This window comes from Mobula hypostoma (assembly GCF_963921235.1).
Source record: "Mobula hypostoma chromosome 8 unlocalized genomic scaffold, sMobHyp1.1 SUPER_8_unloc_2, whole genome shotgun sequence".
In the NCBI taxonomy this organism is placed as follows: domain Eukaryota; kingdom Metazoa; phylum Chordata; class Chondrichthyes; order Myliobatiformes; family Myliobatidae; genus Mobula; species Mobula hypostoma.
Window position 1 is genome coordinate 355,659 of NW_026948125.1, and position 144,179 is coordinate 499,837.

Below are 144,179 nucleotides of genomic sequence, written 5' to 3' on the forward strand. Positions count from 1 at the left end.
GAGCAGGTTTGTGTGTGTTAGCAGGTTTGTGTGTGAGAGCAGGTTTGTGTGTGTGTGAGAGCAGGTTTGTGTGTGTGTGTGAGCAGGTTTGTGTGTGTTAGCAGGTTTGTGTGTGAGAGCAGATTTGTGTGTGTGTGTGATCAGGTTTGTGTGTGAGAGCAGATTTGTGTGTGTGTGTGATCAGGTTTGTGTGTGAGAGCAGATTTGTGTGTGTGAGGTTTGTGTGTGTGAGCAGGTTTGCGTGTGTGTGAGCAGGTTTGTGTGTGTGAGCAGGTTTCTGTGTGTGAGAGCAGGTTTGTTTGTGTGAGCAGGTTTGTGTGTGAGAGCAGGTTTGTGTGTGAGAGCAGGTTTGTGTGTGTGTGTGTGATCAGGTTTGTGTGTGAGAGCAGGTTTGTGTGTGTGTGTGATCAGGTTTGTGTGTGAGAGCAGGTTTGTGTGTGTGTGAGCAGGTTTGTGTGTGTGAGCAGGTTTGTGTGTGAGAGCCTGTTTGTGTGTGTGAGCAGGTTTGTGTCTGAGAGCAGGTTTGTGTGTGTTAGCAGGTTTGTGTGTGAGAGCAGGTTTGTGTGTGTGTGAGCAGGTTTGTGTGTGAGAGCAGGTTTGTGTGTGTTAGCAGGTTTGTGTGTGAGAGCAGGTTTGTGTGTGAGAGCAGGTTTGTGTGTGTGAGAGCAGGTTTGTGTGTGTGAGCAGGTTTGTGTGTGTGAGCAGGTTTGTGTGTGTGAGCAGGTTTGTGTGTGTTAGCAGGTTTGTGTGTGAGAGCAGGTTTGTGTGTGTGAGCAGGTTTGTGTGTGTGAGCAGGTTTGTGTGTGAGAGCAGGTTTGTGTGTGTTAGCAGGTTTGTGTGTGAGAGCAGTTTGTGTGTGTGTGTGTGTGATCAGGTTTGTGTGTGAGAGCAGGTTTGTGTATGTGAGCAGGTTTCTGTGTGTGAGAGCAGGTTTGTGTGTGAGAGCAGGTTTGTGTGTGTGAGCAGGTTTGCGTGTGTGTGAGCAGGTTTGTGTGTGTGAGCAGGTTTGCGTGTGTGTGAGCAGGTTTGTGTGTGTGAGCAGGTTTGCGTGTGTGTGAGCAGGTTTGTGTGTGTGAGCAGGTTTGTGTGTGTTAGCAGGTTTGTGTGTGAGAGCAGATTTGTGTGTGTGTGTGTGTGATCAGGTTTGTCTGTGTGAGCAGGTTTGTGTGTGTGTGTGTGATCAGGTTTGTGTGTGAGAGCAGGTTTGTGTGTGTGTGTGAGCAGGTTTGTGTGTGTGAGCAGGTTCGTGTGTGAGAGCAGGTTCGTGTGTGAGAGCAGGTTCGTGTGTGAGAGCAGGTTTGTGTGTGAGATCAGGTTTGTGTGTGTGAGCAGGTTTGTGTGTGTGAGCAGGTTTGTGTGTGTGAGCAGGTTTGTGTCTGAGAGTAGGTTTGCGTGTGTGTGAGCAGGTTTGCGTGTGTGAGAAGATTTGCGTGCCTTATCAGGTTTGCGTGTGAGAGCAGGTTTGCGTGTGTGAGTAGGTTTGCATGTGAGAGCAGGTTTGTGTGTGTTAGCAGGTTTGTGTGTGAGAGCAGGTTTGTGTGTGTGTGTGAGCAGGTTTGTGTGTGTTAGCAGATTTGTGTGTGAGAGCAGGTTTGTGTGTGTTAGCAGGTTTGTGTGTGAGAGCAGATTTGTGTGTGTGTGATCAGGTTTGTGTGTGAGAGCAGGTTTGTGTGTGTGAGCAGGTTTGCGTGTGTGTGAGCAGGTTTGTTTGTGTGAGCAGGTTTGTGTGTGTGATCAGGTTTGTGTGTGAGAGCAGGTTTGTGTGTGTGAGCAGGTTTGCGTGTGTGTGAGCAGGTTTGCGTGTGTGTTAGCAGGTTTGTGTGTGTGAGCAGGTTTGTGTGTGTTAGCAGGTTTGTGTGTGTGAGCAGGTTTGTGTGTGAGAGCAGGTTTGTGTGTGTGAGGTTTGTGTGTGAGAGCAGGTTTTGTGTGTGTTAGCAGGTTTGTGTGTGAGAGCAGGTTTGTGTGTGTGTGAGAGCAGGTTTGTGTGTGTGTGTGAGCAGGTTTGTGTGTGTTAGCAGGTTTGTGTGTGAGAGCAGATTTGTGTGTGTGTGTGATCAGGTTTGTGTGTGAGAGCAGATTTGTGTGTGTGAGGTTTGTGTGTGTGAGCAGGTTTGCGTGTGTGTGAGCAGGTTTGTGTGTGTGAGCAGGTTTCTGTGTGTGAGAGCAGGTTTGTTTGTGTGAGCAGGTTTGTGTGTGAGAGCAGGTTTGTGTGTGAGAGCAGGTTTGTTTGTGTGTGAGAGCAGGTTTGTGTGTGTTAGCAGGTTTGTGTGTGAGAGCAGGTTTTGTGTGTGTGTGAGAGCAGGTTTGTGTGTGTGTGTGAGCAGGTTTGTGTGTGTGTGAGCAGGTTTCTGTGTGTGAGAGCAGGTTTGTTTGTGTGAGCAGGTTTGTGTGTGAGAGCAGGTTTGTGTGTGAGAGCAGGTTTGTTTGTGTGTGAGAGCAGGTTTGTGTGTGTTAGCAGGTTTGTGTGTGAGAGCAGGTTTGTGTGTGTGTGAGAGCAGGTTTGTGTGTGTGTGTGAGCAGGTTTGTGTGTGTTAGCAGGTTTGTGTGTGAGAGCAGATTTGTGTGTGTGTGTGATCAGGTTTGTGTGTGAGAGCAGATTTGTGTGTGTGAGGTTTGTGTGTGTGAGCAGGTTTGCGTGTGTGTGAGCAGGTTTGTGTGTGTGAGCAGGTTTCTGTGTGTGAGAGCAGGTTTGTTTGTGTGAGCAGGTTTGTGTGTGAGAGCAGGTTTGTGTGTGAGAGCAGGTTTGTTTGTGTGTGAGAGCAGGTTTGTGTGTGTTAGCAGGTTTGTGTGTGAGAGCAGGTTTGTGTGTGTGAGCAGGTTTGTGTGTGAGAGCAGGTTTGTGTGTGTGAGCAGCTTTGTGTGGGACAGCAGGTTTGTGTGTGTGAGCAGGTTCGTGTGTGAGAGCAGGTTCGTGTGTGTTAGCAGGTTCGTGTGTGAGAGCAGGTTTGTGTGTGAGAGCAGGTTTGTGTGTGAGAGCCCGTTTGTGTGTGTGAGCAGGTTTGTGTGTGTGAGCAGGTTTGTGTGTGTGAGCAGGTTTGTGTGTGAGAGCAGGTTAGTGTGTGTGAGCAGGTTTGCGTGTGTGTGAGCAGGTTTGCGTGTGTGTGAGCAGGTTTGCGTGTGTGTGAGCAGGTTTGTGTGTGTGTGAGAGCAGGTTGGTGTGTGAGAGCAGGTTGTTGTGTGTGAGCAGGTTTGTGTGTGAGAGCAGGTTGGTGTGTGTGATCAGGTTTGCGTGTGTGTGAGCAGGTTTGCGTGTGTGTGAGCAGGTTTGCGTGTGTGAGAGCAGGTTTGCGTGTGTGAGCAGGTTTGCGTGTGTGTGAGCAGGTTTGCGTGTGACAGCAAGTTTGCGTGTGTGTGAGCAGATTTCTGTGTGTGAGAGCAGGTTTGTGTGTGAGAGCAGGTTCGTTTGGGTGAACAGGTTCGTGTGTGAGAGCAGGTTCGTGTGTGTGAGCAGGTTCGTGTGTGTGAGCAGGTTCGTGTGTGAGAGCAGGTTCGTGTGTGAGAGCAGGTTTGTGTGTGTGAGCAGGTTTGTGTGTGAGAGCAGGTTTGTGTGTGTGAGCAGGTTTGTGTGTGTTAGCAGGTTTGTGTGTGTGAGCAGGTTTGCGTGTGTGTGAGCAGGTTTGCGTGTGTGTGAGCAGGTTTGTGTGTGTGTGAGAGCAGGTTGGTGTGTGAGAGCAGGTTGTTGTGTGTGAGCAGGTTTGTGTGTGAGAGCAGGTTGGTGTGTGTGATCAGGTTCGTGTGTGTGTGAGCAGGTTTGCGTGTGTGTGAGCAGGTTTGCGTGTGTGAGAGCAGGTTTGCGTGTGTGTGAGCAGGTTTGCGTGTGAGAGCAAGTTTGCGTGTGTGTGAGCAGATTTCTGTGTGTGAGAGCAGGTTTGTGTGTGAGAGCAGGTTCGTTTGGGTGAACAGGTTCGTGTGTGAGAGCAGGTTCGTGTGTGTGAGCAGGTTCGTGTGTGTGAGCAGGTTCGTGTGTGAGAGCAGGTATGTGTGTGTGAAGTTTGTGTGTGAGAGCAGGTTTGTGTGAGTGAGCAGGTTTGTGTGTGTTAGCAGGTTTGTGTGTGTGATCAGGTTTGTGTGTGAGAGCAGGTTTGTGTGTGTTAGCAGGTTTCCATGTGTGTGAGCAAGTTTGTGTATGAGAGCAGGTTTGTGTGTGTGAGCAGGTTTGTGTGTGAGAGCAGGTTTGTGTGTGAGAGCAGGTTTGTGTGTGAGATCAGGTTTGTGTGTGTGAGCAGGTTTGTGTGTGTGAGCTGGTTTGTATGTGTGAGCAGGTTTGTGCCTGAGAGTAGGTTTGTGTGTGTGTGAGCAGGTTTGCGTGTGTGAGCAGATTTGCGTGCCTTAGCAGGTTTGCGTGTGAGAGCAGGTTTGCGTGTGTGAGTAGGTTTCCATGTGAGAGCAGGTTTGTGTGTGTTAGCAGGTTTGTGTGTGAGAGCAGGTTTGTGTGTGTGTGAGCAGGTTTGTGTGTGTTAGCAGGTTTGTGTGTGAGAGCAGGTTTGTGTGTGTGAAGTTTGTGTGTGAGAGCAGGTTTGTGTGAGTGAGCAGGTTTGTGTGTGTTAGCAGGTTTGTGTGTGTGATCAGGTTTGTGTGTGAGAGCAGGTTTGTGTGTGTGAGCAGGTTTCCATGTGTGTGAGCAGGTTTATGTGTGAGAGCAGGTTTGTGTGTGTTAGCAGGTTTCCATGTGTGTGAGCAAGTTTGTGTATGAGAGCAGGTTTGTGTGTGTGAGCAGGTTTGTGTGTGAGAGCAGGTTTGTGTGTGAGAGCAGGTTTGTGTGTGAGAGCAGGTTGGTGTGTGTGAGCAGGTTGGTGTGTGTGAGCAGGTAGGTGTGTGTGAGCAGGTTTCCGTGTGTGTGAGCAGGTTTGTGTGTGAGAGCAGGTTTGTGTGTGTGAGCAGGTTTGTGTGTGAGAGCAGGTTTGTGTGTGTTAGCAGGTTTGTGTGTGAGAGCAGGTTTGTGTGTGTGTGAGAGCAGGTTTGTGTGTGTGTGTGAGCAGGTTTGTGTGTGTTAGCAGGTTTGTGTGTGAGAGCAGATTTGTGTGTGTGTGTGATCAGGTTTGTGTGTGAGAGCAGATTTGTGTGTGTGTGTGATCAGGTTTGTGTGTGAGAGCAGATTTGTGTGTGTGAGGTTTGTGTGTGTGAGCAGGTTTGCGTGTGTGTGAGCAGGTTTGTGTGTGTGAGCAGGTTTGTGTGTGTGTGAGAGCAGGTTTGTGTGTGTGTGTGAGCAGGTTTGTGTGTGTTAGCAGGTTTGTGTGTGAGAGCAGATTTGTGTGTGTGTGTGAGCAGGTTTGTGTGTGAGAGCAGGTTTGTGTGTGTGTGTGAGCAGGTTTGTGTGTGAGAGCAGGTTTGTGTGTGTGAGCAGGTTTGCGTGTGTGTGAGCAGGTTTGTGTGTGTGAGCAGGTTTCTGTGTGTGAGAGCAGGTTTGTTTGTGTGAGCAGGTTTGTGTGTGAGAGCAGGTTTGTGTGTGAGAGCAGGTTTGTTTGTGTGAGCAGGTTTGTGTGTGAGAGCAGGTTTGTGTGTGTTAGCAGGTTTGTGTGTGAGAGCAGGTTTGTGTGTGTGTGAGCAGGTTTGTGTGTGAGAGCAGGTTTGCGTGTGTGAGCAGGTTTGTGTGTGAGAGCAGGTTTGTGTGTGTTAGCAGGTTTGTGTGTGTGAGCAGGTTTGTGTGTGTTAGCAGGTTTGTGTGTGAGAGCAGGTTTCTGTGTGTGAGGTTTGTGTGTGAGAGCAGATTTGTGTGTGTTAGCAGGTTGGTGTGTGAGAGCAGATTTGTGTGTGTGTGTGTGTGTGATCAGGTTTGTGTGTGAGAGCAGGTTTGTGTGTGTGTGAGCAGGTTTGTGCGTGTTAGCAGGTTTGTGTGTGAGAGCAGGTTGTGTGTGTGTGTGTGTGTGTGATCAGGTTTGTGTGTGTGAGCAGGTTTGCTTGTGTGTGAGCAGGTTTGTGTGTGAGAGCAGGTTTGTGTGTGAGAGCAGGTTTGTTTGTGTAAGCAGGTTTGTGTGTGAGAGCGAGTTTGAGTGTGTTAGCAGGTTTTTGTGTGTGAGCAGGTTTACGTGTGTGAGAGCAGGTTTGTGTGTGTGAGCAGGTTTGTGTGTGTGTGAGCAGGTTTGTGCGTGTTAGCAGGTTTGTGTGTGAGAGCAGGTTTGTGTGTGTGAGCAGGTTTGTGTGTGAGAGCAGGTTTGTGTGTGTGTGAGCAGGTTTGTGTGCGTGTGTGAGCAGGTTTGTGTGTGTTAGCAGATTTGTGTGTGAGAGCAGGTTTGTGTGTGTTAGCAGGTTTGTGTGTGAGAGCAGGTTTGTGTGTGTGTGAGCAGGTTTGTGTGTGAGAGCAGGTTTGTGTGTGTGAGCAGGTTTGCGTGTGTGTGAGCAGGTTTGTGTGTGTGAGCAGGTTTGTGTGTGTGAGCAGGTTTGTGTGTGAGAGCAGGTTTGTGTGTGTGAGCAGGTTTGCGTGTGTGTGAGCAGGTTTGCGTGTGTGTGAGCAGGTTTGTGTGTGTGAGCAGGTTTGTGTGTGTGAGCAGGTTTCCGTGTGTGTGAGCAGGTTTGTGTGTGAGAGCAGGTTTGTGTGTGTTAGCAGGTTTGTGTGTGAGAGCAGGTTTGTGTGTGAGAGCAGGTTTGTTTGTGTGTGAGAGCACGTTTGTGTGTGTTAGCAGGTTTGTGTGCGAGACCAGGTTTGTGTGCGTGAGCAGGTTTGTGTGTGAGAGCAGGTTTGTGTGTGTCAGCAGGTTTGCGTGTGAGGGCAGGTTTGTGTGTGTTAGCAGGTTTGTGTGTCAGAGCAGATTTGTGTGTGTGTGTGTGATCAGGTTTGTGTGTGAGAGCAGGTTTGTGTGTGAGAGCAGGTTTGTGTGTGTGAGCAGGTTTGTGTGTGTGAGCAGGTTTGTGTGTGAGAGCAGGTTTGCGTGTGTGTGAGCAGGTTTGCGTGTGTGAGCAGGTTTGTGTGTGAGAGCAGGTTTGTGTGTGAGAGCAGGTTTGTTTGTGTGTGAGAGCAGGTTTGTGTGTGTTAGCAGGTTTGTGTGTGAGAGCAGGTTTGCGTGTGAGAGCAGGTTTGCGTGTGAGAGCAGGTTGTGTGTGTGTGTGAGCAGGTTTGTGTGTGTGTGAGCAGGTTTGTGTGTGAGAGCAGGTTTGTGTGTGTGAGCAGGTTTGTGTGTGAGAGCAGGTTTGTGTGTGAGAGCAGGTTTGTTTGTGTGTGAGAGCAGGTTTGTGTGTGTTAGCAGGTTTGTGTGTGAGAGCAGGTTTGTGTGTGTGAGCAGGTTTGTGTGTGAGAGCAGGTTTGTGTGTGTGAGCAGGTTTGCGTGTGAGGGCAGGTTTGTGTGTGTTAGCAGGTTTGTGTGTCAGAGCAGATTTTGAGTGTGTGTGTGATCAGGTTTGTGTGTGAGAGCAGGTTTGTGTGTGTGAGCAGGTTTGTGTGTGTGAGCAGGTTTGCGTGTGTGTGAGCAGGTTTGTGTGTGTGAGCAGGTTGTGTGTGAGAGCAGGTTGTGTGTGTGTGTAGCAGGTTTGTGTGTGAGAGCAGGTTGTGTGTGTGAGCAGGTTTGTGTGTGTGAGCAGGTTTGTGTGTGAGAGCAGGTTTGTGTGTGAGCAGGTTTGTGTGTGAGAGCAGGTTTGTGTGTGTGAGCAGGTTTGTGTGTGAGAGCAGGTTTGTGTGTGTGAGCAGGTTTGTGTGTGTGAGCAGGTTTGTGTGTGTGAGCAGGTTTGTGTGTGAGAGCAGGTTTGTGTGTGTTAGCAGGTTTGTGTGTGAGAGCAGGTTTGTGTGTGAGAGCAGGTTTGTGTGTGAGAGCAGGTTTGTGTGTGTGAGCAGGTTTGTGTGTGTGAGCAGGTTTGTGTGTGTGAGCAGGTTTGTGTGTGAGAGCAGGTTTGTGTGTGTGAGCAGGTTTGCGTGTGTGTGAGCAGGTTTGCGTGTGTGTGAGCAGGTTTGCGTGTGTGTGAGCAGGTTTGTGTGTGTGTGAGAGCAGGTTGGTGTGTGAGAGCAGGTTGTTGTGTTTGAGCAGGTTTGTGTGTGAGAGCAGGTTTGTGTGTGTGAGCAGGTTTGTGTGTGAGAGCAGGTTTGTGTGTGAGAGCAGGTTTGTGTGTGAGAGCAGGTTTGTGTGTGTGAGCAGGTTTGTGTGTGTGAGCAGGTTTGTGTGTGTGAGCAGGTTTGTGTGTGAGAGCAGGTTTGTGTGTGTGAGCAGGTTTGCGTGTGTGTGAGCAGGTTTGCGTGTGTGTGAGCAGGTTTGCGTGTGTGTGAGCAGGTTTGTGTGTGTGTGAGAGCAGGTTGGTGTGTGAGAGCAGGTTGTTGTGTGTGAGCAGGTTTGTGTGTGAGAGCAGGTTGGTGTGTGTGAGCAGGTTTGCGTGTGTGTGAGCAGGTTTGTGTGTGTGAGCAGGTTTGTGTGTGTGAGCAGGTTTGTGTGTGAGAGCAGGTTTGTGTGTGAGAGCAGGTTTGTGTGTGTGAGCAGGTTTGTGTGTGAGAGCAGGTTTGTGTGTGTGTGAGCAGGTTTGTGTGTGAGAGCAGGTTTGTGTGTGTGAGCAGGTTTGTGTGTGTGTGAGCAGGTTTGTGTGTGAGAGCAGGTTTGTGTGTGAGAGCAGGTTGGTGTGAGTGAGCAGGTTTGTGTGTGTTAGCAGGTTTGTGTGTGTGATCAGGTTTGTGTGTGTGATCAGGTTTGTGTGTGAGAGCAGGTTTGTGTGTGTGAGCAGGTTTGCGTGTGTGTTAGCAGGTTTGTGTGTGTGAGCAGGTTTGTGTGTGTTAGCAGGTTTCCATGTGTGTGACCAAGTTTGTGTATGAGAGCAGGTTTGTGTGTGTGAGCAGGTTTGTGTGTGAGAGCAGGTTTGTGTGTGAGAGCAGGTTTGTGTGTGTGTGAGCAGGTTTGTGTGTGAGAGCAGGTTTGTGTGTGTGAGCAGGTTTGTGTGTGTGAGCAGGTTTGTGTGTGAGAGCAGGTTTGTGTGTGTGAGCAGGTTTGCGTGTGAGAGCAGGTTTGTGTGTGTTAGCAGGTTTGTGTGTGAGAGCAGGTTTGTGTGTGTTTGCAGGTTTGTGTGTGAGAGCAGGTTTGTGTGTGTGAGCAGGTTTGTGTGTGTGTGAGCAGGTTTGTGTGTGTTAGCAGGTTTGTGTGTGAGAGCAGATTTGTGTGTGTGTGTGATCAGGTTTGTGTGTGAGAGCAGGTTTGTGTGTGTGAGCAGGTTTGTGTGTGGTGAGAGCAGGTTTGTGTGTGAGAGCAGTTTGTGTGTGTGTGAGCAGGTTTGCGTGTGTGAGAGCAGGTTGTGTGTGTGAGAGCAGGTTTGTGTGTGTGAGCAGGTTTGTGTGTGAGAGCAGGTTTGTGTTTGAGAGCAGGTTTGCGTGTGTGAGAGCAGGTTTGCGTATGTGTGAGCAGGTTTGCGTGTGTGAGCAGGTTTGCGTGTGAGAGCAGGTTTGCGTGTGTGAGCAGGTTTGCGTGTGAGAGCAGGTTTGCGTGTGAGAGCAGGTTTGCGTGTGAGAGCAGGTTTGCGTGTGTGAGCAGGTTTGCGTGTGAGAGCAGGTTTGTGTGTGTTAGCAGGTTTGTGTGTGAGAGCAGGTTTGTGTGTGTTTGCAGGTTTGTGTGTGAGAGCAGGTTTGTGTGTGTGAGATTTGTGTGTGAGAGCAGATTTGTGTGTGTTAGCAAGTTGGTGTGTGAGAGCAGATTTGTGTGTGTGTGTGTGTGATCAGGTTTGTGTGTGTTAGCAGGTTGGTATGTGAGAGCAGGTTTGTGTGTGTGAGCAGGTTTGTCTGTGTGAGCAGGTTTGCGTGTGTGTGAGCAGGTTTGTGTGTGTGAGCAGGTTTCTGTGTGTGAGAGCAGGTTTGTGTGTGAGAGCAGGTTTGTGTGTGAGAGCAAGTTTGTGTGTGTGTGTGTGTGTGTGTGCGTGTGTGTGTGTGTGATCAGGTTTGTGTGTGTGAGCAGGTTTGCGTGTGTGTGAGCAGGTTTGTGTGTGTGAGCAGGTTTCTGTGTGTGTGATCAGGTTTGTGTGTGAGAGCAGGTTTGTGTGTGAGAGCAGGTTTGTGTGTGTGAGCAGGTTTGTGTGTGAGAGCAGGTTGGTGTGTGAGAGCAGGTTGGTGTGTGTGAGCAGGTTTGCGGGTGTGTGAGCAGGTTTGCGTGTGTGTGAGCAGGTTTGTGTGTGAGAGCAGGTTTGTGTGTGTGAGCAGGGTTGTGTGTGAGAGCAGGTTTGCATGTGTGTGTGAGCAGGTTTGCGTGTGTGTGAGAGCAGGTTTGCGTGTGCGTGAGCAGGTCTGCGTGTGTGTGAGCAGGTCTGCGTGTGTGAGCAGGTTTGTGTATGTGAGCAGGTTTCTGTGTGTGAGAGCAGGTTTGTGTGTGAGAGCAGGTTTGTGTGTGTGAGCAGGTTTGCGTGTGTGTGAGCAGGTTTGTGTGTGTGAGCAGGTTTGTGTGTGTGAGCAGGTTTGCGTGTGTGTGAGCAGGTTTGTGTGTGTGAGCAGGTTTGTGTGTGTGAGCAGGTTTGTGTGTGAGAGAGCAGGTTTGTGTGTGAGAGCAGGTTTGTGTGTGTGAGCAGGTTTGTGTGTGAGAGCAGGTTTGTGTGTGTGAGCAGGTTTGTGTGTGAGAGCAGGTTTGTGTGTGAGAGCAGGTTTGTGTGTGTGTGAGCAGGTTTGTGTGTGTGTGAGCAGGTTTGTGTGTGTGAGCAGGTTTGTGTGTGAGAGCAGGTTTGTGTGTGTGAGCAGGTTTGTGTGTGTGAGCAGGTTTGTGTGTGTGAGCAGGTTTGTGTGTGTGTGAGCAGGTTTGTGTGTGAGAGCAGGTTTGTGTGTGTGAGCAGGTTTGTGTGTGTGAGCAGGTTTGTGTGTGAGAGCAGGTTTGTGTGTGTGAGCAGGTTTGTGTGTGTGAGCAGGTTTGTGTGTGTGAGAGCAGGTTTGTGTGTGTGAGAGCAGGTTTGTGTGTGTGAGAGCAGGTTTGTGTGTGTTAGCAGGTTTGTGTGTGAGAGCAGGTATGTGTGTGAGAGAAGGTTTGTGTGTGAGAGCAGGTATGTGTGTGAGAGCAGGTTTGCGTGTCTGAGAGCAGGTTTGCGTGTGTGTGAGCAGGTTTGTGTGTGAGAGCAGGTTTGTGTGTGATAGCAGGTTTGTGTGTGATAGCAGGTTTGTGTGTGATAGCAGGTTTGTGTGTGAGAGCAGGTTTGTGTGTGTGAGAGCAGGTTTGTGTGTGTGAGAGCAGGTTTGTGTGTGTTAGCAGGTTTGTGTGTGAGAGCAGGTTTGTGTGTGAGAGCAGGTTTGTGTGTGAGAGCAGGTTGGTGTGTGTGAGCAGGTTTGCGTGTGTGTGAGCAGGTTTGCGTGTGTGTGAGCAGGTTTGTGTGTGAGAGCAGGTTTGTGTGTGTGAGCAGGGTTGTGTGTGAGAGCAGGTTTGCGTGTGTGTGTGAGCAGGTTTGCGTGTGTGTGAGAGCAGGTTTGCGTGTGTGTGAGAGCAGGTTTGCGTGTGCGTGAGCAGGTCTGTGTGTGTCTGAGCAGGTCTGCGTGTGTGAGCAGGTTTGTGTGTGTTAGCAGGTTTGTGTGTGAGCAGGTTTGTGTGTGAGAGCAGGTTTGTGTGTGAGAGCAGGTTTGTGTGTGTGAGAGCAGGTTTGTGTGTGTGAGAGCAGGTATGTGTGTGAGAGCAGGTTTGTGTGTGAGAGCAGGTATGTGTGTGAGAGCAGGTTTGCGTGTCTGAGAGCAGGTTTGTGTGTGTGTGTGAGCAGGTTTGTGTGTGAGAGCAGGTTTGCGCGTGTCAGTGCTTCTCTATTAGACACTATCTGCATCTCTTGCTCACTCTTTGTGTGTGTCTCTGTTTCTCTCTGAGCCTGTCTCTCTCACTCTGTCCTTCTCTGTGACTCTCTATCTTACACACTGGTTTTCTCTCTGTCCTTGTTTATCTTTCTCTGCAGCTCACACCCACTCAATCTCTCTCTCTGCCCCTTTGTGTTTTCTGTATCCTCTCTTCCATCTCTATCACTTTGTGTTTTCTGTATCCTCTCCCTCCATCTTCACTTTGTTTTCTGTATCCTCTATCTACATCTCTGTCCCTTTGTGTTTTCTGTATCCTCTCTTCCATCTCTGTCCCTTTGTGTTTTCTGTATCCTCTCCCTCCATCTTCACTTTGTTTTCTGCATCCTCTCTGTCCCTTTGTGTTGCTCTTTGGTTCTCTCCCTATGGCTGTCACTCTCTGTACTTTTGTGTTTACCTCCCTGTGTTTCTCCCTCTGTTACATTCTCTTTTTCTGTCTTTCACTCCCTCCTCCTCTCCTATTCCCTCTTTGTCTCTACTCTTTAGTGTTTACCTCCCTCTGTGTCTCTCTCTCCTGCTCTGTTTCCATGTAGTTACTGGGGGAACCGGCGGGGAGGGGAATAAGCCAGGAATGGAGGGTGACAAGAGGTAGGACAGTGAGGACAACAACCCCGGTGATCAGCATGGGAGGTGTCTGTGGGCCCATCAGCCCCTCTCTGTCAGGAGCAAAAGCAGGGTCTCCATTACAGGGGTCCAAGGCAGCTTCCCTGTCCCACACCCAGAGGCTCTGTGTCCCATGGGCTCTCCTTGAAGTGACAGAAGGGTGGGGAGGCAAGAGGAAGAGCTGTCCGACTGGAAAGCTGATCTCACATTCGATGGGAAGTAACTCCCTCCAATCGATTCCAGAATGGTGTTGGTGACACCTCTGACCTCAAAAAAACAGGATCAGGGTGCAGCCTTCCAAATCCAGGCTCGCTCTCCAGGGATGCAGTTGTGCCAAGATGCAAGCTTGTTCACCCTGGGATGCAACCCACCGAGATCAGGAACCAGGATCCAGTTCTCCCAAGATCAGAGCTCATTCTCCCTGGGATATGGCCTTCAAACGAATCAAATTCACTCTCCCTGGGATCCAGCTGTCCCGAGATCTCAGCTCATTCTCCCTGGGATCCAGCTGTCCCAAGATCTCAGGTCACTCTCCCAGAGATTCCAGCTGTCCCAAGATCTCAGCTCACTCTCCCAGAGATTCCAGCTGTCCCGAGATCTCAGCTCACTCTCCCTGGGATCCAGCTGTCCCGAGATCTCAGCTCACTCTCCCTGGGATCCAGCTGTCCCGAGATCTCAGCTCACTCTCCCAGAGATTCCAGCTGTCCCGAGATCTCAGCTCACTCTCCCAGAGATTCCAGCTGTCCCGAGATCTCAGCTCACTCTCCCTGGGATCCAGCTGTCCCGAGATCTCAGCTCACTCTCCCTGGGATCCGGCTGTCCCGAGATCTCAGCTCACTCTCCCAGAGATTCCAGCTGTCCCGAGATCTCAGCTCACTCTCCCTGGGATCCAGCTGTCCTGAGATCTCAGCTCACTCTCCCTGGGATTCCAGCTGTCCCGAGATCTCAGCTCACTCTCCCTGGGATTCAGCTGTTCCGAGATCTCAGCTCACTCTCCCTAGGATCCGGCTGTCCCGAGATCTGAGCTCACTCTCCCTGGGATCCGGCTGTCCAGCAAGCTGAGTTCACTACTCCCTGAAATCCAGACTTGGAATAACCTGAGCTTGCTTTCCGAGGATCTGATGTTGGGTCCAATGGGCCCGGAAGGAGGGAACCTCTGGAATTCTGGTGAGTTGTACACAAAGAGAAGTGGGAGCAGGTTGGGAGAAGATATGAGTATGAAGAGCAGTGAGGCAAGATGGAGTGAAGTGGGACAGAACTGATCAGGAATGCAAGGAAAAGGGGGGAGTGAGAGCGATGGGCCAAGGAGTGGGTGGAGTGAGGTAGGTGGTAGGGAAGGGGAGGGGGCGTGGGATGGGAGTGGGTGAGGATAGGAAGACATGATGGGGTCTCAATCACCGATGCAAGCCAGTTTGGGCGGGTTTAGCTTCTCCATGATGATGAGGGTGAGGGGAGAAGGGGAGGGTGTGAGGGGAGGGGTCGGAGCAATGGAAGCGGGTGAGGGGAGGGAAGCAATGGGGCAAGGAGAGTGTGCGGAAGGGAGGAGGAGAGGAGGAATGGTGAGGAGGAGGGCAGAAGGGAGATGGGTGAGGAGGGGGTGGGGTTGGGCAGTGGGGGCAGGGTGAAGGGTGGTGAGGGGAGAGATGGGGTGAGGGAGAGCAAGAAGGGGACGAGGTGAGTGGAGTGGATGGCATCGAGGAAAGGAGAGGGGCAGGTGGGAGGGAGTGTGGGGAAGGGAGGTGTTGACGGCAACGACAGCGCGTGAGTGCGAGGAGAGGTGTTGAGGAAGAAAAGAGGGTGTGAGGGCAAGGAAGGGCATTGCGAAGGGGAGGGGGAGGGTTTACCACGGGGAGGCCGGGCTGAGCGAGAGGGAGTGAGTACGAGGATGGGTTGAGGAGAGAGTCTCACTCACCGATTTGGGCTGGTTTGGGCAGGTTCAGGTTCTCCATGATGGTTACGAACTCGCCCTGGGACTTGGTGAGCCGGGGATTCAACCTCCGCTCCTCATCCACAGTGGTCACTGTCTGTCCTGTGGGGGAAAGCAGAAGAGGGGATAGTTCAATCTGCGCTCCCTCACACCTGACCTGTCCCTGAGTGCCAGAGCCAAGTCCCATCACCTCCTGAACTCCATCATGGCACACCCAGCCTGCCAATGACCAGCTCTCTCCGATCCACCAGGGAGAGGCCATGGCTCAGCGAGGCAGCAGTACACGGGCACGGCACAGATCCAGTGACTCCTTCACTCACTCGCCTCCCTCCCCTTCTCCACTTTCCCCTTACCTCCCCCTCCAATTCCCTCCCCACACCCAACTTCACCCCATTAAGATTCAAGATCAGTTAATGTCATTTCTCTACATAAGAGTAACAAGAATGAATGAATAATTGTTACGCTGGCTCTGATACAGCACAGATAAAACACACTAATAACAATAAAAGCAGAATAACTATAGACACATAACTTAGCTGATGTACATAGATTGATTGCAGTGTTATAAAGCGAGGCTAGGCACAGCATTAGTTGTGAAGGAGTGGAGTTCGTTCATAGAGATGATGATGGCTGATATGAAGCAGATCAGGACTGAAGCCTGGATGAGCAAAGTACTGAAGATATCTGTGAAGATGTTTTCAAATTTTATTTAGAGTTAAGGCACAGAATAGGCAACCAGCCCTTCGAATAGCGTAGCCAGCAACCCAGCAATTTAACCTGAGCCTAATCATAGACAATTTACAATAACCAATTAACCCACCAACGGTACCATCTTTGGACTGTGGGAGACCCGTTCACACACACAAGAAGGAACGTACAAACATGCTTACAGACACTGCTGGAATTCCATTCCGATGTCAGATGCCCCAAGTTGTGATAGCACACATTAATCCATGCTACGGTGACACCCACATTCCCATCCTCCACCTAAACCCTTTCCTCCTGATCTCAACCCCTGCTCTACCAACATAAACCCATCCGCTTCCCCTGCCAGGGTCACGCCACCCCACCAACCAGGAACCCAGAGAGAAAGCTCAGGTGGGGACTCCAGTTCAGGACAGAAGGGAAATTTCTGCAGACGGAGGAGAAGGGAGAGTGTTGAGACAGGTTGTGCTTTGGCTTGCGAGGGGCTGAATACCATCTCCCCCACTGGTCCTGCTTACCGGTGTAATCATGTGCGGGATAAAGCAGGCACTGTGGGGGAAGAGTGAAGATCTTCTCGTGCACTGATTGATAGAGAGTCTTGGCACAGCCTAAAAAAAAATTCCCCAAGGGAAACGTCAGAAAGTGACAGGAAACATCTGAGGAATCACTCCACACCGTCCCATCACACACTCCAGAGTCAGATACAGAGTGAACCTCCCTCCACACTGTCCCATCACACACTCCTGAGGTGGGAAACGGAGTGAAGATCCCTCCACACCATCCCATCACACACTCCCAGGGTCAGACACAGAGTGAAGCTCTCTCCACATTGTCCCATAACTCACTCCAGGAGTCAGACCCAGAGAGAATCTCCCTCCACACCATCCAATCATCCGCTCCCAGGGTCAGACACAGAGTGAAGCTCCTACCATCCTGTCCCATCACACACTCCCAGGGTCAGACACAGAGTGAAGCTCCCTCCACACTGTCCCATCACACAATCCCAGGGTCAGACACAGAGTGAAGCTCTCTGCACATTGTCCCATCACACACTCCAGGAGTCAGACCCAGAGAGGATCTCCCTCCACACCATCCAATCATACGCTCCCAGGGTCAGACACAGAGTGAAGCTCCTTCCATCCTGTCCCATCAGACACTCCCAGGATCAGACACAGAGTGAAGCTCCCTGCACACCTTCCCATCACACAATCCTGAGGTCAGACACAGAGTGAAGCTCCCTCCACACCGTCCCATCACACACACCCAGGGTCAGACACAGAGTGAGGTACCTCCACACCGTCCCATCACACACACCCAGGGTCAGACACAGAGTGAGGTACCCTCCACACCGTCCCATCACACACTCCAGGGGTCAGACACAGAGTGAAGCTCCTTCCATCCTGTCCCATTACACACTCCCAGGGTCAGACACAGAGTGAGGCTCCCTCCACATTGTCCCATCACACACTCCCAGGGGTCACACACAGTGTGAGGCTCCCTCCACACCGTCCCATCACACACTCCCAGGGTCAGACACAGTGTGAAGCTCCCTTCACATCGTCCCATCACATACTTCCAGTGTCAGACAAAGAGTGAAGCTCTCTCCACATTTTCCCATCACACACTCCAGGAGTCAGACCCAGAGCGTGGCTCCCTCCACACCGTCCAATCATACATTCCCAGAGTTAGACACAGAGTGAAGCTCCCGCCACACCATAGCATCACACACTCCCAGGGTCAGACACAGATTGAAGCTCCCTCCACACTGTCCCATCACACAATCTCAGGGTCAGACACAGAGTGAAGCTCCATCCACACTGTCCCATGACACAATCCCAGGGTCAGACACAGAGTGAAGCTGTCTCCACATTGTCCCATCACACACTCCAGGAGTCAGACCCAGAGAGAATCTCCCTCCACACCATCCAATCACACACTCCCAGGGTCAGACACAGAGTGAAGCTCCCTCCATACTGTCCCATTGCACAGTCCTGGGGTCATCACAGAGTGAAACTCCCTCCACACACTCCCTGGTTTAGACAGAAAGTTTTCTCCACACTGTCCTATCAAACTTTCCTGCAGTCAGATACCATAAGAGCAGAAGACTTCGGAGCAGAATTAGGTCATTTGACCCATGAAGTCTACTCCGCCATTCAACCATGGCTGATCCTATTTGTCCCCTCCATAGCCCCACGCCCGGCCTTCTCCCCGTAACCTTTGCTGCCATGTCTAATCAAGAACCTATCAAGCTCTGTCTTAAATACACCCAACGACCTGGCCTCCACAGCTGCCATGGTAACAAATTCCACAAATTCACCACGGACTGGCGAAAGAAATGTCTCCGCATCTCTGTTTTGAATGATGCCCCTCTATCCTGAGGCTGCGCCCTCTTGTCCTCGACTCTCCCACCATGGGAAACATCCTTTCCACATCCACTCTGTCCAGGCTTTTCAACATTTGAAATTTTTCAATGAGATCCCCCCTCATCCTTCTGAATTCCAGTGAGTACAGATCCAGAGCTATCAAACATTCCTCAATGATAACCCTTTCATTCCTGGAATCAGCCTTGTGAACCTCCTCTGGACCCTCTCCAATGCCAGCACATCTTTTCTACGATAAGGAGCCCAAAACTGTTCAAGGTGAGGCCTCACCAGTGCCTAATAAAGCCTCTGCATCACATCCGTGCTCTTGTATTCTAGACCTCTTGAAATTAATGCTAACATTGTATTTGTCTTCCTCACCACTGACTCAACCTGCAAGTTACCTTCAGGGTGTTCTGCACAAGGACTCCCAAGTCCCTTTGCATCTCAGATTTTTGGATTTTCTGCCTGTTGAGAAAATCATCCACACATTTATTTCTTCTTCCAAAGTGCATGACCATGCATTTTCCAACATTATATTTCATTTGCCACTTCCTTGCCCATTCTCCTAATCTTTCTAAATCCTTCTGCAGCCTACCTGTTTCCTCAACACTACCTGCCCCTCCATTAAGCTTCATATTATCAGCAAACTTGGCAACAAACCCACCTATTCTATATCTAAATCATTTGTATACAGCATAAAAAGAAACAATCCCAACACCGACCCCTGTGGAACACCACTAGTCACTGGCAACCAACCAGAAAAGGATCCTTTTATTCCCACTCACTGCCTCCTACCAATCAGCCAATGCTCTCACCATTAACTTTCCTGTAATACCATGGGCTCTTAACTTGGTAAGCAGCCTCATATGTGGCACCTTGTCAAAGGCCTTCTGAAAGTCCAAATATACAACATCCACTGCATCCCCTTTATCTATCCTACGTGTAATCTCCTCAAAGAATTCTAATAGGTAAATCAGGTAAGATTTTCCCTGAAGGAAACCATACTGGCTTTGTTCTATCTTGTCCTGTGTCATCAAGTACTCCATTACCTCATCCTTAACAATTGACTCCAACATCTTTCCAACCATTGTGGTCAGGTTAACTGGTCTAAAATTTCCTTTCTGCTGCCCTCCTCCTTTCTTAAAGAGAAGCAGAGACATGGAGTGAAGCTCTTTCCATCCCATCCCATCACACTGTCCTGGACTCAGGTAGTGTCCGATCACACAATCCTGGGATTAGTACAGAGTGAATCTCCCTCCACACCATCTCATCACACACTCCCAGGGTCAGACACAGAGTCAGGCTCCCTCCACATTGTCCCATCACATACTCCCAGGGTTAGACAGAGTGAATCTCCCTCTGCACTGTCCCATCACACACTCCCAGGATCAGACACAGAGTGAAGCTCCCTCCACACTGTCAAATCACACACTCCCAGGATCAGACACAGTGAGGCTCCCTCCAAACCGTCCCACCACAAACTCTCAGGGCCAGACACAGTGAAGCTCCCTCCACACCATCTCATCAAAAACTCCCAGGGCCAGACACAGAGTGAAACTCCCTCCACACTGTCCCATCACACACTCCCAGGGTCAGACACAGAGTGAAACTCCCTCCACACTGTCCCATCACACACTCCCGGGGTCAGATACAGAGTGAATCTCCCTCCACACCGTCCCATCACACACTCCTAGGGTCAGACACAGAGTGAAGCTCCCTCCACACTGTCCCATCACACACTCCCAGGGTCAGACACAGAGTGAAGCTCCCTCCACACTGTCCCATCATACACTCCCAGGGTCAGACACAGAGTGAAGCTCCCTCCATACCGTCCCATCACACACTCCTGAGATCAGACACAGAGTGAAGCTCCCTCCACACTGTCCCATCACACACACCCAGAGTCAGACACAGTGAAACTCCCTCCACACTGTCCCATCACACACTCCTAGGGTCAGACACAGAGTGAAGCTCCCTCCACACTGTCCCATCACACACACCCAGGGTCAGACACAGTGAAACTCCCTCCACACTGTCCCATCACACACTCCTAGGGTCAGACACAGAGTGAAGCTCCCTCCACACTGTCCCATCACAAACTCCCAGGGCCAGACACAGTGAGGCTCCCTCCAAACCGTCCCATCACACACTCCCAGGGTCAGACACAGAGTGAAGATACAGTATATATATGATATACCGTCCCACCGCATACTCCTGTGGCCAAACAGAGACCTTGTTGGAAATCTGTCCGCCCACACCCTCGGATGAGCAGGGCGTCGCCAGTGAAGGCCATGGACTCATCACTCAGGACGTAGGTGAGACACCCATCGGTGTGTCCGGGGGTAGAGCGAGTCTTCAGGTGCTGAGTGTGAAGAGCATTCATGGGCAGAAAAAATAACAGAATTGAAATTGACCCTCCCTCCTTAAAACTCCCGAGCACAGTGCTCCACCCTCACCCACCCACCCACAGAGCTCCCTCCTCGCCTGCCCACACTGCCCTCTCCTCGCCCCCTCCTCATCTGCCCACAGAGCTCCCTCCTCGCCTGCCCACACTGCCCTCTCCTCGCCCCCTCCTCATCCGCCCACAGAGCCCCCTCCTCGCCTGCCCACACTGCCCTCTCCTCGCCCCCTCCTCATCCGCCCACAGAGCCCCCTCCTCCCGTCCGCCCACACTGCCCCCTCCTCGCCTGCCCACACTGCCCCCTCCTCGCCCCCTCCCACAGAGGCCCCTCCTCGCCCCCTCCTCATCCATCCACAGAGCCCCCTCCTCGCCCCCTCCCACACAGCCCCCTCTTCGCCCGCCCACTCTGCCCCCTCCTTGCCTGCCCACAGAGCTCCCTCATTTTCATTTCTAAATCTTTTTATTAATATATAATCTTCTACAGCTATAATATACAGAAATTCAACAAATTAGTATATATATAACTAATAAAGCTGAAGAAAAAAACATATATGCTAATGAAAAAAAAAATTTTATAAAAAGGAAAAAACAGAACCCCAGCTAAATGAGAAAAAACCCCACTAACTATAAAACAAAAAAAGAGAAAAAAAAACATTAGGAGCAAACTCCCGGAGCAATACATCTTACAATCATTTACGTATATATAAAAGAAGAAAAAGAATCATTTATATAACGTAAAATTGGAAGGAAACCATGTAAATTGATTCGAATTAAATGATAACATTTAGCAAAAGAGCCCCACCTTCTCTCAAAATCAAATCGGCGGTCAAATGTTCTACTTCTAATTTTTTCCAAACTAAGACATAACATTACTTGGGAAAACCATTGAATTAGTGTAGGAGCAGAGGTATCTTTCCACTTCAATAAAATAGCCCTTCTTACCAACAATGTAATGAATGCAATTACATGTTGGTTTGAAAATGAAATACCCTGAATTTGATGCGGAACTATTCCAATAGAACAGTCAATGTATTAGGTTGTAAATTAATTTTCAAAGCTTTAGAAATTGTAGAAAAAAAAATTTCCAAAAAGATTTCAATGAGGGACATGACCAGAACATATGTGACAGAGTAGCTGTCCTGACGAAGGGCCTCGGCCCGAAACGTCAACTGTACCTCTTCCTAGAGATGCTGCCTGGCCTGCTGTGTTCACCAGCAACTTTGATGTGTGTTGACAGAGTAGCTACTTCATCTTTGCACCTATCACAATAATTATCTATATTAGGAAATATTTTGGATAGTCTCTCCTTTGTTAAATAATAATGGTGAACAATTTTAAACTAACAATTAACCATTTTCAGAACTTTGCGACCAATCTTCATTAACAAAAGTCATACTAAGTTCTCTCTCCCAATCTTGTTTAATCTTTAGTGAGAGGTTATCTTTTTGTAGTAAAAATAAATTATAAATTCTACCAATGGAGCCTCTCACTAAGGGATTCATATTCAAAATAGTGTCCAACAAATCAGATTCTTGCATATATGGAAACATAGAAACATATTTTTGTAAAAAATGTCTGACCTGTAAATATTGCAAGATATGTGTGTGTGAGAGAGAATATTTACTAATTAACTCTTAAAAAGACATCAATCGAACATCAGTAAATAAATCTGCAAAAGAACAAATCCCCTTATGTCTCCATAAAAGGAAAATGGGATCGGTAATTGAAGGTTTAAATGGCAAGTTTCAAAATACCGGACTAGACAATTTAAATTGTTTAAACTTAAAAGAGTTGCGAAACTGAAACCAAATCCATAAGGACTGTTTAACAACAGGGTAGAAATTTAAGTTAGAGATTTTAGCAAGTTGTAAAGGTAATGGAGCTCCTAATAGTGAAGTTAAATATAATTGATTAATAGCTTTAAATTCCAAATCAATCCAAGCTGGTATTTAGAAACATAGAAACATAGAAAATAGGTGCAGGAGTAGGCCATTCGGCCCTTCGAGCCTGCACCGCCATTTATTATGATCATGGCTGATCATCCAACTCAGAACCCCGCACCAGCCTTCCCTCCATACCCCCTGATCCCCGTAGCCACAAGGGCCATATCTAACTCCCTCTTAAACATAGCCAATGAACTGGCCTCAACAGTTTGCTGTGGCAGAGAATTCCACAGATTCACCACTCTCTGTGTGAAGAAGTTCTTCCTAATCTCGGTCCTAAAAGGCTTCCCCTCTATCCTCAAACTGTGACCCCTCGTTCTGGACTTCCCCAATATCGGGAACAATCTTCCTGCATCTAGCCTGTCCAATCCCTTTAGGATCTTATACGTTTCAATCAGATCCCCCCTCAATCTTCTAAATTCCAACGAGTACAAGCCCAGTTCATCCAGTCTTTCTTCATATGAAAGTCCTGCCATCCCAGGAATCAATCTAGTGAACCTTCTTTGTACTCCCTCTATGGCAAAGATGTCTTTCCTCAGATTAGAGGACCAAAACTGCACACAATACTCCAGGTGTGGTCTCACCAAGGCCTTGTACAACTGCAGTAGTACCTCCCTGCTCCTGTACTCGAATCCTCTCGCTATAAATGCCAGCATACCATTCGCCTTTTTCACCGCCTGCTGTACCTGCATGCCCACTTTCAATGACTGGTGTATAATGACACCCAGGTCTCGTTGCACCTCCCCTTTTCCTAATCGGCCACCATTCAGGTAATAATAATTTGGTTCTTATTGAGCCAATATAACCAAATACATAATTGTTGAATATTAACAGCCCCATAATACAATCTTAAATTAGGTAGCGCGAGTCCACCATCATCTTTAGATTTTTGTAAATGAAACTTACTAACTCTTGGTTTTTTATTATTCCAAATAAAGGACGAAATAGTAGAATCAATTTGATCAAAAAATTTTTTGGTTAGAAAGATAGGTATATTTTGAAAAATACATAAAAATCTAGGTAAAATCATCATTTTCATGGCATGAATACGACCTATTAAAGAAAGTGTAAGAGGATTCCATCTAGAAAATAATTGTTTCATAGAGTCCAATAAAGGAACTACATTAGCTTTATAGAGATCCTTATATTTTTTTGTAATGATAATACCCAAATATTTAAAAGAATTCACAATTCTAAATGGAATATCCTTATATATAAAAACAGGAACATTTAAAGGGAACAATTCACTTTTATTTAAATTAAGTTTATATCCTGAAAATTTTCCAAAATCATTCAATAATTCCAAAAGATTAGGAATAGATTCTTCAGGATTCGAGATATAAACCAATAGATCATCTGCATAAAGGGAAATCTTGTGTATGGTCCCATTTATAGAAATACCATGAATATTTTTAGCTTCACGAATTGTTATAGCCAAAGGCTCCAATGCAAGATTAAATAATAAAGGACTTAATGGACACCCTTGTTGAGTACCTTGTGAAAGTGAAAAAAAGGGAGATCTAAGATTATTAGTACTAACGGTAGCGATAGGGTTCTTATAGATCATTTGAATCCACTTGTTAAAATTATTACCAAAGCCAAATCTCTCTAATACATTAAACAAATAAGTCCATTCAACTCTATCAAATGCCTTTTCTGCATCCAGAGAAATAACACATTGGGGTGTTTTGGATCATGGTGAATATATAATATTCATCAATCTCCGAACATTAAAAAAAGAGTAACAGCCTCTCATAAAGCCTGTTGATCCATAGAGATAATTTTAGATAAAATGTTTTCCAAACTGTTAGCCATTAACTTGGAAAGAATTTTAGCATCCACATTTAATAGCAAAATAGGTCTATAAAATGAGCATTCAGTAGGATCTTTATCTTTCTTAAGGATTAAAGAAACAGAAGCTTCATAAAAAGAAGAGGGTAAATTACCTTTCTCAAAAGATTCATGAAATATTTCCAAAAGGCATGGAGAAAGTAATTTTTCAAATTTTTTGTAAAATCCTACCAAATAACCAGGAGCTTTACCTGATTGCATTGACCATATAGTTCTCTGAATTTCATGCTCAACAACTGGAGCATCAAGGGTCTGTTGATCTTCAGCAGTAATTCGAGGAAATTTAATCTTATATAAAAAAGCTTTCATTTTAGAGGGATCTGCTGGAAACTGAGATTTATAAAGATCGGAATAAAAATCCTGAGAGATATTATTAATATCTTCATAATTACTGACTATATCTCCATTATCTTTACGAATCTTTAAAATTTGTCTTTTAACTTTAGCAGCCTTTAATTGGCAAGCTAATAGCCTATTATTTTTATCCCCAAAAATATAAAACTAACTTTTTAATTTAAGCAAATATCTTTTAATAGGATAAGTTAATAATAAATTATATTGTGATTGTAGTTCCACTCTTAAACAATTCAACGTTTGGAAAGATTGCGTTGATATTATCTAATTCTTTAATTTGTTCAGCAATTTTATCTAATTCTATTCTTGTCTGTTTCTTCAACTTAACTAAATAAGAAATAATCTGACCACGGAAATAAGCTTTTAACGTATCCCAAATTACTAACTTTGAGACGTGTCCTGTATTATTAAAGAGAAAAAACTCTTTTATCTGAGTTTCAATAAACTCAGCAAAATCTGAACTTTGTAACAAATATTACGTTTAAAGGAGCATGATCAGAAATAACAATTGCATCATATTCACATTTCTGAATGTTAAGTAAAAGTTGAGAGTCGGCTATAAAATAGTCGATTCTTGAATATTTATTATGACCATGTGCAAAAAAGGAATATTCTCTATCAGTAGGATGCATATGTCTCCAGACTTCAGTTAAACCAAGGAATTAATAAGTGATGCAGAACGATTAGCCAGTTGATGTCTAGATGATGATTTTTCTAACAAGGGATTTAAGCAAATATTAAAATCTCCAGCCATTAATAACATATTTTCATTTAACTCAGGTAATAGAGCAAAAATGAAGGATCATCAGTATTTGGTCCATATATGTGAACCAAAACCATTTTCTTATTGTAAATTGTTCCTTTAACAATCAAAAATCTACCATTAATATCAGATATAATATCCTCCTGATTAAAGGGAATATTGGAATCAATAAAAAGGGAAACACCCCTAATTTTGCTTTGAGAGATGGCAGGAATCTGAGGGCCATTTCAAAATTTAAAAAATCGATTGTTATCACCTAACCTGACATGTGTCTCTTGTAGAAAGATTATATCAGGTTGGAATCGATTAATAATTTTAAGTGTTTTCTTACGCTTAATAGGATGATTCCAACCACGGACATTCCAACTTAAAACTTCATGATGTTTAAAACTAACATCATGAAACTTTATATCTAAGGAAAACAATTAAACACATGTCAGGATAAAGGTATTTTGAATAGCGGTGATAAACAATGATAACAATTTGCGTATGCTCCGGAATTCCATAATAGGAATAAAAAATAGAAAGAAAAAAAGAAAAAAACCCACCAAACCTACAAAGCCCAGAAATAAGTCGATATTAATCGATGCAAGCCCCAAAAAATGCATAGAAGCAATTCTTAACTCCACCTGCCTAAGTAAAAGGTACAAATAAAAAAAGTAATCTGTCTCCCTCTCCCGGGTATACAACTCATTACAGTTGACATACAACCCATTACTATTAAATCAGAAAAAAACAGAGCTCCCTCCTCGCCCGCCCACAGAGCCCCCTCCTCGCCTGCCCACACTGCTCCCTCCTCGCCCGCCCACAGAGCCCCCTCGTTGCCCACCCACGGAGCCCCCTCGTTGCCCACCCACAGAGCCCCCTCCCGCCCACCCACAGCACTCCTTCCTCTCCCCCTCCCACAGTGTACCCTCCTCTCCCCCCTCCAACAGCGTTCCCTCCTCTCCGACATCCCACAGCGTTCCCTCACCCCTCCCACAGCGTTCCCTCCTCACCCCTCCCAGTGTTCCCTCCTCGCCCCCTCCCACAGCACTCCTTCCTCACTCCTCCCACAACGTTCCCTCCTCACCCCCTCCCACAGCACTCCCTCCTCACCCCCTCCCAGCATTCTCTCCTCATGCCCTCCCACAGCGTTCCCTCCTCTCCCAACAGCGTTCCCTCCTCACCCTCCCACACCGTTCCCTCCTCACCCCTCCCAGTGTTCCCTCCTCACCCCCTCCCACAGCATTCCCTCCTCACCCCCTCCCACAGCGTTCCCTCCTCACTGACCTCCCACAGCATTCCCTCCTCACCGTCCCCTCCCACAGCACTCCCTCCTCTCCACCCTCCAACAGAGTTCCCTCCTCACCGTCCCCTCCCACAGCATTCCCTCCTCTCCACCCTCCCACAACGTTCCCTCCTCACCCCCTCCCACAGCACTCCCTCCTCACCCCCTCCCAGCGTTCTCTCCTCACGCCCTCCCACAGCGTTCCCTCCTCTCCCAACAGCCATCCCTCCTCACCCTCTCACACCGTTCCCTCCTCACCCCTCCCACAGCGTTCTCTCCTCACGCCCTCCCACAGCGTTCCCTCCTCTCCCAACAGCGTTCCCTCCTCACCCTCCCACACCGTTCCCTCCTCACCCCTCCCACAGTGTTCCCTCCTCACCCCCTCCCACAGCATTCCCTCCTCACCCCCTCCCACAGCGTTCCCTCCTCACCGACCTCCCACAGCATTCCCTCCTCACCGTCCCCTCCCACAGCACTCCCTCCTCTCCACCCTCCAACAGCGTTCCCTCCTCTCCACCCTCCCACAACGTTCCCTCCTCACGCCCTCCCACAGCATTCCCTCCTCACCCCCTCCCACAGCGTTCCCTCCTCACCGACCTCCCACAGCACTCCCTCCTCACCGTCCCCTCCCACAGCAATCCCTCCTCACTACTCACAAATTTCCCGAAGTTGATGGTGTCTCCTTCGCTGATGTGGATGTCTGCTATGGCCCCACTGTCCTTGGAGATAACACTGCGACACCCCGGAATGACTGATTTGAGGAGACCGCTCCCAGTCACATGGTCCGCGTGGCAGTGCGTATTGACTAAGTGTAACACAACCATGATGAGGGTCTTTGCATCAGCAGCCTTTGTACATACTCTCTGAGTAGAGGCAGTTCAGAACAGATCCAACACTGCCTCTTGTCCACAGCTACCAGGACCTTCCAATAGCCCACCCACAATTAACTTCTGTCAGAGTCTGGGAGCTACATCTGACCCTCGGAGTGTGTGTTGGGACAGCGTGGAGGGAGATTCACTCTGTGTCTGACCCTGGGAGTGTGTGATGGGACGGTGTTGAGGGAGTTTCACTCTGTGTCTGATCCCTGGAGTGTGTGATGGGACCGTGTGGAGGGAGCTTCACTCTGTGTCTGACCCTGGGAATGAGTGATGGGACAGTGTGGAGGGAGCTTCACTCTGTGCCTGACCTTGGGAGTATGTGATGTGACGGTCTGGAGGGAGCTTCACTCTGTGTCTGACCCTTTTTTTTAAACAAAATCCTTCATTACAAATATCGGTGCTATACAATATGTACCAAAACAGTGACTAACACAATTACTTCACTACAACAGACAATACACGTTAAACAAATATATTACCATCTTCATCAATGATGGCATTCACACCCCGCGGAGCCCAACGGTCCCGGAACATCTCTACGGTCGCCGTGGACTGTGCGTATTCCTTTTCAATGTTCACCCGAGCACGAACATACCCCCTAAACATAGCCAGGCAGTCTGCCCGGGGAGACCCTCCTGCCACCCTTTTCCAGGAGCCATGGATGGCAATTTTCACCAGCCCCAGGAGCAAGTTGACAAGGACATCCTCATCCCTCTGTGCCCCCCTCCTTACTGGATGACCATATATGAATAGGGTGGGACTGAAATGCAACCAGAAAGCGAGAAGCAGCCCACGGAAGTACGCGAAAAGGGGCTGCAGCCTCGCACACTCCACGTACATATGGTACACGGTCTCCTCCAGCCCGCAGAAGTGACACGCGGCTGGGAGATCCTTGTACAGACTAAAGAACTTGTTACAGGGCACCGCTCTGTGCAGCACCCTCCAGCCGAGATCCCCAAGGTGCATGGGAAGAACCCCCTCGTAAAGGGACTTCCATTGGGGACCCCCCTCACCTCCAGGTGGGAAAGACCGACCGCCAACATGTGCCACCTGGGAGGGTGCTCGGCTTACAGGCATCTCTGTAGAGTCCTGAGGCGGAGAGCCGCCAGTCGTGTGCGTATGCACACCTGTGACTGTCCGCCCTCTCCCACTGGGAGACTCAGAACCGCTGCAGAGACCCATGTTTCCTGTAACCCCAGAAGAAGTCCACTAGCTTCCTCTGCATTCTCGCGACAAAAGGGGCAGGAGGGGCCAAGGTGACCATCCGGTACCACAACATGGAGGCCACCAGCTGGTTTATGACCACCACCCTGCCTCGATAGGAGAGCACCCTGAGAAGGCCTGACCAGCGCCCCAGCCGGGCCATGACCTTTGTCTCCAGGTCTTGCCAGTTCGCCAGCCAGGTCTCCCCAGAAGGACTCAGGTAGACTCCCAGATAGAGAAGGCGTCTGGTGCTCCACTCAAAAGCTCTCATCTCCTCCGGCAGGGAGTCCACCTGCCACTGGCCTACTAAGAGTCCGGAACATTTCGCCCAGTTGATCCTGGCGGAGGATGCCGCCGAGAAAACATCTTGGCACTCGCGCATCCTCCGCAGGTCACAGGGGTCTGTCATCATGAGGAATACATCATCGGCGTAGGCCGAGAGGATGACCTCCATGTCCGGTTCGTGCAGAACCAGACCTGTCAGCCTTCACCGAAGAAGGCTGAGGAATGGCTCGACACAGATCACATACAATTGACTAGACATGGGGCACCTTTGACGCACTCCTCTTCGGAAGGGAATAGGTGCTGTCAGTGACCCGTTAATCTTAACAAGGCACTCTGCGGCAGAGTACAGGAGCCGAACTCAGGCTACGAAGTGTGGTCCGAGCCCAAAAGCCTGCAGAGTGCCCACCAGGAAACTGTGGTCTACCCAGTCAAATGCCTTCTCCTGGTCAAGAGAAAGAAACGCTGCCGGGGTCCCAGTCTCCTGGAGCAGGTGGATCAGGTCCCGTCCTAAGTGGACATTGACCTGGATGGAGCGGCCCGGGACTGTGTAAGATTGGTCAGGATGGACCACCTGTCCAATTACCGAACCCAGATGGTTGGCCATTGCCCGGGCAAAGATCTTGTAGTCCACGCACAAGAGGGAGACTGGCCACCAATTCTTTAGCAGGCGGAGGTCTCCCTTCTTGGGCAGTAGGACCACAACAGCTCTTCGCCATGAGAGGGGCATTTCTCCGGTGGCTAGGCTCTCCCCTAGGACAATACTGTAATCATCCCCCAGGACATCCCAAAAAGCTTGATAAAACTCAACACTCAGTCCATCCAAGCCAGGGGACTTACCCCTCCGGAGCTGCCGAAGGGCAGTGGACAGCTCCTCCCGAGTCAGGGGGGTGTCCTGACGCACTGCGTCCTCTGGGCTGACCTTAGGCAAATCCTTCCAGACCTCATTACATGCCTCCGCATTTAATGGATCTGGCGAGAATAAGGACCGATAGAATGAACGAACTTCGTTGTTAATTCCTTCGGGGTCCGTGATGGAGGAGCCATCGGCAGCCAGCAATTCCACTAGCTGCTTTTGAACTCCCTGCCACCTCTCCAACGAGTAGAAGAAGGGTGAGCCACGGTCCAAATCCTGCAGCATTTGGATCCGTGACCTCACGTACGCACCTCGGGACTGCTGCAGCTGCAGATTCCTTAGTGCGTCCTTCTTCTCCTGGTATTCCTGCCACAGCTGCTGGTCTCCAGCGGTCGGACCAAGACGGGACTCCAGGTCAAGCAATGCTCTCTCAGGCCGCTCAATCTCAGAGCCCCGCCTCTTTGTCGAGCCCCTAGTGTACTCCCGACATAAAAACCGTAGCCATAGGGAGCAGAACTCTCTCCGTCTCTCCCTCCAGGTGACCCAGAACGCTCGGAACGAATCCCGGAATCGGCTGTCCTCCAGCAGCCGGTTGTTAAAATGCCAATACCCGGATCCCACCCAAGGGTGTAGTGGAATAAATTCCATCCACACAAGGTGATGATCCGAGCATGACACTGGCCGCATGGAGGACGCCAACAAGCAGGAGACGTAAGCCCGAGAGATATACATGTGGTCTATCCGGGAACCTCCCTCTCCAGACCTTCTCGAGAAGGCGCTGGAGTCGGGGTGAAGATTCCGCCAACTGTCCACCAAGTCAAAGGAGCCGACTAGCTCCTTTAACTTTTTTGCTGATGCTGGGTCGCGTTGGAGGCCCGAGCGGTCCTCCGCCTCGAGGGTGCAATTGAAGTCTCCCCCGAGGATGACGCAGTCCCCAGGATCAATGGAGCTCAGCAGGGTGGACAGCTGGCAGAATAGGAACGTCTGCATCACACCGCGCCTCGGAGCATACACATTGATAAAATGCACAGGTACACCATCCAGGTGGAGCAGACGGTTGGGCACAACGTCTTGGACCCTTTCGATTTCTGGCTGGAAGGTCGGGGCCAACAGGATCGCCACCCCGCTAAAGTTGGAGCTGAGGTGGTTCACGTAGACCCTGCCCTGCCACTCCAGGAGCCAAGCAGACTCGTCCCCAGGGATGGTATGGGTTTCCTGCAGGAAACTCACTGCATATCTCCCATCCCTGAGGACTGAGAGATTGTTATGCCTGCGAAGAGGACCCCTGCTGCCGTTTACATTTAGACTAGCTATGGTAAGCTTCATGTCGGGAGTACACTAGGCCTCAGCAGCTGTGCCCATTCCGGTGAGAGCGGAGGCACCCTCTACCACACTGTCCCGAAAAGAAGCAAGAATACTTTTTGCTTTCCGGGCTCGAGTGGTACCAACGACACCCTGTGACCCGCCATCCCCCGTAGGAGCGAGGCTGCTTCTCCCTCTGATGTCCCTTACCAGGTCATCCAGGAAAGATTTCAGTTGTCGCCTGTCACTCCCCAACGCCGCATTCCTCTTCCCCTTCCCCTTCCGTCTGAGGATGACTCTCAGGGACCTCACCAGCCTCGGCATGCTAGGCCAGCAAAGCGAGGCTAGTTGAGGCCGATGCTTGGCACCCTCAGAGGTGAGAATGAAATGCTTAATTTCCTCTACAGGCATCAATGGGAATTTCTCAGGAGGGGTGAGGATGTCCATTGTCTCACTATCGAAGGAGTCCCCCTCCAACCCGTCACTGCAGATAGATTCCCCATCGTCCTCCCCGCATGTTCCAATAGATGGCCGTGCTTGTGACCCACACTGCGCAGCGGGTACCTCACTCATACCTGCCCGCTCCACCGTCGCATCAGTCTCATCCACATTTGCGGCCGTGGAGGGACAATCCCCAGGGACTCCCTGCAAGCCATTAATTGCTGGGGTCGACGTGCATAGAATATCGTCCTCCCCAGGGGACAGGTATGAAGGGGAACCTGGCACCTTTGGTCCAAGGGATTCACAGGCAGCCTGATGCTGAGAGTGAGAGAGCTTTGCCTCGTCTCCACTTACACTATTCGATACACTTGCCTCCAGGGAGGCGCTGACTTGTAAGTCCTGGGTGGAGGCCTCCAGGGCTGTCTCATTTGTGCAAACAGGGCTATCACAAGCTTTCTGCACAACCACACCAGCTACCCCAGGACTGGTGGCTACATCTGGGGACCCCGGTTTGGAACCAACATCCGCCCGGATTCCCACCCCTTCCTGGGACTCTCCCGCATCTACATCCCCTGCCCTCTTGCGGGAACGTTCCCTTCTCCTCTTCACGCCGGATGAGCACACAGGTGCAGGATTCACCGATGGGGCAGTACTCTCCACTTCCATTTCAGGGGAAATGGACATGAGCTCTGCAGTCTCAGAGGCCGGCTTCTTAGGGTGTTTGGATTTCTTCTTTGTCTTGCCCCGCACAGGCTCCACCCCGTCTCCCACCTGAGCCACAGGGGCAGGAGCAGGGACTGACCCAACCGTAGGAGTAGGGACAGGGGTAGGGGCAGGGTGAGGGGCAGGGGCAGGGGCAGGGGCAGGTTCAGGGGCAGGCGCAGGTGCACGCACAGGAGTCGGATCAGGGGCAGAGGTAGCTGGGACACTGGTGCCCGAAGTGGGTTCCCTAGGGTTTCGGGTGGTAGGACAGTCCCTCCGAAAGTGCCCCACCTCCCTGCACGCATGGCACCGTGGGTGCTCGGAGCTCCAATACACCTGATAAGCTAACCCCTCATGCCCGACAGTAAACCGGCCCTCAACGTCATCCTCCCTTTCCAGCTGCATCAATACCTGACGCCAGAAAGAGATTACGGTGCGGAGAGTGAGTCTCTTAAATTTGTGTCGGATGGCAGTGATCTCCGACCTTACTTGCCCTAAACGGGCCAGTGGGGGAAGCAGGTTCTCATTGGGAATGAAAGGCTTAACGTGACCGAGGACGATACGTTGTGTGGGGGCTGTCACCAGCTCCATCGGTAAAAGATGTTTTCTACAGTGACCCCCCTGCTTAGAGCCCGGTGCACTAACTCTTCATTCGTCAGATAGAACACTGTCTTCCCGAACTCTTTCTCGGTGGCCAAAATACCACCTTTCCCCACCAGGTCCTCCATGGCCTTCGCACATTTTTCTAGTGTCATTCCAGGGCGCAAAATACATTGCACCCCACGTTCCTCCTTCACCGACCGAAACAGGGCGTTGTCCGAGGCCGGGTAGGCAGCCGCCCTTGCGTAACTCCCCGAAGGCCCGCAACTCCCTGGAGACCAGTCCGGCATGCTGGCGCTATTTCCAGTCCAAGAATCTTACAGCGGTGCCGGTTAGAAGTCCTGGAGCGAGTCGAATAACTGGCCGGGAAAGTTTGCAGTCAACAGTACCTTGCTGGCTCAGTGCCAGAAATTCCAACGCCAGGAAAGGCTCCGTCGGTCCTGCAGAATTCCCAGGCCGTGAGAGGTCGAAACGTCCTTTCAGATGCTCCAGCTCCTGCACCGAAGAAGAATCAGGAAGATAAAGGAGATGGGACGTTGCCCCGATGTTAGTGGGGGAACGACAGCGTTCGTTTTCGGCTTTTGGAGTGAACTGGCTTCCTGGCGAGTTGCCAGCGGCCGCAGCCGGGAGCTACGCAGTTAGCAGCCGCCAATGAACCCAGTCCAAACTGGCAGAAAGACTGTACACCGAGCTTCCACACCAATGCCGTCACGCACTCAGTTGTCCAAGAGACTTTTAGAGCCACCTCCAAAGTATCTCACGAAACTTTATGCAGTAGTTTTCCTCGATTTCTCCCAGCTCAGCTCCACACTGTGTCTGACCCAACAGTGTGTGATGGGACAATGTGGAGAGAGCTTCACTCTGTGTCTGACCTCAGGAGTGTGTGATGGGACAGTCTGGAGGGAGCTTCACTCTGTGTCTGACCTCAGGAGTGTGTGATGGGACAGTCTGGAGGGAGCTTCATTCTGTATCTGACCTCAGGAGTGTGTGATGGGACGGTCTGGAGGGAGATTCACTCTGCGTCTGACCGTGGGAGTGTGTGATGGGACGGTGTTGAGGGAGCTTTACATTGTGTCTGACCCTGGGAGTGTGTGATGGGACGGTGTGGAGGGAGCTACAAACTGTGTAACCCTGGGAGTGTGTAATGGGACAGTGTGGAGGGAATTTCACTCTGTGCCTGACCCTGGGAGTGTGTGACAGGATGGTGTGGAGGGAGCATCACTCTGTATCTGAACTGTGGAGTGTGTGATGGGACGATGTGGAGGGGGCTTCACTCTGTGCTTGACCCTGGGAGTGTGTGATGGGACAGTGTGGAGGGAGCTTCAATCAGTGTCTGAACTTGGGAGTCAGAGATGAGATGGTGTGGAGGGAGCTTCACTCTGTGCCTGACCCAGGGACTGTGTGATGGGACAGTGTGGAGGGATATTCACTCTGTATCTGACCCCGGAAGGTGTGATGGGACCGTGTAGAGGGAGATTCACTGTGTATCTGACCATGGGAGTGTGCGAAGGGATGGGGAGGAGGGAGCTTCACTCTGTGCCTGACCCTGGGAGTGTGTGATGGGACAGTGTGGGGGGAGCTTCACACTGTGCCTGCCCCTGGGAGTGTGCGATGGGACCGTGTGGAGGGGGCTTCACTCTGTGTCTGACCCCGGGAGTGTGTGATGGGACGGTGTGGAGGGAGCTTCACTGTGTCTGACCCCAGGAGTGTGTGATGGGACAGTGTTGTGGGAGATTCACTCTGTGTCTGACCCTGAAAGTTTGTGAGGGGACTGTGTGGAGGGAGTTTCATTCTGTATCTGAGCTTGGGAGTGTGTGATGTGACGGAGTGGAGGGAGCTTCACTCTGTGTCTGACCCTGGGTGTGTGTGTGATGGGACGGTGTGGAGGGAGTTTCACTCTGTGTCTGACCTTGGGACCGTGTGATGGGATCGTGTGGAGGGAGCTTCACTCTGTGGCTGACCTTGGGAGTGTGTGATGGGACAGTGTGGAGGGAGATTCACTCCCTGTCTGACCCTGGGACTGTGTGATGGGATGGAGTGGAGGGAGCTTCACTCTGTGTCTGACCCTGGGAGTGTGTGATGGGACGGTGTGGAAGGAGCTTCACTCTGTGTCTGACCCTGGGAGTGTGTGATGGGACGGTGTGGAAGGAGCTTCACTCTGTGTCGCATACCGGGAGTATGTGATGGGAAGGTGTGGTGGGAGATTCACTCTGTGTCCCATCCCGGGAGTGTGTGATGGGACAATGTGGAGAGGGTTTCACTCTGTGTCTGACCCTGATAGTTTGTGATGGGACTGCGTGGAGGGAGTTTCAGTGTGTGTGTGTGTGTGTGTGTGTGTGTGTGTGTGTGTGTGATGGGGCAGTATGGAGGGAGCTTCACTGTGTCTGACCCCGGGTGTGTGTGATGTGACGGTGTGGAGGGATCTTCACTCTGTGTCTGACCCTGGGAGTGTGTGAAGGGACAGTATGGAGGGAGCTTCACTCTGTATCTGACCTCAGGAGTGTGTGATGGGACGGTGTGGAGGGAGCTTCACTCAGTGTCTCACCCTGGGAGTGTATGATGGGATGGTGTGGAGGGAGTTTCACTCTGTCTCTGACGCTGGGAGTAGGTGATGGGGCAGTTTGGAGGGAGCTTCGGCCCGTGTCTGAGCTTGGGAGTGTGTGATGGGAGGGTGTGGGGGCAGTTTCACTCAGTGCCTGACCCTGGGAGTGTGTGATGGGACAGTGTGGAGACAGCTTCACTCTCTGTCTGACCTTGGCAGTGTGTGATGTGATGGTGCGGAGGGATCTTCACTCTGTGTCTGACCCTGGGTACGTGTGATGGGACGGTGTGGAGGGAGCTTCACTCAGTGTCCCACCCCAGGAGTGTATGATGGGACGGTGTGGAGGGAGCTTCACTCTGTGTCTGACCCTGGGAGTGTGTGATGGAACAGTGTGGAGGGAGCTTCAATCAGTGTCTGACCCTGGGAGTGTGTGATGGGACAGTGTTGAGGGAGATTCACTGTGTGTCTGACCCTGGGAGTGTGTGATGGGGCAATGTGAGGGAACTTCACTCCATCTCTGACCTTGGGACCGTGTGATGGGATCGTGTGGAGGGAGCTTCACTCAGTGTCTCACCCTGGGAGTGTATGATGGGATGGTGTGGAGGGAGCTTCACTCTGTCTCTGACGCTGGGAGTAGGTGATGGGGCAGTTTGGAGGGAGCTTCGCCCTGTGTCTGAGCTTGGGAGTGTGTGATGGGAGGGTGTGGGGGCAGTTTCACTCAGTGTCTGACCCTGGGAGTGTGTGATGGGACAGTGTGGAGAGAGCTTCACTCTCTGTCTGACCCTGGCAGTGTGTGATGTGACGGTGCGGAGGGATCTTCACTCTGTGTCTGACCCTGGGTACGTGTGATGGGACGGTGTGGAGGGAGCTTCACTCAGTGTCCCACCCCAGGAGTGTATGATGGGACGGTGTGGAGGGAGCTTCACTCTGTGTCTGACCCTGGGAGTGTGTGATGGAACAGTGTGGAGGGAGCTTCAATCAGTGTCTGGCCCTGGGAGTGTGTGATGGGACAGTGTTGAGGGAGATTCACTGTGTGTCTGACCCTGGGAGTGTGTGATGGGGCAATGTGGAGGGAACTTCACTCCATGTCTGACCTTGGGACCGTGTGATGGGATCGTGTGGAGGGAGCTTCACTCTGTATCTGACCTCAGGAGTGTGTGATGGAACGGTGTGGAGGGAGCTTCACTCTATGTCTGACCCTGGGAGTGTGTGATGGAACAGTGTGGAGGGAGCTTCAATCAGTGTCTGGCCCTGGGAGTGTGTGATGGGACAGTGTTGAGGGAGATTCACTCTGTGTCTGATCCTGGGAGTGTGTGATGGGGCAGTGTGGAGGGAACTTCACTCCATGTCTGACCTTGGGACCGTGTGATGGGATCGTGTGGAGGGAGCTTCACTCTGTATCTGACCTCAGGAGTGTGTGATTGGACGGTGTGGAGGGAGCTTCACTCATTGACTCACCCTGGGAGTGTATGATGGGATGGCGTGGAGGGAGCTTCACTCTGTGTCTGACCTTGGGACCGTGTGATGGGATCGTGTGGAGGGAGCTTCACTCTGTGTCTGACCCTGGGGGTGTGTGATGGGACGGTGTGGTTGGAGCTTCACTCTATGTCTGACCCTGGGAGTGTGTGATGGGACGGTGTGGAGGGAGCTTCACTCTGTGTCTGACCCCGGGAGTGTGTGACGGGATGGCGTGGAGGATGTTTCACTCTGTGTCTGACCCTGGGAGTGTGTGATGGGGTGGTGGGAGCACCATTGGGTGAAAACTGCCCAGCAGATTATCAGCACCCAATTGCCCACCATTGAGAACATCTACCATAAACGCTGCCTGGGCAGGGTGAAAAGCATTATCAGGGACGCATCTCACCCTAACCATGGACTTTTTACTCTCCTCCCATCTGGTAGGTGCTGCAGGAGCCTCTGCTCCCGCACCAGCAGGCACAGGAAGAGCTTCTTCCCTGAGGCTGTGACCCTGCTGAACCTCAGATCACAGCGCTAAGCAGTATTGCACCCATATTGTACTGTCTCAGTACCTTCACATTTGTGCGCTGTCGCACCTACTTTTTATTCGCAGTTATTTGGTAAATAACACTATCCTTTGCATTTCTGGTTAGATGTTAACTGTATTTCATTGGCTTTGTGCCTGTACTCAGCACAATGACAATAAAGTTGAATCTAACCTATCCTAATCTAATCTAATTTCTGCCTGACTGTGGAAGTGTGTGATTGTATGTTGTGGAGATACGGTCATACCTGCGTAAAGAAGCTTTAAGCCGAGATCCTGAATTAACTTTGAGTCCCTGCTGACTTCTTCCAGAACAGGGTCAATGATGATGGCGTCCTTGCTCTGTGCATCTGCCAGAAGGTAGGTGTAGGTGGAGCTAATTTTCTCAAACAACTGGGCAAACGAGACATGGGGAAAGAAGGGGTCAGGACACAAGCAAGTCTGGAGAATTTGTAAATAATAAATGTTGCATATTGAGTCCTTCTATAGAGCCCTTAATAAACACTGGCTGTTTATTCCCCCTTGCCTCACATAGAGATTATTATCGGTGATGATTATCTGCACGTGTATGTGAGAGTGAATCCGTCAGTCACAGACGAAACCTTCCAATAAAATGCGATGATTAACCGGGGGAATCTTCATCAATCACATCAAATGACACTTTGCTCCCAGGGTACAGCAAGCACAGTGTGCCACACTGGTGGGGGGCAGAGGGCACTGCAAAGAAAGGGAGTGACTGTTATCAGGTGGGGTGAAGGGAGTGAGGGGCAGTATGCCTGGGATATAAATATCTCTATTTGCTCTTTCTTTCCAGATTGGAGTCTGGGATCAGGGTGGGGGGACAAGGAGAGAAGAGCAGTAGGTGGTGGGGAAGGGGGGGGGGGTCTCAGGTCCCCTGATCTCAGCTGGAGAACAACCACTCCCTCTCCCTCCACTGGAGAGGCTGAACGGTCCTCTTTTCCCACACCAACAGCACAGCAGACCCATGACTCTTCCATAGCACCACTCCATCCCACCGCACCCCGGTGAAGAAGACCCACCCCAATCCCGCACCCCTCTTTCCCTGGTACAAAAGGCCGCAGAGGGGTCTCCCAGTCCTCACCTGGTGTAGCAGGCCGCAGAGGGGCCGAATAGACGGCCTCTCAGCCTTCAGCCCACCCGCGGCCTGGTACAGCAGGCCCCCTTCTCACCCACCAACCGAGAATGGCGACCGTAGAGGGGCCGAACGGGCCCCACTCAACGCCTCACCTGGCGGAATATTAACCCGGGCGGCGGCTGGCTGTACTTCCGGGGCCGCTGGAGTGCAGGGACCGCGGGGGGAGGAAGAAATCCAGCCGCAGGCTTTCGGCGGCACAGTGAGCCACGAACAGTGAGGCGGAGAACCGAGGCCATGGTAATGACCGGGACCCAAATGACACACCAGACACCGCGATGGGCGGTGTTCACCCCGGCACCGCCTCCCTTCGGCAGACAGGGAAGGCGCTGTCTCCGGGACCCGCACCCCTCCCGGTCTGTGACCCCCGCACCCCTCCCCGTCTCCGGGACCCGCACCCCTCCCGGTCTGTGACCCCCGCACCCCTCCCCGTGACCCCCGCACCCCTCCCCGTCTCCGGGACCCGCACCCCTCCCGGTCTGTGACCCTTGCACCCCTCCCCGTCTCCGGGACCCGCACCCCTCCCCGTGACCCCCGCACCCCTCCCCGTCTCCGGGACCCGCACCCCTCCCCGTCTCCGGGACACGCACCCCTCCCGGTCTGTGACCCTTGCACCCCTCCCCGTCTCCGGGACCCGCACCCCTCCCCGTGACCCCCGCACCCCTCCCCGTCTCCGGGACCCGCACCCCTCCCCGTCTCCGGGACCCGCACCCCTCCCGGTCTGTGACCCTTGCACCCCTCCCCGTGACCCCCGCACCCCTCCCCGTCTCCGGGACCCGCACCCCTCCCGGTCTGTGACCCTTGCACCCCTCCCCGTGACCCCCGCACCCCTCCCCGTCTCCGGGACCCGCACCCCTCCCGGTCTGTGACCCTTGCACCCCTCCCGGTCTATGACCCTTGCACCCCTCCCCGTGACCCCCGCACCCCTCCCCGTCTCCGGGACCCGCACCCCTCCCGGTCTGTGACCCTTGCACCCCTCCCCGTGACCCCCGCACCCCTCCCCGTCTCCGGGACCCGCACCCCTCCCGGTCTGTGACCCTTGCACCCCTCCCGGTCTATGACCCTTGCACCCCTCCCCGTGACCCCCGCACCCCTCCCCGTCTCCGGGACCCGCACCCCTCCCGGTCTGTGACCCTTGCACCCCTCCCCGTGACCCCCGCACCCCTCCCCGTCTCCGGGACCCGCACCCCTCCCGGTCTGTGACCCTTGCACCCCTCCCCGTGACCCCCGCACCCCTCCCCGTCTCCGGGACCCACACCCCTCCCGGTCTGTGACCCTTGCACCCCTCCCCGTCTCCGGGACCCGCACCCCTCCCGGTCTGTGACCCTTGCACCCCTCCCCGTGACCCCCACACCCCTCCCCGTCTCCGTGACCCCCGCACCCCTCCCGGTCTGTGACCCTTGCACCCCTCCCCGTGACCCCCGCACCCTCCCCGTCTCTGGGACCCGCACGCCTCCCCGTCTCCGGGACTCCCGCACTCCTCCCCGTGACCCCCACACCCCTCCCCGTCTCCGTGACCCCCGCACCCCTCCCCGTCTCCGGGACTCCCACACCCCACCCCGTGACCCCCACACCCCTCCCCGTCTCCGTGACCCCCGCACCCCTCCCCGTCTCCGGGACTCCCGCACCCCTTCCCGTGACCCCCACACCCCTCCCCGACTCCGTGACCCCCACACCCCTCCCCGTCTCCGTGACCCCCTGCACCCCTCCCCATCTGCGTGACCCCCACACCCCTCCCCGTCTCCGTGACCCCCGCACCCCTCCCCATCTGCGTGACCCTTACACCCCTCCCCGTCTCCGTGACCTCCACACACATCCCCGTCTCCGTGACCCCCTGCACCCTTCCCCGTCTCCGTGACCCCCACACCCCTCCCCGTCTCCGTGACCCCCACACCCCTCCCGGTCTGTGACCCTTGCACCCCTTCCCGTCTCCGTGAACCCCTCCACCCCTCCCCGTCTCTGTGACCCTTACACCTCTCCCCATCTCCGTGACCCCCGCACCTCTCCCCGTCTCCGTGACCCCCGCACATCTCCCCGTCTCCGTGACCCCCGCACGCCTCCCCGTCTCCATGACTCCCGCACCCCTACACCCCACCCCGTCTCCGTGACCCCTACACCCCTCCCCGTCTCCGTGACCCCCTGCACCCCTCCCCGTCTCCGTGACCCCCACACCCTTCCCGGTCTGTGACCCTTGCACCCCTTCCCGTCTCCGTGAACCCCTCCACCCCTCCCCGTCTCCGTGACCCCCGCACCCCTCCCCGTCTGCGTGACCCTTACACCCCTCCCCGTCTCCGTGACCTCCACACACGTCCCCGTCTCCGTGACCCTTACACCCCTCCCCGTCTCCGTGACCCCCACACCCCCCCCATCTCCGTGACCCCGGCACACCTCCCGGTCTGTGACCCTCACACCCCTCCCCATCTCCGTGAGCCCCGCACCCCTCCCTGTCTCCGTGACCCCTGCACCCCTCCCCGTCTCCATGACCCCCGCACATCTCCCCGTCTCCGTGACCCCCGCACCCCTCCCCGTCTCCATGACTCCCGCACCCCTACACCCCACCCCATCTCCGTGACCCTTACACCCCTCCCCGTCTCCGTGACCCCCACACCCTTCCCGGTCTGTGACCCTTGCATCCCTTCCCGTCTCCGTGAACCTCTCCACCCCTCCCCGTCTCCGTGACCCTTACACCCCTCCCTGTCTTCGTGACCCTTACACCCCTCCCCGTCTCCGTGACCTCCACATACGTCCCCGTCTCCGTGACCCTTACACCCCTCCCAGTCTCCGTGACCCCCACACCCCTCCCCATCTCTGTGACCCCGGCACACCTCCCGGTCTGTGACCTTCACACCCCTCCCCATCTCCGTGAGCCCCACACCCCTCCCTGTCTCCGTGACCCCCCGCACCCCTCCCCGTCTCCGTGACTCCCGCACCCCTACACCCTACCCCGTCTCCGTGACCCCTACACCCCTCCCCGTCTCCGTGACCCCCACACACCTCCCCGTCTCCGTGACCCCCACACACGTCCCCGTCTCCGTGACCTCCTACCCCTTCCCCATCTCCATGACCTCCTACCCCTTCCCCAACTCCGTGACCTCCCACACACCTCCCCATCTCCGTGACCTCCCACACACCTCCCCATCTCCGTGACCTCCCACACACCTCCCCATCTCCGTGACGTCCCACACACCTCCCCGTCTCCATGACACCAGACACACCTCCTGTCTCTGTGAATTCCTGCATCCCTTCTTGCCTCCATCAACCCCTGCAACCCTCCCCATCACTGGGATCCCTACACCCCTCCCCATCTGTGACCCCCAATCTCCTTCCTGTGACCACCAATATTCCTTCCCGTCTGTGTCACCTATACTTCTCCCTATCTCTGTGACCTCTACACCCTGCCTGTGGTGTCTATACCCCTCCTGACTCTGTGACCATACACCCCTCTCAATCTCTGTGATTCCCTTACACCCCAACTCATCTGTGTCCTCTACACCCCTCCCGTCTCTGTGAACACTAAACCCCTCCTCGTCTTTGTAACCCCCACACCCCTCCCCATCCATGTGACCCCCTGCATCCATTCCCATCTGTGACCCCTTCACTCCTCCCAGCCTCTGTTACCCCTACAGCTCACCCGTCTCTGTGACGCCGACACCACTCCCCATCTCTGTAACACACCCTACCCCATCTCTGTGACACCCTTCATCCCTCAACTCCTCCGTTACCCCAATACCCATCCCTGCAACTCCTACACCACTCTACATCTGACACCCTACATCCCTCAACTTCTCTGCAACCCCTAAACCACTCCCCGTGACTCCAATACCCATCCACATTTCTGCGACCCCTACACCTCTCCCAATCTGTGACACCCTACACCCTTCAACTTCTCTGTGACCCCAATACCCATCCCTGCGACCCCTACACCACTGTGACCCCCTGCATCCATTCCCATCTGTGACCTCTTCACTCCTCCCAGCCTCTGTGACCCCTACACCACTCCCCATCTCTGTAACACACCCCACCCCATCTCTGTGACACCCTACATCCCTCAACTTTTCCGTTACCCCAATACCCATCCCTGCGACCCCAACACCACTGTGACCCCCTGCATTCATTCCCATCTGTGACCCCTACACCACTCCCCATCTCTGTAACACACCCCACCCCATCTCTGTGACACCCTACATCCCTCAACTTCTCCGTTACCCCAATACCCATCCCTGCGACCCCAACACCACTGTGACCCCCGCATCCATTCCCATCTGTGACCCCTACACCACTCCCCATCTCTGTAACACACCCCACCCCATCTCTGTGACACCCTACATCCCTCAACTTCTCTGCAACCCCTAAACCACTCCCCATCTGTGACTCCAATACGATCCACATTTCTGCGACCCCTACACCTCTCCCAATCTGTGACACCCTAAACCCTTCAACTTCTCTGTGACCCCAGTACCATTCCCATTTCTGCAACCCCTACACCTCTCCCCATCTGTAACACCCTACACCCTTCAACTTCTCTGTGACCCCAATACCCATCCAGGTCTCTGCAACCCCTAAACCACTCCCCACCTGTGACCCCAATACCATCCCCATCTCTGTGACCCCTACACCACTCCCCATCTTTTTAACCCATACAGCACTGGACCGATCCCAGGTTTCCTGCCTTCTGCTTCCCATACCCCACACTCTGAAATTTCACCCCAAACCTCCTCCATTTCCCTTCTTTTCGACCTGAGCCATTCCTTTCTCTCCCAACAAGGTGTGGTTTTGAATATTTGTTGAAAATCACCCCTCCCTCTTTATGCACACTGGGCTTTCTTCCTGAAGCTTTGGACATGGTGTTTAGGGGGAGGTTTCCGATCAGGATATTAGACACTAGTGTTGTGGATTAGTTGTCTTCTGTAGCAAAAGGTTCTGGGGAGAAGGCCAGGAAAAGGATCATCCATGGTTAAATGGTGGAGCAGACTCGATGGGCCGGATGACCCAATTCTGCTCCAATGAATGTCTTATGGAATTGGACCAAGGGGATGAATGGACCGAGTTTTACACTGTTAGATGATGCTTCACAGTGTTGCACAGAGCCTTCTGATCATTGGTGGATAGCATTCAGTTTTGCACACAGCAAGATCCAACAGCCCCCATCTCTCCCGTTGTTTGTCGAGGTGACCAATTGGTGCCTTTCCCTCTCAACTCACCCCAACAAACAACCCTAATCTTGCCTTCTGTTCCACCACAATAGTTGCCCCTACCAATCCAACGGTATGGGTGCCCCAAATCCAAACCTCAACCAACCAAAGCCAATTTTTGCCGCCTCGCCTAAACCAGATTAGTAGCCCGAGATTCTCCGGATGAACAGGCGGGCAACCCAGTTTGCCAGTATCAAACATGGCCACCCCCTCGCCCGATTAAGTCCCGTCCACATGACCTCCGCTATCCTCGCAGATGCTTAAAAGTGCACGCTTAAAGATATTTAAAATTCTCCAACCTTCCCCCCAACGAAAACCTCAATTTGTCTAGGATAAACTTTTCTTTTCCCTCTTTGTTTCTCCCCTGAACGATTTGGGACCTGGAGTCGGACGGTGTTGACGGGTGACCCGACCCGGAAGTGGAAGAGAGCGGCGGGAGACATGGCGCTGTCAACAGCCCGACTCTGAGCCGAGTTTCTGAGGCGAAGGTTGCTGGTGGGGGAGGAACCGATGAGGAGAACTCCCACCTCGACCCGCGGCGCTTCTCCTCGCTGTGCAGTTCGGGCTATAGTTTCTGATTGTGTTTTCCAATTTCGGTGCCTTTTTGGGTACTCAAAGTGACCCCTCAGCCCGTCCCACGAAATGCCAGAGATTAGGCTTCAGCACGTGGTGTCCTGCAGCAGCGAAGACCCGGTGAGAGGACGTCCCCACCGGACAGTCTGTTGGCATGGTTTGGGTGGCGCCTCTGGTGGTAGACAGTACGGTTTGGATGCCACCTTTCGCAGCAGACAATTGGCATGGTGTGGGTGGCACCTCTGGCAGACAGCATGGTTTGGATGCCGTCATTCGTGGCAGATGGTGTGGTTTGGGTAGTACCTCTGGCAGACGGTTGGCATGGTTTGGGTGGTGCCTATCGTGATAGACAGTTGGCAAGATTTGGGTGGCACCTCTTGTGCTAGGCGGTAGGCATAGTGTGAGTGGCACCTCGTGGTAGACGGGTTGCGTGGTTTGGGTGGCATCTCTTGTGGTAGAGGGCATGAACAATGTTGGTGACACACCACTGTATCAGTAGATGGGGAGGCTCGGTGGGGCTCAGCCATGGACTTGAGGAAAGCTGGTTTTCACCCACATCCACGTCCTGGTGCACAGCGGAGAAGACGGAGCAGCTGACCAGGAAAGTGGACTGTGGAGGCGCGTCTGGTGCAACCTCCGCAGAGCAGAGGGCCGGGTGGGCTGTTGCAGTGAGAGATTGCAAGAGGAATATCAAGATCTGATTTCTCCTCGGATGGGATCCTTCTGGCAAAGGGACATACACTCAGCAGTGCACCCTGAAGGCGAGGGGTTCACAGAGACAGCAAAGGATGTAGGGGTGGGGGGCAGCGTCACAGAGACAGGGAGGGGTTAAGGGCTGGAGGGAGTGGGTCATAGAGTTGGGGAGAGTGAGACTGTAGGATTATGCCTGGTGCATATCAGACATGATCAGACTGAATAGTGGAGTAGGACAGGAGGACTGAGTGGTTAGCTCCTGCTGCTATTGTGATGGGTGTTTTATTGTTCCCCAGACCCATAAGGCTGAGAATCTGCTCCTTGCGGATACCTACCGAAAATGGCGGTGCGGCAACTGTGGAGAGAAGCAGAACTCAGTCATCCTCCAGGTGCGTCTGTGTTTGAACTGAGATATGGTCCTTCCTTCACACCGTGGTCTTGTTGTGGGTCTGTCCCAGGGATTCGGAGATTGGAACTGTGCACAGTGCTCCCTGTGTGGGTCTGACCCAGGGATATGGAGACTGGAACTGTGCATTGTGCTCCTGGTGTAGGTCTGACCAAGGGATACGGAGACTGGAACTGTGCACGGTGCTCCCAGTGTGGGTCTGACCCAGGGATACGGAGACTGGAAATGTGCACGGTGCTCCCTGTTTGGGTCTGTCCCAGGGATGCAGAGACTGGAACTGGACAGGGAAAGGGGGGATTTTCCACCCACGTACCCACTTGTACCCAGAGCATGGGCTGCCTGGTAATCACCCACTTGATGGGCAGTCGACAGCTGACTGCCCACAGCTTCCCCCCAGGACTGTCCTACGTAGTCAGTACAAAATTTACGCAGTGAGTTGGTGTAGCAGGGCAGACCAGAGCGAGGTGGGTAGCCAGGAGGAGGAGGAGGTGGTGAAGGGGAGACTCAGGCTGGCATCATCCTAACAATTGCAAATCACTGGACCGGCCAGGGAGTTCACCGCCTCTTTCCCTCCCGGCAAAGGAGCGGACATCGGGTGGAATTGGAATATTATCAACAGCCCGCTACCGGATGGGGGGTCAGTTCCACTGAAAGCCTCCTCCACTGCTGCAGGTACTGCCCTTCGGTCGTCAGCCCCGACCTGACCCGCATCCTCCCCCCATTCTGACGTCAGAGGGTCGGGGGGGGAAGGGCCTCTATCTCTCTCGCCAGACTGATTCAGTTCTCTTTATTGTCATTCCGCTGTACGCACATATACTGACAAATGAGACAACGTTCCTGTGGTCCAAGGTGTACAACACTACACCTAACCCGCACACACCACATAAAGTGACATTACCACAAATAATGTTTAGTGTAAGGTGCATTTATGATACAAGTTAAAAAGTGAGAATTATGATGCTATTGTTTCAAATGTTTTTATTGTGAAGCAACATCAGCTTAACCACAACAGACAATGTCCTAAAGTACAAGGGTTCTTTTTACTTTGTAACAACATAATGAAAATCAAATGAATGTATGTATAGTAAACAAGCAAAAAGCAAAGGAAACCCTACCACCCTGGCTCTGTTCCCCTTCCCAGCCCTAACCTCCCCTCACGCCTCCTGTATGTGCTGTTTAGGTCCTACCGGCCCCCACACTTAGTTCAGCTGTCGGTCTCTGCTAAATACTACAGTAATGGTTGCCAGATTTTTTCAGATTCCTTGAGTTGTCCTTGATAACGTATCTTATCCTCTCTAGATGCAGAGTATCCATTAATGCAGCCAGCCATTGTCTGAGTGATGGAGTTTCCTCCTTTTTCCAGAACATCAGTATGAGTTTCTTTCCATTAAGTATATCATAGGTCAGGAGTTGTTGCTGGGTAGCCTTGAATTTATTCAACCTTGCAGAAGTTCCAAAAATTATTAAAATGGGGTCTGGTATTATCTGAACCTTCAGTACCTTCAATATGACCTCAAATATTTGCTTCCGGTACTCTTGTATCCTGGGACATAAAGCATAACTATGTAACAAATTTGCCTCCGAGGACTTGCATTTCTCACACATTGGGGACACCTCTGAGAATATTTTAAGAAACCTTACTTTTGAGTAATGTAGTCTATGTAGAATTTTAAATTGTATGAAACAATGCCTGGCATTGATGGAACAGGAGTTAACATACTCCAAAGCCTCATTCCATATAACCTCCTCTTTCTCTGTACCCAAGTCCTTTTCCCATTCTTTTTAATATTATCCATTGTTGTATTGCAATTGTTTTGTATGGCATCATACAGATAGGCGATGATGTGTTCTGTCCCTAAACATGATCTTAAATGATTATCTGATTTGTCAGGTTCTGCCGTCTCAAAGCCAGAAAGGTGTGATCTTATATAGTGTCTTAGCTGGAGATACCTGAAAAAATGACACTTCTGCAATCCGAATTTGTCCTGGAGCTGCCGTAAATCCCTTGTATGTATAAGTCTCCAATGCTGCGTATCCCTAGTTCTCGCCATGCGTCAAAGGCCCCATCTGTACATGAGGGGATAAAAGAGGGGTTTACTGATACAGGTACAAGAAAAGATAATGTTCTGAGTTTCAAATGCTTCCCCATTTGTCTCCACATCTGTATGGTGCTATGGATAATGGGATTGCCTCTATAACAGGCTTTATTTAACCAAATAGGGGACATAATGATTGCCCCTATGGAATATCGTAGACAATCTTCATGCCCCATCTCCAACCATCTGGGAAGTACAACTGTATCATCTATCCAGTATGCTATATGGCTGACATTAGCAGCCCAGTAATAAAAAATGAAGTTGGCTAGTACCAGCCCCCTACTAGTCTTATTCTTGCAGAAATGCTCTTTCCTGATTTGATGGGCTTTATAATTCCATATGAACAGTAGAATTATGGAATCTAATCCTTCAAAAAACGGTTTTGGTTAGATAGAGGGGCAGGTTCTGAAATAGAGCAGTTGGGGAAGGAAGATCATCTTGACTGCATTTACTCTACCCACTAAAGAAATTGGGAGTGTCTTCCAAAATTCTATTTTTTTAATCTTTTCAATTAGAGGGGTAAAATTCGCTTCAAATAGAGAACTATACTTTTTGGTTATTACAGTTCCAAGGTAAGTAAACTTCTCAAGGGTTATTTTGAATGGAAATTGTTTAAGCCCCTCCTGTTCTTCGACTCGGACCGGGAGTAATTCACTTTTTCCCCAATTAATCTTATACCCCGAGAAAGTGCCAAATAAATTGACTATTTCCAGCAAAACTGGAATAGTAATATATGGTTTCGTTACAAACAACAAAACATCGTCCTCATAAAGGGAAATTTTGTTGATAGTATATTCTGTATTGTACCCGTAAATTTTGGGGTGAGAACGTATAGTCTCCGCCAGTGGTTCCAGGGCCAATGCGAATAATAAGAGACTTAATGCACAGACCTGTCTTGTGCCTCTGTGCAAGCTGAATGGTTCCGAGAGGGTCTGATTAGTTAGTATTTTAGCACTGGGGTTACTGTACAGTAGCTTAATCCAAGTTGTAAATTTGTCTCCCATTGCAAATTTTTTCAAAACCTCGAAGAGGTATTGCCATTCCACTTGGTCGAATGTTTTCTCAGCATCTAAACTTAATATTATAAGGTCTTCCTTAGGATGTCTTGGGGAATGCATTATATTAAGAAGGTGCCTGATGTTATGAAAATAATTCCTTTCAGGGATAAACCCTGTTTGATCAGAGTGTACCAATTTATTTATCTGCTGACTGAGTCTCCTTGCCAGCGTTTTAACCAAAATTTTCTGATATGAATTTAGCAGTGAAATCCGCCTATAAGATCCTACCTCCTCTGGGTCTTTGTCCTTCTTCGGAATAAGTGTGATAATGTCCTCATTCAGGGTTTGGGGGTAACCTGCCAGTTTCAAACGACTTTCTATACATCCTTGCCATATAAGGTGCTAATAAGTCACTGAACTTCTCATAAAACTCATTACCTATTCCATCTTAACCTGGACACTCGCCATTTTTCAGGGATCTAATTGTTCTTACTATTTCGTCATTTGTAATCTCTGCTTCCAAAGCCTGACACTCTGTCAGATTGAGTGAAGGTAGCCTACAGGTATCCAGAAATGTGTTTCTTTCTTTTTAAATCTCTTTATTAATTTTCAAAATTATAAACTCAGTAACAAAGTTGGTACAAAGAGATTGGAATAATCTTAATCAGCATATACAAAACGGATTTTAAGTAATATAGATATAAAAGACTTCCAAACTCATAATGAAATTAGTCATTAAAAAAAGAAAAAAATATATATAAACAAAAAAAATCCCCAAAAGAAAAAGAGAAAAAAAAACCCCCAAAAAAGAGAACAAAACAGGGCTAGACCAATATCTTGTATCAGACACGTTCAGTAATGTCATTAACCCCGCTCCTCTAATCATATAATTTAAGTTTTAAAAAAAGATTCGGAAAGGTCAGATTACATCATATGAAAATGTTGCATAAAAGGTTTCCAAGTTTCTTCAAATTTAACCGAAGGGTCAAAAATATCACTTCTAATTTTTTCTAAATTTGAACTTAATATAGTTTGAGAAAACTATTGGAATGTAGTTGGAGGATTGATTTCCTTCCAGTTCAACAAAATAGATCTCCTTGCCACTAAAGTGACAAAAGCTATCATCCGACAGGCTGAAGAAGACAAAGATCTATGTTCTATTGGCAATCCAAAGATTGCCGTAATAGGATGGGGTTTTAAATCGAAGCATAGAACTGTTGAAATAATATCAAAAATATCTTTCCAATATTTTTCCAAAAGAGGACAAGACCAAAACATATGAGTTAAAGAAGCCACTTCAGAGTGACCAGAAATGTATGCACGCTCCCTGTCGTTACATCAGATTGAGATGTATATAATTTTTCATAATACTGACGGAATCTTTGATTAATGTCTTTGTGTGACATCAATGGAACGCCCGTGTCTGATTTAATTTTATGAATGGCCCGATCACTTTCCAATTTGCATAGCTGTGTTGCCAGCAATTTGTGCTGTCTATCACCAAATTCAAAGAAATACTCTTTTTGAGAGTATTTGGTTAAGTTTGTATTTTAATGCTGAAATTCTATTGTATTTTCCTGCGGATGATTGTCGCGCATCCTCCGTGTCTAGTTTACATATTTGTACTTCTAGTTCTATTTGTTCTGCTCTATTGCATTTCTTTAGGGAAGACCGAAAAGAAATTATACATCCTCTAACATAAGCTTTACATGTTTCCCCTAGTAGTCCTGGGGGGTGTTTCACTATTATCATTTGTCTCAAAAAAACAATAAAATTTGCGATTCTAAGTACTCACAAAATTTTGGATTTGTAAGTAGCTGAGGATTAAACCTCCAATTTCTATGTATTTGCGTCAATTCACCCAGCTCCAGTGAAAAAGTAACAGGGCTGTGGTCTGAGATGACAATATTGTGATATCTTACGTTATTGACTTGTGGCATATTTTGCCATCAAGGAGGAAATAGTCAACCCTGGTATATACATTATGAACTTTAGAGTGGAATGAATACTCTGTCCCTGTTGGGTTGAATAGTCTCCATATCTCACACAGATTCATATTGTCTATTTATGTTCTCAGCAGGTTGCTAGCCTTTGATGGTAATGCCCTCTGGTTCGAAGGTCTGTTTAAAATGTATCCAGAACAAAATTAAAATCCCCTCCAATAATCAGGTTAGTGCTGGAGACCTCTGGTATCAATCCTAGAACTCGTCTAAAAAAATTCAGGTCATCTCAGTTTGGTCCGCAGATATTCAGTAAGGTAACTGGCATAGATTGTATTTCCCCAGTAACTATAATGCTATTGTTGTTAGGTGACGAAATGGAACGTTTCTGCGAATTATTATTGCCACACCCCTAGATTTCATTGGAAACTTTGAGGAATATATTTGGCCTATCCACTTGCCCCTAATTTTACAGTGAGCTTCATTCTTCAAGTGTGTTTCTGCAACAAGATCACATTGGCCAGTAGCGATTTTAGGTGAGACAGCACTTTACCCCTTTTCAGTGGCTCATTAATCCCATCTACATTCCAGGAACAAAAAGTAATGCGATTTCTTGTCCCCTGACCTCCTACCATTTCAGTATTTAACATCTGTATGATAACGTTTTTGATCTGTTCTGGACCTTGTAAATCTATTGGTCATTAGAAATGAATGGACCCTAAACAGCACTTCCTTCCCCCTGTCCCTCCTTCCCCCCACAACCCCCATCACCCTTGAAAGCTCGAAATAACCAACAAAAAAAAAAATCCATGTCACCATACGCAAATACACCTAGTCAAAACTCTAGGAATAACTTCTTGATCTCTAATATTTCCCTGAACCAATTTAGTAGCTCCCCAGTTATATAGATGGTCACAAAGCGGAATGAAAAAACCGAGAAAAACTAGCAAACAGAGATTATCGAGATGTTAAAGTAAGTGCGATTCTCAAAGTTATAACTTACTCTAGCACCAGAAAGTCTAGCACCATTAACAACGTACTCCTCATACAACACCAGTTTAGAACAACTCTTATTACTATCCGTGCACTCATAGGGCCTTAATTCGACAAAGTACAATCCAAATATAACTCAAAGAGTCCTGTTTTCCACAGAGATTAGAGGCAGCGCCTCATTAATGTCCAAAACGTTCACAATTTCCTACCATGGAGTTTTACTTGGGGCATCTTCATTCTGTAAGGGGTTTCTTCTCACTGTGCACAGTCACTTCTCAGCATTTCCCAAATGACGTTCCGCATACCGGCGAGCTTCTTCTGGATCTGTAAACACCGCCTCGGTTCCCTTAATTGTCACTCGTAGCTTTGCGGGATAGAGGAGGCCAAACTTGACTCCGGGTCTATCCTGCAGCAACCTCCTGACCGGTGTGAAAGCCGCACGTAGTTTAGCCACCGTGGATCTCTCTGAAGATCTGAATCCTTTGTCCTTGATATTGTACATTCTTGGCACCTATCGCCTTCTGCATTATATCTTCAAATACAAGGCAATAATGGATCCTCGTGATCAGGTGTCGAGGCGGCTTGTCGCCCCCCCCCCCCCCCGGGCGCTTCCGAAGTGCTCTATGTGCTTGGTCTATCACCGGAGCTTCTTCCAGGTTTAGAGTTTTTTTTAGCATCTGTGCCGCAAAATCTCTTGTCTTCTGCCCATTTTCTTTCCCCTCTCGTAGGCCCGCAATTCTCAGATTCTGTCTTTTCAAACGTCCCTCTAAATCCGGGCATTTTTCGGAAAGTTGTTCAACTTGTCCACAAAGTTGTTTCACCTTGCTTTCCAGCTCCACAACTATGTCCGAAGCTCTGTTAGCCGACTCTGCTATCTCTTTCAGAGTTTGATCCTGTGTATTCAGCTGGGCTTTCAATGTGGTAATTGCAGCATCATTTTCCGCTTTTAACGAAGCAATTTTACTTCTCAAAGAGACCGCCACCTCTGCAACTTTTTCTTCGATTTTATTACAGATGTCTGACTTCACCGTAGTTAGCTCTGCACGTAGCGACTCTATGGCCACCAATTGTTGTCCATACGCTGTGCACGTGGCTCCACGTCGCCCTCACTTGTGAGCTCCGAGGTGTCAATTGGGCCTGTTTTATCATTCCTCCCTGCCTTAGCCATTGCTCTTCTGGAATTTTGTAGTGCACTCCTTCACTCTTTCTCCTTCTGGTGTGTATCGAAGAGCACCTCCCCTTCATTTGCCACCCTAAACCTCAAATTGACTTTGTGTAAGTGAAGTTTTAATATCAAATCTGCCAGGGCTACAGGAGGGTGCGTCCTACTTGCTCATGGCTCAACAGCGCCCCTCCGAATTATGATGCTATTGCGCTTCATAATTGATGAAACCTGGGTGGTGGCAGGAGTTTAGGAAAAGCTGTTTCCCATCCTGACAGTCCTTGTCCTAATGCTATGGTACCTCCTGCTTGATAATAGGAGGTCAACAAGATTTTGGGACGGAAGGGAGGGTCCTGCCTACATAGTGCACCTGATAAATATGTTGGATGGGTGTAAGACACATGCCGATGATCCTCTCAGTAGTCCTTGCAATCCTTTGTAGGGACTTGCGGTCAAATGCCTTGCAATTCCCTGAGGGCTGGTCTCTGGTGAATGATGTCAAACAGCCGTAAGAACTGTGCCATTTTTGTCCTTGCAGTTTGAGAAGGCAGAATCGATTCACAGCATTGATATTGGCAATGAGGGGTCTGCTTTCGTGGAAGTGTTGGTTGGCAATTCAACATCAGCCTGTGAGCAGGACTTTGAGGTGAGCAGCCAAGACATGGTGTCATATTAAAAGTGAAGGTTGATAGGTTTTTCATTAGTCAGGGCATCAAAGATTACGTGGAGAAGACAGGAGAATGGGGTTGAGAGGAATAATAAATCAGCCACGATGGAATGGCGGAGCAGACTTGATGGGCCGAATAGCCTAATTCTGCTCCTATGTTTGTTCTAATGGTCTCCTCTCTCCCAGGTGATTCTGGTCTCCTCCTTCTTCATGTCTCCCACGGAGAGTCGCAGCGGCAGCAACCTCAACCGTGTCCGGATGTTTGGGCCTGACAAGTTGGCCAAAGGTGTCCTGGGAAAAAAATGGGACCGCGTCAAAGTGGTCTGTACTCAACCCTACAACAAGGTGAGCAGGGGGATTCTGTGAGGAAACTGGAACATAGAACAAAGTCACCGTGGAGTTTATTCACAGATGCACAAGTCCACGTGGACAGACGTGCAATAAAAAAATCTATTTGTAGCAGCATCATGGGCATGCAGCATCAGAGACAACATTCACAAGAAAAACTTCAACATATAAACAACAGAAAAGGTCAATTTTAGTGCAAAGTGAGGTCCTGATGATTCTGATTTTAGTGTTACTGTACCTTTTGGTCCATCTCGACTGTACCAAATTATTAATCTGCCTAGTCCCATTGTCCTGCACTCAGACCATAGCTCTCCACACTCCTCCCAACCATGTACCTCTCCAAATTTCTTTTAAATATTGAAATTGAACCTGCATCTACCATGTGTTCTGGCAGCTTGCTCCACACTCATGTACTAACCCTCATGTATATTTTACCTTTCACACTTAACCTATGGACTTGTGTTCTAGTCTCATCCAATCTCAGTGGAAAAAGCCTGCTTGCATTAACCCTATCTATACTCCTCAGAATTTTGTGTACCTCTATTATCTCCCGTCATTCTCCTATGTTCCAGGGCATTAAATCCTAACCTATTTGAGCTTTTCTTAAATTCGGGTCTTTAACTCCCTATAACATCCTTGTAAATTTTCTCTGTGCACTTTCAATCTTATCTTTCCTATAGATAGGTAACCAGAACTGCACACAATACTACAAATTAGGCCTCAATAACAACTTGAACATAACATCCCTACTCCTGCACTCAGTAGTTTGATTTATAAAGGCCAATGTGCCTAACGCTCTTTATGACCCTATCTACCTATGTGAGATATGGTAATGTGGGACTTCAGGCTTCTGTACATCCTGTCCAGTGGGTGCTGTGCCCATGAGCATGGGCTGGATGACGGGGATCTTTGTAGATGGTTAAATACTTCCGATGGTGACAGATGTGTCCTTAATGTAGTCCACTGAGTCCATTAATCTGCAGCTTCTGACTCATGGCAGTGTGTTCCAGGCACTATTTGTCTGTTTAAAACAAAAACTTCTCCCACACATCATCTTCAAACTTACCCTCTCTCATCTTGTATGCATGCCCTCTAGATTTTATTAGACACTTCTCTGTCTAAAGAGATTCTGACCATTTACCTGCTTATAGTTTTATAAACGTCATTCAGATTTCTTCCTCAGCCCCTGCAGCTCCGGAGAAAACTAACCAAGTTTGAAGATTCGAGATTGTTTAATGTCATTTCATCCTCCCCTCATAGCTCACTCTAATCCAGACAGCATTCTGGGCACCCTCTTCTGCCCCCTCTCCAAAGCCTCAACATCCTTTCTGTAGTGGGATGATCAGAACTGAATGCAGTACTCCAGATGCAGCCTAACCAGAGTTTTATAAAGCAGCCACAAAACTTCCTCACTCTTGACACAGATACAGCAGATGCTGGAAATCCAGAGCAACACACACAAAACGCTGGGTCTCAGACCAAAACATCAACTGTTTATTCCTCTCCATAGGTGCTGCCTGCCCTACTGAGTTCCTCCTGCATTTTGTGTGAGTTGTTCCTGATTCAGTGCCTCAACTAGTAAAGGAAACCGTCCCACGTACCTTTACCGCCCTGTCAACCCCTGCAGCCACTTTCAGGCAGTGATCAACGGATCCCAAGATCACTCTGCTGCCAGCCATTTATACTGGGAGATGGAGTGGCCATTCTGTTCCTCTTGCTCTAGTCTATCCCTCTGCTCGATCTCCCTTACTACACATCTCCCAATTTCACCCTTGATTCTGTACCATACAGAGAATTCGTGGGGATTTTGTTGGTGTTTCTGACGGAAGGAGTAGGAGAGTCCAGGGTGGGTTGGAGTTTTAAAGCTTCGGCCTTGATTCTAGCAATGAAGTTGGGAAGCATTTCTACAGGTTGGGGGAAGGGATTGAGGATTCTCGCTACCGATCATCTGCGTTTTTGAATATATGAGAAACTTGGATCAGCATCTCTGGGAAGACGAGCTAGTACTAGAGAAAATAATGAGGATATTGACAAGACATCGTCATAGTCATACTTTATTGATCCCGGGGGAAATTGGTTTTCGTTACAGTTGCACCATAAATAATAAATAGTAATAGAACCATAAATAGTTAAATAGCAATATGTAATTTATGCCAGTAAATTATGAAATAAGACCAGGACCAGCCTATCGGCTCAGGGTGTCTGACCCTCAAAGGGAGGAGTTGTAAAGTTTGATGGCCACAGGCAGGAATGACTTCCTATGACACTCTGTGCTGCATCTCGGTGGAATGAGTCTCTGGCTGAATGTACTCCTGTGCCCACCCAGTACATTATGTAGTGGATGGGAGACATTGACCAAGATGGCATGCAACTTAGACAGCATCCTCTTTTCAGACCCCACTGTGAGAGAGTCCAGTTCCATCCCCACAACATCACTGGCCTTACGAATGATTTTGTTGATTCTGTTGGTGTCTGCTACCCTCAGCCTGCTGCCCCAGCACACAACAGCAAACATGATAGCACTGGCCACCACAGACTCGTAGAACATCCTCAGCATCGTCTGGCAGATGTTAAAGGACCTCAGTCTCCTCAAGAAATAGAGACGGCTCTGACCCTTCTTGTAGACAGCCTCAGTGTTCTTAGACCAGTCCAGTTTATTGTCAATTCGTATCCCGGTATTTGTAATCCTCCACCATGTCCACACTGACCCCCTGGATAGAAACAGGGGTCACCGGTTTGATCCAGAATGATCCAGGGAAGAAATGGGTTAATGCATATGAAATGTCTGATGGCTCTGGGCCTGTATTTGATGGAGGTTCGGTGGGGGAGGGGTTGCGCAGGGTTAATAACCATATAACAATTACAACACGGAAACAGGCCATCTCGGCCCTTCTAGTCCATGCCAAACTCTTACTCTCACCTAGTCCCACTGACCTGCACTCAGCACATAGCCCTCCATTCCTTTCCTGTCCATTTAGCTACCCAATTTAACTTTAAATGACAATATCAAACCTGCTTCAACCACTTCTGCTGGAAGCTCGTTTCACACAGCTACCACTCTCCAAGTAAAGAAGTTCCCTCTCATGTTAACCCTAAACTTTTGTCCTTTAACTCTCAACTCATGTCCTCTTGTTTGAATCTCCCCTACTCTCAATGGAAAAAGCCTGTCTACGTCAACTTTATCTATCCCTCTTATAATTTTAAATACCTCTATCAAGTCCCCCCTTAATTTTCTACGCTCCAAAGAATAAAGACCCAACTTGTTCAACCTTTCTTTGTAACTTAGGTGATGAAACCCAGGTAACTTTCTCATAAATCTTATCTGTACTCTCTCTATTTTGTTGACATCTTTCCTACAATTCGGTGACCAGAAATGTACACAATACTCCAAATTTGGCCTCACCAATGCCTTGTACAATTTCAACATTACATCCCAATTCTTATACTCAGTGCTCTGATTTAAAAAGGCCAGCATACCAAAAGCTTTCTTCACCACCCTATCCACATGAGATTCCACCTTCAGGGAACTATGCACCATTATTCCTAGATCCCTCTGTTCTACTGCATTCTTCAATGCCCTACCATTTACCATGTATGTCCTATTTTGATTAGTCCTACCAAAGTGTAGCACCTCACATTTATCAGCATTAAACTCTATCTGCCATCTTTCAGCCCATTCTTTTAACTGGCCTAAATCTCTCTGCAAGCTTTGAAAACCGACTTCATTATCCACAACTCCACCTATCTATCATTTGCATACGTACTCATCCAATTTACCACCCCATCATCCAGATCATTAACAACATTGGACCCAGTACAGATCCCTGAGGCACACCGCTAGGCACCGTCCTTCAATCTGACAAACAGTTATCCACCACTACTCTCTGGCGTCTCCCATCTAGCCACTGCTGAATCCATTTTACCACTTCAATATTAATACCTAATGATTGAACCTTCCTAACTAACCTTCCGTATGGAACCTCTTCAAAGGCCTTACTGAAGTCCATATAGGCAACATCCACCGCTTTACCCTCTTCAAAAAATTCAATAAGATTTGTCAAACATGACATTCTACGCACAAATCCATGTTGACTGTTCCTAATCAGACCCTGTCTATCCAGATAATTATATATACCATCTCTAAGAATATTTTTCATCAATTTACCCACCACTGACGTCAAACTCACAGGCCGATAATTGCCAGGTTTACTCTTAGAACCCTTTTTAAACAATGGAAGCACATGAGCAATACGCCAATCATCCGGCACCATCCCTGTTTCCAATCACATTTGAAATATTTCTGTCAGAGCCCCTGCTATTTCTACACTAACTTCCCTCAAGGTCCTAGGGAATATCTTGTCCGGACCCGGAGACTTATCCACTTTTATATTCCTTAAAAGTGCCAGTACTTGCTCTTCTTTAATCATCAAAGTTTCCATAATTTCTCTACCTGTTTCCCTTACCTTACACAATTCAATATCTTTCTCCTTAGTGAATACCGAAGAAAATAAATTGTTTAAAATTTCCCCCATCTCTTTTGGCTCCACACATAGCTGTCCACTCTGATTCTCTAAGGGACCAATTTCATCCCTCGCTATCCTTTTGCTATTGATATAACTGTAGAAACCCTTTGGATTTATTTTCACCTTACTTGCTAAAGCTGCCTCGTATCTTCTTTTAACTTTTCTCATTTCTTTCTTAAGATTCTTTTTACATTCTTTATATTCCTCAAGCACCTCATTTACTCCATGCTGCCTATATTTATTGTAGATATCTCTCTTTTTCCGAACCAAGTTTCCAATATCCCTTGAAAACCATGGCTCTCTCAAACTTTTAACCTTTCCTTTCAACCTAACGGGAACATAAAGATTCTGTACCCTCAAAATTTCACCTTTAAATGACCTCCATTTCTCTATTACATCCTTCCCATAAAACAAATTGTCCCAATCCACTCCTTCTAAATTATTTCGCATCTCCTTAAAGATAGCCTTTCTCCAATCAAAAATTTCAACCCTGGGTCCAGACTTATCTGTCTCCATAATTATATTGAAACTAATGGCATTGTGATCACTGGACTTGAAGTGCTCCCCAACACAAACCTCCGTCACCTGACCTATCTCATTCCCTAACAGGAGATCCAACACTGCCCCTTCTCTAGTTGGTACCTCTTTGTATTGCTGCAAAAAACTATCTTGCACACATTTGACAAACTCCAAACCATCCAGCCCTTTTACAGAATGGGCTTCCCAGTCTGTGTGTGGAAAATTAAAATCTCCCACAATCACAACCTTGTGCTTACTACAAATATTTGCTATCTCCTTCCAAATTTGCTCCTTCAATTCTCTCTCCCCATTTTGTGGTCTATAATACACCCCTATAAGTGTTACTACACCTTTCCCATTCTTCAATTCCACCCAAATATCCTCCTTAGACAAGCCCTCTAATCTATCCTGCCAGAGCACTGCTGTAATATTTTCTCTGACAAGCAATGCAACACCTCCTCCTCTTGTCCCTCCGATTCTATCGCACCTGAAGCAATGAAATCCAGGAATATGTAGTTGCCAATCACACCCCTCCTGTAACCATGTTTCACTAAGAGCCACCACATCATACTTCCAGGTATCAATCCATGTGTTAAGCTCATCCACCTTTCTTATAATGCTCTTAGCATTAAAATAAATGCATTTAAGAAATTTTCCACCTCTTACTCTCTGTTTATCACTAACGGTGCAGACAACTTTACTATTTTCTTCTTCTTCCTTCTCCCCTACATCTGTTCCTACACTCTGGTCCCCTGACCCCCCCCCCGGCCCCCCGTATCTAATTTAAATCCACTGGAGCCTCTCTAGCAAACCTACCTGCAAGAATATTTGTTCCCCCCTAGTTTAGATGTAAACCGTCCCGCCGGAACAGGTCCCACCTTCCCTGGAAAACTGCCCAATGATCAATAAATCTGAAGCCCTCCCTCCTGCACCATGTCTTCAGCCACGTGTTGATCTGCACTACCTTACTATTTCCAAAACCCGCCTGCATGTGGCACTGGTAGCAATCCTGAGATTGCTATCCTGGAGGTCCTGTCCTTTAACTTGGCACCTAACTCCCTAAACTCGCCTTTCAGGACCTCCTCACTCTTCCTACCCACGTCATTGGTCCCTACATGGACCACGACATCCGGCTGCTCACCCTCCCTCTTGAGAATACCGAGAACTCAATCTGAGATATCGCGGACCTTGGCACCAGGGAGGCAACAGACCTTCTGGGATTCTCGATCTCTTCCACAGAGCCTCTTATCTATCCCCCTAACTATCGAATCCCCTATCACTACTGCTCTCCTCTTTTCCCTCTTTCCCCTCTTTCCTTTCTGAGCTGAGGGTCCTGTCTCGGTGCCAGAGATGCAACCACTGCAACTTGTCCCTGGTAAGTGGTCCCCATCAACAGTATCCAAAATGATATACTTATTATTAATGGGAACGGCCACAGGGGTGCTCTGCTCATTCTTCCAATTCCCCTTCCCTCTCCTGACAGTCAACCAGCTACCTGTCTGCTGACTCCTAGGGGTGACTATCTCCCTGTAACTCCTGTCTATTTCTGCCTCTGCGTCTCAAATGATCCGAAGTTCATCCAGCTCCAGTTCCCTAACTCAGCTCGTCAGGAGCTGCAGCTGGATGCACCTTTTCCAGGTGTAGTCATCAGGGACAATTGTGCTCGCCCTGACTTCCCGCATACTGCAAACGGAGCACTCAACTGCCTTAACTGATGCCTCCATTACCTACTCCTTAAGTAACTAAATTAATTTAAAGAATTTACCTGGCCTTACCTCACTGGGAGTGAAGCTGGTCCTCAACCTCTGCTCGCCGAAGCCTCTCGAGCCAAAGCCTTCCTTGTCTGTCTCCCACTACTCTGTTGCCCACTACAATGTCACCCGCTCCGTTAACCTGCTCGTTTTTTAAATCTCCCACTGCCTTGGTGGGTGAGGGGGGTCCGCGGGGTTAATATATGTGGAATATCTGATGGCTCTGGGCCTGTATTTGATGGAGGTGAGGTGGGTCAGCGGGGTTAATATATGTGGAATATCTGATGGCTCTGGGCCTGTATTTGATGGAGGTTCGGTGGGTGAGGTGGGTCCGCGGGGTTAATATATGTGGAATATCTGATGGCTCTGGGCCTGTATTTGATGGAGATTCGGTGGGGGAGGAGGGTCAGCGGGGTTAATGTATGTGGAACGTCTGATGGCTCTGGGCCTGTATTTGATGGAGGTTCGATGGGGAAAGGGTTGCACGGGGTTAATGTATGTCGAACGTCTGATGGCTCTGGGCCTGTATTTGATGGAGGTTCGGTGGGTGAGGGGGGTCCGCGGGGTTAATGTATGTGGAACGTCTGATGGCTCTGGGCCTGTATTTGATGGAGGTTCAGTGGGGAAAGGGTTGCGCGGGGTTAATGTATGTGGAACGTCTGATGGCTCTGGGCCTGTATTTGATGGAGATTCGGTGGGGAAAGGGTTGCGCGGGGTTAATGTATGTGGAACGTCTGATGGCTCTGGGCTTGTATTTGATAGAGGTTCGGTGGGTGAGGGGGGTCTGCGGGGTTAATATATGTGGAATATCTGATGGCTCTGGGCCTGTATTTGATGGAGGTTCGGTGGGTGAGGTGGGTCCGCGGGGTTAATATATGTGGAATATCTGATGGCTCTGGGCCTGTATTTGATGGAGATTCGGTGGGGAGGGGGTCCGCGGAGTTAATGTATGTGGAACGTCTGATGGCTCTGGGCCTGTATTTGATGGAGGTTCGATGGGGAAAGGGTTGCGCGGGGTTAATGTATGTGGAACGTCTGATGGCTCTGGGCCTGTATTTGATGGAGGTTCGGTGGGTGAGGGGGGTCCGCGGGGTTAATGTATGTGGAACGTCTGATGGCTCTGGGCCTGTATTTGATGGAGGTTAGGTGGGGGAGGGGGTTGTGCGGGGTTAATGTATGTGGAACGTCTGATGGCTCTGGGCCTGTATTTGATGGAGGTTAGGTGGGGGAGGGGGTTGTGCGGGGTTAATGTATGTGGAACGTCTGATGGCTCTGGGCCTGTATTTGATGGTTTGGTGGGGGAGGGGGTTTTGCGGGGCTAATGTATCTGGAACGTCTGATGGCTCTGGGCCTGTATTTGATGGTTTGGTGGGGGAGGGGGTTTTGCGGGGCTAATGTATCTGGAACGTCTGATGGCTCTGGGCCTGTATTTGATGGTTTGGTGGGGGAGGGGGTTTTGCGGGGCTAATGTATCTGGAATGTCTGATGGCTCTGGGCCTGTATTTGATGGAGGTTCGGTGGGGAGGGGGTCCGCGGGGTTAATGTATGTGGAACGTCTGATGGCTCTGGGCCTGTATTTGATGGAGGTTCGGTGGGGGAGGGGGTCCGCGGGGTTAATGTATCTGGAACGTCTGATGACTCCGGGCCTGTATTTGATGGAGGTTCGGTGGGGGAGGGGGTCCGCGGGGTTAATGTATCTGGAACGTCTGATGACTCCGGGCCTGTATTTGATGGAGGTTCGGTGGGGAGGGGGTCCGCGGGGTTAATGTATGTGGAACGTCTGATGGCTCTGGGCCTGTATTTGATGGAGGTTCGGTGGGGGAGGGGGTCCGCGAGGTTAATGTATCTGGAACGTCTGATGGCTCTGGGCCTGTATTTGATGGAGGTTCGGTGGGGGAGGGGGTCCGCGAGGTTAATGTATGTGGAACGTCTGATGACTCCGGGCCTGTATTTGATGGAGGTTCGGTGGGGGAGGGGGTCCGCGGGGTTAATGTATCTGGAACGTCTGATGGCTCTGGGCCTGTATTTGATGGAGGTTCGGTGGGGGAGGGGGTCCGCGGGGTTAATGTATCTGGAACGTCTGATGGCTCTGGGCCTGTATTTGATGGTTTGGTGGGGGAGGGGGTTTTGCGGGGCTAATGTATCTGGAACGTCTGATGTCTCTGGGCCTGTATTTGATGGAGGTTCGGTGGGGAGGGGGTCCGCGAAGTTAATGTATGTGGAACGTCTGATGGCTCTGGGCCTGTATTTGATGGAGGTTCAGTGGGGGAGGGGGTCCGCGAGGTTAATGTATGTGGAACGTCTGATGGCTCCGGGCCTGTATTTGATGGAGGTTCGGTGGGGAGGGGGTCCGCGGGGTTAATGTATCTGGAACGTCTGATGGCTCTGGGCCTGTATTTGATGGAGGTTCGGTGGGGGAGGGGGTCCGCGGGGTTAATGTATCTGGAACGTCTGATGGCTCTGGGCCTGTATTTGATGGAGGTTCGGTGGGGAGGGGGTCCGCGGGGTTAATGTATCTGGAACGTCTGATGGCTCTGGGCCTGTATTTGATGGAGGTTCGGTGGGGAGGGGGTTGTGCGGGGTTAATGTATGTGGAACGTCTGATGGCTCTGGGCCTGTATTTGATGGAGGTTCGATGGGGAAAGGGTTGCGCGGGGTTAATGTATGTGGAACGTCTGATGGCTCTGGGCCTGTATTTGATGGAGGTTCGGTGGGTGAGGGGGGTCCGCGGGGTTAATGTATGTGGAACGTCTGATGGCTCTGGGCCTGTATTTGATGGAGGTTAGGTGGGGGAGGGGGTTGTGCGGGGTTAATGTATGTGGAACGTCTGTTGGCTCTGGGCCTGTTTTTGATGGTTTGGTGGGGGAGGGGGTTTTGCGGGGCTAATGTATCTGGAACGTCTGATGGCTCTGGGCCTGTATTTGATGGTTTGGTGGGGGAGGGGGTTTTGCGGGGCTAATGTATCTGGAACGTCTGATGGCTCTGGGCCTGTATTTGATGGTTTGGTGGGGGAGGGGGTTTTGCGGGGCTAATGTATCTGGAATGTCTGATGGCTCTGGGCCTGTATTTGATGGAGGTTCGGTGGGGAGGGGGTCCGCGGGGTTAATGTATGTGGAACGTCTGATGGCTCTGGGCCTGTATTTGATGGAGGTTCGGTGGGGGAGGGGGTCCGCGGGGTTAATGTATCTGGAACGTCTGATGACTCCGGGCCTGTATTTGATGGAGGTTCGGTGGGGGAGGGGGTCCGCGAGGTTAATGTATCTGGAACGTCTGATGACTCCGGGCCTGTATTTGATGGAGGTTCGGTGGGGAGGGGGTCCGCGGGGTTAATGTATGTGGAACGTCTGATGGCTCTGGGCCTGTATTTGATGGAGGTTCGGTGGGGGAGGGGGTCCGCGAGGTTAATGTATCTGGAACGTCTGATGGCTCTGGGCCTGTATTTGATGGAGGTTCGGTGGGGGAGGGGGTCCGCGAGGTTAATGTATGTGGAACGTCTGATGACTCCGGGCCTGTATTTGATGGAGGTTCGGTGGGGGAGGGGGTCCGCGGGGTTAATGTATCTGGAACGTCTGATGGCTCTGGGCCTGTATTTGATGGAGGTTCGGTGGGGGAGGGGGTCCGCGGGGTTAATGTATCTGGAACGTCTGATGGCTCTGGGCCTGTATTTGATGGTTTGGTGGGGGAGGGGGTTTTGCGGGGCTAATGTATCTGGAACGTCTGATGTCTCTGGGCCTGTATTTGATGGAGGTTCGGTGGGGAGGGGGTCCGCGAGGTTAATGTATGTGGAACGTCTGATGGCTCTGGGCCTGTATTTGACGGAGGTTCGGTGGGGGAGGGGGTCCGCGAGGTTAATGTATGTGGAACGTCTGATGGCTCCGGGCCTGTATTTGATGGAGGTTCGGTGGGGAGGGGGTCCGCGGGGTTAATGTATCTGGAACGTCTGATGGCTCTGGGCCTGTATTTGATGGAGGTTCGGTGGGGGAGGGGGTCCGCGGGGTTAATGTATCTGGAACGTCTGATGGCTCTGGGCCTGTATTTGATGGAGGTTCGGTGGGGAGGGGTCCGCGGGGTTAATGTATCTGGAACGTCTGATGGCTCTGGGCCTGTATTTGATGGAGGTTCGGTGGGGAGGGGGTTGTGCGGGGTTAATGTATGTGGAACGTCTGATGGCTCTGGGCCTGTATTTGATGGAGGTTCGGTGGGGGAGGGGGTCCGCGAGGTTAATGTATGTGGAACGTCTGATGGCTCTGGGCCTGTATTTGATGGAGGTTCGGTGGGGGAGGGGGTCCGCGAGGTTAATGTATCTGGAACGTCTGATGGCTCTGGGCCTGTATTTGATGGAGGTTCGGTGGGGGAGGGGGTCCGCGGGGTTAATGTATCTGGAACGTCTGATGGCTCTGGGCCTGTATTTGATGGAGGTTCGGTGGGGAGGGGGTCCGCGGGGTTAATGTATCTGGAACGTCTGATGGCTCTGGGCCTGTATTTGATGGAGGTTCGGTGGGGAGGGGGTCCGCGAGGTTAATGTATCTGGAACGTCTGATGGCTCTGGGCCTGTATTTGATGGAGGTTCGGTGGGGAGGGGGTTGTGCGGAGATCTCATTGAACTCAAGCGAATATTGAAAGGCTGAAAATATAGTGGACGTGGAGAGGATATTTCCTATAGTCGGTGAGTTGAGGACCAGGGAGCACTGCCTCATAGGGGAAGGATGTCCTTTTCGAAGAGAGTTGAGGGTGAATTTCTTTAGCCAGAGGGTGGTGAGTCTGTTGAATTCATTGCGCATTCACTTTGGAGGCAAAATCATTGGGTATGTTTAACAGGCTCTGGTTTAGTGAGGGGGTTAACGGCTACAAGGAGAAGGGAGCAGAATGGGATTGAGCAAAAAATCAGCCTTGATTGCAAAGTGGAGCAGACTAATTAGGCTGAATGGCCTAATTCTTCTCCTATGTCGTATGGTCATGTGTCAGGGGCTGGTGTCAAATTGGTTTAAGGGATATGGAGGGACCAGAGTTAGGGCGGCATGGAGGGCTGAGAGGTTTCCGTCTGTCCCTGTATAACAGGGATCGAGAGGGACTGAAATGGTCCCGTCTGTCTCTGTTTCACAGGCATTGAGAGGGGCTGAAAGATCTGCAGTTCCCTGTAAACCAAGCAGAGAGATTCACTGGGCCAAAAAGGTTGATTTTATTCTTTAATATAGTTTTCTTTTCCTCTTTCCCCAATCCCTCACCTCTTCAAATGCTGGTGTAGAATTTGCCCTATGGGCTCTCGTTCATCAGATTTCACTCTACTCCGGAAACTGATGAGAAGACCCCAAATTCCTGCACTCCGGTAAGTGACTTGCACATCTCCAAATTTCAAATTGTTCATTATGTTAGTGGTGAGGGATTGCGGAGTAGCGGTGGGGCCCTTCTACGCCCATCTTGTCCAACATACTTACCTAAACTAGACCCATTTGACAACATTTGTACCATATTCCCCTATTCCACTTTTCTGTCCAAATGTCTTTTAAATGTTGTAATTGTACCCACTTCTGCCACTTCCTCTGGCAGCTTGTTCTACAACACCCAACTGTGTGGGAAAAACTTGCTATCAGATCCCCTTTAAATCTTTCCTCTCTCACCTTATCTACATCCTTCATGGCTTTAAATACTTCTTTCAAGTTCAAGTGCAATTGTCCTTCCACCATACACATGTACACAGCTAGACGAAACAGAGTTCCTCCAGAGCCGAGGTACAAAACACTGTCAACTGGATCCTGATCGCTGGTGTTCCAAAGCATTGCACTAACTGCTATAGTGCTGTGTTGCCCTGATGGTTGTGTTCTCGGGAGAGGCTGTTTGTCATTTCCTACTCCAGAGGAGGTGGGGAGGGGTGTGGTTCCAGAGAACAAAATTGAAGGAGCGAGTTTTTACATCGGTGTCTCTCCACAGAAAGTGACCAAGCTCGGCCAGTTTGTGGTGAAGGAGGAGGGGAGCACCGAGAGCCTGCGGCCCGGTAGCCTGTTCTTCAACAGGGTGGCCAGGCCCTCGAACACCACTGCAGGTGGGTCTGTGGGACAAAAGAGGGAGAACTGGGACCATCTCCATATTCATTTACCCCAAGCACCACCCCCTCCCCGCACCCCCAACTCCTGACTTGGGACATTCCTTCCACTGCCACCACATTCTGTATGTGTGTCCTGGTCATACAAATTGCCTTTACACATCCAACTCTGCCTGGAATCTGGGACGTCCCTTCCCCCTTCTCCCTCCTGCCTGGAATCTTGGACGTCCCTTCCCCCCCGCCTGGAATCTGGGAAGTCCCTTCTCCCACTCCCCTGCCCACCTGGGAGCTGGGATGTCCCTTCCCCCTTCCCCCTCTCGCCTGGAACCTGGGACGTCCTTTCCCTCCCCTGCCCACCTGGAGGCTGGGCAGTCCCTTCCCCCCCTGCCTGGGAGCTAGGACGTCCCTTCCCCCTTCCCCTGCACTCAGTGTGTGGCAGGTGTAGTTACCCACTCTGTTTACCCCACAGGGTCGCCCCTGTCAGTGAGCGAACAGCCAGTGGCGAGTTACGCAGCAGCCACTCTACAGGCCAGTGGGGTCACCTCCCCTGGTTCTGCCCTTGTAGGGGACAATGAAAATACACTGGTTCAGCCCAACCTCCGGGATCTGACCCCCAAGGTAGGCTCCCTCCTTGTGTGAGTGATTCTTGGTATCAGGGAGGGTGAGGTCCCGGAAAATATGGGGAGGGATATTCAGGTTATAGGCAAAGAGTGGCAGTGGAGGGAGGGAGAATGCTGGGGAGGGGGCAAGAAGGCAAGTTGGGGGCGTGAGAAGGGTAGGAAAGGGGAAGGGCGGTGCAGAAGGATGGAGGGGAGGGAGGGAGGGAGTGAATGGGAGGAGAAAGGCTTGATGGTGAGGGGGGAGAGTTAGGGAATGGAGGGGAGGGATAAAGGGTTAGGATGGGGAGCAGACAGTTGACAATTCCTCCCGTTCCCCACCTTGCTGGACTCTGTGACCACAGGACGCGGTGCCAACCAAGAGGAAGTTTGAGTTCCCCAAGGAGCAAAGGAGGAAGGAGAAGGACATGCCGGAAGGTTCCGGCAAGAAGGGCACTCCATCGCCATCTGCTTCGAAACGGCCCCGAGGTGAGGAGGGAGTGCTGTGCGAGAGGCAGGGAGGAGATCTCACAACCAGTCAGTGAGGGGGGGCAGGGAAGGTGGAGACGGGTGGGTCAATCTTCCCAGGTTTCATACCCCTGCCCCAAATGATGCCACCAATATACCCTGGCACATTGACAAGGGTTGGGAGGAGTGCCCAGTGGAATCCCAGTGCTGGGGTGACTGGGGAAGTTCACATCACTGTCTGTGGGATCTTGCTTTGCATATGCTATCGTGGGGCTTTCTGAGATGGGAGTAGTGGAGGGTAATGAGGTTTGGAGTGATCCGAAGTTGTAACCATTTCTTCCCACCCTCTTTTCCACTTTCTCCTTTCCTTCTTCCTCCTCCTCCTCCTTCACTCGCCCTACCTCACACTCTCCCCTGCTCCTTGCCCTCATTTCCACCTTCCCCTCGCTCCTCCACACCACCCCGATCTCTGATGCACAGTAGACCATCTTACCCCAAGGACAGAGCCGACGTTAGGGAAGAGGAAGGCGGGGGCAGAGGGGAAACAGTCAGCACCCTCTGCCCCAACCCTTGACTTCCACTCCATCTTGGGAGGCACCGTGTTGGTCCTGAGCGGCTTCCAGAACCCCTTCCGCTCCGAACTGCGGGACAAGGCGCTTGAGATGGGGGCTCGTTACCGGAGCGACTGGGACCCCGAGTGTACGCACCTGATGTGAGTGCACAGAGCAATTCCACGCATGGGGTCTGGTAGTACACACACCTGAAGTAAATGCACTGAATGATCCCGCGATTGGGACCCCAAGTGAATGCGCCTAATGTGGGTGCACACGTAATTCATGACCGGGATCAGGGAATGTGTGGCCCTGATGTAAGTTCACAGGCCATCCCACAACTGGGGTCTGGGTGTCTTTGTTCCTGATAAAAGTTCACGGGTGATCCCGCATCCGGGATCCAGGAGTCTTTGTTCCTGATGTAAGTTCACGGGCGATCCCATAGCTGGTGTCCGGGAGTCTTATGTTTCTGCTGTGTGTGGTGGGGTTCTGTAATGCACAGGGGGATCCCATCACCAGACTGACCAGGACTTAGGAGCAGCCAGAACAGTTGGTGTTGTCAACCCCACCTTCCTTCCGTCTCTCTGCCCATAAGAACTTGCAACCCACCCTGCACGACGCCTCTGCAACCCATCCCCTAAGACTGAACACATCCCTTAAAGGTCACACAGCTTTGGATGCAGGGTGGGCAGGTTCATGGGATTAGGCTTGTTGCTAAGAGTTAGCGGTGGTCTGTGACTGGTGGTGTGCTACGGGGATTGGTACTGGTGGTGTGCCACGGGGATTGGTGCTGTCGATGCTAAACCTCTTGGTAGTTGGTTTATTATTGCTGTGTGCAAGATAGAGTGAAAAGTTTTTGTCTGAGTAGTATTCAGTCAGATCATTTGTGTGTGAGTCGTGCTTAATGTATGTGAAGGTCAAATGGAATGCACAGAGAGTGAAGGATTGGTAGACAAACAAGTGCATGGACTACACTGAAGCAGATGGGAGATCAAGAGTTTGTATTTATTGTTTAAGAGGTTTTCTAAGAGTGGAGTAGAAGCTGTCTTTCAGCCCAGTGGTACATTCATTCAGGCTTTTGTACCTTCCTGAAGTGCTGAGCTGTGTCCACAACTCTTTGCAGTCACGGGCAGAGCAGTTGCAGTACCAAGTCAAGATGATTCCAGGTACGATGAGAATGTCAGTCTTACAGTGAGGATGTAAGATTGTGGATGATACTGAAGTTGGTAGTGAGCTGGACAGTGAAGGAGAGTGTCTACGGTTACAAAACGATCTGGGTCTACTTGGGAAGTGGGTCAGATGGAAGTTAAGTACAAGGTTTACATTTTGTTAAGTTAAACCAGGACAGGACTTTCACAGTGAACAGCAGGCCCCTGGGGAGTGTTATACAACAGGGATACAGGTACATGGTTCCTTAGAAGTGGTGACACAGGGAGACAGGGTGGCAAAGGTGGTGTATGGCCATGCACTGACTACAGGAGTTGGGATGTCATGTTACAGCTGTACAAGATGGTAGTGAGACAGAGCTTTTGTATTGTGTGTATGTCCGGTCGCCCAGTTAGAGGAAGGATGTCATTAATCTCAAGAAGCTGCAGGAAAGACTTATGAGAATGTTACCGGGACTGGAGAGTTTGAATTATAAAGAGAGGCTGGAGAGTGTGGGACTGTTTTCCCTGAAACAAAGGAGGCTGAGGGGTGACCTTATAAAAGTTAATAAAATCACGAGGGGCAGAGATTAGGGGGATGGTCACAAACTTTGCCTCCAGGGTAGAGGAGTCTAAAACTAGAGGGCACAGGTTTAAGGTGAGAGAGGAGAGATTTAAAGGGGGACCTGAGGGATAAGTTTTCCACACAGAGGGTGCTGGATATTATGGAACGAGCTGCCAGAGGAAGTGGTAGAGGTGGGTACAATTACAACGTTTAAAATGCAGTGCCTTATAAAATTACACCATTTAAAATGGAGTGCCTTATAAAAGTGTTCAGCTTTGTTTGCATAAATGACAATTACAACCAGGGACTTTGATCAACTTAACTGAGAATTTTTATTTGTGTATAAGCGGCTCTTTTCTTTCATAGCAGAGCCCTAAAAACAGGGAAAATTGTAACTAAAAATTCAAAAACTGAAATATCAGCCGTTGAAAAGTATTCATCATCCTTCGCTCAGCACTTAGTCGAACCACCTCTCTCAGCTATTACAGCTAGTAATGTTTTGGATAAGTGCCTATTAGCATTGTATGACATGATTGGACTCTGACTGGGCCTCTCAAGGACATAAATTTCCTTCATTTGAAACCACTCCATGGTTGCTCTGGCAGTGTGTTTTGGGTTGTTGTCCTGCTGAAAGATGAACTTCCTCCCCAGTTTAAGCTTTCTGGAGGAGTCCAGCAGGTGTTTACTCAGGATCTCTCTATATTTAGCAGTATTCATCTTACCATCAATCGTGACCGGATTTTAAAGCATACCCATAACATACTTTAGTGTCATCCGACCACAAGACCTTCTTCCACATCTTTGCAATATTTTCTAAGTAAGGCTTTGCAAAGTCTTTACAGGCAAGGATATGCTTTTTTTTAAAGCTGGGGCTTCTTCCTTGCCACTCTTAAATACCCTTTTTGCGCAAGGCCTTAGAGATGTGGAACCATGAACTTCATCTCCAGTTGCAGCCACTGACTTCTGCAGCTCACACAGAGTGACTGTTGGAGTTAGAGCAGCCTCTTACAAATGCCATTCTTCTCCAGCTACTAAGTTTAGAGGGGCAGCCTGAACTAGGCAGTGTGGCTGTAGTTTCATAGTTTTCCACTTTTTAAAGGGACTGTACTGAGCTCTGAGGTAGGTTCAGTGCCTTTGAGATGGTCTTGTACCCCTTCCCCAGATTTTTACTTCTCTACTAGCATTTCACTGACTTGCCTTGAATGCTCCTTTATTTCCATTTTGGTTTGTTCTGTTGAAAACCTACCATACTGTTGGACCTTACAGAGAGAGGGGTATTTATTCAGGTGATCCTCCAATTTTCTGCATCAACAAATGGGTGAGTTGGTGAGAAATTGCACTTGCAGAAATTAGCGTAATAGTTACAAAGTGGATGAATACTTTATCAACCTCATAACTTTGGCTTTCAGATTTTAATAAATTATTGGCAAGTTTTGGAACTTTTCTTTTGACATGATGCATAATGTTTTGTAGATTAGCTCAAAAATACTACTTGATATATTTTAAATTTAGAAAATGAGACAGTGAAATGTGAAAATAGTTGTGGGGTTGAATAATTTTTTTAGGCACTGTACATTTATAATGGGGTATGAATAGGAAAAGTTTTGAAGTGTGTTGGCCAAACTCATGCAACTGGGAGTAACTTGGATAGGCAGCTTTGTTGGCATGGATGAAGGGTTTGTCTTGGTGTGTTAAAGTCGAATCTGAATAAAACTTGGGAGACCAGCTTCTTTTAGTTACAACTGTTTATTGCGCACCCTCCTGCAGGAGTTTGAGACTCAGTGTCAGAGGGAAGGCATGTAAGTACTGCCACCATCCGACAAGTGGGTCCCCTCTCTCCGGTTACAGCCGTATATTTATACATAGTAAGCCCCATACGTTACTGTTGCAAGATGCCATTTGAACTGGTACGCCCACCAAGTCTATTGGTGCGAAACTTAATTACAGATAAGAGAGTCTGCTAGATCAAGGCTTAACTACAGATGGATGTGCTGTCCAGTCCTCATCAGTTATTCCCTTTGCTAGGCCCTGACTTAATTACAGATAGATGTTCCTTCCTGTCACAAGATCACAAGACAAAGGAGCAGAAGTAGGCCATTCGGCCCATCGAGTTTGCTCTGCCACTACACCATGAGCTAAACTATTCTCCCATCTAGTTCCAATTTCTGGCTTTTTCCCCATATCCCTTGATACCCCGACTAATTAGATACCTATCAATCTCCTCCTTAAACACCCTCAGTGATCGAGCCTCCACAGCTGTATGTGGCAATGAATTCCATAAATCCACGACCCTCTGGCTAAAAAAAATTCTCCTCATCTCTGTTTTAAGTGGGTGCCTTCTAATTCTAAGACTGTGGCCTCTTGTCCTGGACTCACCCACCAAGGGAAACAGCCTTTCCACATCTACCCTGTCCAACCCTTTCAACATTCGAAATGTTTCTATGAGATCCCCTCGCATTCTTCTGTACTCTAATGAATACAGTCCAAGAGCTGACAAACACTCCTCATATGTTAGCCCCTGCATTCCAGGAATCATCCTCGTAAATCTTCTCTGAACTCTCTCCAACATCAGAACATCCCTTCTAAAATAGGGGGCCCAAAACTGCACACAGTATTCCAAATGAGGTCTCACCAGTGCCCCATAGAGCCTCATCAACACCTCCTTACCCTTATACTCTTGAAATGACTGCCAACATAGCATTCGCTTTCCTTACTGCCGATCCAACCTGGTGGTTAACCTTTAGGGTATCCTGCACAAGGACCCCCAAGTCCCTTCGCACTTCCGATTTTTGAGTTTTCTCCCTATCTAAGTAATAATCTGCCCAATTATTTCTTCTTCCAAAATGTACAACCGTACATTTCTCAACATTATAACTCATCTGCCATTTCTTTGCCCACTCTCCTAAACTGACCAAGTCTTTCTGCAACCTTTCGGTTTCTTCAACACTTCCTGCTCCTCCACCTATCTTGGTGCCATCCGCAAACTTGGCCACAAAACCATTTAATCCATAATCTAAATCATCAATATACATTGTAAAAAGAAGCGGCCCCAACACCGACCCCTGCGGAACACCACTAGTAACCGGCAACCAATCAGAATAGGATCCCTTTATTCCCACCCTTTGCTTTCTGCCTATCAGCCAATGCTCCACCCATTTCAATATCTTTCCTGTAATTCCGTGGGCTATCATCTTATTAAGCAGCCTCTTATGCGGCACCTTATCGAAGGCCTTTTGAAAATTCAAATACACAACATCTATAGCCTCTCCCTTATCAATCTTATTTGAGGTTACCTCAAAAAATTCCAATATGTTGGTGAGGCAGGATCTTCCCTTCATGAAACTATGCTGGCTTCGGCCTATCTTGTCATGCACCTCAAAGTATTTCATAACCTCGTCCTTGAGGATCGACTCCAATAACTTTCCAACTACCGATATCAGACTAATAGGTCTGTAATTTTCTTTTTGCTGCCTCCCTCCTTTCTTAAACAGCAGAACTACATTTGTAACCTTCCAGTCCTCCGGAACCATGCCAGAGTCTATTGATTCCTGGAAGATCATTTCCAATGCTTCCACAATCTCCAAAGCCACCACCTTCAGAACCCGTGGGAGCACCTCATCTGGTACGGGAGACTTATCTATTCTTAGTCCATTTAGCTTCCCAAGCACTTTCTCTCTAGTAACCTTGACTGTACCTAATTCTATTCCCTGAGACCTCTGGCTATCAGGTACGTTGCTAATGTCTTCTGTGAAGACAGATGCAAAATACTCATTTAGTCCTCTGCCATCTCTTTGTTACCCATTATAGTTTCTCCAGCATCATTTTCAATCTGTCCTATATCTACCCATGTCACTCTTTTACCCTTCATGTATTTAAAAAAACTCTTAGTATCCTTTTTTATGTTAATTGCCAACTTCCTTTCATAATTCATCTTTTCTTTCTTAATGACTTTCTTAGTTTCCTTCTGTAAGTTTTTAAAAGTCGTCCAATCCTCAGTTTTCCCACTAATTTTTGCTTCCTTGAATGCCGTCTCTTTTGCTTTTATTTTGGCCTTAATCTCTCTCGTTAGCCACATTTGTGCCATTTTTCCATTCATGATTTTCTTTTTTCTTGGAATATATTTTTCCTGAACTTTCCTGATTTCTTCTAGGAATTTCATCCATATCTGCTCTACTGTCCCTCCTTCCGGCTTACTTTTCCAATCGACTTGGGCCAGTTCCTCTCTCATACCACTGTAATTTCCTTTGTTCCACTGAAATATCGACACACCTGATACCAGCTTCTCCTTTTCAAATTTGAAACTGAACTCAGTCATATTATGATCACTACTTCCAAGGGGTTCCATTACCTCCAGCTCCCTAATCGCCTCAGGTTCGTTACACAGCACCCAATCCAAAACAACCCTGCTGGGCTTATGGACAAGCTGCTCCAAAAAGCCATCCTGTAGGCATTCTATAAACTCCCTCTCCTGAGATCCAGTACCTTCCTGACTTTCCTAATCCACTTTCATATTAAAATCCCCCGTAATTATCTTGACATTTTCCTTCTGACACGCTTTTTCTATTTCCAGCTGTAACTTGTAGTCCATATCCTGACTGCTGTTTGGAGGCCTGTATATAACTGCTATTAGTGTCTTTTTACCCTTGCCATTTCTTAATTTGACCCATAAGGATTCTACCTCTTTTGATTCTATGTCCCTTCTTTCTAGTGATTTGATATTGTTGCTTACTATCAGGACCACGCCACCCCCTTTACCTACCTTCCTATCTTTCCTATACACTGTGTATCCTTGGACATTCAACTCCCAATCCCATCCATCATTTAGCCATGACTCAGTGATGGCCACTATATCTAATGCTGCATGCATTTAAGTACAGTGCATTTAGATCAGTATCTGTTACCGATTTTGCTATATTCCTATCGCACAGCAAATTATCCTGTCTGTTCACCTGCCTGTCCTTCTTGCCATCTTTGCTGCACAGTATCTTTGACTTATTTCTATTTTTCTCTTCCTCGACCCTAACACCCTGGTTTCCTTCCCCCTGCCAGCTTAGTTTAAACCCTCCCCGACAGCTATATTTAACAATCCCGCCAGGATATTAGTTCCTTTTGAGTTCAGGTGTAACCCATCGTTTTTGTATAAATCATACCTCCCCCAAAATAGATCCCAATGATACAAGAATTTGAAGCCCTGCCCCCTGCACCAGTTACTTAGCCACACATTCATCTGCCTAACTCTGCTATTCTTACCATCATTAGCGCGTGGCTCAGGCAGTAATCCTGATATTATTACTCTGGAGGTCCAGCTTTTCAATTTCCTTCCTAGCTCCCAGTAATTTTCCTTCAGAACCTCCTCTCTTTTTCTGTCTATGTCATTGGTACCAAGATGTACCAAGACTTCTGGCTGCTGGCCCTCTCTCCTCAGAATACTCTGGAACCGATCTGAGACATCCTGTACCCTGGCACCAGGGAGGCAACACACCATCCGGGTATCCTTGTCCAGCTCGTAGAATCTCTTGTCTGTTCCCCTCACTATGGAATCCCATATAACTACTGCATTTCTCCTTGCTCCCTTGATCACGGCACTGGGCAGAGTGCCAGGGTCCCGTTCGCTGTGGTCTTCCTCTGTCAGTTCAACCTCTCCAACAGTATCTAAAACGATATATCGATTTCTGAGGGGGACTGTCACAGAGATGCTGTCCACTATCTCTCTATGAGTATTATCAATCACCTCACTTTCCCTAATTAGCTGAAGGTCATCAAGTTGCAGCTCCATATCCCTAACACGATCCTTAAGGAGCCTCATCTCAATGCACCTGGGAGTCTCCCAGGGTCCCCACATCCGGCACTCCAAGCACAACACTAATCCTAGATGCATGCCTCTAATGCTACTGTTATTACTAAACTGTTATAAATAAATAAATCTGTAACTTACCCCTTTAGTGAGACTCAACAGTCACAGGAAGCCTCCTCCCGTTTCAGCCTAAGCCCATTGAGCCGAAGCCCTATCACTCTGCGCCCTGTCACTCCGCTGCCCGCTGGATATGGCGGTGTTCTTTTTGAGCCTTCCAAGTTCTGAGGTCACGCGCCTGCGCAGTCGTGCCTCTTTTATCCCAAGTAGTTAAAAAAAAAATCTGAATTTTCTCCCAAAAAACGGCGACTTACTCTGCTGCCTGCTTGCTGTGAATCGAAAAAAAAAGTTGAAGATTGCTTCCTTTTTAAGCCTTCCACGCTTTGAGGTCACGTGTCCTTATCAGTGAGTCCTCCTCCCCTACTCAAGCGAGGGTACAATGTTATCAAACTCTCAATGACTCTGCAGGCTGAGGAGAACTGGTAATGAGCCTGTCTTAGCTAACTGCTGAAGACAGAGTTTACTTCGGTTCAAAAATTCCTATTCAGTCCCAATTATTGTTTTAGCCAGAGGTTACATAGTTTAAAATGATTTTTTTATATCCCCAATTCCTCAGGTGCTATTTCACTTTATGACTAACCTGAAAGTGATCTTGTTCATTCTTTCCCACCTCTATCAGTTAATCACACTGATCTCTACCCAACAATGACCCAACCCCTGCGCGACCATTCCCAACTGTTTTCTGACGTCTCTGTATACTCCATTTACTGGGTTCCCACAACATCCTCTTTGTCTCTTCCATAAACTCCTGGAATCTTGTTGGACTCAGAGATAATCCCATGGGCACGGTAGAATGAGTTTGTCAGTGGGCTGTAGGAAGGGAGATGGTTCATTCAGCCCCCACAGTCCCGTGGATGGCTGCATAAGGGTGTTCTTTTACTCCACCCTTGTCTGTTACAGCTGTGCGTTTGCCAACACACCCAAGTACACGCAAGTGAAGGCATTGGGCGGCACCGTGGTCAGGAAGGACTGGATTCTCGACTGTTACAAGCGGAGACGCCGGCTCTCTCACAAACGGTGCAGACATCTTCCCTCTTCTTCCGCCGGTCTGCCTGCCCTCTGTCTGCCCTTCAGACCTCACACCCACCCCTACCTTGCTCAATTTAGTTCCCTCTTTCTTTCACTTTATCTCCCCACTTAGTTTTAATCTCTGTGCCTCGGCCCCTACATGCCTCCTCACCTTCTCCAATAGACCTTCCCCATGCCCCCTTCTCAGCCTGTTTCACTGTGTGCCCCCTCTCTCTGTCTGGTTGTCTGCCCCCTCCTTTCCTCCCCCCCCACACCTCGCTGTCTCGCCCTCCCCACCTCCATCTATCTGCCACCTCCCTCACCTCTCTGTCCCCCACTCTCCCTCTAACCCACTCATCTCCAGTTACCCTAACCCCACTCCCCACTCCCCACTCTCCACACTGACGCCTGTCCCTGGCCCTTGACAGTTACCTGCTGGATGGGCCTGCTTCAAGCAGCGAGGAGGACGAGGGGGATGAAGGACCCAGGCCCCCAGTGCAGACAGCTCACAGGAAGGTAGGAGAGATTGAGATGGTGGAGTGGGGTAGCAAACGGGTGTTTTGAGGGGAGGATGTGCGGTGAAGGAACCTCTCCAGGGTCAGAAATGGGCAATGAAAAGCTCAATCGCCAAGGGGTGATTAACCAATTCCGAGGGCCACTGTCAGCCAGATGGGTGGTGGTCTGGGTGGGATGTCACAATCACTGAGGGATGATTTCCCAATGCCGAGGGTCCCCATCAGCCGGATGCTTGGTGGTCTGGGTGGGATGTCCCAGTCACTCAGAAGTGATTTCCCAATGCCGAGGGTTCCCATCAGCCGGATGCTTGGTCTGGGTGGGATGTCCCAATCACTCAGGAGTGATTTCCCAATGCCGAGGGTCCCCATCAACTGGATGGGTGGTGGTCTGGGTGGGATGTCCCAGTCACTCAGAAGTGATTTCCCAATGCCGAGGGTTCCCATCAGCCGGATGCTTGGTGGTCTGGGCTGCGATGTCCCAATCACTCAGGAGTGATTTCCCAATGCCGAGGGTTCCCATCAGCTGGATGGGTGGTGGTCTGGGTGGGATGTCCCAATCACTCAGGAGTGATTTCCCAATGCCGAGGGTTCCCATCAGCTGGATGGGTGGTGGTCTGGGTGGGATGTCCCAATCACTCAGGAGTGATTTCCCAATGCCGAGGGTTCCCATCAGCTGGATGGGTGGTGGTCTGGGTGGGATGTCCCAATCACTCAGGAGTGATTTCCCAATGCCGAGGGTCCCCATCAACTGGATGGGTGGTGGTCTGGGTGGGATGTCCCAGTCACTCAGAAGTGATTTCCCAATGCCGAGGGTTCCCATCAGCTGGATGGGTGGTGGTCTGGGTGGGATGAGCCAAGAGTGAACAGCTCTGTCCCCACAGGCCCCTCAGCAGGAGACCCGAAGCGAGCAGCAGGATGCTGTTCCGAGCACCTCCCGGCAAGGCGAAAGGATGCCCACTCCAGAGCAGGTCTATGAAGGGTCCACAGATGAGGAAACACAAGGTACAGATACGTTTGTGGAAGAAAAACCTCCCCCGTGTCACCTGGGTCACTGATGGTGGGCTGCTCCTCTGCTGATTGCCCAATGCCCCCTTCCCACTCTGCCCCTCTCCTCCCACGCTCTCCCCTTCTACCCACACCCTCTCTCCTCCTCAGCTTGGCTCAGGCCTGCTCCTCCTCCTCGTCCAACTATCCATCTCTCTTTACTTCAAAACGCGCTCATTCTCAGATTCCCCAGCCATTAGTGCCCTCCATTTCCAATCTCTCTCTCTCTCACTCACTCACTCACTCACCCTCAAATCAGGTGGCCAATTTACAGCAGCAGCTGAAAAACTGATGCACCCCACATGCCATTAGGATGTTAGATGGAAACGAAGAACCCGTTTTCCAAGGTAACAAAGTTGTTTACCTGAGCTAGTTCTATGTTTGGTCAACTGCCTATAACCTTTCCTATCCTGGTATCCATCCAATTGTCTTTTCAATAGTGTAAAGAAGCTGCTACTCAGGTCCCCCTTAAATCTCTCCTCACTCTCTTTAACCCTGTGTGGTTCCCCAGCACTGGGGAAAAGACTATGTACATTCAAGTCATTTATTGTCGTTTTAACTATATACACGTATGCCGTCAAACGAGACAATGTTTCTCCAGCTCAGGGTGTAAAACACAGTAGAATATATTACACATAACTTAGGAAAGTGAGAATGACAGTAAATCTACCAGTGAATTACACAAAAGTAAAGTACATGAATGAAATACTGTAGCGTACAGAACTGCCAACACTTGGAATGTGACGCTGCAGAGAGTTCAGAACCCTGATGACCTGAGGCAAGAAGTTGTTTCCCATCTGACTGTTCTTGTCTCTATGCATCGGAGTCTCCTGACTGATGGCTGAAAGTCAGAGAGGACGTTGGTGGGATCCTTAATAATACTGAGGGCGCTGATTATGCAGCGCTCTTGATAAATGTCCCCAGAGGATGGTAGGGAGACCCCTACGATCCTCTCGGCTGTTCTCACAGTCCTTTGTAGGGACTTCTGGTCCAGTGCTCGACTGCTCCCATACCAGATGGAAATGCAGCTTGTCAGGATGCTCTCAATGGTGCTCCTGTAAAATTCAGTTAAGATTCGGTGTGGGGGTTGGGATTGGGAGAGGCCTCTCTTGCCTCAATTCCCTCAGGAAGTGGAGGCACTCCTGTGCCACCTTATGCAGAGAGGTGATATTGAGGGACCAGGTGTGGTCATCCGTGATGTGAACTAGCAGGAACTTGATGCACTTAATTCTCTCTGCAGAGGAGCTGTGTATGTGCAGAGGGGCATGATTCATCTGCACCGTCCTAAAGTTCCTACTCATTTCCTTGGTCTTCTCCAGGTGTAGACTTGGGTGGTGGTTCTCGAAGCAGTCCATCAGCCGCTTCACTTCCTCTCTGTGCTCCAACTCATCATTGTTTATGAGGCCAGCCACTGTTGTGTCATCCGCTCACCTGATGACGTGGTTTGAGCTGAGTCCTGTGACGCGATCATGCATCAGCAGTGTGAACAGCAGCGGGCTGAGCACACAGCCAAGGGGAGCAACAGTGCTCAGTGTAATGGGCCTGGAGATGTTGCTGTCCACATGGACTGACTGTGGACCTTCTGTTAAGAAATCCAGGATCCAGTTACAGAGGGAGGTGTTGAGATCCAAGGTGGACAGTTTCCCCACCAGTTTCTGGGATATGATGGTCATGGTGCTCTTCATCATTTTATATACCTCTTCTGTGTCTTACACTGTACTGAACAAAGCTGCAACCTGCCCACCCCCCTTCCATAACTCAGTCCCTCAAGTTTCAAAAATATTCTCGTAAATCTGCTCTGCACTCTCTTCAGTTTAATGGCTTCTTCCTTTCAGCAAGGTGACCAAAACTGAACACAGTACTCCAAGTGCAGCTTCACCAGTGTCTTGTACAACTGCAACGTAACTTGAATTTGGTGCCCTGACTGTGCCAAATGCTGCCTTCAGCACACGTTCAAACTGTGCCACCACTTTCAGGGAACTATGTATTGTATCCCAGTCCTTTTGTTTTACAACACTGAAGATTCAGAATCAGCTTTATTAATCACATGTACATTGAAACCTACAGAGAAATGTGTGCATTACATTAACAACCAACACAGTTTGTGGTTGGCAGCCCACCTGAAAGCGTCACCAAGCTTCTGGCACTAACATAACATGTCTAATAATGTTCAGCCGAATAACATGCACCCAACACACAAGACTGGCCTCTGGACCTCGAAATGCATGACAGGCCACCTTCGAGCTTCCAATCTCCAGACATCGGCCCCGGACTCACTGACCTCCATCCCTGGGGTTCTACTGTTCGCAGTAAACTCCTTACATGGTTCAGCTCCCCAAGTGTGATACCTGGCACTTGTGCTTGTAATCCAATCTGACACAGAGCGGGTTTGAAACCTGACACGAAGGTGGACGCTGGGCATCTTTGAGACCCCAACCACTGACCTTCACACCCCTCCTCCCCCCAGTGAGCAACAGGTTAACTGGTGTCTCCGTTCTCTCTCACTCCAGGAGCACAGAGGATGGTTGATGACGATTCTGGCTGTGACACAGAAGATGAGATTAAAAGGTGGGTCTCAAATCTGAGTGCATGCACTCGTGTCCTGCACCTCCCCAGTGCCGCTGGAGAAAATCCCACCCTGCCATCCCAGGACATCCATGGCTCAGTCAGAGAGATGGACGGAAGAAGGGATCAAAGAAGGGGATGGAGGGAATTTCAAGGCCTAGACAGCTGAATGCCACAAATGTCAGAGAGATGGGAATTGATGGGAGAGAGACTTGAGATCAGGATTGGAGGAGGAGGAGGGGGGTGATTGAGGGAAGAGTGTGGAGTGGGCAGGGATGTAGGGGGCTGGAGGGTTTGGTGATTTCTGTGTTGCTTTCTCAGGGCAATGGGTTTAACCCGTGACTCCCACCTGCCCAGGGTCCAGGATGACCTCCAGAAGCAGCGAGAGGAGGAGAGCGATCCGTACGCGGCGTCCACTGACGAGAACACCGACATAGAGGACACAGCACCGGAGATCAATCTGCCCATTCCAGAGCTGCCTGGTTTGTACCTGGGACACCACCCCTTCCCATCCCTGTGACTGCCCTCTGCCCCTTTCAACCCTCTCGTCTCTGGTCCCAACAACACGCCCATTCTATGTCACCCAATGTCCCTGTCTCCCTGATCTCCCATTCTCCAAAGCACATATTTCCAATACACCTTGATTTCCTCCCCCAGCACCACATCCCTGCACTCGCCCCGTAACCCTCCATCTTCTCGATATCCAGAAGCCTCTCAGATTGAGACTCTGGGGTTAGGATGGGAGAATCCCTGGATCCCTGGGATCCCCATTACCGTCTGAGTGAAGGAATCTCTCCCCATTTCTGTATATAAAAGCCACCCTTCCCCTCTTATTCAGATTGCTACCCCTGGTCATAGACTCCCCAGCGCAGTGGTCCCCAACCACCGGGCCGCGAGGAAACAATATGATTTGGCGATATGAAACGATATGAGTCAGCTGCACCTTTCCTCATTCCCTGTCACGCACTGTTGAAGTTGAAGTAACCTACCAAATCATACCAAATAACACATAAAACCTAAAATAACACTAACATATAGTAAAAGCAGGAATGATATGATAAATACACAGCCTATATAAAGTAGAAATAATGTATGTACAGTGTAGTTTCACTTAACAGAATTGGGAAGATTAAGCCAAAACTGATTTGTGGGAAAAAAACGGCACGTACTCGCATGCGCAAGTGGTGCCCGTGCAAGGCTTCATGGTCATGGTAGTCTTTCTCGGGGTAAACACAAGTGTCCTGTATTTGACTGCTACTTTTGTCCTTTATTTGGGAGTGAGAAAGTTGGCAACCCTACTTGAACACCCCCCGACCCCCGTCGGCCAGTCCGCAAGAATATTGTCAGTACTAAACCGGTCTGCGGTGCGAAAAAATTGGGGACCCCTGCCCCAGCGGGTTGGGAGATGGGGGGAGCTACAGTCCACATTCCCCGTGTCGAAGGGAGAACAGAGTGAGTGTGTGTGACTGAAACCATTTGTTTTCCACAGACCTCTTCATGGGGAAGCACTTTCTCCTGTATGGGGAGTTTCCAAACAATGAGCGTCGCCTGTTGACTCGTTATATCACTGCCTTCAATGGGTGAGGAGGGAGCATCGGGCTGGGGGAGGGTCAGCGGGGACGGAGCACCGTGTCGCGGGAGGGACAGTGGGGAGTGAGTTCCAAGCTGCAGGGATGAGGAGCGAGTGAGTGTCGGTTACGGAGTAGGAAGTGACAGTGAGAGAGAGCTATGCAGCAGTGAGGGAGTGACGTGTTGCAGGGAGGGAGGGTGTGCTGCACTGCGGGAAGGTAGTTTTCTTTACAAAGTATCAAACTTCTGTGTTTGTGGTGTCTCTGTGGGCAGTCTGGCCAAGTTTCTTATTGTACTAGGAGACCATTCAATAATCTGATTACAACAGGTCTTGGACCCTGTGGGGTATGTGCTTTCGGGCTTTTGTATCTTCTGCCCGAATGGACAGGGGAGAGGAGAGAATGTCTGGTGCATGGGGTCACTGATTATGCTGGCTGTTTTACTGAGGTAGTGGGAAGTGCAGACAGAGTCCTTGGAGGGGAGGCTGGTTCCCATGATGTGCTGAGCTGTGTCCACAACTCTGCAGTTTCTGGCAGTCATAGGCAGAACAGGATTGGATGCTTCTTGTGGTGCATTGATATAAATTGATGAGGGTTGACAGAGACATGCTGAATTTCTTCAATCTCCTGAGGAAGAGGAGGCCCTAGGGAGCTTTCTGGGCTATCATTTCAGGCTGCCGTTTCTTGGCTGTGTTTGGACTAGGACAAGCTGCTAGTGATGTTCATAACCAGGAACTTGAAGCTGCCTACCTGAGCACTGCTGACATAGGAAGAAGCGTGTATTCTGCCTGCATGCGTATGTCACTGACAAGTTCTGTTTGCAGACAGTGAGAGAGAGGCTGTTGCCTCTACTGCAGTGGTCCCCAACCACCGGGCCGCAAAGAATATGCTACCGGGCTGCGAGGAAACGATATGATTTGGTGATATGAACTGATATGAGTCAGCTGCACCTTTCCTCATTCCCTGTCACGCACTGTTGAACTTGAACCCCCCCCTGTTGGCTGGTCCGCAAGAATATCGTCAATATTAAACCGGTCCGCGGTGCAGAAAAGGTTGGGGACCTCTGCTGTACTGTAGCTACAAGCTGACCTGTTGTGTAACTCTTCCTCTCTGCAGCTTGCTGGAAGACTACATGAGTGAGAGTGTCAACTTTGTGGTCACAGCTGAAGATTGGGATGACCGATTCGATGAGGTGAGTGGCCCTCCCATATTGTCTCTTCCTCGCTGACCCTCCCATGGCACGATGCTCCCGCCACACCTCAGTGGGTGGAGATTATATGATTTATTGAAGCACTGACACTGGTCTTACTGTTTATTCCTCCTTGCCACCCGTCCCATGGCGCAACACTGCCTCCTCATCACCCCTCCCCCCACTGCTGTGACCCTTCCTCGCTGCCCCTCCCATGGCGTAGCACTCCCTTCCTCAATCGTGACCAAGGCTGCAGTGGATGGGACCTTGGTGGGTGGGGTATATGAGCCAAATGTATCAAGGCCTGACAATGGTCTTGTATTTTTCCCTCCTGCAGGCGCTGATGGAGAACTCGAACCTGGCTTTCGTCCGCCCCCGCTGGGTGTACACTTGTAATGAGAAACAGAAGCTGGTCCCCCACCAGCCTTACGTGGTGGTTCCCAGCATCTAGACCACCCAGCCATCTCTGGGCGGAGAGAGTGGAGTCCACCTTATCCCGAGGAACTCCCCTCTCCCTTGCTGGCCCCATCTGTCACTGTGCTCCCTTTCTCCCTCCGCAGAGAACACGAGGCCTTCTTCCTCATTACCCTTCCTTCAGCTGTCTGATGCTAAAAGCTTGGGGGCAATTTGGTGTTTCTGTTCTCCCCCCCCCCCACTCGTCTCTCTTTCACACCCCCTCTACCTCACTTGTACTGATTTTTTTAGTGCTCTCTGCACCTTCCCCTTAGTGTGTTGTGGACAGACACACTCCCACCTGCCTTTCCCTTGGGCATGAGGGTGCCACTCTTGAGCTGTTTTGTGGTTTCTCACTCTTCAGTTCTCATCTTTTATTGCTTCTATTTTGAAATACGGACAATAAAACGACGATTTCACAAACACCTCTCTCCGAGTGCCGTTATCATGACCCAGATGCTGTCCAGGCATGGGCTGGTCAGTGGGCAGAAACATTCACCTCACACACACGCCGGGCTGACACTGTCTCCCATAGGAGGGCGGCAGCCCGAAGTGTTCCGTGCTGTGCCCACCACACTGTCCACCCGAAGTGTTCCGTGCTGTGCCCACCACACTGTCCACCCGAAGTGTTCCGTGCTGTGCCCACCACACTGTCCACCCGAAGTGTTCCGTGCTGTGCCCACCACACTGTCCACCCGAAGTGTTCCGTGCTGTGCCCACCACACTGTCCACCCGAAGTGTTCCGTGCTGTGCCCACCACACTGTCCACCCGAAGTGTTCCGTGCTGTGCCCACCACACTGTCCACCCGAAGTGTTCCGTGCTGTGCCCACCACACTGTCCACCCGAAGTGGTCCGTGCTGTGCCCACCACACTGTCCACCCGAAGTGTTCCGTGCTGTGCCCACCACACTGTCCACCCGAAGTGGTCCGTGCTGTGCCCACCACACTGTCCACCCGAAGTGTTCCGTGCTGTGCCCACCACACTGTCCACCCGAAGTGTTCCGTGCTGTGCCCACCACACTGTCCACCCGAAGTGGTCCGTGCTGTGCCCACCACACTGTCCACCCGAAGTGTTCCGTGCTGTGCCCACCACACTGTCCACCCGAAGTGTTCCGTGCTGTGCCCACCACACTGTCCACCCGAAGTGTTCCGTGCTGTGCCCACCACACTGTCCACCCGAAGTGTTCCGTGCTGTGCCCACCACACTGTCCACCCAACCTCTACAACCTGGGCAGTGGGGGAGTTCACCACTGACCAAGAACTAAACTGGATCAGGGTTGGGGCTTCACTCACCCCTGACACCTCAAGGTTTTTCCCCCATCTGCAGGACAGGTGTGATGGGCCACCCCCCACTACCCTGGGTGGAGTCAGTCCATGTACTCTCCATTTCCCTGAGTGCGGTTAGTCTAGGCACTCCACATCTGCCACATTACTGCCGCCCATCTACAAGTCAGGAGTGTGATGGGACACTGCCCACTTCCCTGGGTGGGGTGAGTCCAAGCACTCCACATCTGCCACATCTCCTGTCCTACAAGTGAGGAGTGTGATGGGGCACTCTCTAGTTTCCTGGGTGAGTACGGCTTCACTGACCAGGAATTCAGCTGGACCAGATCTGGCCCTTACACCCCTCCACATCTATGTGACCTCCCCTGAACCCCGCACTGTCTCTGTTAACCCCTCCTTCCCCTACACCTCTTCTCCTTGTGATGTGTATAAATGACCTGAATGAAAGCATGTATAGGTGGGTTTGTAGATGATGGTGATGTCAGTATAGAAGACGGCCAAAGGTACAACAGGATATAAATCCGATGCAGATATTGGCAGAGAAATGGCAGATGGAGTTTAATCGGGCAAGTGTGAGGTCTTGCACTTTGGTAAGCAGCACAGTACACAGTTAATGGCAGGACCCTTAACTGTGCTGATGTACCGGGGGATCTTGGTTGGGGTCCAAGTTCACAGCTCCCTGAAAGTGGCCACATAAGCAGACAGGAGGCAGAAAAAATGGGGTGAGGGAGAGGGAAGGGATGAGGGCAAGGGGCTAGATCCCTTCTGATATCCCAGTTTAGAATCTCAGATGAGCACCAGTCTTATCCTGAAACTAATGGAATTAAGATCACTGGATCCAAAGTGTTCCCATCACACATGCCTGTCACTTGCCCTGTCTCATTCCCCACAAGGTTGTTAGTTATACAGCAAAGAGACACTGGAATCTCCAGAGGCTCTGATGAAGGTCCTACCTTCAAACTACTGCAGCGCTTTGCTGAGTGTCTACAAAGTGTCCCGTGAGACTTCGAGAACAAATGAAGCCCCTGGTTCTATGAGAATGGAGATATTTGGTTTTCTCACAATATCGTGGTGGATTTTCCCCTGACCATAACACTTCACTGGTACAAAACACAACATGACCTTTCGTATCCATCACAATCCCCTCATGCCTGCCCGGGCCCTGTCCATTCCTGCTGTGCTCTCTCACTGCATAAGAACACAAAACCCTTCCAACCTGTGCCAGTATTTAGTACAAAGACATCTGGAGTTCAGGCCTTTGCTCTGCGGTCAATGAAGATGAAGATGGGTGATGAAGAATATCCATGAATGTTAGAGTGTCACAGGTTGGTGAGTTTTGGTTTCAGATGCCTATGTGAGCAGGAGGCATGAGGGCTGGTCAGTTGCCTGGTGAGCCTGGATTTCAGGGTACCATCGGCAGCTAATCCACAGCTCTATACTGAAGATCAGAGCCGGAAGGTCAATCAGAAGTGGAAGCCCAAAGGCGGAAGCCTAGAGACTGGAGGCCCGGTGACCTGTCCAGGAGTTAGAGGACAGTCCGTGTGTGAGAGTGGGGGAAAGGGATTTTTTTTGCTGTTGTTCATTATTGCTTGTGTATTTTGTTTTATTGTGCTCAGGGTTGTTCTGCTGAGAATGGTGGCAGTACTATGTTGGTGCCAGAATGTATGGTGACACTTGCAGACTGCCCCCAGGCATCCTTAGGTGTGTTGATCATGAATGCAAACAACACATTTCACTGCACGTTTCCATGCACATGTAATAACTAAATCTGAATTTAATACAATATACCCCTGACCTCCTCTTGTTCCGATTCCCCATCATCTACTTCCCTCACCCCAACATTTACCTCTTTCATCTGTTTCCCCCACTTCTCTCCCAGAAGAGAATTCCTGAGATTCCCCACCTTCTGTCAGAAGTTCTCACCATCAGTGTTCAAAAGCTGCCCTGATTTTGTAATTCTGCTTCCTGAATTGAGACTCTCACTGGGGAAACATCTCCAGAACCCCCTTATTCTATGCCCTTAGGAACTGAGATGTTTCAGAAAAGTCACTTCCTCATTCTTGACGCCGCCCCTCCCCCTTCATCCTCTGCAATTTCCTGCCTTGGTATCAGAGGTTTTGTCAGAGATGGAACCCATGTCTCCTCAAGAGATGCAAGCTGCCCCAACTACCTGGCACCAACTTTGGTCCTGTAGCAAATGTAGACCTTGTCTGGGTCATCTCCTGATTGAATCATCACCTCTTTCATCAATTGTCAGTGCTGATTGGATGGTCATCTAGCAGGAGATGGGGTTTCATCTGCCAAGGAACTCGGCAGGCCAGGCAGTATCTTTGGAAAAGAGTAAACAATATTTCAGGCCGCGACCTTTCATCAGAACTCGAATAAGTTAATCAATGATGAGAAATGAGCTTGGCAGGCGGAGTCTGGAAGGGCAGATGGCCGTCTCCATTCCTGCCGAGGGAGATCTCTAGCTACTTTTCAATGTAACCTTCTGACTGTAAGCTTGGACTGAGTCAGCTATTACTGTGACATAGGGGAACAGACCATGAGAGGCCTGCATCGGACATTTTCATGCAGTACAAGGCGCAGATTGGAAGTCTGTTTGGGGCACCACTCCTCGCACAGACACTAGAGCAATGTGTGGTTAAGTACCTTGCTCAAGAACACAAATGCTGCCACAGCTGAGGGTCGAATTAGCGACCTTCAGATCCTAGATGAACAGCAACGTAGCTCACTACAATGCATGGGAATAATGAACAAATGGGTTGCATGGTGATGATAAATTCCATTAAATAAACATATGATTTGAATATACACAAACATAAAAAATTGAACAGGTATCCACTGTAATGTCTATCCACGGCCGCCTCTACTGTAAAGATGAAGCCACACTCAGGTTGGAGGAACAACACCTTGTATTCCGTCTGGGTAGCCTCCAACCTGATGGCATGAACATTGACTTCTCTAACTTCTGCTAAGGCCCCACCTCCCCCTTGTACCCCATCTGTTACTTATTTTTATACACACATTCTTTCTCTCACTCTCCTTTTTCTCCCTCTGTCCCTCTGAATATACCCCTTGCCCATCCTCTGTGTTCCCCCCCTCCTTGTCTTTCTTCCCGGACCTCCTGTCCCATGATCCTCTCATATCCCTTTTGCCTATCACCTGTCCAGCTCTTGGCTCCATCCACCCCCTCCTGTCTTCTCCTATCATTTTGGATCTCCCCCTCCCCCTCCAACTTCCAAATCTCTTACTCACTCTTCCTTCAGTTAGTCCTGACAAGGGTCTCGGCCTGAAACGTCGACTGCACCTCTTCCTAGAGATGCTGCCTGGCCTGCTGCGTTCACCAGCAACTTTGATGTGAATTACTGTATGAATATTGACTCACCCATATAAATTTACAATTCGCCAGGAAACAATTTAATTCACTCCAGTATAAATTTAGATCGAAATTCTATTGACAAAATATTTTTAAACTAACAAACACAACAATACTATATAAAACAAAATAAAGTAAATGTCCATCACATATAAATAAATAATATTGTGCACGTAATCGTTGGAGCTTATTGTTGAGAATTCAATCCACTTTGATGGTCGGAGGGCCTGAAATAAATTAATACAATATGTATCTAGAATGTAACCCACACTAATAAAAAGTGGTTACGGTGCAGTAATACGGGTAATCGAGGTGAGTGCTGGGCCAACGAATGGTCAACCAGATTTACGGCCAAGGAGAAGAAACTTCTTTAAGATGGCGTGAGGTTTTGTTTTAATAGCCCTGTAAGCTTTCCAGAAGGAAGTCAGCAGTAGTAGTTCAATGCAATGCATAATATAGAAGAAAAACGAAATAGTAATTAAAAATACATAAATTAATTGCAGTATACGTAAATTGAATAGATTAAAATCGTGCAAAAAGAAATATATATTTTAAAAAGTGAGGTAAGGTGCACGGGTTCAATGTCTATTTAGGAATCGTATGGCGGAGGGGAAAAAGCTGTTCCTGAATCGCTGAATGTGTGCCTTTAGGCTTCTGTACCTCCTACCTAATGGTAACAGTGAGGAAAGGGCATATAATGGGTGCTGGAGGCCCTTAATAATGGACGCTGCCTTTCTGAGGTACCGCTCGTTGAAGATGTGCTGGGTAGGCTAGTACCCAAGATGGAGCCGACTAAGTTTACGACCCTCTGCAGCTTCTTTTTCGGTCAGTACTGTGCAGCAGCCCTTCTCTCTCCACCACCCCATAGCAGACAGTGATGCAGCCTGTCAGAATGCTCCCCACGGCCTTTGACCTTTTCTGCTAACTTATAAGACCATAAAAAGATAGAGCAGCAGAACTAGACCATTCGCCCATCGAGTCGGCTTCATCATGGCCGCAATCTCCTGCCTTCTCCTTATATTCCTTTGTGCTCTGACCAGTCACGAATAGAAACATAGAAAATAGGTGTAGGAGTAGGCCATTCGGCCCCTCGAGCCTGCACCGCCATTTATTATGATCATGGCTGATCATCCAACTCAGAACCCCGCCCCAGTCTTCCCTCCATACCCCCTGACCCCCGTAGCCACAAGGGCAAATAAATAAATATCTATAAATATACCCAATCACTTGGCCTCCATAGCCGGCTGTGGTAACGAATTCCTAGCTAAAGAGATTCCCCCTCATCTCCGTTCTAAAAGAACGCTCCTCCTTTGAGAGGCTGCGCCCTCTGGTGCTAGACCCCTGCCGTAGGAAACATCCTCTCTATCGAGGCCTTTCAACATGCATTTTGCTTTCCTCACCACCTGACATTTCGCGGTAATTTTCACATATCAAACCCCTCCCATGTTACTGTCCTTCACCACATTGACGAGCAGCTAAAGATCTGCCTCTCCAAGACACCACCACCCTGCACTTCCCGCTGGTCAGGAGATGCAAGCCCGCTTCCTGACAGATCGGAAGTTCGTAATATCACCGGCTGGTTGCTCTTTACTGAGCAGCCAGTGAAGCCGCCGGGCTGGGAAACCCTGCTGTTTATTTCGCTGCGACCGCGAGTGCTGTGGAGAATATATGGAGCAATGGAAGTCATCTAGCTCCCATGACCGGACCTCGACCTGGCCTTTGTTCGGTGGCGTTTTCCGGAACTACCGTCCCTGGCCCATGATATTGGTTTGCGGTGGATTAGTCGTATTCTACTTATGCCGGAAGCATGGAATCTCTTTTCGACAAATCGCCAGACTAAACCTTTATCGGTCGTGTATCCGACTAATCAAGTACTGCTACCGGTACTTTGTACCGCAGACCGTCCATTGCCAAGGTGGGACTGGGACACAGCAGTGTAGGTTCGGGGATGAACCATCTCAGAGCCGGGGGGCGAGGGTACGCGGAGATGGTGCGAGAGTCTAGATCCAGGGTGTCATTTCATGCCGGAATGGGTGAGAAGAGGGAGAGGAACCTCGGGAATTCTCTGCGCCGGCGGAGCTGGAGGACGGTCCGCTGGTGGGTGGGTATGTATGGGGGGGGGGGGAGGGAGGGGTATATATAACGAACGGAGGAGTTGAGGGTGGTGAAGGGACAGGCTGGGAGTTCATTGGTCGAGCTGAATAGGCTGACTGGAGTTCAGTGCAACTGCTGGCTGGGGGCCGTTGATTCAGTGGGTGGGCACTTTGATGTGGAGAAGCCTAGTAGTTTGGAAAGGGTTCGTTTGTAGCCTATGGCTGCAAAAGGGAGAGGGAGGGTTGAGACTGAAGGAGGAGGGCGGGAGATTGTGGAATGCTCCAGAAGTAAGGGTAGCCAAAAAAGCATTGCATGAAGTGAAAGACCTGAAGTAATGGGGGACAACAAATTGAGGAAAATGGGTGAATTGGAGGAATTTATAGTTCTGTATAAAATTAAAGATCAGAAGAAAGGAGCCCTTAATCCTTTGAAAGTGGCAGCAGCATGAGAGAACTAAATAGGTAAAGGATTACAGGCCAAGATTTTGTCTAATGGATTGCTGAAAATTTGTTGCAAAGATATTGACCAAAATAACAATGCTACAATGGTGGGAAAATTGGTTGTGAAAGTGGAGTGTATTACTCTGAAAGAAAGGAAGGGAGTTAAGGGGATAGTATATGGTATTTGGTTTGGCATGACTGAAAAGGAAATTTTGGTGGTCGAGTGATTGAAGCCAAAGGATTAAAATCGAGAGAAGGTGGTAATTGGGATTCCCCTGTTCTTCTGGTTTTTGCAGGTGATGTTCTTCCAACTAGAGTCTATCTTGGGTGCATGTCTTATCAAGTTAGAGAATACATTAGACCTCCCTTACGCTGTTATAATTGCCAGAGATTTGGACACGTTGCTGGTTCATGTCGGGGTAAAAGAAGATGTATGAAATGTGGAGAGGATCATGATATTAAAGCATGTAAGGCAGCGGTGCCTAAATGCAGTAACTGTGGAGGGGATCATATAGCGGCGTTCAGAGGATGTGAGTATTTTAGTAAGGCAAAGCAGATTCAGGATGTTAGTATCCAACAAAAAATATCATATGCTGAGGCAGTAAAGAAAGTTGATAGAGAGCAAAGGATAAGTAAAGAGAAGATTGGAATGATGGGGAGTCAGTTCATTCCGAGTTCTCCAACTATGGTTCCTTCAGGCATGTTGTTGATGACTAAAGAGTCTTTTTTGGCATTTGTTGTTGATGTACTGGTTGGGGCTAAAACTACAGCCAAGAGGTCGGATATGATAAAAGTAGTTGTTGGAGCTGCAGAGAGATTCCTTGATATAAAACAGATTTCGCCATAAAAATTACATGAGTGCAGGTGGGTGGGACTAGGTGAGAATAAGAGTTTGGCACGGACTAGAAGGGCCAAGATGGCCTGTTTCCGTGTTGTAATTGTTATATAGTTATATGGTTATTTGACAGACAAACAATCACTGAATACTTCCCAGTTGTCAGGATCAGAGAGTACGGAGGAGCTTTATGCGGATGAAGAGGCCAATAATTAGTATTTGGATGTTTTTAATATTACAATGGAATGCAATAAGTTTATCTGCAAATGGTCAAGAATTAAAAAGATTTGTTGGAACTTTTAAAGACAAGCGTGATTTGATCTGTATACAGGAGATGTGGTTAAAGCCTCATTTAGATTTTGTGATCCCTGGATATGATAGTTTGAGAGCTGACAGAACAGGTAAATCTGGTGGAGGGTGTGCAACTTTCATACAAATAGGACTCCAGTTTAGAAGTCTTGATTTTAAATCTAACCTTGAAATTGTGGCTGTGGAGGTTTGGAGCTCTCGTGGTCAAATAAATTTGATTAACTTTTATAATCCAGGTAATGTGATGTTATCAGATTTGGATTAAATTATGAATAAGGTAAGATCCCCAGTAATCTGGGTTGGAGATTTCAATGCCCATAATCCTATATGGGGTAGTGAACGTAAAGATAGTAATGGAGCGATAATAGAGGAGTTTCTAGATAAATACAACATGGTACTGCTAAATGACGGAAGGTCTACAAGATTTAATATTGTAAAGAATACTTGTAGTCACTTAGACTTATCTATCACTTCCTCAAATTTAGCTAGGGTTGGGGAATGGGATGTTATGGACAGATACACACTAGGAAGTGATCACTATCCTATATTATGTAGATTTGGTAGAAATTTGATAGTAGAAGTTGAGGAGAGGTCTGGTAGGTATAATTTTTCTTTGGCCCATTGGGATGAGTACCAGGAGAAAGCTATGGATATAATAGAAGAGATTAATAGCGAGGGCTCCATAGACGATTGGAATGAATCCCTCTGTTTTATAATTCATTCAGTTGCTCAGTTGACTATTCCGCTACGGAATGTACTTAAGGCTCGAGCATTAGTTCCGTGGTGGAATAAAAATTGTGATATAGCAGTAAGAAACAGAAATAGAGCTTGCAGAAAATTAAGAAAGTGTTAGATAATGTTATGGAGTATAAAAAGGAAAGAGCAGTAGCAAGGAGAGTAATTAAAAATGCAAAGAGGGATAGTTGGAGAAGATTTTGTGGAACCCTGGGCCCTGAGACACCTATAAAGCAGCTATGGACAATAATTCACAGAATGTCAGGGATGTATAGGAAACCATCTATCCCAGCTTTGCTGGAAGGAGATATTGAAGCTGTAACCAATAAGGAAAAGGCTGATATGTTTGTAGAGGTGTTCCAAGCATTACACAGTTCTGGAGAGTTAGATGATTTGAGAAAGGAAATTATGTTAAAGGAAAGTTGGAAATTGGACAAGAGTTTGGATGATAATAGTTCCATAAATGTGTTTTTCTCCCTTCAGGAATTACAGGAAGCTGTCCAATCAGGTTCAAACACTTCTTCTGGTAGGGATGGACTGTGTTATGAATTGCTTAAGCATTTAGATGACTCTGTATTAACAGAAATTCTAGCATTCTTTAATTCAGTGTGGAAAGAAGGAAAATTACCAGTAGAATGGAAGCATGCGGTGGTAGTTCCAGTTTTAAAGCCAGGTAAGGACGCTTCTACGCCTAGTTCGTATTGGCCTATAGCTTTAACGTCAGTGCTTTGTAAAACTATGGAACGAATGGTCACCAACAGACTTGTTTATTTTTTGGAAAATAAGGGACATTTTGCTGCCTATCAAAATAGTTTTAGAACTGGAAGATCAACAATGAAATCTGTTGCCCTTTTGGATCATGATATTAATAAAGCCTTTCAAAATAGAGAAGTAATGGTAAGTGTATTTCTAGATATTGAAAGAGCATATGATCTTAGCTGAAGATTTTTACTGATGGCTCAGTGGACCCAGAGAGCAGTAGGGCAGGATTTGGGATATATGTGTCTCAACTTGGAGTTAAGATTGGTCACTGGGTTTCAGATGGTGTTTCTGTCTTTGCAACAGAATTATTAGCGATCCTCTGGGCCTTATGGTGGATAGAAGACACTTGACCATGTAGGGTTATCATCTGCTTGGATTCTGCTGCTGCTTTAGAGGCTATAAAAGGGAGTAAATCAAAAGCTCATCCTGACATAATTATTGAGATTCTCTTTGTGTTGTTTAGAGTAGGGAAAATGGGTTATGCAGTTAGATTTTCATGGATACCTGGGCATGCTGGGGTGGATGGAAATGAAATTGTGGATGGCATTGCAAAGTCTTCCTTACAGAGCAGGCAAGTAGAAATTAGAGTTCCCCTAGGAGAGCAGAATTGAGAAGTAGGATTGAAAAAGGTATAGAGAGGAAGTGGCAGGAGGATTGGAAAAATGAATTAAGGGGCAGGCATTATTTTTCTAGTCACCCACTAGCTAAAAATGTCTCAGACTGTTACCTTTTATGTCGTAGAGTTATGGTGAAATTAACAAGACTTAAGTTGGGGCATTGTGGGCTACACAGGAAAGCATCCTACTGGATTATGTGACTGTGGTAGTCCAGAAACAGTCCAGCATGTTTTGCTGAGCTGTAATTGATACAAAATTGAAAGAAGCATTTTGTTCAAGAGGCTATCTGGCTTAAATTTATTTTGGTTTTTTATTAAATCTTTGTTTGGCCATCAAGAGAATCAACATCTGATTGAAGAGTCTATTATTCAGTTTATACCTGAGACTAGGTTGTATTCGAGAATTTGAGTTCTTTGAAGTCCTATAATTAATTATACATCCTGCGGAGGGCTGTAATACGCCTAGATGCATCTAAACAGCCGGACATAGTAGTAGTAGTATTAGTAGTAGTAGCAGTAGTAGTATTAGTAGGAGTATTAGTAGGAGTACTACTACTACTGGGACAGAAGTTGAGATCTGGGGCAGATCATGTTGAATGATGGGAAAGGTTACTGGCCGATTCGTGTTCTTGTGAAGGGAGAGGCACAGGAGGAGCTGAGCAGGGTCCGGTCAGGGAGGGTGGAAGGGATTGTGATGGGGACCTGTGGATGTGAAAGAAGGTGACGATGGACATGTTGTGTTTTGTACCAGTGGAGTGTTATGGTCAGGGGGAAATTCACCACGAAATTGTGAAAAAACTGAACATTACTGAAGAACCAGGGGCTCCACTTATTCTCTTTGTCTACAAAGTGTCCCGTGAAACTGAGGATCTCCGCAACGCTCTGCAGTGGATTGAAGGTAGGATCTTCATTCGAGCCTCTGGAGATTTCAGTGTGTCTTTGTCCCTTGTGCCAAGGAACACTCCCAGTGCAGCACCGGGGGTGCCCTCCCCCCTCTGCTCTCTCGGTTGGATTGAATTCCTGTTTTCAAGTAGCTGAGTTATTCCAGGCCTCCTAGGCCAGTGTCCATCCCTGATCCAATACTTCAGTGGGTTATGGAGCTAATAGTTTCAGTAAGACATCCTGGGATGAAGCTGGAGAGATCTTTACATTCACGATGGACTGAATGTTTCCATCTATGATGGAAGGTCCTTTGAGAGGTTTATTCTCAGCAGTGATGTGGAATGTGCTACCAGAAAAGGACAGTTGAAGCAGATTTAACAAAACCTGACGGAATAACAAAGCGCACATGGAGGCCCTGGGAAAAGACAGTCCAATCAAAGGCAGATTGTTATCTAAATATAGTCAGACTGCAAATGAATGAAGAACAGAATGACTTTGGTGTTCAGGTGCATGAGCGGGCAGGTCAGATGCCAAGTGGTCTATTGTAAAGAGGTTGGCATTGGAGAACAGGGAGGTTTCTTTGCAGTTGTACGAGATGTTGCTGAGGGCACACAGATTTGGTCCCCTCACCTAAAATATACTTAGAGGCCACTTTATTACGCACATCTACTTGTTCATGCAAATATATGGCAGCAACTCAGTGCTCAATAGAGGTCAAGAGGCTCAGTTGTTGTTCACACCAAATATCAGAATGGGGAAGAATTATGACGCAAGTGACTTTGACCAATGGAATGATTGCTGGTGCCAAGGTTTACAGAGAATGGTGCAACAAACAAAACAAAACTTCCAGCGGGTGGCAGTTGTGTGAGTGAACGTGCCTTGGTCAGAGGAGAAAGGCCAGACTGTTCAGGCAGACAGTAATGTGACAGTAGCTCCCATAACCATGCATAGAACGAAGAGCAGTACAGTACAGGAGCAGGCCTTTCATATCACAATTTTGTGCCAAGCCAGCTAAAAAGTAACTCAAAAACACCCAAAAAAACTAATCCCTCCTACCTACACAATGTCAATTTCCCTCCATCTTCCTCACATTCAGGTGCCTATCCAAATGCCTCTTAAAAGCCTGTAATGTATTTACCTCCACCTCCCAGACAGCACACTCCAGGCATCCACCACTCTCTGAGTAAAAAATTTACTCTCACATCCCCTTTCAACCTACCTCTAACCTTCAATGCATGCCCCCTGGTATTAGATATTACAGCCCTAGGAAACAGATACTTCCTGTTTATTCTATGCCTTTCATGATCTTATAAACCTCTATCAGATCTCCCCTCAGCCTCCGAGGCTCCAAAGAAAACAGCCCAAGTTTATCCAGCCTCTCATGATAGCACATGCCCTCTAAACCGGGCAGCATGGTAAACCTCTTCAGCACCCTCTCCAAAGCCTCAATGTCCTTCCTATAGTGAGGCAACCAGAACTGTATGCAATACTCCAGATGTGGCTTAATCAGAGTTTTATAAAGTTGCAACATAATCTTTTAACCTTTGAACTTTGCCTCAACTCATAAAAGCCAGCATTCCATAAGCTGCCTTAACCACATCGAGGAGCTATGAACTTAGACTTCAAGATCTCTCTGCTCAACAACACCTCTGGCCTAAGTAAGTCCCTTCAACCACTACCCTCTGTCTTCTATGCACAAGCCAGTTCTGAGTCCAGACAGTCTGTTTGTCACGGACCCCTGGCATCTTAATCTTCTGGATCAGCCTTCCATGAGGAATTTTGTCAAATGCCTTACTAAAATCCATGTAGACAATATCTACTGCCCTACCCTCAACAATCTCTCTCAGCACCTTGTCAAAAAACTCGATTGAGTTAGTAGGACACGACCTGCCCCACACAAGGCTATGTTGAGTCTCCCTAATGGGCCATGGGTTTCAAATTTTCATATACCCTATCCCGAAGAATCTTCTCCAGCAATTTTCCTACAACTGACGTAAGACTCACTGGTCAATAATTCCCAGGATTTTCCCGTGTTCCCTTCTTAAATAAGGTACAGCAATAGTCGCTTGTCAGTCCTCTGGGACCTCGACTGTGTCTAGAGAGGACACTAAGATACTGGTCAAGCAAGGTTCCAGCAATCTTGCCTTTTGCCTCCTTCAATAACCTGGGTAAATCCTATCAGGCCCTGGGGACATCCATCTTAATACTCATTAGGAGGCCCAACACTTACTCCTCCTTGACCTCTATGTGCCTGAGTATATTTATGCACTCAGCACCGATCTCCTGATCCTCCTTTTCCTTGGTAACTACTGAAACAAAGTACTCATTAAGTACAAACAACAGGAATTCTGCAGATGCTGGAAATTCAAGCAACACACATCAAAGTTGCTGGTGAACGCAGCAGGCCAGGCAGCATCTATAGGAAGAGGTGCAGTCGACGTTTCAGGCCGAGACCCTTCGTCAGGACTAACTGAAGGAAGAGTGAGTAAGAGATTTGAAAGTGGGAGGGGGAGGGGGAGATCCAAAATGATAGGAGAAGACAGGAGGGGGAGGGATAGAGCCGAGAGCTGTACAGGTGATTGGCAAAGGGATACGAGAGGATCATGGGACAGGAGGTCTGGGAAGAAAGACAAGGGGGGGGGACCCAGAGGATGGGCAAGGGCTATATTCAGAGGGACAGAGGGAGAAAAAGGAGAGTGAGAGAAAGAATGTGTTTATAAAAATAAGTAACAGATGGGGTACGAGGGGGAGGTGGGGCATTAGCAGAAGTTAGAGAAGTCAATGTTCATGCCATCAGGTTGGAGGCTACCCAGACGGAATATAAGGTGTTGTTCCTCCAACCTGAGTGTGGCTTCATCTTTACAGTAGAGGAGGCCGTGGATAGACATGTCAGAATGGGAATGGGATGTGGAATTAAAATGTGTGGCCACTGGGAGATCCTGCTTTCTCTGGCGGACAGAGTGTAGATGTTCAGCAAAGCGGTCTTCCTGCTTTCTCTGGCGGACAGAGCGTAGATGTTCAGCAAAGCGGTCTATTAAGTACCTCACTTATATTTTCCGCACTCAAGCAAATATTCCCCTCTTTATCTTTAAATGGTCCCACCCTTTCTCTGGTTATCCTCTTGCTCATGATCTATGTATAGAATGCCCTGGGATTCACCTTAATCCAAGTTGCCAAGGACTTTCCACAGCCCCTCCTGGCTTTCCTAAGTCCTCTCTTTAGTTCTGGGTCCCCCCCCCCCCCGCCTTTCCTCTCCCTGGGCCTCCTGTCCTATGATCCTCTCACACTCCTTTTGCCTATCACCTGTCCAGCTCTTGGCTCCATCCGTCCCCGTCCTGTCTTCTCCTATCATTTTGGATCTCCCTCTCCCCCTCCCACTTTCAAATCTCTTACTAGCTCTTCTTTCAGTTAGTCCTGACGAAGGGTCTCGGCCTGAAACGTCGACTGTACCTCTTCCTAGAGATGCTGCCTGGCCTGCTGTGTTCACCAGCAACTCTGATGTGTGTTGCTTAAAGTTATTTTGGAATTTTTTTTCTGACAAATCCACATCAGACATGTGGAAGGTGTTTAAAGATCAATTGCACAGAGTACAGGAAAGGTCTGTTTCTGTTTGAAGAAAGGATGGGGATGGAAGGATAAGAGAACCTTGGATGTTCAGAGAATTGATGAATCTAGTCAAGAAGAAAAAGGAAAAGTATGTACAGCTTCAGAACGATCAGAAGCCAGAAAAGAACTGAAGAAGGGAATTCCAAAAGCACAGAGGGGCCAGGAAACGTCCTTGGCCAGTAGGATTAAGGTGAATCCCAAGGCATTCTATACATACATCACGAGCAAAAGAATAACTAGGGAGAGGGTAGGACCACTCAAGCATAAAGGCTTGGAAGTGGAGAATTTGAGTGAGGTACGTAGTGAGTACTTTGCTTCATTATTTGCCGAGGAAAAGGACACGGAGGACCAGGAGATCAGTGCTGAATGTATAAATACATTCAGATGTTTAGATATCAAGGAGGAGCAAATGTTGGGCCTCCTAATGAGTATTAAGGTGTGAATGCCCCTATAGCCTAATGGGATTTACCTCAGGTTATTAAAGGATCCACAAAGTGAGATTGTTGGGGCCTTGACCAGTATCTTCATGTCCTCTTTAGCCATAGGCGAGCACCCGGTTGACTGGCAATTGGTTAATGTTGTACCTCTATTTGAGAATGGAACAAGGAAAAATCCTGGGCTTTATAGACTGGTGAGTCTCACGTCAGTTGTAGGGAAATTGCTGGAGAGAATTCTTAGGGATAGGATATGAGTATTTGGAAACCTAATTAGGGAGAGCCAGCATGGTTTTGTGTGAGACAGTTTGTGTCTGACCAACTTGATTGAATTTTATGACAAGGTGAAAAGAGAGATTAATGATGTTAGGGCAGTGGATGTTGTCTACATGGATTTTAGTAAGGTGTTTGACAAAGTCCCTCATGGGAGGCGAATCCAGAAGATTAACCTGCATGGGATCTGCAGCGAATTGGCTGTTTGGATTCAGAACTGGCTTGCGCATGGAAGACAGAGGGTAGTGGTTGAAGGGACTTATTCGAGCTGGAGGTCTGTGATTAGTGATGTTCTGTGGGGATCTGTGCTGGGACCTCTGCTGTTTGTGATGTATATAAATGACCCGGATGAAAATATAGATGGGTGGGTTAGTAAGTTTGTGAATGATACTAAGATCAGTAGAGTTGTGGATAGTGTAGACAACTGGCAAAGAATACCACACGATATAGATCAGTTGCTGTTTGGGCAGAGAATTTGCGGATGGAGTTTAATCCAGATAAATATAAGGTGTTGCACATTGGTAGGGAAAATACAGAGACACTACACAAGATCGTTATTAGTGTTGCCAAACAAAGAGACTTTGGCATCCAGGTTCATAGGACTTAAAAGTGGCTACACAGATCAATAAGGTGGTTACGAAGGCTTATGAAATGCTTGCTTCTATTAGTCAAATCACTGAGTTCAAAAGTCAAGAAGTTACGTTGCAACTTAATAAAACTCTGGTTAGGCCACATCTGGAATATTGCATAGAGTTCTGGTCGCCCTACTATAGGAAGGATGGTGAGGGTTTGGAGAGGGTGCAGAAGAGGTTTACCAGTTGCTGCCTGGTTTAGCGGACACGTGCTATCAATATTCCTTGGAGTTGAAAGGAATGGGGGCATTAGATCCTCAGAAGGCTTGGCAGGGTAGATGTTGAGGTATTTCCATCAATGGGAGAGTCAAGATCAAAGAACCTTCCAGCACAAATGGCAATCACGAATCAGTGGGGAGACCAGACCTGGAGCATCAGAAATAAAGGCATCTCTGGGCAGCACAGACACAATGAATTGAACCTGGGATGAGCAGCTGCTGGGGAGAGGTTGAGGAAGATTCAATCAGAACACACTGGAGTTCAGAAGAAAGAGTTGTGATCACACTGATGCATCAAAGAGCTGAGGAGATCGGAGTTGGGGAGGTGAGGGGTTAGAGGAATTGGAATAGGGTCATACAACCAGGACGACGAGGTCAGCTTCCTGGTTCAGGTTTTGTGCTTTTGTAGCATTGCCTTAAGGTACAGGGGTTAGTTGGTAATAAAAAGACTGAAGTGAAGCCATTTAATTTATTTACATGACAGGTAATACAGGGAGGGAAAAAGAAGACATCTGTGCTGTGATCCTGCTGGAAAAGTGCTTGGGTAAACAGAATTTGTCGATGGCAGTTGCTCACCAGGGAGTGTTTGGTACTAACTCGGTGGTTGTGCGAATTTTCTGGGAGCAGCAGCGGAACTCATCGGGTAAGATTCTAAAGGATTCCAGCAACAAGACAGCGATGGCCAAAGTCAGAGAGAAGATTATGGAGAGGCAGGGTGAGTAAAATTTTCAAATCATGCTTTTGAACAATTTGTTAATTGCAGTGCATGTGGAGCTGCTGCCCTTGTGCCTCTGGGCAATAGAGTTGTGGGCTTGGGAAGTGACGTTGGAGAATCCTGTTGCAGATGTGACGTAAGAACTCTGCCCTGTGGCATTGTGGGTGGGCCAACCCCTTCTCCGTCTCATTGATCTAATGGTAACGGAGAAAGAACTGGTTAATAGAAACTCTCCTTGTCCTTTGGAAAGTGTAAGTGCTGACTGACCTTATCTGCTCCGCTGAAGCACTCTGAAGGGAAAGGGTGCAGCCAGAAGTCTGCTCACCAATGACATCTCAAGTTGGAAATGTGAGGAGGTCCTGAAGACAGATTTTGGGGGGCTAGGTAGAAAGCTGAAAAACAGGCCCTCCAGGGCTAGCCATGTGCCAGAAAGGATAAGAGAAAGATGATTTGGCAGGGCTGAGGAGCTGATGCAGGGGTCATTGGGACCTCTTCTGGGGAAGGTAATATCTGTACAAAAGGGACGGTTACACCCGAACTTGAGGGGGACCCGTATCCTTGCGGGCAGATTGCTAGACCTGTTTGGAAAGGTTTAAACTGACTTGACAGGGAGGTGGTAATCGGAGTTATAGGGCTGAGGTTGGAGTAGTAGAGGTTCCTGGCAGGGAGAGGCTGTTGATAGGTCAAAACTCCTGTCAATAGGATGGGATGCAATGTAAAAGGGGAACAAAATCAAAAAGGGTGAATACAAGACTGAAATTTTAATATTTAATTGTGCACAGTATACAGAATAAGGTAGATGAACTTGTATCACAGTTACAGATTGGCATGTATAACGTTGTGGGCATCACTGAATCATGGCTGAAAGAAGATTATAGCTGGGAGATTAACGTCCAAGGATACACGTTGTATTGAAAGGACAAGAAGGTAGGCAGAGGGAGTGATGTGGCTCTGATGGTAAAAATGAAATCAAATCATTAGAAAGAAATTACATAGGATCAGAATTGTTGTGGGTAGAGTTAAGGAACTGCAAGGGTAAAAAGACCCTGATTAGAGTTGTACCCAGACCCCCACCAAACACTGGGAAAGATGTGGTATACAAATTATAATAGAGATAGAAAATGGATGTCAAAGGGCAAAATGTGGGATAGTCATGTGGGAATTCAATATACAGGCAGCATCAGAAAGGGTTCAAAGGAGGTTCACAAAAATGATTCCGGGATTAAAAGGCTTATCATCTGAGGAGTGTTTGATGGCTTTGGACTTGAATTCACTGGAATTCAAAAGAATGCGGGGATATCTCATTGGTGGTAGAGGCTAATACATTAGGAATATATCTGAAATGCTTATATAGGCACATGGATGAAAAAAATGGAGGATCAGAGCTTTATCTGACCTCTCAGTGACAGTCTTGTATGAATGACCCTGCGTCCAGTCCAAGCACAAGTGGAAGCATCTTCTCCCATCAAACCCATCTATAGCAGTGGGACCCTTCCCCAGGAAAACCCTGAGGCTTCCCTTTCCCAGCCTGGTCAGTGTCCCTAGGTGTTCACTACTCCTTGTGAACCTTCTGCAGCACCATAGTGAACAGAACGTGGTCTGTTAGGCTCTTTACAATGCACAGGGGGTCCAGTGGGGAAGTGTGTATCACCTCTGTGTTTCCACACAGTGATGTTCCTGCACTGAGCTCCCACTCCTGTAAGGTGGAAAGTCAGTCTGTATACAGCTGATGGAGCTCTTTGTATTTCCTGTTCCAGGAAGTCCCGCAGGAGGAGGGCATTGATCTACTGACCCACCCATCGTTCGGGGAATCTGCTGACCAGGCCAGTTCCTCTCCACATCTGCCCTGACCTGCTCTTGGCTCATCACTGAAGATAACTGATCTGGGTCTCAGAAGCTCTGACTCCAGAAACAAACCGCAGACATTCATCTGAGCAAGGGTGTCTGATCAATTATTATATTGAAAGTGTCATGTGTTCTCTTTGCTTCCCTACCGATGGGTAATAAAAGCGTGGTGTGACTCCTGTAATGTGTACTTCCTTGCTGTTGATGAAAATTACCCTGAACAGCCCACATTAGGACAGAGCCCCAAGAATGGACTTGGTAGCACTCTTCCACAATGCAATTCTGCTGACAGTTCAACAGTGTGACCCATGTCTCTGTCCCCACCCATGCTGAGATTATCAGCACTCTCTGCCTTTATCACCAGTGACACCCCTCTTCTCCAGGCTGGGACAGCCAGGATTGACGGGAGTGGAGTCTGGTGCTGAAATGTTCAGCTCTATGACAGTGCCATGTATCAGACTCTCTTCCTGCCCACTGAGGGATTTGCTTGCGCTGGAGGCCAACCTTTGGTTGTACGCAGACTGGTAGCTGCTGACGGTGTGAACTGCAGTCCACACTGTCCATCCTGCTGGCACCGACTGGCACTGCGGTCCACACTGTCCATCCTGCTGGCACCGACTGGCACTGCAGTCCACACTGTCCATCCTGCTGGCACTGCGGTCCACACTGTCCATCCTGCTGGCACCGACTGGCACTGCAGTCCACACTGTCCATCTTGCTGGCACTGACTGGCACTGCAGTCCACACTGTCCATCCTGCTGGCACCGACTGGCACTGCAGTCCACACTGTCCATCCTGCTGGCACCGACTGGCACTGCAGTCCACACTGTCCATCCTGCTGGCACCGACTGGCACTGCAGTCCACACTGTCCATCCTGCTGGCACTGCGGTCCACACTGTCCATCTTGCTGGCACTGCGGTCCACACTGTCCATCCTGCTGGCACTGCAGTCCACACTGTCCATCCTGCTGGCACCGACGGGCACTGCAGTCCACACTGTCCATCCTGCTGGCACTGTCGGGCACTGCAGTCCACACTGTCCATCTTGCTGGCACCGACTGGCACTGCAGTCCACACTGTCCATCCTGCTGGCACCGACTGGCACTGCAGTCCACACTGTCCATCCTGCTGGCACCGACTGGCACTGCAGTCCACACTGTCCATCCTGCTGGCACCGACTGGCACTGCAGTCCACACTGTCCATCCTGCTGGCACCGACTGGCACTGCAGTCCACACTGTCCATCCTGCTGGCACCGACTGGCACTGCAGTCCACACTGTCCATCCTACTGGCACCGACAGTCCACACTGTCCATCCTGCTGGCACTGCAGTCCACACTGTCCATCCTGCTGGCACCGACTGGCACTGCAGTCCACACTGTCCATCCTACTGGCACCGACAGTCCACACTGTCCATCCTGCTGGCACTGCAGTCCACACTGTCCATCCTGCTGGCACCGACTGGCACTGCAGTCCACACTGTCCATCCTGCTGGCACTGCAGTCCACACTGTCCATCCTGCTAGCACCGACGCGCACTGCAGTCCACACTGTCCATCCTGCTGGCACCGACTGGCACTGCAGTCCACACTGTCCATCCTGCTGGCACTGCAGTCCACACTGTCCATCCTGCTGGCACTGCAGTCCACACTGTCCATCTTGCTGGCACTGCGGTCCACACTGTCCATCTTGCTGGCACTGCAGTCCACACTGTCCATTCTGCTGGCACCGACTGGCACTGCAGTCCACACTGTCCATCTTGCTGGCACTGACTGGCACTGCAGTCCACACTGTCCATCCTGCTGGCACCGACTGGCACTGCAGTCCACACTGTCCATCCTGCTGGCACCGACTGGCACTGCAGTCCACACTGTCCATCCTGCTGGCACTGCGGTCCACACTGTCCATCCTGCTGGCACCGACTGGCACTGCAGTCCACACTGTCCATCCTGCTGGCACTGCGGTCCACACTGTCCATCTTGCTGGCACTGCGGTCCACACTGTCCATTCTGCTGGCACCGACTGGCACTGCAGTCCACACTGTCCATCCTGCTGGCACTGCGGTCCACACTGTCCATCTTGCTGGCACTGCGGTCCACACTGTCCATTCTGCTGGCACCGACTGGCACTGCAGTCCACACTGTCCATCTTGCTGGCACTGACTGGCACTGCAGTCCACACTGTCCATCTTGCTGGCACCGACTGGCACTGCAGTCCACACTGTCCATCCTGCTGGCACTGCAGTCCACACTGTCCATCTTGCTGGCACTGACTGGCACTGCAGTCCACACTGTCCATCTTGCTGGCACCGACTGGCACTGCAGTCCACACTGTCCATCCTGCTGGCACCGACTGGCACTGCAGTCCACACTGTCCATTCTGCTGGCACCGACTGGCACTGCAGTCCACACTGTCCATCTTGCTGGCACCGACTGGCACTGCAGTCCACACTGTCCATTCTGCTGGCACCGACTGGCACTGCAGTCCACACTGTCCATCTTGCTGGCACCGACTGGCACTGCAGTCCACACTGTCCATCCTGCTGGCACCGACTGGCACTGCAGTCCACACTGTCCATCCTGCTGGCACTGCGGTCCACACTGTCCATCTTGCTGGCACCGACTGGCACTGCAGTACACACTGTCCATCTTGCTGGCACCGACGGGCACTGCAGTCCACACTGTCCATCTTGCTGGCACCGACTGGCACTGCAGTCCACACTGTCCATCCTGCTGGCACCGACGGGCACTGCGGTCCACACTGTCCATCCTGCTGGCACTGCAGTCCACACTGTCCATCCTGCTGGCACCGACTGGCACTGCAGTCCACACTGTCCATCCTGCTGGCACCGACTGGCACTGCGGTCCACACTGTCCATCTTGCTGGCACTGCAGTCCACACTGTCCATCCTGCTGGCACTGACTGGCACTGCGGTCCACACTGTCCATCCTGCTGGCACCGACTGTCCACACTGTCCATCCTGCTGGCACCGACTGGCACTGCAGTCCACACTGTCCATCCTACTGGCACCGACGCGCACTGCAGTCCACACTGTCCATCCTGCTGGCACCGACGGGCACTGCGGTCCACACTGTCCATCCTGCTGGCACTGCAGTCCGCACTGTCCATCCTGCTGGCACCGACTGGCACTGCGGTCCACACTGTCCATCCTGCTGGCACTGCAGTCCACACTGTCCATCCTGCTGGCACCGACTGGCACTGCGGTCCACACTGTCCATCTTGCTGGCACTGCAGTCCACACTGTCCATCCTGCTGGCACCGACTGTCCACACTGTCCATCCTGCTGGCACCGACTGGCACTGCAGTCCACACTGTCCATCCTGCTGGCACCGACTGGCACTGCAGTCCACACTGTCCATCCTACTGGCACCGACGCGCACTGCAGTCCACACTGTCCATCCTGCTGGCACTGCAGTCCACACTGTCCATCCTACTGGCACCGACGGGCACTGCAGTCCACACTGTCCATCCTGCTGGCACCGACGGGCACTGCAGTCCACACTGTCCATCCTGCTGGCACTGCAGTCCACACTGTCCATCCTGCTGGCACCGACTGGCACTGCAGTCCACACTGTCCATCCTACTGGCACCGACGCGCACTGCAGTCCACACTGTCCATCCTACTGGCACCGACGGGCACTGCAGTCCACACTGTCCATCCTGCTGGCACCGACGGGCACTGCAGTCCACACTGTCCATCCTGCTAGCACCGACGCGCACTGCAGTCCACACTGTCCATCCTACTGGCACCGACTGGCACTGCAGTCCACACTGTCCATTCTGCTGGCACCGACTGGCACTGCAGTCCACACTGTCCATCTTGCTGGCACTGACTGGCACTGCAGTCCACACTGTCCATCCTGCTGGCACCGACTGGCACTGCAGTCCACACTGTCCATCCTGCTGGCACTGACTGGCACTGCAGTCCACACTGTCCATCCTGCTGGCACCGACGGGCACTGCAGTCCACACTGTCCATCCTACTGGCACCGACGCGCACTGCAGTCCACACTGTCCATCCTACTGGCACCGACGGGCACTGCAGTCCACACTGTCCATCCTGCTGGCACCGACGGGCACTGCGGTCCACACTGTCCATCCTGCTGGCACTGCAGTCCACACTGTCCATCCTGCTGGCACTGACTGGCACTGCAGTCCACACTGTCCATCCTGCTGGCACTGTCTGGCACTGCAGTCCACACTGTCCATCCTGCTGGCACCGACTGGCACTGCAGTCCACACTGTCCATCCTGCTGGTACTGACCGGCACAGCAGTTCTCACTGTCTATCCTGCTGGTACTGACCGGCACTGCCATCCACACTGTCCATCCTGCTGGCACTGATGGGCACAGCAGTTCTCACTGTCTATCCTGCTGGCACTGCCATCCACACTGTCCATCCTGCTGGCACCAACTGCGTGGATTAGAGGGTATCAGCCAAGGGGCAGGTTGAAACTGGGTTGTTTTCTCTGGAGTAGCAGATGAGGGGACTACCCTATCAATATTTTTGATGTCTTTACTGTACGTAGGAGCACACAATGCTCCTGTTTAGGACTCAACATCTTGCACAACTCCAGCAATAACATCCCATTTCCTGTACCGATCTATGAAGGCCAACGTGCCAAAAGCTTTCTTTACAACCCCTTCTACCTGTGACGTAACAGTCACTGAAATATGGATCTGTATTCCCAGATCCCTCTGCTGCTGCACTCCTCATTGCCTCACTGTTCACTCTGTAAATCCCATGCTGGTTTGCATTCCCAAAGTGCAGCCTCTCACTTGTCTGCATTAAATTCCATATGCCATTTTTCAGCCGGTCTAGATCCTGCTGCAAGCTCTGATGGCCTTCCTCACTGTCCACTACAACCCCAATCTTGGTGTCATTTACAGATTTGCTGATTCAGTTAACCACATTAGCAGCTGGATTATTGATATAAATGACCAACAACACTCAGCACCGATCCCTGCCGCACTCCACTAGTCACGGGCCTCCAGTCAGAGGGGCAACCAGCCACTTTTAAATGCCTTCCAATCGATTGATTTATTTGTTATCTATCTCCCAAATGTAGATTGAAATATACAGTGAAATGCATCATTTGTGTTAATAACCAACAGAACGTTGGGATGTGCTGGAGGGCAGCCCACACTTCAATACTTTGGATTGACAATGCTACGCACAAGTATAAATCAGCCTTTAGTCTGTGGTCAGCCTGTCCTTTCAACTTTGATTTACAATGAGAACTGAAGATTGGGTCTTGTTTAAACTAATATCTACCATATTCACGTAACTCCAAGATACTCCTGAACTCAGAGACTTTAACTACTGGACACCGTATTTATTCTGATATTGTTTGTTGTTGTATTTTTACCAATCTTGTCAAATTAAAAATGTTGCTGTAGCTATAGAAAGAGTAAGCAAAGGTATCCCGCGTGCCTTCCAGAAAGTAACAACAGAAATGGTTGCAATGCGTAAGATGGTTCTCCAAAATTTTATGGCTTTAGATAATCTCTTAGCAGTTATAGGCCTAGTTGTGCATTTAATATTTTAGTAATATTTGAGTAATCTTGTAAATCTATTGCTTGATTAAGCATTCTTTGTTTATATAATTCATTATATGTAAAATATTTAAATTGTATTCATCATGATGCTACCCATGTGGTTTGTGTGCACCTTGCTTCAGTTAAAACACGGACTTTGCAGAATCCATTTTTATTCCAATTAATTTTTAATGTTTTGGAATTAGAAAATATGACAGGCAAGGAGTGTATTAATGATTTGCTGATCATATTCATAAAACAGCAGCTAAGGTATACACACACACAATGCTGGAGGGCAGACAGCATATATGGAAAGTGAACGTTTTGGGCTGAGACCCTTCGTCAGGATTAACTGAAAGAAGAGATAGTAAGAGATTTGAAAGTGGGAATGGGAGGGGGAGGGGGAGATCCAAAATGATAGGAGAGGACAGGAGGGGGAGGGATGGAGCCAAGAGCTGGACAGGTGATTGGCAAAAGGGATACCATGCTGGAGAAGTTGAGACGATCATGGGACGGGAGGCCTAGGGAGAAAGAAAGGGGGAGGGGAGCCCAGAGGATGGGCAAGGAGTATAGTGAGAGGGACAGAGGGAGAAAAAAAAGGAAAAACATAAAAATAATCATGATAGATAAATAAATAAATAAAGAAGGGATGGGGTAAGAAGGGGAGGTGGGGCATTAATGGAAGTTAGAGAAGTCAATGTTCATGCCATCAGGTTGGAGGCTACCCAGACAGAATATAAGGTGTTGTTCCTCCAACCTGAGTGTGGCTTCATCTTGACAGTAGAGGAGGCCGTGAATAGACATGTCAGAGTGGGAATGGGATGTGGAATTAAAATGTGTGGCCACTCAGAGATCCCGCTTTCTCTGGTGGACAGAGCGTAGGTGTTCAGCGAAACGATCTCTCAGCCTGTGTCGGGTCTCACCAATATATTTTTTATTGGTTCTTTGACCTAGCAAAAGATGCATGACGCTATGCTTGCTTCTATTTTTATATAAACCGCTTGCTGTATCTAAATGTAGTTGTTCAGCAAAGCATTTCCAGCACTTGTGCAACTGTTCCTCTATTTTTCTAGACTACCTTAGTGCTTCTGTAGAATGTTTCACGTCACCTGAATCTGGCTATTTTATAGGGCATTAGTTATCATTGGAATGTTATCTATTTAATCAGAGCTACGTTTTCTGAAAAGGATGACCACCATTTCTTTTGCTCTCTGCTCTTCTTTCTTTCTACACTTGTAACATTTAATAAAATGGCTATAAACAATAAGTTGTATGCTTCATCCTTGACTTTCAAACCTCTGGAATGCAAAACGGCCTGGATTGAACAGTGGACAGTGCACAGGTGTTAGACACAGTAGTCTGCCAGTCTGCATTAGGCCTCATTAACGCACAGGCAGCAGTACTGATACAGTAGGTGATCCCAACAGACCTGCAGGTGAAGTGTTGCCTCACCTGAGAGGACTGTTTGGGGCTCTGAATGGTGGTGAGAGAGGAGGTGTAGGGGCACATGCCATTATCCAATGACAGGGATAAGAGCCAGGATGGAGGTCAGTGGGGAGGGACGAGTGGATGAAGAAATCATGTAGAGAACAATCCCTGAGGATCGTGGGTGGGGGGCATGTGTTTATCGGTAGGATCCTAATAAAGATGGTGCAAGTTCCAGAGAAGGAGGCTTGTAGGATGGTGGTTAAGTACCTACCCTGCTACGATAACAGGAAGATGGGCTGAGGGCAAGTGTGTTGGAAATTGAGGAGATATGGGTGAAGAGATGGAAGGGAACCCTCTTTTTGAAAAAAAAATACCTCAGATGTCCTAGAATGGAAATCCCAATCCTAAGGACAGATGTGGTAGAGATGGAGGAACTGAGAGACGGGAATAGCATTTTAGAAGTGGAAGGCTAGGAAGAGGTATACTGTAGTGGGTTGTAAAAGATAGTCCATCTCTGCAGATTGAGAAAGGGGCGAGTGGATTAACTAAGTTTAAGAGCAGGTTGGAAGTTGGAGACAGAAGTTGATGAGCTCGTAATGAGTGCAGGAAGTGGCGCCACGCAGCAGAGAAAGGGTCGGTGAGCGTTCCCAATGTAGGGAATGCTGGTGTCCATGGCTACACCTTGTGTTTGGAGAAAGTGCGAGGAACCAAGAAGGAAATTCCAGAATCACAGTGTGGTGACGAGGCAGGAGGAGGCTGTTTGGAGTTTAATGTGCAAACCAACTCTTTCAGCCAATCTAATTCCTCACGCAGCGAAAACTCTTTCTTTTCAGGTACCTGTCCACCTCCCTTTTGAAGCTACAATTTTGAAGCCACTCTCGCCAGGTCTTGCATTCAGACACGACTCTCTCTGGGAACACATTCATCCCTCTGTCACTTCTTGGCTTTTATGCCAGTTACCTTCATGTTATTTCCCAAGGTCATAACCTTGAACCTCAGTCGCTCAGCATCCTTCACGAACTCAATCACCTTCCTCGGATCCCTCCCAGCCCCCCGTTCCAGGAAGCGCAGCCTCAGGCGCTCCAATCAGAAACATCAGCTGTGATGACTGAGTTTGACTGACGGTGGAATGACCCAATAGGCATCTCCCTGCGGCCAGCCTTTCGGTGCTGAGTGGGGAGCCTCCCCTCTGTCTCCGGCACCCAGATACTGTAGTAAGAGTCTGAGCATATCAAATCTGCAGATTCGATTTATACTCTGAAAATACTAGAATATAAAAACAAGATTGTGATGTTGAGACTTTATAAAGCACTGGTGAGGCCTCACAAGGAGTGTTATGAGCAGTTTTGGGCTCCTTACCTTAGAAAGGATGTGCTGAAACTGAACGGGATTCAAAGGAGGTTCACAAAAATGATTCCAGGATTGAACGGCTTTCGTATGAAGAGTGTTTGCTGGCTCTGGGTCTGTATTCACTAAAATTCAGAAGAAAGGGGGGTGACCTCATTGCAACTTATTGAATGGTGAAAAGCCTTGATATAGTGGATGTGGAGAGGATACTTCTTATATTGGGAGAGTCTAAGACCAGAGGAGACAGCCTCAGAATAGAGGGGCATTCTTTTAGAATGGAGATGAACAGCAATTTCTTTAGCCAGAGAGTGCTGAATCTGTGGAATTCTTTGCCACAGGCAGCTGTGGAGGCCAAGTCTGTATGTATTTTACAGCAGAGGTTGATAGATTCTTGATTGGTCAGGTAACGAAGGGATATGGGAAGAAGGCAGAAGACTGGGACTGAGAGGAAAATTGGATCAGCCATGATGAAATGGTGGAGTAGACTCGATTTGGCCAAATGGCCTAATTCTGCTCTTACACCTTATGATCTTATTCAAAAAGTGGAGGAAACAGAGGCGGTAGCAGATGCCATCTCTCTGGCCCTACATTCCTCCTTAGAACACCTGGAGAATAAAGATGCATACGTAAGGCTCCTTTTCATTGACTACAGCTCTGCCTTTAATAGCATCATTCCAAATAAACTGATTCCTAAGCTCCAGAACCTGGGCCTTAGCACTCAGATCTGCAGCTGGATCTTCAACTTCCTCACAGACAGGACCCAGGCTGTAAAAATGGGGGACAAGCTCTCCCCTACAATCACTCTGAGCACCGGTGCCCCACAAGGCTGTGTACTCAGCCCCCTGCTGTACTCACTGTACACCCATGATTGTGTAGCCAAGCTTCCATCAAACTCAATATATAAGTTTGCTGATGACACAACAATTGTAGGCCGTATCTCGGGTAATGATGAGTTTGAGTACAGAGAGGAAATTAAGAACCTGGTGGCATGGTGCGAAGACAATAACCTATCCCTCAATGTCAGCAAGACGAAGGAATTGGTTGTTGACTTCAGAAGGAGTAGCGGACCGCACGACCCAATTTACATCGGTGGTGTGCAAGTGGAAGAGGTCAAAAGCTTTAAGTTCCTCAGGGTCAATATCACAAATGACCTGACTTGGTCCAACCAAGCAGAGTTCACTGCCAAGAAGGCCCACCAGCGCCTTTACTTCCTGAGAAAACTAAAGAAATTTGGTCCGTCCCCTAAAACCCTCACTAATTTTTATAGATGCACCGTAGAAAGCATTCTTCTAGGGTGCATCACAACCTGGTATGGAAGTTGTCCTGTCCAAGGCCGAAAGAAGCTGCAGAAGGTCATGAACACGGTGCAGCACATCACACAAACCAATCTTCCGACCTAGGACTCACTTTACACCGCACGCTGTTGGAGCAGTGCTGCCAGGATAATCAAGGACGCGACCCACCCAGCCAACACACTTTTCGTCCCTCTTCCCTCTGGGAGAAGGCTCAGGAACTTGAAGACTCATACGGACAGATTTGGGAACAGCTTCTTTCCAACTGTGATAAGACTGCTGAACAGATCCTGACCCGGATCTGGGCCGTACCCTCCAAATATCCGGACCTGTCTCTCGGTTTTTTTGCCCTACCTTACTTTCCATTTTTCTATTTTCTATTTATGAGTTATAATTTACATTTTTAATGTTTACTAATTTTTACTATTTTAAATATTGATAATATTAAATATTTGTAATCCAGGGAGCAGGAAGCGCAGAATTAAATATCGCTGTAATGATTGTACATTCTAGTATCAATTGTTTCGCGACAATAAAGTATAAAGTATAACTTCTCTCAATAAAAGCAGGATAATTCCACTAGAAAATAAAGTTTGAAGGTTGTTATTTCTAATGGATTGTGGATGGTTAGTTACTGACGGTAATGGTTCAGCTAGACCAGGGGTTCCTAACCGGGGTTTCACGGACCCCTTGTTTAATGGTAAGGGTCCATGGCATACAAAAGGTTGGGAATGCCTGGTGTCTACCATGGTGAATGTCTCACTACCTCAGAGGTGGTGTGTCATATCATGTTTTCTGTTCAAGACTGAAGTTGATGTGTTTCTGGATATTGAAGGAATTAAAGGATATCGAGAGGGAGGCAAGATAAATGTCAGAATATGACTGGATCGGTCCTGATGAAAAATCAAAGCTGATATATTCAATTTGTTTTTCTTTCTCCAGAGGCCTGACTCCAGTACCTCCTGTTTTTGATCAAGTGGTATTGGGAGAGAGCAGAATTGGTTCTTGAGGTCCTCTGACTGTACATATATTCTACTATTCTAGTATTTTCACAGAGTATAAATCGAATCTGCAGATTTGATATGCTCAGACTCTTACTTCTGGGTCCCAGGGACAGATGGAAAGCGGCCAGTGAGTGAGTGGGCCAGTGAAGGAGCGGAGCTTTGAGGCTTTGACTCGAGAGGCTTCGACGAGAAGAGTCGGAGGACAAGCTAGCTCGCAGTTAGTCTTTACAATACCTCCTGAGACAGTGATGTGCCTCTCATGTGAGTTGTGGCAGTCTTGGGGGAACTCCCCTGTCCCGCAGAGTCAAATCTGCCAGAAGTGCATGTGACTGGGCCATCTGGAAGACCATGTAAGGAATCTGGAGCAGCAGCTGGATGACCTTTGACTCATAAGGGAGAATGAGGCAGTCATAGATGAGAGCTGCAGGGAGGTAGTCACACCTAGGCTGTCGGAAGCGGGTCATTGGGTGACAGTCAGAGGGGGGAAGCGAAGGTGGACAGACAGGTAGTGCAGAGCACCCCTGTAGCCATTCCCCTGAATAATAAGTTTACCGTCCTGGATACTGTTGGCGGGGATGACCGACCAGGTGTGAGCCACGGTGGCAGGGCCTCCGGCACTGAGTCAGACCCTGTGGTGCAGAAGGGTGGGACGGAGAAGAGGAGAGCTGTTGTCATTGGAGACTCTATAGTCAGGGGAGCAGACAGGAGATTTTGTGGACGTGAGAAGGACACCCGCATGGTTTGTTGCCTCCCGGGTGCCAGGGTCCGGGATGTCTCTGACTGGGTGCACGACATCCTGGTACGAGAGGGAAAGCAACCAGAAGTCGTGATACATGTTGGTACCAACGACATAGGCAGGAAGCAGGATGAGGTCCTGAAGTGTGAGTTTCGGGAACTAGGCAGAAGGCTGAAGAACAGGACCTCAAGGGTGGCGTTCTCAGGATTGCTGCCAGTGCTACGTGACAGTGATGGTAAGAATTGGAGGAGATGGCAGTTGAATGCGTGGCTGAGGAGTTGGTGCAGGGAGCAGGGTTTTAGATTTTTGGATCATTGGGATCTCTTCTGGGGAAGGTGGGACCTGTACAGATAGGATGGGTTGCACCTGAACTCGAGGGGGAGCAATATCCTTGCAGGTAGGTTTGCTAGCATGGCTCGGGAGGGTTTAAGCTAATTTGCAAGGGGGATGGGACCCGAAGCGATAGAGCAGTGAAAGAAGTGCATGGAGTAAAGCCAGATCTAACATACAGAGAGGCTTTGATGAAAGAGAAGCAGAATAAACGGTGTAAAGACAGTAAGGTAGAAGGGCTGAAATGTGTGTATCTCAATGCAAGAAGCATCAGGAACAAAGGTGATGAATTGAGAGCTTGGATACATACATGGAATTACGATGTAGTGGCCATTACAGAGACTTGGCTGGCACCAGGGCAGGAATGGATTCTCAATATTCCTGGATTTCAGTGCTTTAAAAGGGATAGAGAGGGGGAAAAGGGGAGGAGGGGTGGCATTACTGGTCAGGGATACTATTACAGCTACAGAAAGAAACATAGAAAATAGGTGCAGGAGTAGGCCATTCGGCCCTTCGAGCCTGCACCGCCATTTATTATGATCATGGCTGATCATCCAACTCAGAACCCTGCCCCAGCCTTCCCTCCATATCCCCTGACCCCCATAGCCACAAGGGCCATATCTAACTCCCTCTTAAATATAGCCAATGAACTGGCCTCAACTGTTTCCTGTGGCAGAGAATTCCACAGATTCACCACTCTCTGTGTGAAGAAGTTTTTCCTAATCTTGGTCCTAAAAGGCTTCCCCTCTATCCTCAAACTGTGGGCCCTCGTTCTGGACTTCCCCAACATCGGGAACAATCTTCCTGCATCTAGCCTGTCCAATCCCTTTAGGATTTTATACGTTTCAATCAGATCCCCCCTCAATCTTCTAAATTCCAACGAGTACAAGCCCAGTTCATCCAGTCTTTCTTCATATGAAAGTCCTGCCATCCCAGGAATCAATCTGGTGAACCTTCTTTGTACTCCCTCTGTGGCAAGGATGTCTTTCCTCAGATTAGGGGACCAAAACTGCACACAATACTCGAGGTGTGGTCTCACCAAGGCCTTGTACAACTGCAGTAGTACCTCCCTGCTCCTGTACTCGAATCCTCTCGCTATAAATGCCAGCATACCATTCGCCGTTTTCACCGCCTGCTGTACCTGCATGCCCACTTTCAATGACTGGTGTATAATGACACCCAGGTCTCGTTGCACCTCCCCTTTTCCTAATCGGCCACCATTTAGATAATAATCTGTTTTCCTATTTTTGCCACCAAAGTGGATAACTTCACATTTATCCACATTAAATTGCATCTGCCACGAATTTGCCCACTTACCCAACCTATCCAAGTCACCCTGCATCGTCTTAGCATCCTCCTCACAGCTAACACTGCCACCCAGCTTCGTGTCATCCGCAAACTTGGAGATGCTGCATTTAATTCCCTCATCCAAGTCATTAATATATATTGTAAACAACTGGGGTCCCAGCACTGAGCCTTGCGGTACCCCACTAGTCACCGCCTGCCATTCTGGAAAGGTCCCGTTTATTCCCACTCTTTGCTTCCTGTCTGCTAACCAATTCTCCACTCACACCAATACCTTACCCCCAATACCGTGTGCTTTAAGTTTGCACACTAATCTCCTGTGTGGGACCTTGTCAAAAGCCTTTTGAAAATCCAAATATACCACATCCACTGGTTCTCCCCTATCCACTCTACTAGTTACATCCCCAAATAATTCTATGAGATTCGTCAGACATGATTTTCCTTTCACAAATCCATGCTGACTTTGTCCGATCATTTCACCGCTTTCCAAATGTGCTGTTATCACATCTTTGATAAAGCGTGGGTAATGTAGCAGGATCCTCTTTTGAGTCAGTATGGGTGGAAGTCAGGAACAGGAAGGGAGCAGTTACTCTGTTGGGGGTATTCTATACGCCCCCTGGTAGCAGCAGAGATACAGAGGAGCAGATTGGGAGGCAGATTTTGGAAAGGTGCAAAAAGAACAGGGTTGCTATCATGGGTGACTTTAACTTCCCTAATATTGATTGGCACCTGATTAGTTCCAAGGGTTTAGATGGGGCAGAGTTTGTTAAGTGTGTCCAGGATGGATTCCTGTCACAGTATGTGGACAGGCCGACTAGGGGGAATGCCATACTAGATCTAGTACTAGGTAACGAACCGGGTCAGGTCAGAGATCTCTCAGTGGGTGAGCATCTGGGGAACAGTGACCACCACTCCCTGGCCTTTAATGTTATCATGGAAAAGAATAGAATCAGAGAGGACAGGAATAATTTTAATTGGGGAAGGGCAAATTATGAGGTTATAAGGATAGAACTTGCGGGTGTGAATTGGGATGATGTTTTTGCAGGGAAATGTACTATGGACCTGTGGTCGATGTTTACAGATCTCTTGCAGGATGTCAGGGATAAATTTGTCCCAGTGAGGAAGATAAAGAATGGTAGGGTGAAGGAACCATGGGTGACAAGTGAGGTGGAAAATCTAGTCAGGTGGAAGAAGGCAGCATACATGAGGTTTAGGAAGCAAGAATCAGATGGGTCTATTGAGGAATATAGGGTAGCAAGAAAGGAGCTTAAGAAGGGGCTGAGAAGAGCAAGAAGGGGTCATGAGAAGGCCTTGGCGAGTAGGGTAAAGGAAAACCCTAAGGCATTCTCCAATTATGTGAAAAAAAAAGGATGACAGGAATGAAGGTAGGACGGATTAGAAATAAAGGTGGGAAGATGTGCCTGGAGGCTGTGGAAGTGAGCGAGGCCCTCAATGAATACTTCTCTTCAGTATTCACCAATGAGAGGGAACTTGATGATGGTGAGGACAATATGAGTGAGGTTGATGTTCTGGAGCATGTTGATATTAAGGCAGAGGAGGTGTTGGAGTTGTTAAAATACGTTAGGATGGATAAGTCCCTGGGGCCTGATGAAATATTCCCCAGGTTGCTCCACGAGGCGAGAGAAGAGATTGCTGAGCCTCTGGCTAGGATCTTTATGTCCTCATTGTCCACGGGAATGGTACTGGAGGATTGGAGGGAGGCGAATGTTGTCCCCTTGTTCAAAAAGGTAGTAGGGATAGTCCAGGTAATTATAGACCAGTGAGCCTTACATCTGTGGTGGGAAAGCTGTTGGAAAAGATTCTTAGAGATAGGATCTATAGGCACTTAGAGAATAATGGTCTGATCAGGGACAGTCAGCATGACTTTGTGAAGGGCAGATCGTGTCTAACAAGCCTGATAGAGTTCTTTGAGAAGGTGACCAGGCATATAGATGAGGGTAGTGCAGTGGATGTGATCTATATGGATTTTAGTAAGGCATTTGACAAGGTTCCACCTGGTAGGCTTATTCAGAAAGTCAGAAGGCATGGGATCCAGGGAAGTTTGGCCAGGTGGATTCAGAATTGGCTTGCCTGCAGAAGGCAGAGGGTGGTGGTGGAGGGAGTACATTCAGATTGGAGGATTGTGACTAGTGGTGTCCCACAAGGATCTGTTCTGGGACCTCTACTTTTCGTGATTTTTATTAACGACCTGGATGTGGGGGTAGAAGGGTGGGTTGCAAGTTTTCAGATGACACAAAGGTTGGTGGTGTTGTAGATAGTGTAGAGGATTGTCGAAGATTGCAGAGAGACATTGATAGGATGCAGAAGTGGGCTGAGAAGTGGCAGATGGAGTTCAACCCAGAGAAGTGTGAGGTGGTACACTTTGGAAGGACAAACTCCAAGGCAGAGTACAAAGTAAATGGCAGGATACTTGGTAGTGTGGAGGAGCAGAGGGATCTTTCAGAGAGATCCCTGAAAGTTGCCTCACAGGTGGATAGGGTAGTTAAGAAAGCTTATGGGGTGTTAGCTTTCATAAGTCGAGGGATAGAGTTTAAGAGTCGCGATGTAATGATGCAGCTCTATAAATCTCTGTTTAGGCCACACTTGAGTACTGCGTCCAGTTCTGGTCACCTCACTATAGGAAGGATGTGGAAGCATTAGAAAGGGTACAGAGGAGATTTACCAGGGTGCTGCCTGGTTTAGAGAGTATAGTTTATGATCAGAGATTAAGGGAGCTACGGCTTTACTCTTTGGAGAGAAGGAGGATGAGAGGAGACATGATAGAGGTGTACAAGATAATAAGAGGAATAGATAGAGTGGATAGCCAGCGCCTCTTCCCCAGGGCACCTCTGCTCAATACAAGAGGACATGGCTTTAAGGTAAGGGGTGGGAGGTTCAAGGGGGATATTAGAGGAAGGTTTTTTACTCAGAGAGTGGTTGGTGCGTGGAATGCACTGCCTGAGTCAGTGGTGGAGGCAGATACACTAGTGAAGTTTAAGAGACTACTAGACAGGTATATGGAGGAATTTAAGGTGGAGGCTTATATGGGAGGCAGGGTTTGAGGGTCGGCACAACATTGTGGGCCGAAGGGCCTGTACTGTGCTGTACTATTCTATATTCTATATACAGAACCACACAAAACAACTGGACACAGTGCAGCCACAAAACATATATCACACACAACAAAATATTACTATAAATAAAATATAATTCAAAATGTACAGCTAAGGTAAACAGTAAACAGCTCACTTTGCTAGTGACGAGACCTTGGTGGTGGCAGGGTATGCATTAGTCTCACAGCCTGAGGGAAGTAGCTGTTACCCAGTCTGATGGTCCTAGTCCTGATGCTCCTGTACCTCCTTCCTGTTGTGGGATGGGTGGTGGGGATCCTCAACAATGCTTTGGGCTCTTCGTCTGCAACACTCCCGGTAAATGTCATAAATAGTGCGGGAAGGAGACCCTGGTGATTCTCGATTCTCTCAGTGATTTTTAATATCGTCTTGCTGTCCAATGCCTTGCAGCTTCTGTACGACACAATGATGACTGAAGATTGAAAATTAGCCATGATATTGTTGAGTGGTGGAACAGACACCAGGGTTTGAAGTTGGTTGAGAAACATCACTGTAGCTGTAGCTGTAGTGAGGGCAGCCCCTAGCAGGTGGCAGTACCACAACACAGTGCCACAGTGCCCAAGCATTGTCCAACACACACAAAATGCTGGAGGAACTCCAGTCAGGCAGCATCTGTGAAGAGGAATACAAACAGTTGGTGTTTCAGGCTGAGACCCTTCATCAGGTGTCACCAGTCTCAGGGGAACTATTTTAACATTAAACACATTAAACCACTGACTCTGTATTCATGCTAGTGAGAATAAGATGTGTGAGTTCAGCTGAGAGTGCTTTGGAAGGGAAAGGCTAATGAAGACCAGCATGTATCGGCAACAGTCGGGGTGTGTTTCCTCATGTGCCCCATCAGAGGGAGGAAAACGATGAACAAAACTTTGCAGCTTTTTTAAACTCAGACAGGTCCTGTCTGAGTATTGCATTTAATTCTGGTCACCCCACCGGAAGGAAGGATGTGGGGCTTTGGAGAGGGAGAAGAAGAGCTTCTCTGGGATGCTGTCTGGATTAGAGAGTACGAGATACAAGGACAAATTTGTGTTGTTTTACCTGAAGCAGCGGAGATTGAGGGGACACCCGGCAGAGGTTTATAAGATTATGACAGGTATAGGTTGGGATCTTTCCCCGGAAATGCCAAAAACTAAAGGGTATGTTGTGAAGGTTGGTGGGGTGGGGGGGGGGGGTTGATTTTAAAGGTGATGTCAGAGGCAAGTATTTTTTTTAATGCAGACTCTGGTAAATACCTGGACTGCTTTACCAGGAGTAATAGTGGAAGCAGACAGTCTGGTGGAGTTTAAGAGGGTGCAACGTGTTCATGAAGGAAAGAAAAGGCAGTGTTGATTGATGGGATATTGCAGAGGGATGAAAGAATCAGTTTGGTTCCAAATCAGGAAGAGTAGAGGGAGCATTACAGTGGGAGAGATGAGGTTACAGAGAGCGCAAAACCTGTAGTCTTGGTATGATCATAAGAGATGGGAATCCAGAGCAACACACACATACTGCTGGAGGAACTCAGCAGATCAGGCAGCATCTATAGTGAGTAAAACAGTTAGTGCATAAAGATTGTAAAATGTGTCTAGGATAATTGTTTAAGGGGCACATAAAGGAAAACTTCTTCACTCAAGATGTGGTGAGAATGTGGAACAAGCTGCCAGAGCGAGTGGTGGATGCAATATCCGTTTCAATGTTTAAGAGAATTTTGGATAGGTACATGGATGGTAGGGTATGGCAGTCTCTGTTCTGGGTGCAAATTGATGGGAATAGGACCAGATGAACAGAAAGGCCTGAGAGTGGATTTGGTCCTGGTAGGACAGGCCAATTTCAGTGAGATGAGAGTGGATCTGTACCTGGTAGGACAGGCCAATTTCAGTGAGATGAGAGTGGATCTGGTCCTGGTAGGACAGGCCAATTTCAGTGAGATGAGAGTGGATCTGGTCCTGGTAGGACAGGCCAATTTCAGTGAGATGAGAGTGGATCTGGTCCTGGTAGGACAGGCCAATTTCAGTGAGATGAGAGTGGATCTGGTCCTGGTAGGACAGGCCAATTTCAGTGAGATGAGAGTGGATCTGTACCTGGTAGGACAGGCCAATTTCAGTGAGATGAGAGTGGATCTGGTCCTGGTAGGACAGGCCAACTTCAGTGAGATGAGAGTGGATCTGTACCTGGTAGGACAGGCCAATTTCAGTGAGGTGAGAGTGGATCTGTACCTGGTAGGACAGGCCAATTTCAGTGAGATGAGAGTGGATCTGGTCCTGGTAGGACAGGCCAATTTCAGTGAGATGAGAGGGGATCTGGTCCTGGTAGGACAGGCCAATTTCAGTGAGATGAGAGTGGATCTGGTCCTGGTAGGACAGGCCAATTTCAGTGAGATGAGAGTGGATCTGTACCTGGTCGGACAGGCCAATTTCAGTGGGATGAGGGTGGATCTGTACCTCGTAGGACAGGCCAATTTCAGTGGGATGAGGGTGGATCTGGTAAGACAGGCCAAAATAAAAAACTGGTGGGAATGGAAGGAGAATAGCTAGGTGATAGGTGAGGCCAGGTGGACAGGAAAGGTCAAGTTTTGGAGAGGAGGGAATCTAACAGATGAGGAGAGCAGTCCATAGGAGAAAGGGAAGAATGGGTAGAGCATTCAGCTATGCTGGGTGGCAACAGGGTTGATGACTCTCCCCCACTATAGGAAACATCCTAAGTAGGCTCTTCAATATTCATAGGCTTCAATGAGATCACCCCCATTCATCTAAACTGTCAGGACGCTGAAGCAGGGACCCAATCGCAGACCAAGAACTGTGCACAATGTGATATTCACCAAGTAGCAAATCCAGGGGGGCAAAAAAGTCAGCGTCAAAGTTCAGGAGGAGATCAAAAATCCAGAATCAGGAAACAGACAGAGTTCAGATACAAATGCTAGAAAAACTCACTGGTACAATCTAGCAACAAACAGGTGAAAACAGGACTGAAATACACTGAGCAATAAACAGAGAGGCAGATGATAGGTGGAGCACAATGAGACACAGGTGGCAGCAATACAGGTAATAATGAGAAACAGGTGAGAGACGGAGTACTCAGTAATACAGGGGCCGGAGCAGAGCAGGAGTGGGGACAGGAGCACATGGGGCATGAAAACAAACAAGAGCACATGACAATACAAAGCCACAGACTGACAGCGAGGGGGAAAACACACAAAAAGACAAAGTTCAACTGGAGGTGCTGACATAAACTCCTGTGAGTACAGGCCAAAGCCATCAAACACTCCTCATACATTAACTCTTTCATTCCTGGTATCATTCTTGGGAACCTCCTCTCGACCCTCTCCAGTGTCAGCACGCCTGTTCTCAGATAAGGGGCCTAATATTGCTCAAAATACTCCAAATGCAGCTTATCAATACCTTATAAAACCTCAGCATTACATGCTTGCTTTTATACTGTAGTCTTATGGAAATGAATGCTAAAATTGCATTTACCTTCATTACATGCAAATTAACCTGCACCAGGAATCCCAAGTTTCTTTGCATCTCAGATTTTTGAATTGTGCATTATGTTCTTACCTGTTTGTCTGTCGGGCCTGAAGTATTGGTATCCCAGGACATGAGCTGCCAGTCCTGCCGATCTCGCTGATGGCCGCAATATCGCAGTCCCTAAAGGCAATCCACACTCTCGGATCATCCACTTTGCTGGTTAAGCCACGTGCACTGACAAGGTGCCAGGGTAGTGTAGCAGTAAGCAGGCTGTTATTACAGCCTCTGTAAGCAAGTTTGTACAAATGTGCATGGGGGTTTCCCCAGGTGCTCTGGTCTCCTTGCACTCTCCAAGGACGTACTGGTTGGGGGGTTAATTGGTCATTGTAAATTGTCCCAGGGTTACGGGGTGGTGCAGCAGGAAAGGCTCTGTGCTGTGCTGTGTCTGCAGGTGAACAAAGCAGTGCTCCCATCTGGCCTGTTACTGTAGACGTGGCTAACGTTATTACGAGGCTCACACACTTTGGTTACTGTACTACCTATCATCTCACTGTCTCAAGTCCCACAACCCCAATCTAGTTTAAACATCCCAGGTGGAAAAGCACATTTTCCCACAAGGATATTGCCCCCTCCCCCTGTTTCAAGTGCAACCTGCCCCATTGTAGAGGTCATGCTTATCCCACTGAACAAAGAACCCTTGCACCGGCTTTTCCACCACACGTCTGTCCAGCCTTTCCGGACTCGCAAGAGCATAGCACCACGAGTAAAGCACAGACCGTTACCCTCAACTTTCCGCATACCTCCTTCTCCCGTTTCCTCCCAAAGTCCACAGACATACCGGTTCGCAGGTTCATTAGTCACTGTAAGTTATCCCGTGATTGGGCTAAGGTTAAATCAGTCGCGTCGTGTCAGAGGGCCTGCGCCTTTAAATAATGTTAACTCCGTACTTTCATTCGGCAAGATCTCATCCCTATACCATACGTAGTAATGTGTACAGCAAATTCTGGTTGTGCCCCCTCACCCTCGAGAATGTTCTATAGTTGCTCAGAGACCTCCTTAACCCTGGCACCTGAGGGGAGGGGCAACAACACAATCCTGGTGTGTTCTATACAGTCACAGACCCCATTCATTATCGACAACACCATCCTGCTGTGTCCCCTACAGTCACAGACTCCATTGACCCCGTTCATTATCGACAACACCATCCTGGTATGTCCCCTACAGTCACAGACCCCGTTCACCCCGTACATTATCAACAACACCATCCTGGTGTGTCCTCTACAGTCACAGACCCCGTTCACCCTGTTCATTATCAACAACACCATCCTGGTGTGCCCTCTACAGTCACAGACTTCATTCACCCTGTTCGTTATCAACAACACCATTCTGGTGTGTCACCTACACTCACAGACCCCATTGACACCGTTCATTATCAACAACACCATCCTGGTGTGTCCTCTACAGTCACAGACTTCATTCACCCTGTTCGTTATCAACAACACCATTCTGGTGTGTCACCTACACTCACAGACCCCATTGACACCGTTCATTATCAACAACACCATCCTGGTGTGTCCTCTACAGTCACAGACCCTGTTCATTATCAACAACAGCATCCTGGTGTGTCCTCTACAGTCACAGACCCCGTTCATTACCAACAACACCATCTTGGCGTGTCCCCTACAGTCACAGACCCCGTTCACCTCATTCATTATCAACAACACCATCTTAGTGCATCCCCCACAGACACAGACCCCGTTCACCCCGTTCGTTATCAACAACATCGCCCTGGTGTGTCCTCTACAGTCACAGACCACGTTCAATCTCAACAACACCATCCTGGTGTGTCCCCTACAGTCACAGACACTGTTCATTATCAACAACACCATCCTGATATGTATTCTACAGTCACAAACCCCGTTCATTGTCAACAACACCATCTTGGTGTGTCCTCTACAGTCACAGATCCCGTTCATTATCAACAACACCATCCTGGTGTACTCTCTACAGTCACAGACGTCTTTCACCCCGTTCATTATCAACAACACCATCCTGGTGTGTCCTCTGCAGTCACAGACCCTGTTCATTCTCAACAACACCATCCTGGTGAGTCCCCTACAGTCACTGACCCCGTTCACCCCGTGAGTTATCAACAACACCATCCTGGTGTGTTCCCTACAGTCACAGACCCAATTGACCCTGTTCATTATCAACAACACCATCCTGGTGTGTCCCCTACAGTCACAGACCCAGTTCATTCTCAACAACACCATCCTGGTGTGTCCTCTACAGTCACAGAACCCATTCATTAGCAACAACAACATCTTGGTGTGTCCCCTACAGTCACAGACCCCGTTCACCCCGTTTGTTATCAACAACACCATCCTGGTGTGTCCTCTACAGTCACAGACCCCATTTATTATCAACAACACCATCCTGGTGTGTCCCCTACAGTCACAAACCCCGTTTACCCCGTTCATTATCAACAACACCATCTTGTTGTGTCCCCTACAGTCACAGATCCCGTTCATTATCAACAACACCATCCTGGTGTGTCCCCTACAGTCACAGACCCCGTTCATTATCAACAACACCATCATGGTGTGTCCCCTATAGTCACAAACCCCGTTTACCCCGTTCATTATCAACAACACCATCTTGTTGTGTCCCCTACAGTCACAGACCCCGTTCACCCCGTTCATTATCAAGAACACCATCCTGGTGTGTCCTCTACAGTCACAGACCCCGTTCATACCGTTCATTATCAACAACACCATCATGGTGTGTCCTCTACAGTCACAGACCCTGTTCATTATCAACAACAGCATCCTGGTGTGTCCCCTACAGTCACAGACCCCGTTCACCCCATTCATTATCAACAACACCATCTTGGTGTGTCCTCTACAGTCACAAGCCCCGTTCATTATCAACAACACCATCCTGGTGAGTCCCCCACAGTCACAGACCCCGTTCACCCCGTTCATTATCAACAACACCATCCTGGTGTTTCCCCTACAGTTACAGACGCCATTGACCCCGTTCATTATCAACAACACCATCCTGCTGTGTCCTCTACAGTCACAGACCCCGTTCATTATCAACAATAGCATCCTGGTGTGTCCCCTACAGTCACAGACCCCATTCATTCTCAACAACACCATCCTGGTGAGTTCCCTACTGTCACAGACCCCGTTCACCCCGTTCGTTATCAACAACAGCATCCTGGTGTGTCCCCTACAGTCACAGACCTCTTTCACCCCGTTCATTATCAACAGCACCATCTAGGTGTGTCCCCTACAGTCACAGACCCCGTTCACCCCATTCATTATCAACAACACCATCTTGGTGTGTCCACTACAGTCACAAGCCCCGTTCATTATCAACAACACCATCCTGGTGAGTCCCCTACAGTCACAGACCCCGTTCACCCCGTGAGTTATCAACAACACCATCCTGGTGTGTCCCCTACAGTTACAGACCCCGTTCACCCCGTTCATTATCAACAACACCATCCTGGTGTTTCCCCTACAGTTACAGACGCCATTGACCCCGTTCATTATCAACAACACCATCCTGGTGTGTCCTCTACAGTCACAGACCCCGTTCATTATCAACAACAGCATCCTGGTGTGTCCCCTACAGTCACAGACGCCGTACATTCTCAACAACACCATCCTGGTGAGTTCCCTGCAGTCACAGACCCCGTTCACCCCGTTCGTTATCAACAACAGCATCCTGGTGTGTACCCTACATTCACAGACCCTGTACAGCCCTTTCATTATCAACAACACCATCCTGGGGTGTCCTCTACAGTCACAGACCCTGTTCACCCCTTTCATTATCAACAACACCATTTTGCTGTGTCCCCTACAGTCACAGACCCCGTTCAATATCAACAACACCATCCTGGTGTGTCCCCTACAGTCACAGACCTCGTACAACCCATTCATTATCAACAACACCACCCTGGTGTGTCCCTCTACAATCACAGACCCCATTGACCCTGTTCATTATCAACAACACCATCTTGGTGTGTCCAGTACAGTCACAGACCCCATTGGCCCCGTTCATTATCAACAACACCATCCTGGTGTGTCCAGTACAGTCACAGACACTGTTCACCCATTCGTTATGAACAACACCATCCTGGGGTGTCCTCTACAGTCACAGACCCCATTCATTATCAACAACACCATCTTTGTGTGTCCCCTACAGTCACAGACCCCGTTCACCCCGTTCGTTATCAACAACACCATCCTGGTGTGTCCTCTACAGTCACAGACCCCGTTCATACCGTTCATTATCAACAACACCATCATGGTGTGTCCTCTACAGTCACAGATCCTGTTCATTATCAACAACATCATCCTGGTGTGTCCCCTACAGTCACAGACCTCTTTCACCCCGTTCATTATCAACAGCACCATCGAGGTGTGTCCCCTACAATCACAGACCCCGTTCACCCCTTTCATTATCAACAACACCATCTTGGTGTGTCACTTACAGTCACAGACCCCGTTCACCCCATTCGTTATCAACAACAGCATCCTGGTGTGTCCCCTACAGTCACAGACCCCGTTCATCCCGTGCGTTATCAACAACAGCATCCTGGTGTGTACCCTACAGTGACAGACCTCTTTCACCCCGTTCATTATCAACAGCACCATCTAGGTGTGTCCCCTACAGTCACAGAACCCGTTCACCCCATTCATTATCAACAACACCATCTTGGTGTGTCCTCTACAGTCACAAGCCCCGTTCATTATCAACAACACCATCCTGGTGAGTCCCCTACAGTCACAGACCCCGTTCACCCCGTGAGTTATCAACAACACCATCCTGGTGTGTCCCCTACAGTTACAGACCGCGTTCATTATCAACAACACCATCCTGGTGTTTCCCCTACAGTTACAGACGCCATTGACCCCATTCATTATCAACAACACCATCCTGGTGTGTCCCTTACAGTCACAGACCCCGTTCACCCCATTCATTATCAACAACACCATTTTGGTGCGTCCCCTACAGTCACAGACCCCGTTCATTATTAATCATTATCAACAACACCATCCTGGTGTGTCCCCTACATTCACAGACCCCGTACACCCCATTCATTATCAACAACACCATCCTGGTGTGCCCTCTACAGTCACAGACCCTGTTCACCCCTTTCATTATCAACAACACCATTTTGGTGTGTCCCCTACAGTCACAGACCCCGTTCAATATCAACAACACCATCCTGGTGTGTCCCCTACAGTCACAGACCTCGTACACCCCATTCATTATCAACAACACCACCCTGGTGTGTCCCTCTACAGTCACAGACCCCATTGACCCTGTTCATTATCAACAACACCATCTTGGTGTGTCCAGTACAGTCACAGACCCCATTGGCCCCGTTCATTATCAACAACACCATCCTGGTGTGTCCAGTACAGTCACAGACACCGTTCACCCCATTCGTTATGAACAACACCATCCTGGGGTGTCCTCTACAGTCACAGACCCCATTCATTATCAACAACACCATCTTTGTGTGTCCCCTACAGTCACAGACCCCGTTCACCCCGTTCGTTATCAACAACACCATCCTGGTGTGTCCCCTACAGTCACAGACCCCATTGACCACGTTCAGTATCAACAACACCATCTTTGTGTGTCCCCGACAGTTTCAGACTCGGTTCACACCGTTCGTTATCAACAACACCATCCTGGTGTGTCCTCTACAGTCACAGACCCCGTTCATACCGTTCATTATCAACAACACCATCATGGTGTTTCCTCTACAGTCACAGATCCTGTTCATTATCAACAACAGCATCCTGGTGTGTCCCCTACAGTCACAGACCCCGTTCACCCCTTTCATTATCAACAACACCATCTTGGTGTGTCACTTACAGTCACAGACCCCGTTCATTATCAACAACACCATCCTGGTGTGTCCCCTACAGTCACAGACCCCGTTCATTATCAACAACACCATCTTGGTGTGTCCCCTACAGTCACAGACCCCAAAACCACATTCATTATCAACAACACCATCCTGCTGTGTCCTCTACAGTCACAGACCCCGTCCAATATTAACAACTCCATCCTGGTATGTCCCCTACAGTCTCAGACCCCATTGACCCTGTTCATTATCAACAACACCATCTTGGTGTGTCCAGTACAGTCACAGGCCCGTTCACCCCATTGGTTATCACCAACACCATCATCTTGTGTCCTCTACAGTCACAGACCCCATTCATTATCAACAACACCATCTTTGTGTGTCCCATACAGTCACAGACCCGGTTCACCCCGTTCGTTATCAACAACACCATCCTGGTGTGTCCCCTGCAATCACAAACCCCATTAACCCCGTTCATTATCAACAACACCAAACTGCTGTGTCCCCTACAGTCACAGACCCCGTTCATTATCATTCATTATCAACAACACCATCCTGGTGTGTCACCTACAGTCACAGACCCCGTACACCACATTCATTATCAACAACAGCATCCTGGTGTGTCCCCTGCAGTCACAGACCCCATTGACCCCGTTCATTCTCGACAACACCATCCTGGTGTGTCCTCTACAGTCACAAGCCCCGTTCATTATCAACCACACCTTCCTGGTGAGTCCCCTACAGTCACAGACCCCGTTCACCCCGTGAGTTATCAACAACACCATCCTGGTGTTTCCCCTACAGTTACAGACGCCATTGACCCCGTTCATTATCAACAACACCATCCTGGTGTGTCCTCTACAGTCACAGACCCCGTTCATTATCAACAACAGCATCCTGGTGTGTCCCCTACAGTCACAGACGCCGTACATTCTCAACAACACCATCCTGGTGTGTTCCCTGCAGTCACAGACCCCGTTCACCCCGTTCGTTATCAACAACACCATCCTGGTGTGTCCTCTACAGTCACAAGCCCCGTTCATTATCAACAACACCATCCTGGTGTGTCCTCTACAGTCACAGACCCCATTGACCCCGTTCATTATCAACAACACCAAACTGCTGTGTCCCCTACCGTCACAGACCCGTTCATTATTATTCATGATCAACAACACCATCTTGGTGTGTCCCCTACAGTCAAAGACCCCATTGAACCTGTTCATTATCAACAACACCATCCTGGTGTGTCCAGTACAGTCACATGCCCGTTCACCCCATTGGTTATCACCAACACCATCCTCGTGTGTCCTCTACAGTCACAGACCCCATTCATTATCAACAACACCGTCTTTGTGTGTCCCATACAGTCACAGACCCGGTTCACCCCGTTCGTTATCAACAACACCATCCTGGTGTGTCCCCTGCAGTCACAAACCCCATTGACCCCGTTCATTATCAACAACACCAAACTGCTGTGTCCCCTACAGTCACAGACCCCGTTCATTATCATTCATTATCAACAACACCATCTTTGTGTGTCCCCTACAGTCACAGACCCCGTTCACCCCGTTCGTTATCAACAACACCATCCTGGTGTGTCCCCTGCAGTCACAAACCCCATTGACCCCGTTCATTCTCAACAACACCAAACTGCTGTGCCCCCTACAGTCACAGACCCCGTTCATTATCATTCATTATCAACAACACCATCTTTGTGTGTCCCCTACAGTCACAGACCCCGTTCACCCCGTTCGTTATCAACAACACCATCCTGGTGTGTCCCCTGCAGTCACAGACCCCATTGACCCCGTTCATTATCAACAACACCAAACTGCTGTGTCCCCTACAGTCACAGACCCCGTTCATTACCATTCATTATCAACAACACCATCCTGGTGTGTCCCCTACAGTCACAGACCCCATTGACCCCGTTCATTCTGGACAACACCATCTTGCTGTGTCCCCTACATTCTCAGATCCCGTTCATTATCATTCATTATCAACAACAGCATCCTGGTGTGTCCCCTACAGTCACAGACCCCATTGACCCCATTCATGATCAACAACACCATCTTGGTGTGTTCCCAACCGTCACAGACCCCGTTCATTATCATTACTTATCAACAACACCATCCTGGTGTGTCCCTTACAGTCAAAGACCCCGTTCACCCCATTCGTTATCAACAACACCATTTTGGTCTGTCCCCTACAGTCACAGACCCCGTTCATTATCAACTACAGCATCTTTGTGTGTCCGCTACAGTCACAGACCCCGTTCAATATCAACAACACCATCCTGGTGTGTCCCCTACAGTCACAGACCCCGTTCAATATCAACAACACCATCCTGGTGTGCCGTCTACGGTCACAGACCCCATTGATCCCGTTCATTATCAACAACACCATCCTGGTGTATCCCCTACAGTCACAGACCTCGTACACCCCATTGATTATCAACAACACCATCCTGGTGTGCCCTCTACAATCACAGACCCCGTCCATTATCAACAACACCATCTTGGTGTGTTCCCTACAGTCACAGAGTCCGTTTATTATCATTCATTATCAACAACACCATCCTGGTGTGTCCCTTACAGTCACAGACCCCGTTCACCCCATTCATTATCAACAATACGATTTTGGTGTGTCCCCTACAGTCACAGACCTCGTACACCCCATTCATTATCAACAACACAATCCTGGTGTGCCCTCTACAGTCACAGACCCCGTTCATTATCAACAACAGCATCTTGGTGTGTCCCCTACAGTCACAGACCCCGTACACCCCGTTCATTATCAACAACACCATCCTGGTGTGTCCCCTGCAGTCACAGACCCCATTGACCCCGTTCATTCTCAACAACACCATCCTGCTGTGTCCCCTACAGTCACAGACCCCGTTCATTATCATTCATTATCAACAACACCATCCTGGTGTGTCCCCTACAGTCACAGACCCCGTACACCCCATTCATTATCAACAACACCATCCTGGTGTGCCCTCTACAGTCACAGACCCCGTTCACCCCGTTCGTTATCAACAACAGCATCCTGGTGTGTACCCTACATTCACAGACCCCGTACATCCCATTCATTATCAACAACACCATCCTGGTGTGCCCTCTACAGTCACAGACCCCGTACACCACATTCATTATCAACAACACCATCCTGGTGTGTCCCCTGCAGTCACAGACACAATTGACCCCGTTCATTCTCGACAACACCATCCTGCTGTGTCCTCTACAGTCACAAGCCCCGTTCATTATCAACAACACCATCCTGGTGAGTCCCCTACAGTCACAGACCCCGTTCACCCCGTGAGTTATCAACAACACCATCCTGGTGTGTCCCCTACAGTCACAGACGCCATTGACCCCGTTCATTATCAACAACACCATCCTGGTGTGTCCTCTACAGTCACAGACCCCGTTCATTATCAACAACACCATCCTGGTATGTCCCCTACAGTCACAGACCCCGTTCATTATCAACAACACCATCCTGGTGTGTCCCCTACAGTCACAGACCCCGTTCACGCCGTTCGTTATCAACAACACCATCCTGGTGTGTCCTCTACAGTCACAAGCCCCGTTCATTATCAACAACACCATCCTGGTGTGTCCTCTACAGTCACAGACCCCATTGATCCCGTTCATTATCAACAACACCAAACTGCTGTGTCCCCTACCGTCACAGACCCGTTCATTATTATTCATTATCAACAACACCATCTTGGTGTGTCCCCTACAGTCACAGACCCCATTGAACCTGTTCATTATCAACAACACCATCCTGGTGTGTCCAGTACAGTCACAGGCCCGTTCACCCCATTGGTTATCACCAACACCATCCTCGTGTGTCCTCTACAGTCACAGACCCCATTCATTATCAACAACACCATCTTTGTGTGTCCCATACAGTCACAGACCCGGTTCACCCCGTTCGTTATCAACAACACCATCCTGGTGTGTCCCCTGCAGTCACAAACCCCATTGACCCCGTTCATTCTCAACAACACCAAACTGCTGTGTCCCCTACAGTCACAGACCCCGTTCATTATCATTCATTATCAACAACACCATCTTTGTGTGTCCCCTACAGTCACAGACCCCGTTCACCCCGTTCGTTATCAACAACACCATCCTGGTGTGTCCCCTGCAGTCACAGACCCCATTGACCCCGTTCATTCTCGAAAACACCATCCTGCTGTGCCCCCTACAGTCACAGACCCCGTTCATTATCATTCATTATCAACAACACCCACTTTGTGTGTCCCCTACAGTCAACGACCCCGTTCACCCCGTTCGTTATCAACAACACCATCCTGGTGTGTCCCCTACAGTCACAGACCCCATTGACCCCGTTCATTATCAACAACACCATCCTGGTGTGTCCCCTACAGTCACAGACCCCGTTCATTATCATTCATTATCAACAACACCATCCTGGTGTGTCCCCTACAGTCACAGACCCCATTGACCCCGTTCATTATCAACAACACCATCTTGCTGTGTCCCCTACATTCTCAGATCCCGTTCATTATCATTCATTATCAACAACACCATCCTGGTGTGTCCCCTACAGTCACAGACCCCGTACACCCCATTCATGATCAACAACACCATCTTGGTGTGTTCCCTATAGTCACAGACCCCGTTCATTATCATTCGTTATCAACAACACCATCCTGGTGTGTCCCTTACAGTCACAGACCCCGTTCACCCCATTCGTTATCAACAACACCATTTTGGTGTGTCCCCTACAGTCACAGACCCCGTTCATTATCAACTACAGCATCTTTGTGTGTCCGCTACAGTCACAGACCCCGTTCAATATCAACAACACCATCCTGGTGTGCCGTCTACAGTTACAGACCCCATTGATCCCGTTCATTATCAACAACACCATCCTGGTGTGTCCCCTACAGTCTCAGACCTCGTTCACCCCATTCATTATCAACAACACCATCCTGGTGTGTCCTCTACAGTCACAGACCCCATTCATTATCAACATCACCATCTAGGTGTGTTCCCTACAGTCACAGACCCCGTTCATTATCATTCGTTATCAACAACACCATCCTGGTGTGTCCATTACAGTCACAGACCCCGTTCACCCCATTCGTTATCAACAACACCATCCTGGTGTGTCCTCTACAGTCACAGACCCCGTACACCCCATTCATTATCAACAACACCATCCTGGTGTGTCCTCTACAGTCACAGACCCCGTTCATTATCAACAACACCATCTTGGTGTGTCCCCTACAGTCACAGACCCCGTTCACCCCGTTCATTATCAACAACACCATCCTGGTGTGTCCCCTACAGTCACAGACCCCATTGACCCCGTTCATTATCAACAACACCATCCTGGTGTGTCCCCTACAGTCACAGACCCCGTTCATTATCATTCATTATCAACAACACCATCCTGGTGTGTCCCCTACAGTCACAGACCCCGTACACCCCATTCATTATCAACAACACCATCCTGGTGTGTCCTCTACAGTCACAGACCCCGTTCACCCCGTTCGTTATCAACAACACCATCCTGGTGTGTCCCCTACAGTCACAGACCCCGTACACCCCATTCATTATCAACAACACCATCCTGGTGTGCCCTCTACAGTCACAGACCCTGTTCACCCCGTTCATTATCAACAACACCATCCTGGTGTGTCCCCTACAGTCACAGACCCCGTTCAATATCAACAACACCATCCTGGTGTGTCCCCTACAGTCACAGACCTCGTACACCCCATTCATTATCAACAACACCATCCTGGTGTGTCCTCTACAGTCACAGACCCCATTGACCCCGTTCATTATCAACAACACCATCCTGGTGTGTCACTTACAGTCACAGACCCCGTTCACCCCATTCATTATCAACAACACCATCCTGGTGTGTCCTCTACAGTCACAGACCCCGTTCATTATCAACAACACCATCTTGGTTTGTCCCCTACAGTCACAGACCCCTTTCACCCCATTCGTTATCAACAACACCATCCTGGTGTGTCCTCTACAGTCACAGACCCCATTGACCCCGTTCATTCTCAACAACACCAAACTGCTGTGTCCCCTACAGTCACAGACCCCGTTCATTACCATTCATTATCAACAACACCATCCTGGTGTGTCCCCTACAGTCACAGACCTCGTACACCCCATTCATCATCAACAACACCATCCTGGTGTGTCCTCTACAGTCACAGACTCCGTTCATTATCATTCATTATCAACAACACCATCCTGGTGTGTCCCCTACAGTCACAGACCCCGTACACCCCATTCATTATCAACAACACCATCCTGGTGTGCCCTCTACAGTCACAGACCCTGTTCACCCCGTTCATTATCAACAACACCATTTTGGTGTGTCCCCTACAGTCACAGAACCCGTTGAATATCAACAACACCATCCTTGGGTGTCCCCCACAGTCAGAGACCTCGTTCACCCCGTTTATTATCAACAACACCATCCTGGTGTGTCCTCTACAGTCACAGACCCCGTTCATTATCAACAACACCATCCCTGTGTGTCCTCTACAGTCACAAGCCCCGTTGATTATCAACAACACCATCCTGGTGCGTCCTCTACAGTCACAAGCCCCGTTCATTATCAACAACACCATCTTGGTGTGTCCCCTACAGTCACAGACCCCATTGACGCCGTTCATTATCAACAACACCATCCTGGTGTGTCCCCCTACAGTCACAGACCCCGTTGACCCTGTTCATTATCAACAACACCATCCTGGTGTGTCCCCTACAGTCACAGACCCCATTGACCCCGTTCATTATCAACAACACCATCCTGGTGTGTCCTCTACAGTCTCAGACCCCGTTCACCCCATTCATTATCAACAACACCATCCTGGTGTGTCCTCTACAGTCACAGACCCCGTTCATTCATTATCAACAACACCATCTTTGTGTGTCCCCTACAGTCACAGACCCCGTTCACCCCGTTCGTTATCAACAACATCATCCTGGTGTGTCCCCTACAGTCACAAACCCCATTGACCCCGTTCATTCTCAACAACACCATCCTGCTGTGTCCCCTACAGTCACAGACCCCGTTCATTATCATTCATTATCAACAACACCATCCTGGTGTGTCCCCTACAGTCACAGACCCCGTTCACCACATTCATTATCAACAACACCATCCTGGTGTGTCCTCTACAGTCACAGACCCCATTGACCCCGTTCATTCTCAACAACACCAAACTGCTGTGTCCCCTACAGTCACAGACCCCGTTCATTACCATTCATTATCAACAACACCATCCTGGTGTGTCCCCTACAGTCACAGACCCCGTACACCCCATTCATGATCAACAACACCATCCTGGTGTGTCCCCTACAGTCACAGACACCGTTCATTATCATTCATTATCAACAACACCATCCTGGTGTGTCCCCTACAGTCACAGACCTCGTACACCCCATTCATTATCAACAACGCCATCCTGGTGTGTCCCCTACAGTCACAGAACCCGTTGAATATCAACAACACCATCCTTGGGTGTCCCCCACAGTCAGAGACCTCGTTCACCCCGTTTATTATCAACAACACCATCCTGGTGTGTCCTCTACAGTCACAGACCCCGTTCATTATCAACAACACCATCCCTGTGTGTCCTCTACAGTCACAGACCCCGTTCATTATCATTCGTTATCAACAACACCATCCTGGTGTGTCCTCTACAGTCACAGACCCCGTTCACCCCGTTCATTATCAACAACACCATCCTGGTGTGTCCTCTACAGTCACAGACCCCGTTCACCCCGTTCATTATCAACAACACCATCCTGGTGTGTCCTCTACAGTCACAGACCCCGTTCATTATCAACAACACCATCCTGGTGTGTCCTCTGCAGTCACAGACCCCGTTCACCCCGTTCATTATCAACAACACCATCCTGGTGTGTCCTCTACAGTCACAGACCCCGTTCATTATCAACAACACCATCCTGGTGTGTCCTCTACAGTCACAGACCCCATTGACCCCGTTCATTATCAACAACACCATCCTGGTGTGTCCTCTACAGTCACAGACCCCATTCACCCCGTTCATTATCAACAACACCATCCTGGTGTGTCCTCTACAGTCACAAGCCCCGTTCATTATCAACAACACCATCCTGGTGTGTCCCCTACAGTCACAGACCCCGTTCACCCCGTTCGTTATCAACAACACCATCCTGGTGTGTCCTCTACAGTCACAGACCCCGTTCATTATCAACAACACCATCCTGGTGTGTCCCCTACAGTCACAGACCCCGTTCACCCCATTCATTATCAACAACACCATCCTGGTGTGTCCTCTACAGTCACAAACCCCATTGACCCCGTTCATTATCAACAACACCATCCTGCTGTGTCCCCTACAGTCACAGACCCCGTCCAATATTAACAACTCCATCCTGGTGTGCCCTCTACAGTTACAGACCCCATTGACCCCGTTCATTATCAACAACACCAAACTGCTGTGTCCCCTACCGTCACAGACCCGTTCATTATTATTCATTATCAACAACACCATCTTGGTGTGTCCCCTACAGTCACAGACCCCATTGAACCTGTTCATTATCAACAACACCATCCTGGTGTGTCCTCTACAGTCACAGACCCCGTTCACCCCGTTCATTATCAACAACATCATCCTGGTGTGTCCTCTACAGTCACAGACCCCATTCATTATCAACAACACAATCTTTGTGTGTCCCATACAGTCACAGACCCCTTTCATTATCAACAACACCATCTTTGTGTGTCCGCTACAGTCACAGACCCCGTTCAATATCAACAACACCATCCTGGTGTGCCGTCTACGGTCACAGACCCCATTGATCCCGTTCATTATCAACAACACCATCCTGGTGTGTCCCCTACAGTCACAGACCTCGTACACCCCATTCATTATCAACAACACCATCCTGGTGTGCCCTCTACAATCACAGACCCCGTCCATTATCAACAACACCATCTTGGTGTGTCCCCTACAGTCACAGACCCCGTTCACCCCATTTATTATCAACAACACCATTTTGGTGTGTCCCCTACAGTCACAGACCTCGTACACCCCATTCATTATCAACAACACAATCCTGGTGTGCCCTCTACAGTCACAGACCCCGTTCATTATCAACAACAGCATCTTGGTGTGTCCCCTACAGTCACAGACCCCATTGACCCCGTTCATTATCAACAACACCATCCTGGTGTCCCCCCCTACAGTCACAGACCCCGTTCTTTATCATTCATTATCAACAACACCATCCTGGTGTGTCCCCTACAATCACAGACCTCGTACACCCCATACATTATCAACAACACCATCTTGGTGTGTCCCTCTACAGTCACAGACCCCATTGACCCTGTTCATTATCAACAACACCATCTTGGTGTGTCCAGTACAGTCACAGACCCCATTGACCCCGTTCATTATCAACAACATCATCCTGGTGTGTCCAGTACAGTCACAGACACCGTTCACCCCATTCATTATCAACAACACCATCCTGGTGTGTCCTCTACAGTCACAGACCCCGTTCATTATCAACAACACCATCCTGGTGTGTCCCCTACAGTCACAGACCCCGTTCACCCCGTTCGTTATCAACAACACCATCCTGGTGTGTCCCCTACAGTCACAGACTCCATTGACCCCGTTCATTCTCAACAACACCAAACTGCTGTGTTCCCTACAGTCACAGACCCCGTTCATTACCATTCATTATCAACAACACCATCCTGGTGTGTCCCCTACAGTCACAGACCCCGTACACCCCATTCATTATCAACAACACCATCCTGGTGTGTCCCCTACAGTCACAGACCCCGTTCATTATCAACAACACCATCCTGGTGTGTCCCCTACAGTCACAGACCCCGTTCATTATCAACAACACCATCCTGGTGTGTCCCCTACAGTCACAGACCCCGTTCACCCCGTTCATTATCAACAACACCATCCTGGTGTGTCCTCTACAGTCACAGACCCCGTTCATTATCAACAACACCATCCTGGTGTGTCCTCTACAGTCACAGAAGTCTTTCACCCCGTTCATTGTCAACAACACCATCCTGGTGTGTCCCCTACAGTCACAGACCCCGTTCAATATCAACAACACCATCCTGGTGTGCCCTCTACAGTCACAGACCCCATTGACCCCGTTCATTATCAACAACACCATCCTGGTGTGTCCCCTACAGTCACAGACCCCGTACACCCCATTCATTATCAACAACACCATCCTGGTGTGCCCTCTACAGTCACCGACCCCGTTCACCCCGTTCATTATCAACAACACCATTTTGGTGTCTCCCCTACAGTCACAGACCCCGTTCACCCCATTCATTATCAACAACACCATCCTGGTGTGTCCCCTACAGTCACAGACCCCGTACACCCCATTCATTATCAACAACACCATCCTGGTGTGCCCTCTACAGTCACAGACCCCGTTCACCCCGTTCATTATCAACAACACCATCCTGGTGTGTCCCCTACAGTCACAGACCCCATTCACCCCGTTCATTATCAACAACACCATTTTGGTGTCTGCCCTACAGTCACAGACCCCGTTCATTATCATTCATTATCAACAACACCATCCTGGTGTGCCCTCTACAGTCACAGACCCCGTACACCCCATTCATTATCAACAACACCATCCTGGTGTGCCCCTACAGTCACAGACCCCGTTCATTATCATTCATTATCAACAACACCATCCTGGTGTGCCCTCTACAGTCACAGACCCTGTTCTCCCCGTTCATTATCAACAACACCATTTTGGTGTGTCCCCTGCAGTCAAAGACCCCGTTCAATATCAACAACACCATCCTGGTGGGACCCCTACAGTCATAGACCCCAATCAGTATCAATTCCACTATCTTCCTTTTCCTGTGAACCTCAGACCCCTGGCCCGGCTGCTTCTGCCTTGCTCTGAGATGCTGTCTCGCAGCATCTGAGAGGGTAGACTTGTTGCTGAGGGGAATGGCCACAGGGGAACTCTGGGCTGTGTTCACTCTCCTTGCTTTTCCTGGCGTTCACCTGCCGACTTGAAACCTGTACATTTGGTGTGACCTCCTTATTCAGAGTATCATCTGTGGGGTTTTGAGCAAAGTGTGACCTCCTCATTCAGAGTCGATGTGGTTTTTAGCAAAGGAGATGGTCTTAAGTACATCCAGCTCCTCTGGGTGCTAATCCTTAACCTAGTCTGTCAAGAGCTGCAGCTGGGTGCACTTCTGTAACAGACATGATTTAAAATTTCATTTTGTGTTCTTTTCTCATTCAATTCGGGGCATTTGTAAACAACAGGAGGCACTGCATGTATGTTGAAGACCATAAGAAAAGACTGTATTAGAGCCAGTGTAAATGGAAAACAGAAAGGAAAACAAAGGTTCATAAGGTAGTAGAACAGAAAACAAAATAATACTTATCCAATTAATGAGATAATCTGTACAATGCCACAGATCTGACAGCCTCTCACACAGCCATCTCCCTCTTTCAATGTGCTTGACCCTGTCTCCAACTCCTAGCACTAGCACTGTTTGTGACCCAGCCTACCTCCCCACCCGCACAAGGAAATTGCCCCTTTTATACCCTTAAAGAAAGGATGTGCTGATATTGCAGGAGAGTCAGAGAATGAAAGGCTTATTGTATGAGGAGTGATTGTTGGCTCCTTACTCACTGGAGTTTAGAGGAACGGAGGGAATCTCATTGAAGCCTATCGAATATTGAATGACCTGGATAGAGAGAGTGTTTGCTATGGTGGAGGGAGTCTGGGTTCAAAGGGCACAGCCTCAGCATAATGGGACGTCCATTTAGAATGGAGATGAGAAGGAATTCCTTTAGCCAGAGGGTGGTGGATCTGTGGAATGCGTTGGCTGTAGAGGCCGAGTTACGGAATGTATTTAAAGTGGAGGTTGCTAGGTTCTTGATTAGTCAGGGGTGAAAGGTTACAGGAGGATGGGGGTGAGAGGGAAATGGATCTGCCATGATGAAATGGCAGAGTAGGGCTCAATGTGCCAAATGGATTAATTCTGCTCCGTTGTCTCATGGCCTTTAAGACCCTTTTTATCTCTCGCAGCCTTCGGCCTAGACACACACAACTCAGAAACAGAGACAGCAGGTGTTGTAAGGGGGAAAACATTCTTCATCAGTATCTAATCTTAATGATGTGCGCCGATTAACAGAGACACAACATTGATCAAAGGGGAGAAACAGGCCATTACCACATTCCAAACTGACATATTTTGGAATGGACCATGGAGAAATTACATTTAACTCTTTCCTTACAACTTCCCACAGGTGGAGTCATCAGGCAGACGGTGAGGTTCTGTGACTGCCCACATATTTCAGGAGGAGCGTTCCACTGACCTTACTTTCAAACTGGCTCTGCTGATTCAAGGACTAGGGACTTACGAACAACAAGATAGAATGCTTATCTGTTGCTTCTCATTGAATTCCTTTTCAAAGAGCTACTCTTACTTCCCACATCTGGGCTACCTCAGAATCGGAATCAGGTTTAATATGTCATGAAATTTGTTGTTTTGTGCCAGCAGTACATTGTGATACCTAATAATAAAAAATTATAAACTAAAATAAGGAATATAGAGCATTCCTGTGCAAAAACCTCACTCCCTAGATTTTTTATATGGTTTCAGATGGTATGGTCTCCACAGAGCCCTGATCTCAACATCAACGAGGCTGTCTGGGATTACCTGGAGAGTCAGAAACAAGCGAGACAGCCAAAGTCTGCAGAAAACTGTAGCAAGTTCTATAAGATACTTGGAACAACCTACTAGCCAATTTTTTTTATAAAACTGCATGACAGTGTACCTCACATCAAAGTTGCTGGTGAACACAGTAGGCCAGGCACCATCTCTAGGAAGAGGTACAGTTGACGTTTTGGGCCGAGACCCTTCGTCAGGACTAACTGAAGGAAGAGTTAGTAAGAGATTTGAAAGTGTCGGGGGGGGGGAAGATCCGAAATGAAAGGAGAAGACAGGAGGGGGTGGATGGAGCTAAGAGCTGGACAGGTGATTGGCAAAGGGGATATGAGAGGATCATGGGACAGGAGGCCCAGGGAGAAAGACAAAGGGGGGGGAACCCAGAGGATGGGCAAGGGGTATAGTCAGAGGGACAGAGGGAGAAAAAGGAGAGTGAGAGAAAGAATATATATATATATATATAAAATAAATTAATAACGGATGGGGTACGAGGGGGAGGAGGGGCATTAGCGGAAGTTTGAGAAGTCAATGTTCATGCCATCAGGTTGGAGGCTACCCAGACAGAATATAAGGTATTGTTCCTCCAACCTGAGTGTGGCTTCATCTTTACAGTAGAGGAGGACGTGGATAGACATGTCAGAATGGGAATGGGACGTGGAATTAAAATGTGTGGCCACTGGGAGATCCTGTTTGCTCTGGCGGACAGAGCGCAGGTGTTCAGCGAAACGATCTCCCAGTCTGCATCGTGTCTCGCCAATATATAGAAGGCCACATCGGGAGCACCGGACACAGTATATCACCCCAGCTGACTCACAGGTGTACCTAAGAGAATTGATGCAGTTTTAAAGGCAGAAGGTGATCACACCAAATATTGATTTGGTTTTGTGTTTTTTACTATTTACTACTTTTTATCATAAATTTTTTGATATTTAGAATTTTTTCATTACTTTTAAAAGTATCTTTGCTTTGCATATTTTTTACATATCCTTCAGACTTTTGCATAATGTTATATATATAAATATATGGCTTCATTGTCTGTTCAGAAATCTAATGGTGGAGATGAAGAAGCTGTTCCTAAAATGTTGAGTGTGCGTCTTCAGGCTCTTGTACAAGGTAGCAATGAGAAGAGGGCATGTCCTGGGTGATGAGCTCCTGAATAATGGATGCTACCTTTCTGAGGCATCGCCTTTTGAAGGTGTTCTCAATCTGGGGAGGCTGGTGCCCTGATGGAGCTGGCTGAGTTTGCCACTTTCTTCATCTTTTCTGATCCTCCATACCAAACAACGATGCAACCAGTTAGAAATCACTTAAACCTATAATTTCACACTGAAGCCTTCGCTCCCTGCATCAAAATGGCTGCTCTGTTTGACCTCAACATCTTCTTATTGGATGCTGTTAACTAGCAAATTAGCCAACCAACTAACAATTTGCAATTCAGGTCCTGTTTGGCAAAACTCCCCAGAAAGTCCTGAGACCAACCTCTTCTAAAGTCTGGTGTTTGTTGCTCTGCCGGCGATGGGTAATTCAGATTGTGCTATGAGGGGCAAAGGAGGACAGCATGCAGAGATCTCTGAGTGACAGAGGAGGCAAGGTGACGATGAAGCATATGGCCAGCGACAGTGATCGCAGATGGGAGGTGAAGAGCAGGAAAGAGAGCGTGTGTGGCAAGTTAGCTAAAATATGCAAAGCAGGTAAATGTTGAAAGGGTAAGGCATTGATCAAGGGGCTCAGTGAAAAGAAACATGGGATCTTGTCCATGGATGCTGAGCGCAGAGCTCAGGGGTACTTTGCACCTGTCCTCAGCAGGGAAGAAGGTGCTTCAAAAATAAAATTGAGGCTGGATGTGTTAATAATGTACCATAGAATTATTAGGAAAGTGCCACAATAATGTAGCGATTAGTGTGAAGTTATTACAGCTTGGGGCATTCCGCAGTTTGGAGTTCAATTCCAGCGTCCGTTGTAAGCGAGGCTGTATGTATGTTCCTTCCCATGTCCGGGTGCCCGGCTTTCCTTGCACAGACCAGTCGGATAATTGGTCATTGTAACTTGTCCTGTGATTAGTCTCGGGGTTAAATCAATGAGTTGTTGGGCAGTGTGGCTCGATGGGCTGTAAGGGCTCTAGCTCTAAACCAAAATAAATAAAACTTATAAAGTACGTGAATCTCTAGCACCAGATGGTATTTTGAAAGAACATATTCTGTCCATGTTCTTTGGATAAGGGAAGGGACAGGAGAGTGGTAGACCTAATACCTGTTCAGAAAAGCGATTAGGGATGTTGATCGAGTGCACACAAATGGTGGTTAGTTAATCTGGCACCATGGTAACAGCGATGTTGAGGGTAATGCAGTGGGTGTGGTGTACATGGATTCCCAGAAGGCCTTTGATAAGGTGCCAATTAGCAGGCTTGTCCGTCAAGTTGAAGCATTGGGCACAATAAGGAAATGAGAGTGTGGATCTGAAGCTGGTCAAGTCAGAGGCAACAAGATGCTGTGGTGAATGGTTGATTGATTGATTGAATGAGATACTGTGAGGAGTCGTCCTTTCCGGTCCTTCGAGCTGCACTACCCAGCAATCCCCTGATTGAATCTGAGCCTGATCACGGGAAACTTCACAATGAACAATGAACTTACCAACCGGACCGTAGGAGGAGAGCAGAGCACCATGTCGCCATGGGAAGAAGGTACAACCGCCTACAGGCAGTGCCGGGAATTGAGCCCAGGTCGCTTGTACTGTAACGTGTTGTGCGAACCATTACACCACCGTGCTGCCCAACTGGGGGAGATGACTATCAGCGTTCTCCAAGAATTGGCGTTGAAACCACAGTTTTACTAATACACATTCATCACCTAAACCTGGGAGAGCAAGGCACAACTGAATGTATGGCTGACAACCTCCATGAAGGAAATACAGGGAACACGTGCGTACTCATGCGTTCCAAACAGAGCGCATTGTGATCATCCACGAGGAAAATGTTTCACCAGGAAATATAAGTTAGTGTTAATCTTCTTCACAACGTTTCACACAAGTTCCAAGGGAGCTAACTGTACTCTTTCCCTGGTGATTTGTGAAAGGTGAAATTCCCTTACCTCTATAGCTACAGCACTGGGAGATACCTTGCAGCAGGATATAACCATTGAGTGTGGGTCTTTGTGCCTCTGTACCTCCTCCCTGAGGAGAGGGCATGTCCTTGGTGGCAAGGGTCCCTGTGATGAATGTCGTCTTCTTGAGGTGTCTTTGGGAGTGGGGAGGCTGGAGCTGGAAGAATCTACAACCTTCTGCAGATCTTGCTGATCCTGTGCAGTGGCCTCTGCATAACCTTGCTGCGGTGCAGCTATTTAGAGTGTTCTGCACAGTACATCTGTAGAAATTTGCTAGAGTCTTTGATGACCTACCAAATCACCTCAAAATCCTGATATAGCCGCTGGTGTGCCTTCTTCATGACTGCATTAAGGTGTTGGGGCCAGGACAGGTCCTCTGAGATGTTGACAGCCACAGACCTTAAACCGCTCCCCCTTTCCACTGCTGACCCCTCGATGAGCACTGGACTGTGTTCCCTCAACTTCCCCTTCCCC

The 144,179-nt window shown here is 48.9% G+C and overlaps 2 protein-coding genes across 5 annotated transcripts; both read left to right on the forward strand.

The window, feature by feature from the left end:
• The first annotated feature begins 43,440 nt into the window (after positions 1 to 43,440).
• xrcc1 (X-ray repair complementing defective repair in Chinese hamster cells 1) lies at positions 43,441 to 83,744 on the forward strand. Of its 3 annotated transcripts, none has more exons than XM_063038991.1 (17): positions 43,441 to 43,727; positions 44,597 to 44,689; positions 52,434 to 52,541; positions 52,749 to 52,907; positions 64,949 to 65,029; positions 65,632 to 65,743; positions 66,213 to 66,361; positions 66,705 to 66,828; positions 67,288 to 67,519; positions 75,880 to 75,996; positions 76,416 to 76,503; positions 77,384 to 77,504; positions 80,057 to 80,114; positions 80,433 to 80,593; positions 81,601 to 81,691; positions 82,796 to 82,871; positions 83,206 to 83,744. In XM_063038991.1, the coding sequence occupies exons 1-17, from the start codon at positions 43,677 to 43,679 to the stop codon at positions 83,317 to 83,319; spliced, it is 1,935 nt and encodes a 644-aa protein (XP_062895061.1). In that variant the 5' UTR covers positions 43,441 to 43,676; the 3' UTR covers positions 83,320 to 83,744. The 3 variants fall into 3 exon arrangements, with proteins under 3 accessions (XP_062895061.1, XP_062895063.1, XP_062895062.1); XM_063038993.1 differs by having other exon boundaries at positions 80,469 to 80,593; XM_063038992.1 differs by having other exon boundaries at positions 67,291 to 67,519.
• Positions 83,745 to 89,378: 5,634 nt separating this feature from the next.
• On the forward strand, positions 89,379 to 102,564 carry LOC134341175 (uncharacterized). 2 transcript variants are annotated; one of them, XM_063038976.1, is made up of 4 exons: positions 89,379 to 89,899; positions 94,527 to 94,673; positions 100,305 to 100,535; positions 102,293 to 102,559. In XM_063038976.1, the coding sequence occupies exons 1-4, from the start codon at positions 89,653 to 89,655 to the stop codon at positions 102,316 to 102,318; spliced, it is 651 nt and encodes a 216-aa protein (XP_062895046.1). In that variant the 5' UTR covers positions 89,379 to 89,652; the 3' UTR covers positions 102,319 to 102,559. The 2 variants fall into 2 exon arrangements, with proteins under 2 accessions (XP_062895046.1, XP_062895048.1); XM_063038978.1 differs by lacking the exon at positions 89,379 to 89,899 and adding an exon at positions 89,932 to 90,089 and having other exon boundaries at positions 102,293 to 102,564.
• The last annotated feature ends 41,615 nt before the right edge of the window (positions 102,565 to 144,179 follow it).

Bases quoted from the DNA above. Each gene is read 5' to 3' on its own strand.
- xrcc1 (XM_063038991.1), top strand. From the start codon at position 43,677: ATGCCAGAGATTAGGCTTCAGCACGTGGTGTCCTGCAGCAGCGAAGAC. The intron at 65,744-66,212 runs GTGGGTCTGTGG...TTTACCCCACAG, and splicing joins GCCCTCGAACACCACTGCAG to GGTCGCCCCTGTCAGTGAGC. The intron at 80,115-80,432 runs GTGGGTCTCAAA...TTGCTTTCTCAG, and splicing joins ACAGAAGATGAGATTAAAAG to GGCAATGGGTTTAACCCGTG.
- LOC134341175 (XM_063038976.1), top strand. From the start codon at position 89,653: ATGGAGCAATGGAAGTCATCTAGCTCCCATGACCGGACCTCGACCTGG. The intron at 89,900-94,526 runs GTGGGACTGGGA...GTTTTGTACCAG, and splicing joins GCAGACCGTCCATTGCCAAG to TGGAGTGTTATGGTCAGGGG. The intron at 94,674-100,304 runs GTAGGATCTTCA...TTTACATGACAG, and splicing joins CGCTCTGCAGTGGATTGAAG to GTAATACAGGGAGGGAAAAA.